Source organism: Ceratotherium simum, chromosome 34 (assembly GCF_057802395.1).
Source record: "Ceratotherium simum simum isolate JZ-2026a chromosome 34, ASM5780239v1, whole genome shotgun sequence".
NCBI lineage: Eukaryota > Metazoa > Chordata > Mammalia > Perissodactyla > Rhinocerotidae > Ceratotherium > Ceratotherium simum.
Genome location: NC_141933.1, coordinates 13,729,595 through 13,873,773, shown reverse-complemented (window position 1 = coordinate 13,873,773; position 144,179 = coordinate 13,729,595). Strand labels below are relative to the sequence as shown.

At 39.1% G+C, this 144,179-nt stretch overlaps 5 protein-coding genes and 6 pseudogenes across 7 annotated transcripts; all 11 read left to right on the top strand.

Moving 5' to 3' along the window:
- The first annotated feature begins 1,790 nt into the window (after positions 1 to 1,790).
- Positions 1,791 to 2,728, top strand: LOC101387163 (olfactory receptor 4D10-like). Its single transcript, XM_004437765.2, has one exon. The coding sequence runs from the start codon at positions 1,791 to 1,793 to the stop codon at positions 2,724 to 2,726; it is 936 nt and encodes a 311-aa protein (XP_004437822.1). The 3' UTR covers positions 2,727 to 2,728.
- A 6,982-nt stretch (positions 2,729 to 9,710) lies between these two features.
- LOC101387404 (olfactory receptor 4D11-like) lies at positions 9,711 to 10,641 on the top strand (annotated as a pseudogene).
- A 15,917-nt stretch (positions 10,642 to 26,558) lies between these two features.
- LOC101387667 (olfactory receptor 4D9-like) lies at positions 26,559 to 28,069 on the top strand (annotated as a pseudogene).
- Positions 28,070 to 42,003: 13,934 nt separating this feature from the next.
- On the top strand, positions 42,004 to 43,446 carry LOC101387928 (olfactory receptor 4D10-like). The gene has a single exon (XM_004437766.2). It carries the CDS (start codon positions 42,231 to 42,233, stop codon positions 43,164 to 43,166), a length of 936 nt encoding a protein of 311 aa, XP_004437823.1. The 5' UTR covers positions 42,004 to 42,230; the 3' UTR covers positions 43,167 to 43,446.
- An 11,054-nt stretch (positions 43,447 to 54,500) lies between these two features.
- On the top strand, positions 54,501 to 55,444 carry LOC147912583 (olfactory receptor 4D9-like; annotated as a pseudogene).
- Positions 55,445 to 77,071: 21,627 nt separating this feature from the next.
- LOC147912582 (olfactory receptor 4D10-like) lies at positions 77,072 to 78,525 on the top strand (annotated as a pseudogene).
- Positions 78,526 to 85,613: 7,088 nt separating this feature from the next.
- Positions 85,614 to 86,548, top strand: LOC101404315 (olfactory receptor 4D11). The gene is given in 2 exon segments (XM_004437416.3): positions 85,614 to 86,523; positions 86,526 to 86,548. Coding segments are annotated over 2 exon segments (933 nt in total).
- Positions 86,549 to 93,889: 7,341 nt separating this feature from the next.
- Positions 93,890 to 94,813, top strand: LOC101404581 (olfactory receptor 4D9-like; annotated as a pseudogene).
- Positions 94,814 to 101,610: 6,797 nt separating this feature from the next.
- On the top strand, positions 101,611 to 120,571 carry LOC101404839 (olfactory receptor 4D10-like). 3 transcript variants are annotated; one of them, XM_087422874.1, is made up of 3 exons: positions 101,611 to 101,667; positions 110,112 to 110,166; positions 112,053 to 115,296. In XM_087422874.1, exons 2-3 carry the CDS (start codon positions 110,121 to 110,123, stop codon positions 112,754 to 112,756), a joined length of 750 nt encoding a protein of 249 aa, XP_087279000.1. In that variant the 5' UTR covers positions 101,611 to 101,667; positions 110,112 to 110,120; the 3' UTR covers positions 112,757 to 115,296. The 3 variants fall into 3 exon arrangements, with proteins under 3 accessions (XP_087279000.1, XP_004437474.2, XP_087278999.1); XM_004437417.3 differs by lacking the exons at positions 101,611 to 101,667; positions 110,112 to 110,166 and adding an exon at positions 120,505 to 120,571 and having other exon boundaries at positions 111,611 to 112,704; XM_087422873.1 differs by lacking the exons at positions 101,611 to 101,667; positions 110,112 to 110,166 and having other exon boundaries at positions 111,611 to 115,296.
- An 11,622-nt stretch (positions 120,572 to 132,193) lies between these two features.
- Positions 132,194 to 134,904, top strand: LOC101388188 (olfactory receptor 4D10-like; annotated as a pseudogene).
- A 7,095-nt stretch (positions 134,905 to 141,999) lies between these two features.
- On the top strand, positions 142,000 to 142,935 carry LOC101405096 (olfactory receptor 4D11-like). Its single transcript, XM_004437418.2, has one exon. The coding sequence runs from the start codon at positions 142,000 to 142,002 to the stop codon at positions 142,933 to 142,935; it is 936 nt and encodes a 311-aa protein (XP_004437475.1).
- Positions 142,936 to 144,179: the final 1,244 nt, after the last annotated feature.

Here is a 144,179-nt window from a genome sequence, read left to right as displayed (position 1 = left end):
ATAACTCTTCACAGATGGTAAACACCCAGAAATCATAGGTTTTCTTACTGCTGGAAGTCATGATATCTCCTATCCCACCCAAATCTACCTCTACTTCTCTCATGACACATTTCACATTTTAGCATGCATTATATTCATCAATTTATACAAATCATCCACTTTTGCTAGGTTGCAAACACTGAAAATGTGATCCACTTTATCCATATACATTGGAAGATTGCAATGTGTTCCACTTACTAAGTATAAGGTGAAGCAAATAATAATTACAAAATTTCCTTAGAATAATCAATAAGAGCTTGTAAAAAACAGGCATTATTCTAATGATACCAAAGTCTCTTCCTGCTGTGGGATCCCTCCACTCTCTTAGCTTGATCCACAAAGGGAAAGAGGCAGAGGTGAGTGTAGTTGATACAGTATGAAGCACCTCTCAGAAGAGGGTCACTGTCTTTATTCTCTCCCTCATACTCAAGAAAGGATCACATCAGTTATGCAAGATGAATAAGCTCTAGAGAATTGCTGTACAACACTGGCTACACTGTATTGTGCACCTAAAAATTTGTTAAGAGGGTAGCTCTAATGTTTAAGTGCTTTTATCACAATAAAAGAAATTAATGATATTCTTTGAGATTTGGATTTACATATTGTTTCAATCTGTTTCCCAATTATAAATTTTAAGTATTTTAAAATATTTATTAAGAAAATAATCTGATTAGTATAAAGTAATCACAAAGACCAGATACATGGAACAATAGGTTGTAATTTTAAGAAATTTGACATAAAACAGCCAAGAGCAAGGAAACTGATTCATGCCACAGCAACATTGCACTAAGAAACAGAATAATGTCCATTTATTTTTCAGCAAGACAAGACCATCTTGAGGTCAACAGAATATTTGCTAATATTAATATTAAACTTGTAGACTATAAGTGTACAATGGCTGGAACCATGTCTTACTTATCTTTGTATATAATGCTTTAGGTAGTTCCTGATAAGCAATAAATTTGTATGGAATAAAAAAAAGTAAAAGTTAAAAACTAAAATAAATTAATCAAATGAAACATGCTATGTAAACATCACTACCAAACATGAATGCTTATTCTTTTCAAAAGTAGTTTTATATTGCTTCCATTAAGGGATGAATGGATAAGGAAGATGTGGTATATATACACAATGGAATACTACTCAGCCATAAGAAACGATGAAATCCAGCCATTTGTGACAACATGGATGGACATTGAGGGTATTATGCAAAGTGAAATAAGTCAGAGGGAGAAGGTCAAATACAGTATGATTTCCTTCGTTAAGTAGTAGATAATAACAACAATAAACAAACACATAGGGACAGAGATTGGATTGGTGGTTAGCAGAGGGGAAGCAGGGAGGGAGGAGGGCAAAAGGGATAATTGGGCACATGTGTGTGATGATGGGTTGTAATTAGTATTTGGGTGGTGAACATGATGTAATCTATGCAGAAATAGAAGTATAATGATGTACACCTGAAATTTATACAATGTTATGAACCAATGTTACTGCAATAAACAAAAAAATTTTTTTAAAAGTAGTTTTATAGGAAAAGAATTACTGAATGACTTTGTATGTGATAATATGATTTGATCATCAAACTGACTGCAATTTTTAAACTTTGGACAACTCAACTAGTTGCTTCACCACAGCCAAAGGAGGAACATACTGAATTGCATTCTTACTGCTTAGGAAGAAAAGAAAATAAATAGCCAAGTATTTTCAAATGAAGAGGCTTGAAACAAAAGAGAGAGAAAGAAAATGATTCAATGGAGCTGAAAAACAGCACCAGAGTAAAAGAATTTCTTTTCGTTGGCCTAACCCAAAATGAAGAACTGAACTTGATCTTATTTCTTTTCCTACTTTGGGTGTATGTGACAACTCTGCTGGGAAACCTCCTCATCATGGTCACTGTGACCTGTGAGTCTCGCCTTCACACCCCCATGTATTTTTTGCTGCGTAATTTATCTATTGTCGACATCTGCCTTTCCTCCATCACAGCTCCCAAGGTTCTGGTGGACCTCCTGTCACAGAGAAAGACCATCTCCTTCAACGGCTGCTTCACTCAGATGTTTTTCTTCCACCTTGTTGGAGGGGCGGACGCATTTTCTTTGTCGGTGATGGCATTAGATCGGTATGTGGCTATCTCCAAGCCCTTGCATTATGTGACCATCATGAATGGAGGCCGTTGCATTGGGTTAATAGTTGCCTCCTGGGTGGGGGGCTTCGTCCACTCCATCGTGCAGATTTGCCTGTTGCTGCCCCTCCCCTTCTGTGGACCCAATGTTCTTGACACTTTCTACTGCGATGTCCCCCATGTCCTCAAACTCGCCTGCACAGATATTTTTATGCTTGAGCTGCTGATGATTTCCAATAGTGGACTGCTCACCACACTGTGGTTTATCATCCTGCTTGTGTCCTACACAGTCATCCTAATGATGCTGAGGTCTCAGGCAGGGGAGGGCAGGAGGAAAGCCATCTCCACCTGCACCTCACACATCACTGTGGTCACCCTGCACTTTGTGCCCTGCATCTATGTCTACGCCCGGCCCTTCACTGCCCTCCCCACAGATAAGGCCATCTCCGTCACCTTCACTGTCATTTCCCCTCTGCTGAACCCCTTGATCTACACTCTGAGGAACCAGGAGATGAAGTCAGCCATGAGGAGACTGAAGAGAAGATTAGTGCCTCCTGAGAGGGTGTAGACTGCTCGCTCACTCCTTCTCACCACCTTTGAAAATGTTTCTCCATCCAATAAACTGTATTGACTAAAGGATTTCTAAATAATGTTTATATTTCTCCTAAGATACAAATGACTTTCAAAGATTCCAATCAGCATGCAATAATAATGTAAAAAGATGGGTTTCATGTTAAAAAGAAAGTAGAGAAATCGCATTGTTATTATAGAGGTGGATATTGCTTTTGCAATATAGCCTTGGAAGAAATAAAGAAAAGAGAATTGAAATACACTCAGACAATTTTATCACATTGGAATTGTTGTGGGTTTTTTTTTTTTTCAGCTCTACTGTGGTGTAATTAACAAATAAAAAGAGCATATGTTAAGAGGTATAACTTGGTGTTTTTATATATGTAAAAATGGGTTAAGGTGGGATCTCTATGTTTTTTCTTACGACTACACGGGACTCTACGATTGTCTAAATGAAATTATCAATAAGAAAAAGCAAAACGATATGTACTCAGACATTCCCACTACATTCCTGTTACCAGAAAGGGAGCTGAAACACATATTAAAAAATAATAATTAGAGGGGCCAGCCCGGTGGCACAAGCGGTTGGGTGCACGTGCTCCGCTATGGCGGCCCGGGGTTCGCCGGTTCGGATCCACGGCGTGCACTGATGCACCACTTGTCAAGCCATGCTGTGGCGGCATCCCATATAAAGTGGAGGAAGATGGGCACGGATGTTAGCCCAGGGCCAGTCTTTCTCAGCAAAAAGAGGAGGATTGGCAGTTGTTAGCTCAGGGTCGATCTTCCCCACACAAAAAAATAATAATAATAATAATCAGAATTAGAAACAATAATCAGAAAATAATGCAGTTTGGGCATTGGATTCTAAATGGTCTTTCATGAAGTAATCACATTTTAATGAAGGAAACACATTTAAATTAAGTTCTTCCTCTGATTCTATTATGTGAATAAATTAAACACCTATTACCTGAAGATTTTTCCACCTAAAGCCCACACTCCAGTGGTTGAGGCAGGTGCTTTGAAGTTAGCACAGCTTGAGTTAGAATATGGACCTCACCACCTGTGAGTTCTGTGACCTCATGCTTGATCCTAACCCTGACCTTCCTCTGAACCCCAGGCCCGCTGGCCACCCCCCCTCTGCTTTCCCTCCGCACCTTGAGCTTAGCTCGAGCACAGCACTCAGGACACAGTTTCAAATTCCCTGTCCTTCTTCTTCCTATCTCCCCCAGCATGACTCTGCTTTATTTATTGTGTCCCCACACCTGGCACATCAAGTAGAACATAGAAAACACTCATAGAAATTGTTGAATTAAAAAACTCAGTGAATGATTATCGCCTCTCACTCATTTCTGCTCCTCAAATTATTGGAAAATATCACTTAGAAAACAACTGATTCGTTCTTATTCTCTGTTAACAAGATTCTCTAAAAATGATAGAAACCTATGAAGCTGCTTCAGACAATGCATATGCATCCGAATAAGTTTTCACAAAGTGGTAAACACTATTCGATATATCAACTTGGCTTTTATTTGTTTACTTATGCTATTTATAGCTGCTAGGAGTTGTTTGTAACCTCTCCTTTCTGGAGGTAGATCATAGATCTTAAAATTTTGGAAACTACCAAAATGTTCTAGTTGCCAATGAGTAGAAATCTCAGTCCACAAATCAGACACTGAAAGGTCCTGAGGTGGGAATGTGCCCAGAGCATCCAAAAAACAGCAAGGAGGCCTTTGTAAGTAGATGAAAGGAAGTGAGTAGGGGAGAGGCAGTAGTCGAGGTCAGAGAGATAATGAGGCCATGAGACCAGGTCTTCAGGACCTTTTAGACCATTGTGAGGATTTTGATTTTCACATGAAATAAGATGGGATGCATTTGGAGGGCTTTGAAGAGCGGAACAGTGATGCGTGTTTTCACAGAATTGCAGGGGCTACCGTTATGAATAGGCTTAAGAGGAGTAAGGACAAAAACAGGGAGACCAATTAAGAGGCTCCTGCAATAGTCCCATGAAAAACTAATGAAGACATGACTTAGGGCAGTAATGGTGGAGGTGGCAAGAATTTTGAAAAACTTTGAAGGTTGACTGAGTGGGAATTGCTGATGGATCCAGTGTGGATTTCTGGGCTACATGTGTACCCTGTGGGAACTCCATCATCCTCTTTTTCCATCAGCCCCTTGAGATCTCCTTCACTCTCGCCTACGTAACCCCTTCAGGTCCAAAGGCTCCTTCCAATACTTGTGTGTCATCACAAGCTCCTTCCAATACTTGTGTGGCACACTTCAGGAATCACCCTGCGTGGGTGAAACTACCTAAGGAAGTTGTTCAGAATCCCTAAGACTAGACATTAACTTCCCAATAGAAAAACTACTAAGAGAAAACATAAAGAGTAAGGTAGAATTCTGGCTAAACTGACCTAACATGATTCTTGCTGAAGGCAGGCCAATGTGATCAGACATCACTGGGGGGATGGTGGAGGGTGAGGAACCCGAACAGATATCAAGGTGATCAGATATGGAGGGTTGGGGATTCTGGCTAAACTGACTTAGTAGGATTTTTGCTAAAATTGCACAATGCAGAGACAGCATGGAGGTCCAAAAGTCAAGGCCTAGTTAAAAAGTTCAGGGGAGGCTGAGTAGAGTCGGTCAAAGAGAGAATCTTTGTCACTGCTAGAAAATTTTAGACTCTAGAAAAATTGTGTGTTCCTAAGTATACGTGCCTGAGTCATATCTTAATTACTCCCACTGAAACAAGCTCACCATCAGCAGAATTTTTCCACAGCCACATCCAACTGTATTCCCTCTGATAATTCTCACACTACTGCTGGAATCAACGAATTGGTAAATCTGATGGAGCACTGTGAAGCAGTGTGGAAGAACCACGAAAATATAACTCCCCGAGTCTGCCCTTTTCCACAAAAAGAAATAAGAGATGCCACTGAAATCACTGAACTTCAAAGGGGTACTTAGCCAAATTTTCTGAAGATAATGATTCCCAAGGTTCGTGTGAATGTCATTTAAGATGTTGGTGAAGAAGGTTGGAGATTTTAGCTAAGAAATATAACTCTACGTGAGTGTGAACACCTATGGTGTCTGGGTGTGTATGCAGAAGAGTGAGAAAACAAGAGTGAGAGAAATTGAAACCTAAATGTAATTGTTAATATGCATAAATGTACTTTGACTAAAAATAATATAGTAAGTACACAAGATGCTGTGTTCCAGGGTGAAACTTCAGCAGAAGATAGCACAGCTAGGAAACATGAACAAAGAGGATATTGTAAACTAGAGTCATAGAAATTAGTTCAGTTTGGGAATTAGGGAAAAAGCAGCTCTTTTTGCCTGGGATTCCTTGAATTGCACAAAGATTTTTTTTTTTTTTACAGGTCTGATGTGGTTTTGTTTTTTTTTTTAATTTTTTTGTTTATTGCAGTAACATTGTATAATGATGTATACCTGAAATTTATACAATGTTATAAACCAATGTTACTGCAAGAAGATATGTTTCTTAGGCTTATTTTCTGCAGATGGATCTCCTCAGACTGAAATCTACATTGGTATTCCTTATGCTAAATGTAAAACTAGAGAGAAAATAAAATAATTCAAACCTTCAAAAAATTGAAAGAATAGTATAATGAACACTTACATTCCCTTCCTTAGATTTACCAAAAAATAAAAATTGTATAGCAATGATTTTCTTTCTTATCTTTCCATGTCCGTATGTTTGCATCCTTTCTTTCTAGCCGAACTTTCCACTCATAAGAAACTTTTGTATATTCAAGTGGTCCCGTAAAGCCAGACTTCCCTTTCTCTCCATTCCAATAGGGCCCAAACATAAATGCCACCTCCTGCATGTAGGTTTCTCTGAGCCTCTTGGTGAGTATCTTCTTTTACTCACAGACAGCTCATCTGTCTTTACAGGGGCCCTATCACTCACATATTACTATTAGATTTCAATTCTTTTTCCGCTGATTATGGATTGTATTCCTTTCTCTCAACAACATAGAACTCTGCCAATTTTCTATATATATTTGCTAAATAATTAGGTGGATTAAAAAGAGCAGAAAATCGAAGCAGAAGGTAGAGAATGGTGTCTGAAATACCAAAGGTAGTTTGTGAACATGGGACCTATTCCTTTCTGACAAAGAAGCCTGACATGGGGTCTGAATACTGTCTACCTTCTATCCTCCTGTGCAGACCATGTCTATTATTTATCTGGAGGTCCCTGTGGAAGGCTTTCATAACTAGTTTGTACCTCCTCAATATCTCCAGTAACTATATTGAGTTGATGTTTTCTGGTGATCACTTCCTCTCTTTAAACTAGTCAGAATTGATAGCACAGCTACCATTTACTCCAACACACTCCAACATTTCCTGATGACCCTCCAGTGTTAAGGTTACATACCATAGTACTAGTCATAACAGATAACTAGCCATGTATGCTGAGACTCTGCATATCTTAATTCGCCTAATCCTCATGACTTCCCTGGGATGTGGGTATTATTATAATCCCCATACCATAGACGAAGAAGTGGAAACTCCAAGAGGTCTCTCATTCACTGAAATCACACAGTGACAAAGCCAGAACTTGAGCCCAGATGGCTCTCACTGCAGAGACCATGCACTGGATTCTCTGGTCTGCTAAGACGATGTCAGATAAGAAGCCAAACCAAGCAAGCCAGGGCTCTCCTGACTATCATACACTGTCACCACCCTCTGGGCCACTCGCATGGACACTGAAAGAAAAATATCTCATATTTCCCCCAAAATAGTTTGTTCTAATGAAGCTGTTTAGATACATGTTCTGGGAAATATACACATCCTCTAAAAGATTGTCAGTACATTTAAAGAAGCTGTGTGTCTCTGACAGTTACTAACCCAGAGTGTTTCTTTAAGGTGACACATGTATAAGCACACATACTATTGATTAGGCAGTGCTCTAAGTTTTGATGCATTGTCATAGATTAATTCATTTAATCCTCACAAAAATCACACGAGGGAGGTGCTATTGTTTCCAAATCCTGATGCAGAGACTGAGGCCAAAGGGGTAAAGTACCTTCTCCTGTAGCACCACCAGTAAGTGCCCAGCTGGGATTTGAACAGGCTGTGTGATGCCAGAGGCCCCCAGGTATCTGCCTGTATGCTATGATACCTCTTGGGAGCTTTTTAAATTTTCCATATTAAGTAGACTTTGGACAAAAATGCACACAGAGGAAAGAAGACTTGAAAGGAAAGTGAGCTAGGTGAAAAGAAATGCCTTCATTTGAACTGGAAAACAAACCCAATGAGTGGGAGATAATGAACTATCACCTTTCTTTTGTTTCTGACTATGGTAAGAAAAAGAAGGTAAACTGCAAAGAAAGAAATTAAGTTCCATTTCAAGGATTCACAAAAAACAAAAGAATTCAAAAGCAATAAGATTATATCGTAAGCATATACTTAACATTTTAAGAAACTGACAAACCGTTTTCAAAAGTGGTTGCACCATTGTACATTCCCATCAGAGTTCCAATTCCTCTATATTTTTGTTGACTCTTGATATATCCATCTTCTTCATTTTAGCCATACTAATAGGTGTGTACTGTATCTCATATGGCTTCCATTTACATTCCCCCAGTGATCAATGATGTTGAGCACCTTTTGATGTGTTTATTTACTATCCCCATGTCTTCTTGTTGAAGTGTTTGTTCAAACCATTTGTCCCTTTTTTTAATTGGGTTGTTTGTTTTCTTACTGAATTTTACGAGTTACAGCCATTACACTCCTAGATACTTACCCAAGAGAAATGAAAACATATGTCCACACAGAGACCTATACTCAAATGTTCACAGCAGCTTTGTGTGTAAAAACCAAAAACTAGAAACAACCCACACGCTCATCGACAAAAGAATGAATAAACAAAATGTTGCACATCCATACAATAAAAAGGAAAAAAAATATTGGTACACACAAAAGCATAGATTTATTTTGTGAGTGAGAAAAGCTAGAGAAAAAGAGAGTATGCATAGTAGGATTCCATTTCTAGAAAATGCAAAATAACGGATAGTGACAGAAAGCAGATCAGTGGTTGCCTGAAGAAGGAGGGCAGAGGGGACATATTACAAAGCGTCACAAGGACACTTTCGGGGTGGTATATATATTAACTCTTAAACATCGTGATGATGTCATGGGTACATGCTTATATCAAAACTTATCAAAGTGTACACTTCAAATACACGAGTCTATTGTATGTCAATGATAGCACAAGTAACTTTTAAGAAATAAATTTGACCAATGAACAGAAGAGAAGCTCTCAGTTACCACTTGTGTTTCATACTGAGGAGTTATTCAACATCCAGGACTTTTAGTACCTAAAGTATTTTAAAGTAAAGACAGGCACAAAGAAATCCCCTTAAGGAAGAAAAGAGCAATAAAGAATTTCATGGCTTTAAAATTATCTACTTTTTCATAGCATTAACTCTGTGACATAAAAGGGAGGAGTGCTTCTGTGGAATTCAGTCCACAGAGAACCATTTTGCAATAGGGGTTCTTAAACTATGTAAATGGAGCACCTACTCTGGAAAAAAAATCCACACTCCTGCAGAACCTGAAAGGACTCCAGTCATACCAAATAGGCACTGCCTTTTCCACACACCAAACTGCCTCCATTTTTATATCCCTCCTGCCACAATCATCCCTCTCTGAATATTTAACATCTACTTCATCTTGGACACAGAACTTCTATGCTGAGAACATTGATTTCATGCGTTTTCTAAAATACTTATCATATAAAGATGAAAGAATAATTAAATGCATGCTTGTGTAATAAGATGTCATTTTGACACGTTACCAATAACCTCAGAACAGCTCTTCATGTGGTGATAACACCTCACGAGTCTTCAGACCTAATGCCTGACTCTGTAAACTTGAATCCATTAAGGGAAAGTAAACTCTTTCTGAAATAAAACTTTTAATTTTCTCCAAGCTACACAAAAAATAAGAACATGATTCAATGGGGTTGGGAAATGGCACCAGCATAAAAGAATTCATATTTCGGGGACTTACTCAGTCCCAAGATCTGAGCTTGGTCTTATTTCTTCTTTTGTGTTTTGTGTACCTGTCGACTCTGTGGGGAAACCCCCTCATCATGGTCACTGTGACCTGTGAGTCTTGCCTTCACACCCCCATGTACTTCCTGCTCTGCAATCTATCCATCCTTGACATCTGCTTCTCCTCCATCACTGCTCCCAAGCTCCTAGTAGACCTTCTGTCAAAGATAAAGGCCATATCTCATTCAAGCTGCGTGACACAGATGTTTTCTTCCACTTCCTCGGTGGAGCAGATATTTTTTCTCTCTCTGTGATGGCTTTGATCACTACATAGCCATCTCTAAGCCCCAGCACTACTTGATGATCATGAGTAGGGGGCGATGCTCCTCCCTCGTGGCTTCCTAGGTGGGTGGCTTTGTCCACTCCGTCACGTAGATTTCCCTATTGCTGCCCCTCCCTTTTTGTGGACCCAATGTTCTTGACACCTTCTACTGTGATGTCCCCCAGGTCCTCAAACTTGCCTGTACAAACACCTTTTCACTTGAGCCCCTGATGATTTCCCACAGTGGATTAGTCACTACCCTGTAGTTTATCTTCCTGCGTGTGTCTTGCACTGTCACCCTGATGACGCTGAGGTCTCAGGCGGGGGAGGGCAGGAGGAAAGCCATCTCCACCTGCACCTCACACATCACTGTGGTCATCCTGCACTTTGTGCCCTGCATCTATGTCTACGCCCGGCATTTCATGGCCCTCCCCACGGATAAGGCCACTTCGGTCACCTTCACTGTCATTTCCCCTCTGCTGAAACCTTTGATCTACACTCTGAGGAACCAGGAAATGAAGTCAGCCATGAGGAGACTGAAGAGAAGGCTCATGCCTTCTGTGGTGGAATAGAGTAAGAGTCTCCAACCTCTTCATCACCAAGGGCTCCTTTCATTATTTTTCCCCTTAGAGTCCTATTGATATACTCAAATACGTTTTCTTTAAACCAACTACACTTACTGGGTAACAATTTATTTTTCTATTTAAGTTAATACCCTGCTGATAACTCATGCTCCTGGCAAGATGAAGTAACTAGTGTTAAAGGATTGAGCTGATTGATGCATTTCCATTCAAAGAACAATGTGTCCATCAGGACAACTATATGGCAGCTGAAGGGACTGATTGAATCCAATCCCTTTTTAACAGGTGAGTAAATAGAAGCCCAGAGTGAGAGTGATTTACTCAAGATCTCATATCAACTTAATTACAGAGATAAGTCATCAGATACCCAATCAATCAATGTCTCTTCCAACATTTGAATGTAATTTATTACATTGCTGGACTTGTTTATGCCAAACTGCAATCCTGTTCTAGAAAGAGCTCATGTTCAGTGCATCTGAAGTACACATATATGGGTACATATGGCCCATCACAGATTAAGACACTTTTTCTGCTTAGTTAAATTCCATATGGGCCTGTGACCTATTGAGAACCTCAAAGGTACAGAATGGTTATCCTCCTGGATTCCTGCCAGGAATGAAGAAGCTTGGGAAGATTTCCTATAATGGCCTGAAGGGATTTCTCTTATGCAGAACTAGACGTGCCAGATTCACATTCTTGTGATGAGTTTAAACAAAGGCAGTACCTCAGGGATCCTACAGAAAGAACAATCCATTCTTATTATTCAAGAACTGATTTTCCAGTTGTAGCTTTACCAGGGCCAGTTTCAGATTGCCTTCACTGTTGAGGATTTACATTATTCCCACTTCCCGGAGAGGAAGGAAGAGTTAAAGAAGATGAAACTCTAATGAGTCTATTTTTCAATCTGTTGGTGTTTGTGAAGAGGAAGTATAAGCTAGTTTTTTGTCTGGGAAAGCATGGTAAAAGTGAAGCCTTATGGCTGAAAGCTCTAATTTCAGGGTCATACACACCTAGGTCCAAATCCTAGCTCTGCCGTCCACCAGCTGAGTGATCTTGAGCAGGATATTTTGTCTCTTCACAAGTCATAGTTCACATATACAAAGGTAGTTATATTATCCATCTCATGGACTTGTTGCGAAGGTTAAAAAGAGATGGTATATGTGAAACATAAAATGCCTGGTAGATAGTGCCTGGTAGATAGTAAGTGCTCAGTGAAAGGTTAATGTCATTATCGATATCATCCTTATTGCTCTGCCTAGCGCACATTCTGTCCCCCATTGAACTGTTACACTTTTCTCCTATATGACCTATATTCCCCATTGTTGGAAAACTGATGGGATAAAAAACATGGGAATGTACTTTCAATTCAAAGCAGCTTTCATCCTAAAATATCTAGCTTTCTGTCATTAAAACATGTCAATAGGTTTGCTTCTTATTTTTACAGCTTATAGAGTCATCCCGAATCTGATGAGATAAAGCATAGGAGAGTTTCATATAAAAGAAGTTAATGCTCTTGGATAGGTGACCTTATGTAACTGATGGCTTAGGAGGCCTGCCGTGTGCTTCCCTCAGTTCTCAATGTTCCAGGAGTGACCCCTATGTGGGCTACGTGTGTCCTTCTGGTGTTCTGTTTGCTCTCCCTGTAGGCGCCCAGCGAGGCCAAGTTATGCTCCTGGCCAGCTGTTGTAATGCTCAGCTGCTTGTAGTTGTTGTGGGCCCTTCAGTCTCTTTATCAGGTGTGGGGAGCCCCAGCACCGTATGATTTCCTTCATTAAGTAGTAGATAACAACAACAATAAACAAACACATAGAGACAGAGATTGGATTGGTGGTTACCAGACTGGAAGTGGGGAGGGAGGAGGGTGAAAGGGATAATTCGGCACAAGTGTGTGATGGTGGGTTGTAATTAGTATTTGGGTGGTGAACATGATGTAATCTATGCAGAAATAGAAGGATAATGATGTACACCTGAAATTTATATAATGTTATAAACCAATGTTACTGCAATAAATAAAAAATTTAAAAAAAAAAGTTAATGGGTGAAAGATAAATCCTAGGCTTTGAGAGTAGAGATAAGAGATCAGAGCAAGATCCGCTGGAATAGAAAAGACCCCAAGCAGAGTTAGCCAAACGATGCTGAGTGTTGAGGACAAACTTCGCTTATGTTCCACATTGGATCTGGAATGGCCCTTTAAGCATTTTTTAACGATCTGACTTTATCGATTGCTATTTCCTGTCACTTGGTCAATCAATACTAACTTTTTACAATATTAACCTACTTCCCCTAACATGAAAATTATGACAATAACTTACACTTCTCAAGTCACCATTCATAGGGCCCTCTACTGTTGCTCTGGTAGCTCTGATCTCAAGTCCCTAAGATTTTCTTTATACAATTGCCTATGAAAAATGCATACCACAGGGGCTGGCCCGGTGGCGTAATGGTTAAGTTCACATGCTCCACTTAAGCAGCCCGGGGTTCGCAGGTTTGGATCCTGGGCGTGGACCTACGCACCGCTTATCAAGCCATGCTGTGGCAGGCATGCCACATATAAAGTAGAGGAAGATGGGCATGGATGTTAGCCCAGGGCCAATCTTCCTCATCAAAAAGAGGAGGATTGGCAACAGATGTTAGCTCAGGACTAATCTTCCTCACCAAAAAAAATTAATAATAAAAATAAAAACGTAGGGGCCGGCCTGGTGGCACAAGCGGTTAAGTGTGCGCACTCTGCTGTGGCGGCCTGAGGTCCACCGGTTCGGATCCCGGGCACGCACCGACGCACTGCTAGGCAAGCCATGCTGTGGCAGCGTCCCATATAAAGTGGAGGAATATAGACACGGATGTTAGCCCAGGGCCAGTCTTCCTCAGCAAAAAAAGAGGAGGATTGACAGATGTTAGCACAGGGCTGATCTCCTCACAAAAAAAATAAAAATAAAAAATAAAAATGTAAAAACCATTTTAAAAAAACACATACCACAAACCACTTTATAGCCTATTCCATGATAATGTGTCCTTTCCTTTCCTTCTGAACTCTTATGACTCACTCAAATCAGATTTTTTTCAATGTAAGAAATGCTCTGACAATAGCACCAATAATCTATGGGGTCTGAATCACTGTATCTCAGAAGCATATCCCAAGGGGGCAAAAACCCAGGAACTCCACATCATTGTCCCTGAGACGTCCTCAAACCATGTCTAAACAGACAATACAATCTGATTCAATCATTCAGGGGAAGGAGAAAGAACTACATCTGATCACACAAGCATATATCATTTATCTGGATGACATAAAAAAACAATCTGGGCTGCTTTTTTCCCATTTAAATCAGTTTTTATTATTTTTTAAGCTCTGCTGCTAAGCCATAGAAAAGTCAACTGGATCTGGGCACACACATGGCTCACAAACCACCCTTTTCTACATTGCTCCCTGAATCAAAAGTTTTAATGATCAACATCTCTGGGTACCCATGAACCCAATAACATTAAATAATTCTGAAGTAATAAACTGGTGAATTTCAAGAGCTGTCACCGTACTACCTCTCTACATTCTAAGCGAGCTGTGAATCTCAGAGATACAGATTAAAATAATTGCATAAGGTCAAAGTATATATTGCATTAAACAAAAATTGCACATATAAATCTACCTCATGCAGTCTCTGATAGCTGCCCTGACAGTAGCCACAAAGCTTTGTCTTTTCCATTCCTACCCTTTTATTTATTTTGTATTTCCTAGCCCATTGCAAGCAAAGTAATTTTGGCCAGGAGGAAGACTACACAGTGCTTGGTGTGTCTTAACACAACACATTCTTCTGGATCCAAGAGGGATACTAGGTTCTCTAGAGAAAAATATATGCTCTGAATGCAAACGGGTGCCTCTGCATGTATATGTGAGACGGGACAGACAGAAGATGAGGGAGAGAGAGCAGGAGGGCTTGGTGACATTTTAATGACTCCCACGGGAACTCCATTGAATTGGCCACTCAGCTTCCACATTCATACCCAACAATATTCCCTTTGCTCATTTCTTTATTGGACTGTGGCTGAGGGATTAAGATGTGGCAGAGACACTGTAAGGCAAAGTGGAAGAGTCAGAATGACGTGATTCCCGGTCAAGATGGCGGCGTAGGCAGACTCTGAACTCACCTCCTCCCGTGGACACAGCCAATTTACAACTACTCGTGGAAAAATTACCCCTGAGACAGAACTGAAAACTGGATGAGAGGAACTCCTGCAACAACGGACAATCCTCACTGAGGTGGAATGGCAGAGACTCCCTTCGGGAGAGGAAAAACGCCGCCTTCACAAGCCGCCAGCTTCACGGCCGCCGGGAGCAGCTCACAGGTACGCACCCTCCCTGGAGGCGCGGGGTCCTGAGCCGGGGAGCGCCCCCTCTGTGGGCATTTTGTGTACCCAGCACAATCGACACCAGCGGCATAATATCTGACTTTGCCTGCTACTAAAACATTGGGGAGCACCCCCAGAAAACCCGGTTCACAAAGAAACTAAAACTGGCTCGTAAAGGGCCCGCGCACAAACTCACCCGTTCCAGAAAGCACCCTAAAATCACCAGAAAGAAAGGTGCACAGTGCTTTGGTGACAAGAGACTCACCTAATAGGCCCTGAGTGCATCTCAGTGAGGGGTGAGACCTCTCCAGGGACTGGGACATTGGCGGCAGCCATTGTTGTGGCCCGGTGTGGGCGTGCTGACACAGACGCCATTGGAGTTTTCCCTGAGACCTGCTAGCCCAGGGTCTGCTCCACCCGCTAGAGCACCGATTTAATCCAGCTCAGCCAAGGCAGGCAGCCCACCCTAGAGACTGGCCCCACCTAACAACAAGCCCTCAGGCAACGTGTGGGCCTGCATAGATTGGTGACTGGATTTTCTGCAGCCTGGCAACTGAGCTGACTTGAGCGGGGCAGGGTGTGCACAAGGAGCGGGTGGAGAGTGTGGGGTGGTGGCAGAGTGTGTGGGGCTCCCGCCGTGGAGAGACTGGGTCCGCTTGGGGAGGTCGGGGCACTCACACGGGGCAGGACTGTGTTGACTGTGTGTGTGGACCTCTGGGCGGCAGGGCTTGTCAGCTGCAGAAGACTTGTGCTTCTCAAAGACCCACATAGGAGGTTTGCCCCACCTTCCAAAGCCTGAAACAATTGGGTGCTCCTGTGCCTGAGGCCAACCCCACCCAGCTGCAATCCTCAGAGAGCTGACAAGAGACCTAATAGGCTAGAGGTTTACAGCAATTCTAAGGCCCTGAGCCTAACAACCTGCCACACTGGGGGCCTACTCACTTAAAAGAAATACTGCAACACAAATGTGGTATTAGAACTTACAGCCAACTGTGCTGGGGCTCCCCACACCTGATAAAGAGACTGAAGGGCCCACAACAACTACAAGCAGCTGAGCATTACAACAGCTGGCCAGGAGCATAACTCAGCCTCCTGGGCGCCTATAGGGAGAGCTAACAGGCCACAATAGAAGGACACATGTAGCCCACATAGGGGCCACCCCTGGAACATTGAGAACTGAGGGAAGCACACTGGAAGCCTCCTAAGCCATCACTTACATAAGGTCACCTATCCAAGAGCAGGAGACGTAGCTGACCTACCTAATACGTAGACACAAGCACAGGGAAAGAGGCAAAATGAGGAGGCAAAAGAATACATTCCAAGTAAGGGAACAGGACAAAACCCCAGAAAAGGAACTAAGTGAAACAGAAATGAGCAACCTACCTGACAGAGAGTTCAAACTAAGAGTGTTAAGGATGCTCACTGATCTGGGGAGAAGAATAGATGAACTCAGTGAGAATGTCAACAAAGAAATGGAAGATATAAAAAGAACCAATCAGAAATGAAGAATACAATACTGGAAATGAAAAACTCATTAGAGGGACTCAAAAGCAGAGTAGAGGATACAGAAGAACGGATCAGTGAGCTGGAAGAAAGACTAGAAGAAATTACCCAAGGTGAACAGGTAAAAGAGAAAAGAATTAAAAAGAGTGAGGACAGTCTAAGGGACCTCTGGGACAACATCAAGCACACTAACATCCGTGTTATAGGTGTCCCGGAAGGAGAAGAGCGAGACAAGGGGGCAGAGAATCTATTTCAAGAAATAATAGATGAAAACTTCCCTAACCTAAGGAAGGAAACAGACATCCAGGTACAGGAGGCACAGAGAGCCCCAAACAAGATAAACCCAAAGAGGCCCACACCAAGACACATCATAATCAAAATGTCCAGAATTAAAGATAAAGAGAGAATCCTAAAAGCCGCAAGAGAATGTCAAGTTACATACAAAGGAAACCCCATAAGGCTATCAGCTGACTTCTCTGCAGAAACCTTACAGGCTAGAAGAGAATGGCACGATATATTTAAAGTGCTAAAAGGAAAAAACTTACAGCCAAGAATACTCTACCCGGCAAGGTTATCGTTCAAAATGGAAGGAGAGATCAAAATTTTCCCAGATAAGCAAAAATTAAAGGAGTTTGTCACCAAGAAACCAGTGTTACAAGAAATGTTAAAGGGACTGATTTAAGGGGAAAAGAGAAGACCACAAATAGGAAAAATTATCTATTTCCACGATTAGAACATAATGGATACAAATGCACAAAAAGAGGTTAGATATGATATCAAAAACATAAAAGGAGGGAGGAGGGTAGTTAAAGAGTACAGCTTTCAGACAGAGGTCAAACTAAAGTGACCATCAATTCTGTATAGAAGAAGTAAGGAACAGAGAAGGACTACTTAAACACTGAGGGAAAAAAAAAAAAAGTTAAAAAATGGCAGTAAGTACATACTTATCAATAGCTACTTTAAACGTCAATGGACTAAATGCCCCAATTAAAAGGCATAGGGTGGCTGACGGGATAAAAAAACAAGACCCATATATATGCTGCATACAAGAGACACACTTCAGACCTAAAGACACTCACAAACTGAAAGTGAAGGGATGGAAAAAGATACTCCACGCACATGGCAATGAAAAGAAAGCTGGGGTAGCAGTACTCATATCAGACAAAATAGACTTTAAAACAAAAACTGTAAAAGAGACAAGGGCATTACATAATGATCAAGGGAACAATCCAACAAGAGGATATAACACTTGTAAATATCTACGCACCCAATGTAGGTGCACCTAAATATATAAAGCAATTATTAACAGACATAAAAACAGAAATAGACAGTAACACAATAATAGTAGGGGACTTTAACACTCCACTTACACCAACAGATAGATCATCCAAACAGAAGATCAATAAGGAAACATTGGCCTTAAACGACACCTTAGAACAGATGGACCTAGTAGATATATACAGAGCATTCCATCCAAAAACCGAAGAATACACGTTCTTTTCAAATGCACATGGAACATTCTCCAAGATTGATCACATATTAGGCCACAAAACAAGTCTCCATAAATTTAAGAAGATTGAAATAGTACCAAGCATCTTTTTCTGACCACAACGGTATGAAACTAGAAATCAACTATAGGAAGAAAATCAGAAAAGCCACAAATACATGGAGATTAAACAAAATGCTACTGAACAATGACTGGGTTAACGAAGAAATCAAAGAAGAAATCAAAAATACCTGGAGACAAATGAAAATGAAAATACGACATGCCAGAATTTATGGGATACAGCAAAAGCGGTTCTAAGAGGGACGTTTATAGCGATACAGGCCTATCTCAACAAACAAGAAAAATCTCAAATAAACAATCTAAAAATGCACCTAAAGGAACTGGAAAAAGAAGAACAAACAAAGCCCAAAATCAGAAGAAGAAGGGAAATAATAAAAATCAAAGCAGAAAAAAAAGAAATAGAGACCAAAAAAACAAAGAAAAAAATAAAACCAAGAGCTGGTTCTTTGAAAAGATCAACAAAATAGACAAACCTTTAGCTAGACTCACCAAGAAAAAAAGAGAGAAGGCACAAATAAGTAAAATCAGAAATGAAAGAGGAGAGGTTACAACAGACACCTCAGAAATACAAAAGATTATAAGAGAATACTATGAAAAACTATATGCCAACCAATTCGACAATCTGGAAGAAATGGATAAATTCTTAGAATCATACAACCTTCCAAAACTGGATCAAGAAGAAGTGGAGAATTTGAATAGACCAATCACCAGTAAGGAGATCGAAACAGTAATCAAAAACCTCCCCAAAAATAAAAGTCCAGGACCAGACAGCTTCCCCGGGGAATTCTACCAAACATTCAAAGAAGACTTAATACCTATCCTTCTCAAACTCTTCCAAAAAATTGAGGAGGGGGGGAAGCTCCCTAACTCATTCTACGAAGCTGACATTACCCTGATACCAAAACCAGACAAGGACAACACAAAAAAAGAAAATTACAGGCCAATATCACTGATGAACATCGATGCGAAAATCCTCAACAAAATACTAGCAAATCACATACAACAATACGTTAAAAAGATTATACACCATGATCAAGTGGGATTTATTCCAGGGATGCAGGGATGGTTTAACATTCGCAAATCAATCAACGTAATACACCACATTAATAAAATGAAGAACAAAAATCACATGATCATCTCAATAGATGCAGAGAAAGCATTTGACAAGATACAGCATCCATTTATGATAAAAACTCTGAATAAAATGGGTATAGAAGGAAAGTACCTCAACATAATAAAGACCATATATGAGAAACCCACAGCTAATATCATCCTCAATGGTGAAAAACTGAAAGCTATCCCTCTAAGAACAGGAACCAGACAAGGATGCCCACTGTCACCACTCCTATTTAACATAGTATTGGAAGTCCTAGCCAGAGCAATCAGGCAAGAGAAAGAAATAAAAGGGATCCAAATTGGAAAGGAAGAAGTGAAACTGTCACTATTTGCAGATGACATGATTTTATATATAGAAAACCTAAAGAATCCACCAGAAAACTTTTAGAAGTAATAAATGAATATGGTAAAGTTGCAGGATACAAAATCAACATACAAAAATCAGTTGCATTTCTGTACACTAACAACGAAGTAGCAGAAAGAGAAATTAAGAATACCATCCCATTTACAATTGCAACAAAAAGAATAAAATACCTAGGAATAAATTTAACCAAAGAGGTGAAAGATCTGTACACCGAAAACTATAAAACATTTCTGAAAGAAATTGAAGAAGACACAAAGAAATGGAAAGATATTCCGTGCTCTTGGATTGGAAGAATTAACATAGTTAAGATGTCCATACTTCCTAAAGCCATCTATAGATTCAATGCAATCCCTATCAAAGTTCCAACAACATTTTTCACAGAAATAGAACAAAGAATCCTAAAATTCATATGGAACAACAAAAGACCCCGAATAGCTAAAGGAATCCTGAGAAAAAAGAACAAAGCTGGAGGTATCACACTCCCTGATTTCAAAATATACTACAAAGCTATAGTAACCATAACAGCATGGTACTGGCACAAAAACAGACACACAGATCAATGGAATAGAATCGAAAGCCCAGAAATAAACCCACACATCTATGGACAGCTAATCTTTGACAAAGGAGCCAAGAACATACAATGGGGAAAAGAAAGTCTCTTCAACAAATGGTGTTGGGAAAACTGGATAGCCATATGCAAAAAAATGAAAGTAGATCCTTACCTTACACCATACACAAAAATTAACTCCAAATGGATTAAAGACTTGAATGTAAGACCTGAAACTGTGAAAGTTCTAGAAGAAAACATAGGCAGTACGCTCTTCGACATCGGTCTTAGCAACATCTTTTCAAACACCACATCTGACCGGGCAAGAGAAACAATAGAAAAAATAAACAAATGGGACTACATCAAACTAAAAAGCTTCTGCACAGCAAAGGAAACCATCAACAAAACGAAAAGACAACCTAACAATTGGGAGAAGATATTTGCAAACCATACATCTGATAAGGGCTTAATCTCCAAAATATATAAAGAACTCATGCATCTCAACAACAAAAAAACTACCAACCCAATTAAAAAATGGGCAAAAGACCTGAACAGACATTTCTCCAAAGAAGATATACAGATGGCCAATAGACACATGAAAAGTTGTTCAAAATCACTAACTATCAGGGAAATGCAAATCAAAACTACAATGAGATATCACCTCACGCCCGTCAGAATGGCTATAATTAACAAGACAGGAAACAACATGTGTTGGAGAGGATGTGGAGAGAAGGGAACTCTCATACACTGCTGGTGGGAGTGCAAACTGGTGCAGCCACTATGGAAAACAGTATGGAGATTCCTCAAAAAATCAACGATAGATCTACCATATGATCCAGCTACTCCACTGTTGGGTATTTATCCAAAGAACTTGAAAACACCAATTTGCAAAGGTACATGCACCCCTGTGTTCATTGCAGCGTTATTCACAATAGCCAAGACTTGGAAGCAACCTAAGTGCCCATCAAGGGACGAATGGATAAAGAAGCTGTGGTATATATACACAATGGAATACTACTCAGCCATAAGAAACGACGAAATCCAGCCATTTGTGACAACATGGATGGACATTGAGGGTATAATGCAAAGTGAAATAAGTCAGAGGGAGAAGGTCAAATACCGTATGATTTCCTTCATTAAGTAGTAGATAATAACAACAATAAACAAACACATAGGGACAGAGATTGGATTGGTGGTTACCAGAGGGGAAGGGGGGAGGGTGCAGGGTGAAAGGGATAATTCGGTACATGTGTGTGGTGATGGGTTGTAATTAGTATTTTGGTGGTGAACATGATGTAGTCCATGCAGAAATAGAAGTACAATGATGTACACCTGAAATTTTTGCAATGTTATAAACCAATGTTACTGCAATAAAAAAAAAAAAAAAAAAAAAGAATGACGTGATTCCCTGAGGTTGCGTTTTCCCATCTGAAGGAAGAAGATAAAATCACTAGCCTGGAGGTAGGTTTTCCATTAAACAGAGAATTTCCCGAGAACCCACGTCTTCTAAGATGCAATTGGAGCACCATAAGAGGATCAATTTCCCACTTGGAGACTGAAGTCAGTTAGTGTTGCTGTGTGTGAGCTTCTGAAACTGAAAAACTGTTAGTGCCCATTTTTCAGAAACGCTGTAATTGTATGAATGCTCCTATAGAGACCAAAACTCCTAACGAAGTGAAGAAAAGTGGTAGTTTTTCATGACTAGCAAGAGGGGAAGTGTGGCTTGAAAAGTATTGGAAGAAGGTCAGTTGACTCCAGGAAATGGGATGTATTCTACCTGGTGGATGTTGAGGTTGGAAGTGATTTGAAGGCAGTTGAGAAGGTGCTGATATCCCCAGTTCTCAGGAGGGTGGTTGCCTTGGACAAACAGCTCTCAAAGACAGCAATTCCTGAGTTCAGGATATGCACCCAGGCCAGCTTTGCTTCTTGTCTAGGGAAGGAAGTTTTAGGCCTTTATGTAAGGTGTTTTAACGGTTACCTTATCTGTGCCCTCATATGCTATGGAAAATGAAAAGTGCAGTAACACTTTTAGGGATTCAATCAAGAGTAGAAGATTTTCAGTATTAGAAGAGAGAAAAAGGAGCAGCATTTGTTCAGTGGGAAGCTGGGGTATGGGGATAACACTGTTTGTAGGTTCTGTCCAAGACGCTTGATAAGCTTGTTTCCAGAGGATGGTCGCCTTGAGGTGATTTCTAAGAAACCATCATGATCCTTATTTTGACATTCCCAAAACACATAAAATTGTATTTCTTTATCCATTTTGTCCTTCTCCCTTTATTTGGTGGGAGAGTTTCAGTGTAATGCACATAATCCTATACTTTTAAAGTATCCTTTCCAATCTTTGTAAAGAGACAGCATCCACAGGAACCCACCAGGTCCATTATTTTCAAGAGGAGTTCACGTTTGAGGAAACATTATTTAGAACTCATTTCTGCACCTTGCCATTGGAGTAGTCTGTGGTTGATCCAGGCTCTTGGTCAACATACCTTTAAAGACTACGAAGTCTGCCTTTTCAAACTCCTTTTTATTTTTTTAAAGTCACCGCTGACATCCTCTCAAGCTAAGTCACTCTGCCACACCTCTCACTCACCATCTACAGACTTCTTACACCCACATACCATTTTCACTTGATTTGTATAAGATTTTCTGGAGCCCTTTCCTTGTAGGGTTTCCTGGGAAGGGATGATCAACACTGGGAAGTAGTATAGTTGCAGTAGTTAAGAGCACAAGTCTTTGGAATAAGACAAATCTTGGTTTTAGACGTGGCTCTACCAGCTGTGAGACCTTGAGCAAGTTACTTAGTCTCTGCGTGTCTCAATTTCCTCATCTATGAAATCAGGACAATAATATCAATTTCACAAAGATATTATAGGTTTTGGAAGACATAAAATGAAGCAGTTGGTATAAATTTATTTTTCTTTTCCATAATTGTTTGCTAAAAGCAAGCAAAAATTCAGCAAAGCAGAGCTCCATTATTGTGTCCACATATCTATAATGCTGAGACCTGGAAAGTTGTATGGACCACCCTGGTGCCTGATATCCAGATGACTGGATTTGTAATTGATGATTATAATTTATTTCTCCTCTATAAAGGTTTGTAATATAAACACCTATATAAACTGCATACAAAAATTGATTTATGTTTGTAAGCAGGTGTGTGATATAATACTCTGATTTTTTGGAAATATGTCTTGGTTCAAATCCTTAAGTGGAAAAGAAAAACATCCCTAGAGGAGAGAGAGCATTTCCCACTTACTCTAAAGTGTTGGGAAGAGGGCTTTGAACCACAGGGTCAACAGCAAGATGAGCCACTCTCAGACAAGCTCCCACAGATGAACCTGGTGTGTGTCAGGAAAGAAACACTCAGCTGGGGCTGATGAGATTGGCAAAATCAAATTCCTCAGTTGCTTTCAGTTTCCAAAACAGACATACAATTGCACCTACCTCTTAGAAGCACCTCATGTATGAGGTAGGTCTCATTATCATCATGTTATAGATAAATTATAATTGTGCAGGCTGAGAACTGACCCTAAACCATTCCCTGTGAACCTCACATGTATTTCTCACGACTTCGGGACAATTATTGAGTGACTCACCCAGGGTCACACCAACCAGGAATTAGAAAATCACAAATTGCCAAAATGCTCCAGATGATCCACACAGGTATATCCAAAATGCAAGTGTGGGACGTGATACTGTTCAGCAGGGCTCCTGGATTGGGTTTACAAACATTATGCCCAAATGGAACTGGTGTCTTATACATCCCCACAATTTTGTACCTCCTCACTTTTCTTTCTGCAGACTCCACAGCCTGCAACACTCTTATTATCTTAACTCTCAACTTCCTAAGGAAAGGATCTATATTGGAGTCACCGTCCCCTCAAAAAGACCATTTTAACGTCACTATGATGGTTAAATTTATGTGTCAACTCGACGGACCACGGGGTGCCCAGATGAAACTTTATTTCTGGGTGTGTGTGAGAGTATTTACAGATGAGATTAGCATTTGAATCGACGGACTCTGTGAAGCAGATTAATTGCCTCCCCAACAAAGGTAGACATCATCAAATCCATTGAGGGCCTAAATAGGACAAAAGGTGGAAGCAGGAGAAATTCACCCCTTCTTTCTGCCTCACTGCTTCAGCTGGGATGACTCATCTCACCTTCTTTTGCCTTCAGACTGGGGTTTACACCATTGGCTCCCATAGCTCTCAGGCCATCAAACTAGGACAGAATTACACCACCAGCTTTCCTTGGTCTCAGGCTTGCAGACAGCAAATGATGTGACTTCTAAGCCTCCATAATCACGTGAACCCATTCTTCATAATACTTTTCCATATATATACATATATATAATAGGATATATATGTATATATATCCTATTGGTTCTCTTTTTTTGGTGAACCCTAATGCATTCATGGAAATGGTATATAGAGGAAGGAAACAAAGAAGGAAAGAAAATAGAAAAAGTAAAGGGGAAACAGGAGAGGGAAAGAAAGGAGGGAGGGAAAGGACAGGTGACACAGGAAGCTATTAAGCTTGTCACACTGGTTTCCTGAGCAGAAGATTTGAAAACCATGGATTTATCATTCCAATATCGAAAAAAAAGATGCTACAGTTGGCTGCTGTCATTCATTAAAATACGTTTCTACATTCCAGATTAACTGAAAACTCCTTTAGGGATGATTTCTCCACTATTAGCCATGGTAGGTATAGTGTGAGGAATTCTTACTTCTGGGATTCTGCAGACCTGAAATCTCCTCCAATCCTTGTTCTGAAGATTTATTCTTATCAGTCTGTGTTGTTGACATAAACACCAAAGAGGGGGAGACTGAGATGAATCTGAACTGATGACAATGGAAGGGGAAAGGGGCTCCTGTCTTATTCTTCTGCGTCAGCAAAAAGGAGAGCACTGCTTGGTTAAACATGGTCTCTTAAGGATTTTTTCTAAGACGTAAAAGAGCAAAATGAAAAAAAAAAATAGAGAAATTAAAACGAGAATCTGAGAAAGAATTACATGTGAAGAGCAGGACAATCAGCATAACACAAGAATTTGGGAGGACCTAAAGTCTGTAGGTGAGAGAAACACAGAAAGGTAACTCTCAGGGCTGACCCTGTTGTGTAGTGGTTAAGTTCAGTGTGTTCACCTCCACCTTCATGGATTCAGATTCCAGGCGTGGACCTGCACCACTCGGCAGCCATGCTGTGGCAGCGACCAACTTACAAAGTAGAGGAAGACTGGCACAGATGTTAGCTCAGGGCTAATCTTCCTCAGCAACAAAAATAATAAAAGGTAACTCACGTTTTAGCTGGTAAAGGTTGTAACTATATACTATAAAAGGAACCGTTATGAAGTGCGTGCTCAATTAAATTTCACTTCAAATGAAAGTCATTCTTTAGTCATGAGATTAAAATGTTGCAAGTGCCATGTTAATTATTTTTAACATTCTGCTCAAGGGTAATGTATGTACATAAGGAAAAATGCACATAAGTGTACAGCTCAATGAATTTTCACCCAAGCTGAATATATCTTTATAACAAGCACTCAGATCAAGAAACAGAACATTACCAACACCACAAAAGCCTCCCTCATACTCTCTTTAGTTCTGTGTATTTTTTGTTCCAAATACGAAAACAATAAAAGAGTGCACACTCTTTCGTACCTGGGTTCTTTGACTCAACGTTATGTTTGTGAGATTCATTTATAGTGTTTCATGTAGCGTATGCAGATCATTCCCATTCCTGTGTAGTATTGTGTGAAGCTAACAATTTATCTTTTCTACTGTTGATGGGCATTTGTGTCATTTTCCAGTTGGAGGCAATTACAAACAGTGCTGCTATGAATATTCTAGGGTATGTCTTTTGGTGGATATAACATATGTACATACATCCTAGGAGTGAAACAAATTGATTAGATAGATACAGATATTATAGATGATTGGAATATAAATGACTGGATATAGGTATGGATATTGATGGATATAGATATAGATATGGATATGGATTTGGAGATGGAGGTAGATATATAACATTAGCAGATATAATCAAAGAGCAAGGTGGCTATACCAATTTTACACACCTACCAGCAGGGTATGAAAGTTTCAATTGCTCCACATCTTCACCATCACTTCATACTTTTCATCTTTTTCAATTTAGCCATTTTGGTACATAGGTAGTAGTTTCTTGCTGTAATTTTAATTTGCATTTCCCTGATAATTAATGAAGTTGAATTGGCATTTGAATATCCTCTTTGGTAAAATTTTGGCTCACGTCTTTTGCCATTTTCTGGTTTGGTCGTCTGTCTTTTACTACTGATTCATAGAAGTTCTTTACATATTTTGGAGACGAATCTTTACTCAGCTATATGTATTATAAATATGCTCAATTGGGTTATCTTTTAATTCTAATAATGATGTCATTTGTGTGCAAAAATGGTTCATGTCAAATTTATGCTTATTTATTATTTTAAGTGTCATATTTTGTAGTAAAAGTACAATTGAATAGGCTCATGGACCTGTCACCAAGGTTTCAGTGGCCACAGCGATAGAGCCTACCTGTTTGGGTGACTGAGTCAAAACCCTGGGTCAACTTCCACCTGATGGTGGCATACAGAATTGCAAGCACAATACATGCATAGAAAAAGAACTTTCTCTGCAGGAAAACAACATAAATCAAATGACAGAAAAGATGACACTAGGCTTCATAACCCATTCTTTAACTGCACTCTTATTTCTTCCAGAGATATACTTGAAAAACAACATGTGACTCAATGGATCAGGGAAATTGTACCAGAGTGAAAGACTTTATTATCCTGGGAATTACCCAGTCTTGAGAGCTGAGCTCGGTCTTATTTGTCTTCTTGTTTTTGGTGTACGTGACAACTCTGATGGGAAACCTCCTCATCATGGTTACAGTTACCTGGGAATCTCACCATCACACTCCCATGTACTTCCTGCTCTGCTAACAATCTGTTCTTGACATCTGCTTTTCCTCAATCATAGCTCCTAAGGTCCTAGCTGATCTTCTGTCAGAGAGAAAAACCATCTGCTTCAATGGCTGTGTCACTCAAATGTTCTTCCTCCACCTTCTGGGAGGAGCAGATGTTTTTTCTCTCTCTGTGATGGCCTTTGATAGCTACATAGCCACCTCCAAGCCCCTGCACTACGTGACCATCATGAGTAGGGGACAATGCACTAGCCTGGTTGTGGCCTCCTGGGTGGGGGGCTTTGTCCACTCCATTGTGCAGATTTCCATATTGCTGCCCCTCCCCTTCTGTGGACCCAATGCTCTTGACACTTTCTACTGCGATTTCCCCAAGGTCCTCCAACTCGCCTACACTGACACCTTCACTCTGGAGCTCCTGATGATTTCCAACAATGAATTAATCAGTTGGTTTCTATTAGCCTTTCTCCTCGTATCTTACACGCTCAACTCAATGATGCTAAGATCTCATACTGGAGAGGGCAGGAGGAAAGCCATCTCCACCTGCACCTCACACATCACTGTGGTCACCCTGCACTTTGTGCCCTGCATCTATGTCTATGCCTGATGCTTCACTGCCCTCCCCAAAGATAATGTCATGTCTGTCACCCTCGCTGTCATCTCCTCTTTGCTCAATCCTATGATCTACACCCTGAGAAATAAGGAAATGAAATCAGCCATGAGGAAACTAAAGAAATGACTAGGGCTTTCAGAATGGATTTAAATTCTATGAGGATGAGTTAACACTAAAATTTAAAGACAAATATTAAGTTTCACTTTCTTAAAATGGGAAGACATCATCTTCTTGCAAAAAGCAAAGTGTCATCTATGGATACCTTGGAGTCCTAAAAGACGTTGGTCATCTCAGATAGACCGGGGACCTATGTGTGATACTATTTAAGGTGAGACCCATTCATGGCTTCCACTAACCACTTTCAATTATTCATCCCACAAATATTTACAGAGCACATATTATGTACCTGACAGTGGTGGGATTAAGGACTGACTATCCTTAAAAGATTAAGGATAGTCACTGTCCTACAGGCATACTCCAAGATGTTTTAGTGATGATGTGAACAAAGTGCGGTGGAAATGTTGTAAGCACTTTACTTGAGAGCTTCAGAAGACATTTGGCATTGAGTAGACCTTTCCAAGGGGAAAAACACAGAGAAGGACAATCCAAGCAAAAAAAACCATACGTGCACAGGGAGAGACTGGTGTAAGTGTGTGCCAAGTTCGTGCAACAGTGAGCTCATTGTAGCCACTCCTGGAGTCAATACCAGTATTTGACATTTAAAAGGAGCGTTCGGAAAGAAAAACTCCATTTGTGGTTCCCTGAACAATGCAAATGTGTGATTTCTACTAGGGAGAGAGGATCCTCAAATCACTCCAAGGCCATGGTTTCCTCCTGGGCAGAAGGAGGTAATGCTGTGAGTGGGAATGTTCATAAAGAAATAACACTGATGGGTAGAGGCTGTGGACAGCTTACTTGGATTTAAGAAAGGCTTAAGCAAAGACAGATGCTAAGCAATCCCATGGGAAGCAGCTACTCCTCATTATATAGCAGGATTACCTCAATCACAGAATGGACAGGTCCAAATTTCTCATTGTTTCTGTTTTTTATTTTGAATGGGGTTGTTCCAGCTGTGTTGTGCTATAATTGATATACAACGTTGTGTAAGTTAAGGTGTACAACATGTTGATTTGATAAGTTTATATATTGCCATATGGTTGCCACCATAACGTTAGCTAACACCTCCATCACATCACATCATATCACATAATTACTATTTCTTTTTTGTAGTTCTCATTGTTTCTGCACTTGGAGACCTCACAACTTCTTTACGCTTCCCACTCAATCCATTAGAAGGTAAAGAAAGGGTAATAAAAAGTACAAGGGTTTAATCAATGAATCTGAGAATTCTCTAGTCTCTGTGAAATGAAAGGAATGAGAATGTTGCTATGGGAAGGTTTATCTAACAATCCAGCTGGTAGTTTGCTGGGAACTATTGACTTTACCCTACAATGTCTCCCATTATGATAAAGGTCAAGCCATAGAAGCTGGCACTCCTGTGTTAATAACACAGGACACTCAACACTGTGACAAAACTGTCCAAATTGAAGTAGAAGTAAAACTTCATTTCCTGCTCATCTCACAGGCCAATCCTAGTCTTCAAAAAGAACTGTTCTAGTCATTTAGAGAAACGTGCTTCTGTTTCTTCCATCTTGAGTTCCACTTCTCTCTAGATCCTCAGAATCCTCTCCATTCATCCAGCAAATGGAGAGAAAGAGAGAGGATTAAGAATTGTGGGGAGAACAGGGGGTGGTTCCAGTTCAGTCCTGAATGTAGTGTGCGTCACTTTTGACCACAACCCAGCTCTTAGTCTTCTCGCCCCAAGTAACGGCAAGGGAGTCCAGAGCATGTAATCTATCTCTGTTCCCAAATAAAACAAGAGAACATGGAAAATTATGAACTTTATCAATCTCCTTCACATATGTGACTCATTGCCAGGAAATCATGATTGGATTAGATGACAAGGACTAAGACTTTGTCTCTAAAAGGATTCTCTTAATACACAGAAATGTTTGCTGGAAGTACTACTTGACCCTTGGAATGCACAGAGAACCAAACTGAAATAAAGGAGATATTGGGAAAGGAAATTTAATCAAAAGGAAGGGAAAGGTGATCAAGGTAAGCCTGGGTACTAGGATGACAGTAGACTAGAAGAGAAGGTTCCAAAAGACAGAACACTGGAGGAGAGAGCCCAAAGAAGACTGACCAAGAAGACAAACCTCACTTATTCCCATACTTTCCATTGACTAGTTGCACACAGAAATTTATTAATGCAGAAACTCATCTGTAGAGATGAGTATCTTCTTCTTTGTTGACTTTCTTTTTCATGTGTTCTATTCTATTCCCAACACTCAAAAATGTTCTGCATTATTTTCCAATATTAGACTTACTTCCCCAAGTGTTAAAATTCCAATGAAGACATACATTTTTCCTCAGCTGGATCCATCTGAAGAACAAATCACCATTTGCTGCCTGGCTCCATCTTTGTTCTGGCATCCTTGTTCTCTGCATCTTTCCTACTTTTCACAAGGATGCTTTTTCTTCCTACCTCTCTGTTGACTCTACCTCAAGCAAAATAATTGTGACTGTGCAGAATTTTAAGTAACCAAAGATCTTTACAATCAGAGATTATGCTCCCAAGCATAGGACCCTAGAAATCGCAGAAACCTGGCAAAAGCTGCCCAGGAAGCTGCCTTGGACTATTTACACTGGCAAAACAGAATGATCAAACACACTGAGGAAAAGCACTGGAATTCAGGAGAACACCATTAAATTTTCTTCTCTTTCAACATGGCCCCAAATAATTATTTGGATTAATCTATATTTTTCTCCAGGTGAAGACATTTTCTTTTGGAACTATTAGATATTAAAGTGATTGTAGCTTCTCCTACAGAGGTCACGTGTACCTGGTCCTACCATCTGTGACTTTTTTCTGTAATAAGGAAGGGTGATTTTAAATTCCAACAGTATTTTTCATAGGCACATAAATGTATCTGTACACACAAATGGGCTTGTTTAGGGGTGATCCTGCCATTCTGGACTTCTTTGAGAAATTCAAAGAAGGTTCAGCTTGTATCAGCTTAATTTGTAAAACACAAGCATAATCAGCACCACAGGAACTATATTTAAGTGTCCAGGAAATTCCAGTCACAAAACACTACCTTGAAGGAATGTGTATAGTTTGATTGTTTTTGTTGTTGTTGCATGACTTGTCTTTCAAGTCTGAAAGAGAATGTTGCCAGCAGAGATCTTATTCAATAAAGAAGACTATTAGTTTAGTACTGTATTAGTAATCTATCGCTGCATTACACATTAAGCCAAAACTTAGTGGCTTAAAATAACACACACTTGTGTGGGTTAGGAATCAGGCAAGGCTTAGCTAAGTCTCCTGCTTTGGGGTCTCTCACATAGCCAAGGTGTCAGCTGGGAACTGCAGTCTCATCTGAAGGTTCAACTGGGGGAAGGATCCACTCCCAAGTTCACTCACGTGATTGTTAGTCAGAATTACAAGATATTGGACTGAGAGCTCAGTTCCTTACAGGCTGTTGGCTGGAGGCCATCCTCAGGTCCTATCATTATGGGCCTCTCCAACATGGCAGCTTACTTCATCCGAGTGAGCAATCGAAGCAAAGAGAGTGTGTCAGCAATACAGAACCCACAGTCTTTTGTATCCTCATCTTGGAAATGAAATCCTATCACTTTTGCTGTATTCTCTTCATTAGTAGCAAGTCACTAAGTCCAGTCTACACACAAGAGGCTGGACTTGCAAAAGATTGTGAATATCAGGGCAGGGACTGACAAGTTCTAGAAGTCAAATATTGCAAACAATCATTGCAAATTATGCAAGAAACTTAAAAGTAATTTATTCAGAAAGGGTACAGAAGATCAAAAAAAACGGTGATGTGGGTAAGGGTGAGTGTCAGAGGTAATTCAGAGATACTGAGCCCTTGTCACAAGGAGAGTGACAGTGCCAGGTACAGAAAGGGAAGTATTTAATTCATGATAACAATGATCAGATTGATTTTAGATATTTTAAGTTGGAGGTGTGCAATATGTCCAAGTGAGACTATCCATAGATCTATAGTGAGACAAGGTTGAAAATGATATTGGGAATGAGATAATGGGGAAAATGGAATTCTTTGCTTTTAGGATCTCTGGAACCATAGGGCCTAGAACATGGTAGGTGCTCAGTAAATATTTTGCAATTATATACTTGATGAATTAATGGTACAAACACATCCTTTGTCTGCTTATATCCCTTCTTCATGTGAGCAGTTTGATGGAAAACAGGAGAAAATACATTTCTCATTCTTTATGATGCCTCTGATTATGTATCTTAAAAGAACAACAAGCATTCATCTACCTTTTAAAAAATGGAATGGGCTGAATCATTGGCAGCTCTATTCATTTTCCCTCAGTTCCTACCTCCAAGGGAGACAGACTCCTATTTGTCCCCTATCAGCCCTTCAAGCAAAGATATCTGGGCTCTAAGCACAGGGTCCATGAGGATTCACCTTCTCCTCTATATTAGGAGAGTTTCGAAACCAAAACGTGCATGCGTGCACACATCTTCCAGTGCATGTTAATAACACTCAAGGGAGCTTCATCCCAACAGCAAAGTCTGGCTACTCAACTTCAGCATTTACAACCAAAAATATTCCCTTTGGTGATTCTTCTATCAGGTCTATGGCTGAGAGGCTGGTACTTATGGCAGTGGAACTGTGGAGCAGTGTGGTAGGACCATGCATAGACAGTTACTTATAGCAGGATGGCACAACACAATGGATCAGTGACCTGGAACATTGGCATGGAGAAGGAACACCAGCAGGAAGTTAAGCAGATAGATCATAGTCCTTGAAGAGCAATTGACAGCAAGCAGGGCACAAATGTGAAATATAACAGAAGTTCTTGGGTGTCCAGACAATGGAGTAAAGGATAGCACTGCAATGTCCAGACATGGAGTAGGCAACGGGGACATCTATCTCAACATAGCAGGGATCCAGCACTTCAGTAAGAGTTACCGTTGGACTACTTATTAAGCATATACTACAGAGCAAACACTGTTTGTAAACATTCCTCTCTATCACTTTTGCTTTGTCTGCAACTTTACACCTTCTTTTTAACTAACTCACCTATAAAATACACTGACACAACCTGCCACAACCATTCAGCATGTGTAAAGAGTCTTAGCTTTTAAGGATCTCATGTCTTTCGCTCTCTGTGAGTTTGTCAGAATCGGATGTGACCTGGGACTTATACAATCTGATTATGTAAAGTCCTAATGTGTAACTAACGCAATGGCAAGAATCTGTAACTACCTGTCCTGCTGTTCACACCACTGCCTCAGGCAGAAGCTAGTTTGACTAGTTGAAAAAGAAAAAGCTATATCCAACCCAATAAACACTTATTTTTCTATGTGCACTTCTTCATCATTTCCCTTACCATAGTGTATTAAATAACACATAAAACTTCAAATTAGTACATATACTTCTTCTTTATATTCCCAGTGTCTAGAAAATGTCTGCCCTGTAAGAAGCTATGAGTAAGTGTTGGTTGAATCTATGGAATGGCAGGAAATGAATGTCTGTACGAAGACGATACCAAATTCTACTTAATCTGAGTTTTTAGTGTTGAAACTGACTCTATTTCTTCAACACATACTTCTTCATGGAAGACAAGGAAATCTAAATGATGGAATCAGAGTGCCTGTGATCTTATACTCAAGACCTTAGCATCTGTCTCTGTCTTTATGAGATCCATGAATCAAGTGTTGGATCTACAAACATTTGTTGATACCCACGTACACAATAGAATAGAAACATAGCAGGACAAATGAGTGTTTTGCCAAATTCATGGAAAATCAATGTACAAATTCATTCAGTCAGAGAATTTTAATAGCCCTATACTCTGAGTACATCCAGACAGACACTTGGAATGCCTGGAAATGGTATACTGAGGATGGGATTTATTTCCTCTCTCCTCCTTCTGGAGCATGGAACCTGGTAAGACTGAGTAAGTAAACAGATTCATTGAAATGTAACTATAGGCTAATAATTAAAATAATAATAATAATACCAGACCACATTGCCTTATTTTAATTTATTGGGAAAAGATAGGTTTGGAAATTTATAATTTCTAGATTTTCAACAGATAAATCAGTGCATGTATTGTATATTACATCATTTCTGCCTTGGGGAACACCTGATACCCAAACACTTTAATATTTAGACAGGAAAATGTATGAATATTCCCTCTAAGTGCAATTAATAAAAACTATGCATGGCCTTACATTAATTCAGATCAAATTTTGGCACAAAATTAATTCAGATCAGATCAGATTTTACTATCAAATGGCTTTCTGAAAATCTTCCAGCATTCAGAGTTTGGAGATTTCAGAATGACAGGCAACAAATACAGAAACTGAATATGAGAGAGTTGTAGTAGGCAAAATAATCTGCCCACTAAGATATTCACATTCTAATCCCCAGAGTTTGTGAGTAAGCTACGTTAAATGGCAAAGGAAATTAAAGTTGCAGATAGAATTAAGGTTGCTAACGAGGTGGCCATTAAATAGGGCCATTATCCTAGATTATACAGATGGTCCCAATGTAATCACAAGGCTCCTTAAGAGTCAGAGTAATGCAATGTAAGGAGTACTTGAATTGACATGGTTGGCTTTAAAGATGGAAGGGTTCACCAGCCAAGGAATGTGGCCAGACTCTAGAAGTTACAAAAAGGAAGACAATGGATTCTGCCCTAGACCCTCCAGAAAGGAATTCAGTCTGCTGACAGGCTGATTTTAGCTCAATGACACTCATGTTAGATTTCTGACCTACAGAATTGTAGGATAATAAATTTGTGTTGTTTTAAGCCACTAGGTGTGGTAATTTTGTTACAGCAGGAATAGGAAACTAATACAAGGGTAAAGCTTCAGTTGGAGGTGAAGAGGCTGTAGGAGCTGAAACGGGAAAAGAAGAAAGATGATACAAGGAAAAGGGGCCAGGGGTGGGAGGGGGACCAACCGAAGAAGGGTGGCCACATGCTTCTCCCAAGATCCTAGGAATGAGCATCACACCCACGCACAAATCTCAAGTACAGGACAATGGGCTAGAGAAGCAAGTCTCAAGCTGTCACCACGTTATGAACTCTGTAGAGGATGGAAGAGACATTTGAATCTGACGTAAAGGTCTAATTTAACATTCTCTGAAATTCCACATGTAATTGATTAACAGTAAGACCATTTAATATCCAATGAACTGCCCCTACACCTTATGAAAAGAGACCCAGATTGGAGTTTCCAGTATTTTGTATAGCAACTATACTTACTATATTTGAATTGAAAATGTCAACCACTGTAAAGTGCATTTGCCACTGTAATAACAGCTAACTAGTAAAAGTGAAGCACTACTGTATTACATGTACTCATAGATTGTAAGACACATCTTAATTTCAGGGACATTAAAATGTGAAAGTAAGAAAGGTTCATCTTAGAACTTAAGAAATTCAATATGTAAAAATATAGTCATGTGCTTCATAACCTTTTGGTCACCAAGGGACCACACATACGAAGGTGGGTCCCATAAGATTAGTATTATATAGCCTAGGTGTATGGAAGCTATACCATCTAGGTTTGTGTAAGTACATTCTAGGATGTTCATACAATGACAAAATCGCTTAACAATGCCTCTTTCAGAATGCAACCCCATCATTAAGCAACACATGACTGTATGAGGTAACCAGTCCCTGTGACACACACACGGATACATATCAACACACTCACACACAAGGCTTTTCCAGAGACAGATTAAAAGCAAACAAGTATTGTTTTGTCCACCACATGTTTTAGGAACATGTAAGACTGCCGTCAACTCACTAGTACAAAACAGAGTTTTTATAATCTAATCTGATCATCGATAACACATTACATTATATATGTGCAGTTCATCATTTTCTTGACATTAAAAGAAAGTATGAAACTCCTATTTTTCCTCAGTTTAGAGGACCAAAGATGCTACTCCAACAGTTCCATATTTTGGAAGCCATGAAGATACTTATCTTATGGGAAGCTGGTAAAATACTCCCTTCTAGAAACTCTCCTTTTGTTTCCCAAAGATCCAGACACATTCAAGAGTTACACTTTTCTGGTTGAACATATTAACAAATGCACTCTATGGACTTGCAGCCTACCAAAAGAAAGAAGTAGAGACTCAGTGCATTGAAATGTAATTTGAAAACTTTACAGGATGGATTAGAGAATATAATTTTCATTGAAAATATGTTACCAAAATGGACTAAAAGAAAGGGAAAAAATCTTAGTAGATCAATAATTGTATATGAATTGAAAAGATTGTCGAAGATAGACTCTCTGAAAGGGCACCAGGCCCAAACTGTTTTGTGAGTGATTTACAATAAATATTCAAGGAACCAGTAACTCCCAATTTTGTTATGAATTTTAGAAAGTTTCTTAACACATTCTATAAGGACACCATAACCCTATCCTCAAACTAAATAACAGCACCAAATATATCTAAAATATCACACATATAATGTATGTATACAGACTAATCACATCCTTGAACACAGATGTCAACTTCTTATGAACCATTAGCAAATTACACAGCAATGAATTAAAACAATGGCAAATCATCATCAAGTAAGGTTTATTCCAGAAATTCAAAGAGAAATATGAATGCAATTCAGTGTAATAACAGATTAAGAGGAGAAACAACGGGATTATTTCAATGATGCATAAAATATTCAATACTATTCAACCCATATTCCTGAAAAGGAAAACACCGAAGAAGCCAGAAACTAGAGAAAAAATGTATTATTTTAATAAAGAATATTTCCAAGAACAACATAGCAAACATTACACATAAAGATTAATATTAAAATAATTTCCATTACCATCCATAACTAGACATTGATGCCTATTATCACCACTAATCTTAATCTTAATCTTGAATTCACTGACAGTACAAAAACACAAGAAAAAATGAGAAAGGATATAAATTTTGGAAAGCTGGAGGAAAAAAAAATCATTATTCTCAGATATTGAAAGGATATACCCAAAATAATAAAAAGGAATTCGCTGAAAGACTATTGAAAATAATAAAAGAATTCAACTAGGGGGTCACATACAATATCAAATCACATACATCATTGGTTTCCTATAAACCACAAATATCCAGGGAGAAAATATTAGACCTATATCAGGTAATATGATAGACCACATATCATGAAATAAAGTCCTGATTTAAACACGCACACACACATTAGAAGTGCTTCTAGCAAACATTCACTTAAGTGCATGTCAGGACTCAGATGTCAGGAAAGGAAAGGAAAGGCTCAGGATCAAAAATAGATAAAAAGCAGGAAACCAGATAATTGAATACTCCTCCATCAGTGAAAGACTTCCAAATAAATAACTGAGCAGAAATTCATAATTCAAAATAACAAAATGCATGCAGACACAAGCCAGTATTAGCAAAAATCAAGAGAGACATCAAAACACAATCAGACTTCAAGGACTTTGAATACTGGAGTAAACAGATACAGCATGTAATATGAATATGAAAGCTAAAAGAAAATAATTTAAGGAGATATTTTTAAAACATGAGCAAGAAACAAGATAACAAAAGAAAAAAAGGAGATTTGTCAAAAGAATAAAACAGAACTTCTAGAAATGAAAACTATAATGAACTAAAGGAACTCCCTGAAATGGATCACATATAGACAATGAGGTAGAATACATAAGAGAGGTGGTTAGGAGACATGGAGAAGAAAATGAATGAGTGTAATAAATAACGTATCTGACATGAGCTCCAGAAGAAAAAATAGTAAGAATGAGGAAGAAACAGGATTTTATGAGATATAACGGAGAAATTTCCACAATTGAAGAAAAATACCAATTCTCAGATTCACAACATATCGTGACCGAATACCTAAAAAGTAATTCACATAAAGTAACATTGTAGCAAAACTACAAAACACCAAAGACAAAAAGTACATCATTTCTTTTTTTTTTCTTTTTTTTTTTTTTTTTTTTTTTGTGAGGAGGACTAGCCCTGAGCCTACATCCAATGCCAATCCTCCCATTTTTGTTGAGGAAGGTTGGCCCTGAGCTAACATCCGTGCCCATCTTCCTCCACTTTATATGGGATGCCACCACAGTATGGCTTAACAAGCGGTGCTCGCTGCACACCCAGGATCCGAACCTGCGAACTCCGGGCTGCCTCAGCAGAGCACACACACTGAACCGCTGCGCGACCAGGCCGGCCCCTGAAAAGTACATCATTTCTATACACTAACAACAAATTCTCAGAAAAAGAAATTAATAAATAAATAAATAAATAATCAATCCCATTTCAATTGCATCAAAAGAATAATATGTCCAGAAAGAAGTTGAACTAAGGAGGTGAAAGATCTGCTCAGTGTAAACCATAAGACATTGATGGAAGAAACTGAAGAAGATACACGTAAACACAAAGATATTCCATGCTAATAGATTGGAAGAACTAATATTGTAAAATGTACATACTACCGAAAGAGATGTACAGATTCAATGCAATCCACATCAAAATTCCAATGGCATTTTTCACAAAAGTGGAGAAATAAATCCTAAAATTTCTGTGGTGCCACAAAAGACCCCTAACAGCCAAAGCAATCCTGAGAAACAAGAACAAAGCTGGAGGCATCACACTTATGATTTCAAACTATATACTACAAAGATATAATAATAAAAACAGCACAGTACAGGCATAAAAACAGACAAACAGACAAATGGAAAAGAGTCAAGAGCCCAGAAATAAACCCATGCATATACAGTTAACTAATTTACAACAAAGAAGCCAAGAATATGCAATGGGGAAAAGAAACTCTCTTCAATAAATGATACTGGGAAATCTGGATAACCACATGCATAATAATGAAATCAGACCCCTATCTTATACAACTCACAAAAATTAACTGGAAATGGATAAACATTTAAACATAAGACCTGAAACCATAAAACTCCTAGAAGAAAAAATAGCAGAAAAGCTCCATGACATTGGTTTTGGAAAAAAATTTTTGGATATGACACCAAAAGCACGAGCAACAAAAGCAAAAACTAATAAATGGGACTACATCAAACTAAAAAGCCTCTGCACAGCAGAAGAAACAATCAACAAATGAAAAGACAACCTTCAGAATGGGAGAAAATATTTGCAAATCGTATATCAGATAAGGGATTAGTATCCAAAATCTGTAAAGAACTCATAAACTTAATAGCAAAAATAAAACACAATCAGATTTAAAAATGAGCAGAGGAACTGAATAGATATTTTTTCAAACAAGACATTCAGATGACCCACCGGTACATGAAAAGGTGCTCAACATCACTAGGCAACAGAGAAATGCAAATCAAAACCACAGTGAGATATCACTTCACACCTGTTAGAATGGCTATCATCAAAAAGACAAGAGATAACAAGTATTGGTGAGGGTGTGAAGAAAAGGAAACACTTGGGCACTGTTGGTGGAAAGATAAATTGGTACAGCCACTATGGAAACAAGTATAGAGGTTCCTCAAAAAACTAAAAATAGGACTACCATATGATCCACCAATCCCATCTCTGGGTATATATCCAAAGGAAATGAAATTAAGACCATGAAGCAGTATCGGCACTTCGATGTTCATTGCAGCATTATTTCACAATAAAACAAAATGCAAAAGCAGGAACTCCAAACTCACCAGCATTCTGGAAAGAGCAGAAGTGCATTCTACACAAGGTCAAACTAGTCAATAATTTGAGTTAGTCTTAAATGACTATTGTAACTTTGTAGACAGCTTTACTGACATACTTATCTGGCTGAAATCCAAATTGAGGGATTCTATATGAGTAGAGTGTTGGAAAACAGGAAAAATGTGCACCCCCCCAAACATCATCTAAGTTATATTTCTCTATATGTGGAGACTTATACCAACATCATGAGACTATAATCATTCTGAATATAATTAGAAACTGGACTGGTAGCAAAGGATTTCAGGTCCAGTTCTCTTCTATTTTGGGGGAAATCTACTTGAAACTTATTTATATATAGTGTCCTCTCGGCCTTCCAAGCCATGAAAATTGGACCTTTGTAGTCTCTCTGGCACAGCATTTGGCATGTTTTAAAATAATTCTGATTGAGCTATGGATAAGCAGATCAATTACCTCTTGCATCTAAATAATTTGGACACCAATCAAAATGTGTCCATCTGTGTGTACGTGTGTTTACAATTCTGCGTGTATTAGTAACTTCTTAATAACTCCCACTGAAACTTCATCACCCACAGTAGAAGCAGGTGCTTGACTTCCACTTCCTTGTCCAATATTATTCCCTTTGCAATTCTTATATTAAGCCTGAGGCTGAGGGGTTTTCCCATAAGACAGGGACACAGTGGAAATTCTTCAAGATGTGATTCTTTGAATCTGCCCTTTTCTCCTGAAAGGGGAGCAAAGACACGACGATATTTAGTCTTCCAAAAGGTTCTACCTTCAGAAACAAAATTTTCAAGAATTAATGGCACCAGTGTTCTCTTCTGCTCTGTACCTAATAACACAATACGAAGTTGGAGTTTCAAGATCAAAAGAATTAGGAAAAGACGTTAAATGTTTAGCTAAGGTTAAGGTTATGCAAGGTGAAATCAAGGTGGCATTATGGATTATGTATAAATAGTTTGACTTTGATATTTTCCAGGTATATTAAATGCTTCAGAGCCAAGATGATCATCTCAGTGAAAGAAACAAACAAGGTGGGTGTTAACTATTGGGTAGAGAGATGATGTGTTAAGAGGAATTCAGCAATGTGGTCCATTCAGTGTGAGAGAAAGCATCATGCATTTATTGTGATCCTTAGAGTTGCCTATCGGCAAGGCAGGCTCAGACTAGGTCAATGTAAATTGGGTTTGCAGAGGCCCTTTCTGCCAAATTCTTGTCTTCAGACAGACTTTATCAAACATTATTGTTATACAAAATGAGACCCTATTTATGTAATACTGAAGGGGAAAACATATTGTCTCTTCCACCCTATTTCCATCTCTTCCTTTCCTTCAGTCAAACAGATTCACAATATATTCCATGTGAAAAACAAAAATAGCATTAATACCTTCTAAGGGATGGTGGTGAAAATTAAATAAATCAACTTTTCATAACTCTTCACACATGGCAAACACTCAAAAATCGTAGCTTTTGTTACTGCTGGAAAACATGATATCTGCTATTTTGCTCAAATCTACCTCTACTTTTCTCATGACACATTTCACATTTTAGCATGCATTATATTCATAATTTATACAAATCATCCACTTTTGCTAGGTTGCAAACACTGAAAATGTGGTCCACTATATCCATATACATTTGAAGATTGCAGTGTGTTACACTTGCTAAGCATAAGATGAAGCAAATAATAATTACAAAATTTCCTGAGGATGATCAACAATGTTAAATGTTTTTAATATGTTTAATGTTAATGTTAAATGTTAACAATAATGTTAAATGTTTACAATAACAGCTTGTAAAAAACAGGCATTATTCTAATGATACCAAAGCCTCTCCCTGCTGTCGGATCCCTCCACTCTCTTAACTTGATCCACAAAGGAAAAGAGGCAGAGGAGAGTGTGGTTGATACAGTATGAAGCACCTCTCAGAAGAGGGTCACTGTCTTTATTCTCTCCCCCATACTCAAGAAAGGATCACATCAGTTATGCAAGATGAGTAAGCTCTAGAGAATTGCTGTACAACGCGGTGGCTATGCTGTATCGGGCACTTAAAAATTTGTTAAAAGAATAGCTCTCATGTTTAAGTGTTTTATCACAATAAAAGAAATTAATAATTCTTTGAGAATGCGATTTACATATTGTTTCAATCTGTTTCCCAATTATAAATTTTAAATATTTTAAAATAATTATTAAGCAAATAATCTGATTAGTACCAAGTAATCACAATCACAAGATACTTGCATGGAACAATAGGTTGTAATTTTAAGAAATTTGGCATAAAACAGCCAAGAGCAAGGAAACTGATTCATGCCACAGCAACATTGCAATAAGAAACAGAATGATATCTATTCTTTTTTTCAGCAAGACTAGAGCCTCTTGAGGTCAACAGAATATTTGCTAATATTAATATTAAACTTGTAGACTATAAGTATACGATGGTTTGAACCATGTCTTACTTATCTTTGTATTTAATGCTTTAGGTAGTTCCTGACATTCAGTAAATTAGTATGGAATAAAAAAAAGTAAAATTAAAAACTAAAGTAAATTAATCAAATGAAACATGCTATGTAAAAATCACTACCAAACATGAATGCTTATTTTTTTCAACAGTAGTTTTATAGGAAAAGAATTACTGAATGACTTTGCATGTGATAATTTGATTTGGTCACCAAACCGACTGCAATCTTCAAAATTTGGACAACTCAACTAATTGCAATACCACAGCCAAAGGAGGAACATACTGAATTGCATTCTTACTGCTTAGGAAGACAAGAAAATAAATAGCCAAGTATTTTCAAATGAAGCAGCTTGAAACAAAAGAGAGAGAAAGAAGATGACTCAATGGAGTGGAAAAACTGCACCAGGGTAAAAGAATTTATTTTCCTTGGCCTAACCCAGAATCAAGAACTGAACTTGGTCTTATTTCTTTTCCTACTTTTGGTGTATGTGACAACTCTGCTGGGAAACCTCCTCATCATGCTCACTGTGACCTGTGAATCCCACCTTCACACCCCCATGTATTTTTTGCTCCGGAATTTATCTATTGCCGACATCTGCTTTTCCTCCATCACAGCTCCCAAGGTTCTGGTGGACCTTCTGTCACAGAGAAAGACCATCTCCTTCAATGGCTGTTTCACCCAGACGTTTTTCTTCCACCTTGTTGGCGGGGCAGATGCATTTTCTTTGTCAGTGATGGCAATAGATCGGTATGTGGCCATCTCCAAGCCCCTGCACTATGTGACCATCATGAGTGGAGGCCGTTGCATTGGGTTAATAGCTGCCTCTTGGGTTGGGGGTTTTGTCCACTCCATCGTGCAGATTTGCCTATTGTTGCCTCTCCCATTCTGTGGACCCAATGTTCTTGACACCTTCTACTGTGATGTCCCCCAGGTCCTCAAACTCGCCTGTACAGACACTTTTGCACTTGAGCTGCTGATGATTTCCAATAATGGACTGCTCACCACACTGTGGTTTATCATCCTGCTTGTGTCCTACACAGTCATCCTAATGATGCTGAGGTCTCAGGCAGGGGAGGGCAGGAGGAAAGCCATCTCCACCTGCACCTCACACGCCCTTGTGGTCACCCTGCACTTTGTGCCCTGCATCTATGTCTACGCCCGGCCCTTCACTTCTCTCCCCACGGACAGAGCTGTCTCCATCACCTTCACAGTCATCTCCCCTCTGCTGAACCCCTTGATCTACACACTGAGGAACCAGGAAATGAAGTCAGCCATGAGGAGACTGAAGAGAATATTTATGCCTTCTGATATGGTATAGACTAATCACTCTCTCTCTCAACACCTGTGAAAATGTTTGTGCATCAAATAAATTGTATTGACTAAAGGATTTCTAAATAATTTTTATATTTCAATGAAGATACACATGACTTTCAAAGATTCTGAACAAACAAAGTAAAAAGATGGGCTTCATGTTACAAAAGGAAGTAGAGAAATTAAATTGTTAGCAGGAGAGGTGGATATTGCTTTTGCAATACAGCCTTGGAAGAAATAAAGAAAGCAGATTTGAAATATACTCAATTTTATCACATTGGAATTGTTGTGGGGTTTTTTTTTCTAGCTCTAGTGTGGTGTAATTAACAAGTAAAAATGGCCTACATTTAACATGTACAACTTGATGTTTTGATATACGTACAGACTGTGAAATGAACATTAGGGGAAATTGGGTTAAGGTGATATCTCTCTCTCTCTGTTATTTCTTATAACCGCATGGGAATCTGCAATTTTCTAAATAAAAGTATCAATAAGAAAAGCAAAAATATATACATACTCAGACATTCCCACTACATTCCTGCTACCAGAAAGGGAGCTAAGACACATATTAGAAAATAATGCAACTTGGGCATTGGATTCTATATGGTCTTTCATGAAGTAATCACATCTTAATGAAATAAACACATCCAAATTAAGTTCCTCCTCTGATTCTATTATATGAGTAGATTAACTAACCATTTCTTGAAGATTTTTCCAATAGAAGCCCACACTCCTGTGGCTGAGAGCAGGTACCTTGAAGTTAGCACACCTTGATTTAGAATATAGACCTCACCAACAATATAGACCTGACGTTGTACGAAGTCCTTACCCTGAACTGCCTCTGAACCCCAGGTCTGCTGGCCACCCCTCCCGCACATTCCCTCAGTGCCCTGGGCTTAGGTCAACCATAGTACTCAGGACCTTGTTTCCAATTCCTCTCCTCCTTCTTCCTGTCTCCCTCAGCAGGACTATGCTTTTTTATTGTATCACCAGCACCTGGCACAGCAAGTAGAACATAGAAAACACTCATAAAAATTTTTGAATTTAAAAAGTCAATGAATGAATATCTCATTTCACTCTTTTCTACTCCTCAAATCATTGGAAAATATGGTTAAGAAAACAATTGATTATTGTTATTATTTTCTGTTAACATGACTCCTTAAAAATGACAGATACTTATGAAGCTGCATCGAACTATATACATACATTCAAAATGTTGGCATGAAGTGGAAAACGTTATTCAATATATAAGCTCAGCTTTTATTTGTTTAATTTTTATGAGATTTATGGCTGCCGGGAGTTGTTTTTACTTCTTTCATTTCTGGTTGTAAATCTTAGATTTTAAAATTTTTTAAACTAGAAAAACTTTCATGTTGCAGCATAAATCTCAGTCCACAAACCAGACATGCAAGGGCCTGAGATGGAGATTACCCAGATCATCCAAGGCACAGCAAGGAGGCCTTTGTAACTAGATGAGAGGAGGAGAGAGGCAGTTGAGGTCAGAAAAACAATGAGGTCAAGGAACCAGGTCTGTAGGACCTTCTAGACCAACGTGAGGACTTTGACTTTCACATTAAATAAGATGGGATGCATTTGGAGGGTTTTGAAGAGCAGAATAGTGATGCATGTTTGAACAGAATTTCAGGGGCTACTGTTATGTATAGACTGAAGAGCAGTAAGGACAAGAACAGAGAGATCAATTAAGAGGCTACCACAATAGTCCATGAAAGAAATAATGAAGACATGACTTAGGGTGCTAATGGTGGTGGAGGTGATGAAAATTTTGAAAAACTTTGAAGGTCGAGCAAGTGAGAATTGCTGAGGGATCAGTATGGACTTCCTGGATACATGTGTATCTTGTGAGAACTCCATCATCCACTTTGCTCATCAGCCCATTGAGATCTCCTTCACTCTCACTTTCACAATCCCTTCAGGTCCAATGGCCCCTTCACATACTTGTGTGTCACACTTCCAGAATCACCCTAGATGGCTGGAACTGTGGAAGGAAGTTGCTCAGAATCCCTAAGGATGGACATTTATTTCCCAACAGGAAAACTACTAATAGGAAACATCAGGAGTAAGGTAGAATTCTGGCTAAACTGACCTAACAGGATTCTTGCTGAAGACAGGCCAGGGTGATCAGATCTCACTTGGGGGATGATGGAGAATGAGGAACTTGATTAGAGGGTGATCAGATATGGAGGATGAGAGATTCTGGCTACACTGTCTTAGCATGATTTTTGCTACAATTGGACAATACAGAGGCAAAAATGAGGTCCAAAAGTTGAGGCCTAGTTGAAAAGTTCAGGGGATCCTCAGTAGAGTTTGGTCAAGGAGAGAATCTTTGTTGCCGTTAGAAACTTTTAGACCCTAGACAAAAAGTGTGCTCCTAAGCATCTGTGTCTGAGTCGTATCGTAATTGCTCCCACTGAAACCACCTCACCATCAGCAGAATTTTTCCACAGCTACATCCAACTATATTCCTTCTGATAATTCTCACACTAGCCCTGGGATCAACGAATTGATAAACATCATGGAACATTGTCAATCAGTGTGGAAGAGCCAAGAAAATATTATTCCCTGAGTCTGCCCTTTTCCACATAAAAATAAAAGAGAAGGGGCTGGCCTGGTGGTATAGTGGTTAAGTTCCCACACTCGACATCAGCAGCCCAGGGCTCATAAGTACGAATCACAGTCACAGACCTACACCACTCATCAAGCCATGCTGTGGTGGTGACCCATATACAAAAAAAGAAGATTGGCACGGATGTAAGCTCAGGGGCAACCTTCCTCAAGAAAAAAAGAGAAAGATTGGCAACAGGTGTTAGCTCAGGGTCATTGTTCCTCACCAAAATATAAATAAATAAATAAATAAATAAATAAATAAATAAATAAATAAATAAATAAATAGTAAGATAGAAGAGAAGTCACTGAAATCACAGTCCTTCAGAGGTATATTTAACAGAATTTTCTGAAGCTGAATGATTCCCAAGGTTCACGTGAAGATTATTTAAGATGTTGGAGAAGAAGGTTGGAGAGTTTAGGCAAGAAATATAACTCTACATGAGTGTGAATATCTGTAGTGTCTGAGTGCCTATGCATAAGAGCGAGAAAACAAGAATGAGAAAAACTGAAATCTCGATGCAATCGTGAATGTTCGTAAATCCATTCTGAATGAACCTAATGTAATGTGTACACAATATGCTGCGTTCCTGGGTGAACTTTCAGTGACAGACAGCACAACTAAGTAATATTAAGAAAGAGGATATTGTGAAATGAGAGTCATAGAAATAACTTCCATTTGGAATTGGGGAAAAATCAGCTCTTTTTTCTGGAATCCCTTGAATTGCACAAAGAAGAGATTTTTCTCAGGCTTATATCCTGTAGATGGATCTCCTCAGACTGAAGTCTACACAGGTATTTCTTATGCTAAATTTAAAACGACAGAGAAAAAAAAATATTGCAAACCTTGAAAAAACTTGAAAGAATAGTACAATGAACACCTACATACGTTTTCCTAGATTTACCAAAAAATAAAAAATTTATAGCCATGATTTCCTTTCCTATCTTTCCACGTCTACATATTTGCATCCTTTCTTTCCAGCCAAACTTCCAACTCATGAGCAACTTTTATATGTTCAAGTGGTCCCTGAAAGCCACATCTTCCTTGCTTTCCATTACCATGTGGCCCAAACATAAATGTCACCTTCTGCACATATGTTTCTCTGATCCTCTTGGTGAGAAGTCCTTCTTTCCTCACACACAGCTCATCTATCTTTAGAGGGTCCCCATCACTCCCATATTACTATTAGATTTTAATTCTATTCCACTGGTTTTGGATTGGATTCCTTTCTTTCAAACATCTAAAGGGTCTACCAATTTTCTTTCAATATTTGCTAAATAATAAGATGGATTGAAAATAACAGAAAGATGGAGCTGAAGGTGGAGGATGTTGTCTTAATTACTGAAAGTAGTTTGTGAACATAGGACTTATTCCTTTCTGATGAAAGGCACAACTTGGGGTCTGAGGTACTGTCTACCTTCCACACTTCTGTGTAGACCATACTCTATTATTCACATGGAGGTCCCTGTGGAACATTTTCATAACTAGGTGGGACCTCCTCAATATCTCCAGTAACTACATAGAGTTGATGCTTTCTGGTGACATCTTCTGATATCTAGAAATATTCTTAACTGGATGTCCTCTGAACTCAGAAACTGGTTTGTAATTAGCTCTAACCATTAACCTTGTTTTTCTTTTGTTTCCATAGATATGTTTCTTATTAAATACATAATTGCTTGCTTCCACAATATAGCCTAACTTTGGGACCCCACCTGCATCACTGCCTTCTAAAATGAACTTAACTGGACTGATCTATTATCAGGACTAAGAAATGTGTTCAATGAGATGGAAAAATCTATCAACTCAGCTTCTGGACTATGAAATTTCTTTAAGTTTCAAAAGGACTGTGAAAATTCTTAGTTTCAAAGGCAGGACTGTGGGGAACCAAAATTGGCCACCTCAAAATATGTCTCTTTGCCTTGATTATTTTCTTTGAAGGATATTTGACCTTCCCCCAAACTGCCTAAAATCAATAGACTTGGAGGGTCCTTGCTAAGCCCATTCTTATCAAAGTTCTGTTTAAGGGAAATCTCCATTTGTAAAGGTATCTCCCTCTGTGTACCAGGAAGAAGGGGGGATGACCTTATGTCTAGAAACTCTTATCAGTGCAGAAGGCAAGTACTTAATATGCATACTCTTGATTACTGTGCTTTCTGGTAATCTCCCATAGCTGACTCCCCCACCCCCAACATCGTCATTTGTCTACCTGAATATGCTATTTAAGGAGAATACCTCCGCCATTTGTCAAGAAACTCAGTTTCCCTGGTTTCTCCCATGTATACATGTTATAAAGCTTTGTTTGATTTTCTCCTGCTATTTGGTCTCATGTCAATTTAATTTGTAGCCCAGCCAGAAGGGACCCAGAGTGGGGAGAGGATAGTCTTCCTCCCCTTCACACTCTATAGCCTATTTCATGCAAATGTGTCTTTCCTTTTTCTTCCAAACTCTTGTGACTCACTCAAAGCACATTTTTATCACTATGTCAGAATTGGATGGCACCAAAGCTCTAAGGGATCTTAATTATTGTATTTCAGGAGCACAATCCCAAAGAGGCAGGGACCCAGGAATTTCAGGCATGTCATTGTCCCTGAGACTTCCTCAAAATATGTCTAAGCACACAACACAACTTTATTCAATTATTCAGGCGAAGGGGAAAGAATTGCATCTGATTACAAAAACATACATAATTTATCTGGATGACATAAAAACACAAGCTGGGCTGCATTTTTACTGCTTAAATCACTTTTTATTATTTTTTAAGCTCTGTTGCTAAGAGCCAGAGTAAAGGAAACTGGCTCTGGATACACACATGGCTTTCAAACTACCCTTTCCTACATTGCTCCCCGAATCAAACATTTTAATGATTAACATCTCTGGGTACACATGAACCCAACAACAGAAAATGATGCTGAAGTAATTAAACTGATGAATATCAAGAGCTGTCACCGTGCTACCTACCTAGATTCTAAGTGAGCTTTGAGTCTCAGAGATGTAGGTCAAAATAATTACATAGGGTCAATGTACATATTGCATTAAACAGAAATTGAACATATATATCTACACCATTCAGTTTCTGATAGCTGCCCTGACAGTAGCCACAAATCGTTGATTTTTCCATTGTTACCATCTCATTTAAGTTTTATTTCCAAGTCTATTATAAGCAAAGTGATTTTCGTCAGGAGGAAGACTGCACCGTCCTTGGTGGACAAGATATTTTCTTTTTAAGCCAATAGGGATAATGCACTGTCTAGACAAAAAGATATGTACTGAATGTGCACTGGTGCCTCTGCATGTTCATGTGAGATGGGACAGAGAGGAGATGAGGGAGAGAGAGGAGGGGGGCTTGGTGACATTTTACTGACTCCCACAGGAACACCATTCAATTGGCCTCTCAGCTTCCACTTTCACACCCAACAGCATTCCCTTTGCTAATTCCTTTACTGAGCTTGTGGCTGAGGGACTAATAGAGATGGCTGAGGCATTGTAAGACACAGTGGAAGAGCCAAAAGGACGTGATTCCCTGAGGTTGCCTTTTCCCATCTGAAGGAAGAAAATAAAAAAAATCACTGGCCTTGAGGTAGGCTTTCCGTTAAGTATAGAATTTCTCCAGAACTCATGTCTTCTAACATGCAGATGGAGGATCTCTTTCCCCGTGGAGCCTGAGGTCAGTTAGTGTTGGTGTGTGTGAATTTCTGAAACTGAAAAGCTGTTAGTGCTGACTTTTCACAAATGCTGCAATTGTATGGAATGTTCCTATTGAAACCAAAACTCTTGAAGAAGCAAAGAAAAGTGGTAGTTTTTCATGACTAGGAAGAGAGGAAGTGTGGCTAGTGAAATACTGGAGGAAGGTCAGTTGGCTCCAGGGGATGGGATGTATTCTACTTGGCAGGATGTTGAGATTGAAAGTGTTTTGATGGCAGTGGAGAAGGTGCTTATATCCCCAGCTCCGAAGAGGGTGATTCCCCTAGGAAACTTGCACTCAAATAGCAATTTCTGACTTCTGTATATGCAGCCTGGACAGCTTTGTTTCTTGGCTGGGAATGGAAGTTTGGGGGCTTTAGGTAAGGTGTTTATTAAAGCATTAGCCTAGCTTATCTGTGCCATCATGTACTACTGAACATGAATAACGTTCCTAAAACTTTTAGGGATTCAATCAAGAGTAGAAGCTTTTCCATATCAGGAAAGAGAAAAAGGAACTGCATGCGTTCAGTGGGAAGCTGGGGTATGGGGATAACACTCAGTTGGCAGGATCTTTCCAAGATGCTTCATAAGCTTGTTTCCAGAAGATGGTCCCCTTTGTGGTGATTTCTAAGAAATCCTCGTGATCCTTATTTCGACCTTGCAAAAACACATAGAATTTTCTTTCTTTGTCCGTTCCCCGCCCCCCATGGTGCATGAGTTTCAATGCACTGTGCATAATCCTATACTTTCAAAGTATCCTTCCCACTCTTTGTGAAAAGACAGCATCCATAGAAACCCACCAGATCCATTATTTTCAAGAGTTCCTGTTTGAGGTAGTGTTACTCAGAACTCATTTCTGCACCTCGCCTTTGGAGCACTACGTAGTTGATACAGGTTGTTGTTGGAGGTACTTGTAAACACTACAAAGTCTGCTCTTTAAATCTCTGTTGTTTTTTTTTTCAAAGTCACTTCTGACATAATCTCATGCTAAGTCACTCTCAGTCATACGATAATCTCATGCTAAGTCACTCTCAGTCATACGTCTAACTCACCTTTTGCAGGCTTCTTACCCACATACTATTTTCACTTGATGTGCATAAGATTTTCCAGAGCCTTTTTCTTTGCAGGATGTTCTGGGAAGGGCTAATCAACACTGGGAAGAAGTATAGTTACAGTATTTAAGACCATAAGTCTTTGGAATAAGACAAATCTTGGATTAAGACATGGCTCTACCAGCTGTGAGACCTTGAGGAGAATACTTTACCTTTCTGTGTCTCAGTTTCCTCATCTATAAAACCAGAAGAGTAGTATCAATTTCACCTCGCTATGATAGGTTTTCGAAGAGATAAAATGAAGCAGTTGGCATAAGAAGTGCTCCATAATTGTTTTCTAAAAGCAAGCAAAAAAATCAACAAAGCAGAGCTCCATTATTCTGCCAACATTTTCATAATGCTGAGACCTTGAAATTGCATGGACCCCCTTGGGGCCTGATGTCCAGATGACTCAATTTGTAATTGAGGGTTATAATTTTCGTTCTCTCTGTAAAGGCTTATATATAAACACCTGTATTTAAACATTAAAAAATTGATTTATGTTTATCAGCAGGTGTGTAATACAATATTCTGATTTTTTTTGAACGTATATCTCGGCTCAAATCCCTAAACAAAAACGAAAAAGATCCCAGGGGAGAGAGAGCATTTCCCACATACTCCAAAGTGTTGCAAAGAGGGCTTTGAACCACAGGGTCAACAGCAAGATGAGCCACTCTCCGACAAGCCCCCACAGATGAACCTGGCGTGTGTAAGGAAAGAAGCCCTCACCTGGGGCTGATGAGATTGGCAAAATCAGATTCCTCAGCTGCTTCCAGTTTCCACAACAGACACACAATCACACCTACTCCTTAGAAGCACCCTGTGTGGGAGGTAGGTCTCATTATCCTCATGTTGTAGATAAATTATAATGGTGCAGGCTGAGAACTGACTCTATGCCCTGTCCTGTGAACCTCACGTGTATTTCTCACAAGTTTGGTACAGTTATTGAGTGACTTGCCCAAGGTCACACTAAACAGGAGTGGTAAAACCCAAATTGCCCAAATGCTCAAGATGATCCACACATGTGTATCCAAAATGCAAGTTTGGGACATGATACTGTTCTGCAGACCTCCTGGATCAGGTTTAAAATATTATATGCCCAAATGCGACCATTTTCATATTCATCCTCATGATTTTGTACCTCCTCACTTTTATTTCTGCTGACTCCACAACTGACAACACTCTTACTGTCTTAAGAATAAACTTCCTAAATAAAGGGTATATGTTTGAGTCATCTTTCCCTCAAAGAGACCATCTCACTGTCATTGTTGGTTAATTTTATGTGTCAGCTTGACGGGCCACAGCTGCGCCCAACTAAACATTGTTTCTGGATCTGTCTGTGAGAGCGTTTCCAGATGAGATTAGCATTTGAATCGATGGATACAGTAAAGTGAATGAATTGCCTCCCCAAGAAAGGTGGGTGTCATCCAATCCATTGAGGGCCAGAATAGAACGAAAGGTGGAAAAGGAGAAATTCACCCCTTCTTCCTGCCTCACTGCTGGAGCTGGGACATCTCGTCTCATCTGCTCCCGCCCTGGGACTTGGATTTACACCATTGGCTTCCTTGGTTCTCAGGCCATCATACTAGCACTGAATTACACCACCAGCTTTCCTAGGTCTCCAGCTTGCAGGCGGCAGATCATGGGACTTCTTGCCTTCCGTAATCACGTGAACCAATTCTTCATAATAATTTTCCTTTATGTATATATTGGGATATATACTTATATCTATCCTGTTGGTTCTTTCTCTCTGGTGAACCCTAATACAGTCACGGAAATAGTGTATAGAGGAAGGAAATAAAGAAGGAAAGAAAATAGAAAAAGTAAAGAAAAACAGGAGAGAGAAAGGAGGGAAAGAGAGGACAGGTGACACAGGAAGCTATTAGGATTGTCACAGGGTTTCCTGAGCAGAAGACTTGAAAACCATGGGCTTATCATTCCAATATCTAAAAGAAAGATGCTAGAGTGGGCTGCTGTCATTAATTAAAATATGTTTCTACGTTCCAGATTAACTGAAGACTCCTTTTGGGCTGATTTCTCCACTTTCAAGCCATGTAAGTATATTGTGAGGAATTCTTACTTGGGGATTCTGGAGACATAAATCATTATTCTCAACACCTATTCTTACCACTCTGTGTTGTTGACATAAACACCAAAGAGGAGGAGAATGAAAAGAATCTGAATTGATGACAATGGAAGGGGAAAGGGGCTCCTATCTTATTCTTCTGTGTCAGCAAAAAAGGAGAATGATGCTTGAAGAGACACAGTATTTTAAGTATTTTTTCTAAGACTTAAAGAGCAAAATGAAAAAAATTAGAAAAATTATAACCAGAATCTGAAAAAGAACTACATATGGATAGTGAGGCAGCCTGCATAACAGAAGTAATGGGAGGACCTAAGTCTGTAGGCAAGAGAAAGGTAAAAAGGTAACTCTCAGGTTGTAGCTGGTAAAGGCTGTAACTATATAACTATAATAGTAACCGTTATGAAGTGAGCAGTCAATTAAATGTCACTTTAAGTGATAGGCATTCATTAGACGTGAGATTAAAATGTTGTAATCACCATGTTAATTATTTTAACATTCTACTGAAGGATGATGTATATACATGCAGAAAAGTGCACATAAGTGTACAGCTCAATGAATTTTCTCACAAGCTGGTTATATCTTTATAACAAGCACCCAGATCAAGAAACAGAACATTATGACCACCTCAAAAGCCTCCCTCATATTCTCTTTAGGTTTGTATATTTTTTGTTCTTTATATGAAAAAATAAGAGATTGCGCACTTTTTTGTGCCTGGATGATTTGACTCAACATTATGTTTGTGAAGTTCATTTATATTGTTTCATGTAGCGTATGTAGGTCATTCCCACTGCTGAATTGTATTGAGTGAATTTAACAATTTATTGATCTTTTCTAATGTTGATGGTCATTTGTGTCGTTTTCCAGATTGAGCAAGTATAAAGAGTGCTGCTATGAATATTCTAGCACATCTCTTTTGGTGAAAATAATATATATGTACTTCCTAGTAGTCAAATAGATTGTTCTTAGGAAGGATAAAAATATACAAATAAATAAATATATAAATATACATATCTATCCTAAGAACAATCAATACATACAAGTGAACAAACAATATATATACATATTCCTCATAGGGTGGATGGATGATTAGATAGATATAGATATACATATACATATATTGCATTAGCAGATATAACCAAACAGCAAAATGTTATGGCAATTTACACACCCACCAGCAGTGTATGAGAGTTCCAGTTGTTCCACATCTTCACCATAACTTGATATTTTTCATCTTTTTCGATTGAGCCATTTTCGTGTGTGGACCGTAGTTTCTTGCTGTAATTTTAATTTGCATTTCCTTGATAGTTAATGAAGTTGAATAGGGATTTGAATATCCTCATTTGTAAAGTTGTGGCCTTTTGCCATTTTCTGGTTTGGCCATCTATCTTTTACTACTGATTTGTAGAAGCTTTGTGTATATTTTTAGTGTGAATCTCTTCTCAACTCCATGTATGGTAAATATCCTCCCATTTGCGGCTTTTCTTTTAATTTTCAGAATGGTGTCTTTCGTGAAGAAAAATTCTTCATGTCATCAAATATATGCTTATTATTTATTATTTTGTGTCATATTTTATAGTAAAAGTACAATTGAATAGGTTCGTGGACCAGTCACCTGTGTTTCAGTGGCCGCAGTTATAGAACATGCCTGTGTGATTGACTGAGTCAAAAACTTGGGTCATCTTTCACCTAATGGCGGCATATGGAATTTTAGGCACCGTGCATGCATAGGAAAATAACTTCCACCCCAGGAGAGAACCAAAACTCAGGTGACAGAAAAGATGACAGTAGATTTCATAGCCCCCTCTTTAACTGCACTGTCATATCTTCCAGAGATATAATTGAAAAACCATCTGTGACACAATGGATCAGGGAAATTATACAAGAGTGAAAGAATTTATTTTCCTGGGAATTACCCAGTCTCAAGAGCTGAGCTCGGTCTTATTTGTCTTCCTGTTTTTGGTGTATGTGACAACTCTGATGGGAAACCTCCTCAACATGCTTACAGTTACCTGGGAATCTCACCTTCACACTCCCATGTACTTCCTGCTCCGCAATCTATCTGTTCTTGACATCTGCTTTTCCTCCATCACAGCTCCTAAGGTCCTAGCTGATCTTCTATCAGAGAGAAAAACCATCTGCTTCAATGGCTGCATCACTCAAATGTTCTTCTTCCACCTTCTTGGAGGAGCAGATGCTTTTTCTCTCTCTGTGATGGCGTTTGATCGCTACATAGCCATCTCAAAACTCCTCCATTATACGACCATCATGAGTACGGGACGATGTAGTAGCCTGGTTGTGGCCTCCTGGATGGGGGCTTTGTCCACTCCATCGTGCAAATTTCTCTATTGCTGTGCCTCCCCTTCTGTGGACCCAATGTTCTTGATACTTTCTACTGCGATGTCCCTTGGGTGCTCAAACTCGCCTGCACTGACACCTTCACTCTGGAGCTCCTGATGATTTCCAATAATGAATTAATCAGTTGGTTTATATTCATCTTTCTCCTCTTATCTTACACAGTCATCTTGATGATGATAAGATCTCATATTGGAGAGGGCAGAAGGAAAACCATTTCCACCTGCACCTCACACATCACTGTGGTCACCCTGCACTTCATGCCGTGCATCTATGTCTATGCCCGGCCCTTCACTGCCCTCCCCACAGATACCGCCATTTCTGTCACCTTCACTGTCATCTCTCCTTTGCTCATTCCTCTGATCTATACCCTGAGAAATCAGGAAATGAAATCAGCCATGAGGAAACTAAAGAAACGACTAGGGCTTTCTGAAAGGATTGAAATTCTATGAGGATGAATTAACACTAAAATTTAAAGACAAATATTACATTTCACTTTCTCAAAATGGGAAGAGATCATCTTAATGCCAAAAGCAAAGTGGCACCTATGGATACCTTGTAGTCTTAAAAGAGATCGGTCCTCTCGGATGAGCTGGGGACCTGTGTGTGATACTATTTAAGATGAGACCCATTCCTGTCTTCCACTACTCACTTTTGATTATTCATCCCACAAATATTTACAGAGCACATATTATGTACGTGACAGTGGTACAGACTGCTGCAGAAAGATTAAAGATAGTCCCTATCTTACAGCATACTCCAACATGCTTTACTGAAGATGTGAAAGTGCTGTGGAATTATTCTGGGCAATTTACTTGAGAGCTTCAGAAGACTTTTGACATTGAGTAGACCTTTCGAAGGGGAAAAAGGCAGAGAGGGACAATCTAAGCAAAGAAATCAGTTTGTGGAGAGGGAGAGACTGGTGTAAGAGTGAGCCATGTTCACGCAACCGTGAGCTCATTGTAGGCACAAAGTAGTGTACTTCTGGAGTCGATACCAGTATTTGATATCTAAAAGGAAAGTTCAGAAAGAAGAACTCCATATGTGGTCCCCTAAGCAATGCAAATGTGTGATTTCTATTAAGAAGTGAGGATCACCAAATCACTCCAAGGCCGATTACCTCCTAGGCAGAAGGAGGTAATGCTGTGCGTGGGAGTGTTCATAAAGAAAGAACACTTATGCGTAGACGCTGTGGACAGCTCACCTGGATTTATGAAAGTCTTCAGCAAAGACAGATGCTAAGAACTCCCATGGGAAGCAACTGACTCCTCATTATATAACAGGATTATCCCATCACAGACTGGACAGGCCGAAATTTCTCCTTGTTTCTGTTTTCTATTATTGAATAGGATTTTTCCAGCTTTGTTGAGCTATAACTAACATATAACACTGTGTAAGTTAAGGTATACAATATGTTGATTTGATAAACTTATATATTGCAATATGATTGCCACCATAACATTAGCTAACACCTCCATCACACGACATCACATCACATAATTACCATTTCTTTATTATGATTCTCACGGTTTCTGCACTTGGAGACCTCACAACTTCTTTACACTCCCTACTCAATCCATTAGAAGGTAAAGAAAGGATAATAAAAAGCATGAGGGTTTAATCAGTGAATCTGAGAATTTTCTAGTCTCTTGTGAAATGAAAGGAACCTGAATGGTGCTAGGGGAAGGTTTCTCTAACAATCCAGCTGGTATTTTGCTGGGAACTATTGACTTTACTGCACAATGTGTCCCATTAGGTTAAAGCTCAAGTCATATAAGCTGGCACTCATGTATTAATAAGACACATCAACGCTGTGACAAAAATGTCCAAACTGACATGGCTAAAAACAGTAAAAGTGTATTTCCTGCTCATATCACAGGCCAATCCTGATCTTCAAAAAACCTGTTCAATGCAGTTGCCTAGAGAACAGGGTTCTATTTCTTCTATCTTGGGCTCCACCTCTCTCTAGATCCTCAGAATCCTCTCCATGCACCCAGCAAATGGAGAAAAGGAGAGAGGATTAAGAATTGTGGGGAGAAGGGTGCGGTTACGGGCCAGTCCTGAAAGTAGCGTGCATCACTTTGGACCACATTCCACTAGCCAACTCTTAGTCATATGGCCCCAATTAACTGCAAGGGAGTCTGGAGAATGTAATCCTGCTCTTTCCCCAGAAAAAAACAGGAGAACATGAAAAATGATGAACTCTAACAATCTCTCCCACATATATGACTTGTTATTAAGAAATCATGATTGGATTAGATTACAAGGACTAAAACATTGTCTCTAAAAGGTTTCTCTTAATACATAGAAAGGCTTGCTGGAAGTACTACTGAACCCTTGGAATGCACAGAGAACCAAACTGAAATGAAGGAGATTTGGGGAAAGGAAATGTAATTGAAAGGAAGGGAAAGGTGATCAAGTTAAGCCTGGGGACTAGTATGATAGTAGACTAGAAGGTCTGGTTCCAAAGGATAGAACACTGGAGGAGAGTTCCCAAAGACGACTGGCCAAGAAGACAACCCTCACTCATCCTCTTACTTTCTATGGGCTAGATGTAAACAAACATTTATTAATGCAGAAGCTCCTGTTGATAAGTGTGTCATCTTCTTTGTGGATTGTTCCCTCGTGTGTTGTATTTTATGCCCATCACTGAAAAATACTTCCCCAAACATTAAAATTAAGTAAAGACATACATTTGTCTTCAGCTGGATCCATCTGCAGACCAAATGACTGTTTACTGCCTGGCTCCATCTTTGCTCTAGTATCATTGTTCTTCAGATCCTTCCCACTTTTCAAAATGATGCTCTATTTTTTTACACCTCTGTTGCCTTGAACTCTAGTAAAACCTTTGTGACTGGGTAGAATATTAAGTAACCAAAGATCTGTTCCATCAGAGATTATGTTCCCAAGTGTAGGACCACGTAAATGTCAAAAACCTAGCAAAAGGTGCCCAGGAAGCTGCCTTGGACTATTTGCACTTGCAAAACAACCTGATCAAACACAGAGAGGAAAAGTGATGGAATTCAGGAGAACACCATTTAGTTTACTTCTCTTTCAACATGACATGAAATAATTATTTGGGCTAATCTATATTTTTCTCCAGGGGGAGACATTTTCTTAGGGAACTATTAGATATTAAACTGATTCTAGCTTCTCCTACAGGTCACATATACTTGGTCCTACCATCTGTGACTTTTTTCTACATAAGGAAGGTTGATTTTAAACTCCCACACTATTTTTCATAAGCAAATAAATGTATCTGTATACACAAACTGGCTGGTTTGGGAGTGATCCTGCCATTCTGGACTTCTTGGAGAAATTCAAAGAAGGTTCAGCTTGTTTCAGCATAATTTCTAAGACTCTAGGATAGTCAGCGCCACAGGAACTATACTTAAGCATGCATGCAATTCCAGTCACAAAACACTACCCTGGAGGGATCTACTGACTTTTCTGGTTCTTATTGTTGTTGCATTACTTATCTTTCAAGTCTGAAAGAGAATGTTGTCAACATACCTCTTATTCAATAAACCAGACTATTAGTTGAGTGCTGTATTAGTAATCTATTGCTGCATAACATATTAACCCAATACTTAGTGGCTTAAAACAACAGACAATTCTTAAGTCACAGTTTGTGTCATTTGGGAATCAGACAAGGCTTAGCTAAGCCTTCTGCGTCAGGGTCTCTCACAAGGCTGTAGTCAAAGTGTCAGCTGGGAACTGCAGTCTCAGCTGAAGGTTCAACTGGCGAAGGATCCACTTCCAAGCTCACTCAGATGATTATTTGTCAGAATTATGAGCTGTTGGACTGAGGGATCAGTTCCGTACAGGATGTTGGCTGGAGGCCATCCTCAGGTCCTATCATTATGGGCCTCTCCAACGTGGCAGCTTACTTCATCAGAGTGAGCAATCAAAGCAAAGAGAGTGTGTCATCAATGTAGAACCCACAGTCTTTCATAGTCTCATCTTGGAATTGACATCCTCCCACTTTTGCTGTATTCTCATTAGAAGCAAGTCATTAAGTGCAGTCTACACACAAGAGGAGGACCTTGCACAAGAGTGTGAATATCAGGGCAGGGACTGACAAGTTCTAGAAGTCAACTATTGCAAAAGAAACTTTGCAAATTATGCAAGAAACTTAAAAAAGTAATTTATTCAGGAAGGATACAGAAGACCAAAAAAATGGACAGCTTGGTAAGGGTGAGTGTTCAGAGGTAATTCAGAGATACTGAGACCTTGTCACAAGGAGAGTGACAGTGCCAGCTAGAGAAAGAGAAGTATTTAGTTCATGATAACAATGCCCAGATCGATTTTAGACATTTTAAGTGACAGGTGTGCAATATGTCCAAGTGATACTATCCATAGATCTATGGTGAGACAAGGTCAAAAATGACATTGGGAATGAGACAATGGAGAAAAATGGAATTCTTTACTTTTAGATTCTCTGGAACCATAGGGCCTGGAACACGGCAGGTGCTCAGTAAGTATTTCACAATTATATACTTGATGAATGAACGGTACCAGCATATACTTTGTCCGCTTATATCTCTTCTTCATGTGAGCAGTTGGATGGAACACAGGAGAAAATGAATTCCTCATTCTTTATGATGCCTCTGATTATATTTATTAATAGGACAAGAAGCAAACCGTCTACCTAGAGGAAAAATAGAATGGGCTGAATCATTGGGAAACCTATTCATTTTCCCTCAGTTTCTACCTCCAAAGGAGATGGACTCCTGGTTGTCCCCTGTGAGCCCTTCAAGCAAAGATCTCTGGGCTCTAAGCACAGAGTTCAGGAGGATTCACTTTCTCCTCTGCACCAGAAGAATTTAAAAACCAAAACGTGCATGCATACACACATCTTCCAGTGCATGTGTGACTTCTTACTAACAGTCAAGGGAGCTTCATTTCAATAGGAACCTCTGGTTATTCAAATTCAACATTTACAACCAAAAAATCCCTTTGGCGATTCTTCTACCAGGTCTGAGGCTGAGACGCTGGTACTCATGGCAGGGGAACTATAGAGCAGTGTGGCAGAACCATGCGTAGACAATTATGTATAGCAGGATGGCACAAACACAAAGGATCAGCAACCTGGAACACAGGCATTTAGAAGGAACACCAACAGGAAGTTAAGCAGATAGAACATAGTCCTTGAAGAGGAATTGACAGCAAGCAGGGCCCAAATGTGAAATATAACAGAAGTTCTTGGGTGTCCAGAGAGTGGAGTAAAGGATAGCACTGCAATGTCTAGACACGCAGTAGGCAACGGGGACATCTATCTCAACATAGCAGGGATCCAGCAGCTAGATCCCACTTCAATAGTAGTTACCCTATGATTACTTATTAAGCATATACTACAGAGCAAACACTGTTTGTATACATTCTTCTCTATCACTTCTGCTTTGTCTACAAATTTGCATCTTCTTTTTAATTAACTCAGCTATAAAATACACTGACACAACCTCCACAGCCATTCGGTATGTGTAAAGAGTCTTAGCTTTTAGGGATCTCCATTGCCTTTCTCTCCCAGTGAATTTGTCAGAATTGGATGTGAACTCGGACTTATACCGTCTGATTACATAAAGCCCTAATATATAACTAATGCAATGGCAACAATCTGCAACTTCCTTTTCTACTGTTCATACCATTGCCTCAAGCATAAACTAGTTTTACTAGTTGGAAAAGAAAAAGCTATATCCAACCCAATAAACACTTATTTTTCCTATGTGCACTTCTTTATCATTTCCCTTACCACAGTGTATTAAAATACCCCATAAAGGAGGCGGAGTCAAGATGGCGGCGTAGGCAGACTCTGAACTCACCTCCTCCCGTGGACACAGCCAATTTACAACTACTCGTGGAAAAATTACCCCTGAGACAGAACTGAAAACTGGATAAGAGGAACTCCTGCAACAACGGACAATCCTAACTGGGGTAGAAGAGGCAGAGACTCCCTTCTGGAGAGGAAAAACGCCGCCTTCACAAGCCGCCAGCTTCACGGCCGCCGGGAGCAGCTCACAGGTATGCAGCCTCCCTGGAGGTGCGGGGCCCTGAGCCGGGGAGCGCCCCCGCTGTGGGCTTTTTGTGGACCCAGCACAATTGAGACCAGCAGCATAATATCTGACTTTGCCTGCTACTAAAGCATTGGGTAGCACCCCCAGAAAACCCGGTTCACAAAGAAACTAAAACTGGCTCGTAAAGGGCCCGCGCACAAACTCACCCGTTCCAGAAAGCATCCTAAAATCACCAGAAAGAAAGGTGCACAGTGCTTTGGTGACAAGAGACTCACCTAATAGGCCCTGAGTGCATCTCGGTGAGGGGTGAGACCTCTCCAGGGACTGGGACATTGGCGGCGGCCATTGTTGTGGCCTGGTGTGAGCGTGCTGACACAGACGCCATTGGAGTTCTCCCTGAGACCTGCTAGCCCAGGGTCTGCTCCACCCGCTAGAGCACCGATTTAATCCAGCTCAGCCAGGGCAGGCAGCCCACCCTAGAGACTGGCCCCACCTAACAACAAGCCCTCAGGCAACGTGTGGGCCTGCATAGATTGGTGACTGGATTTTCTGCAGCCTGGCAACTGAGCTGACTTGAGCGGGGCAGGGTGTGCACAAGGAGCGGGTGGAGAGTGTGGGGCGGTGGCAGAGTGTGTGGGGCTCCCGCCATGGAGAGACTGGGTCCACTTGGGGAGGTCGGGGCGTTCACACGGGGCAGGACTGTGTTGACTGTGTGTGTGGACCTGTTGGCGGCAGGGCTTCTCAGCCACAGAAGACTTGTACTTCACAAAGACCCACATAGGAGGTTTGCTCCACCTTCCAAAACCTGAAACAATTGGGTGCTCCTGTGCCTGAGGCCAGCCCCACCCAGCTGCAATCCTCAGAGAGCTGACAAGAGACCTAATAGGCTAGAGGCTTACAGCAATTGTAAGGCCCTGAGCCTAACAACCTGCCACGGTGGGGGCCTACTCACTTAAAAGAAATACTGCAACACAAATGTGGTATTAGAACTTGCAGCTAACTGTGCTGGGGCTCCCCACAGCTGATAAAGAGACTGAAGGGCCCACAACAACTACAAGCAGCTGAGCATTACAACAGCTGGCCAGGAGCATAACTCAGCCTCCCTGGGCGCCTACAGGGAGAGCAAACAGGCCACAGCAGAAGGATACAAGTAGCCCACATAGGGGTCACCCCTGGAATATTGAGAACTGAGGAAGCACACTGGAAGCCTCCTAAGCCATCACTTACATAAGGTCACCTATCCAAGAGCAGGAGGCGTAGCTGACCTACCTAATACGTGAGACACAAGCACAGGGAAAGAGGCAAAATGAAGAGGCAAAAGAATACATTCCAAGTAAGGGAACAGGACAAAACCCCAGAAAAGGAACTTAGTGAAACAGAAATGAGCAACCTACCCGACAGAGAGTTCAAACTAAGAGTGTTAAGGATGCTCACTGATCTGGGGAGAAGAATAGATGGACTCAGTGAGAATGTCAACAAAGAAATGGAAGATATAAAAAAGAACCAATCAGAAATGAAGAATACAATACTGGAAATGAAAAACTCATTAGAGGGACTCAAAAGCAGAGTAGAGGATACAGAAGAACGGATCTGTGAGCTGGAAGAAAGACTAGAAGAAATTACCCAAGGTGAACAGGTAAAAGAGAAAAGAATTCAAAAGAGTGAGGACAGTCTAAGGGACCTCTGGGACAACATCAAGCGCACTAACATCCGTGTTATAGGTGTCCCGGAAGGAGAAGAGCGAGACAAGGGGGCAGAGAATCTATGTCAAGAAATAATAGATGAAAACTTCCCTAACCTAAAGAAGGAAACAGACATCCAGGTACAGGAGGCACAGAGAGCCCCAAACAAGATAAACCCAAAGAGGCCCACACCAAGACACATCATAATCAAAATGTCCAGAATTAAAGATAAAGAGAGAATCCTAAAAGCCGCAAGAGAATGTCAAGTTACATACAAAGGAAACCCCATAAGGCTATCAGCTGACTTCTCAACAGAAACCTTACAGGCTAGAAGAGAATGGCATGATATATTTAAAGTGCTAAAAGGAAAAAACTTACAGCCAAGAATACTCTACCCAGCAAGGTTATCGTTCAAAATGGAAGGAGAGATCAAAATTTTCCCAGATAAGCAAAAATTAAAGGAGTTTGTCACCAAGAAACCAGTGTTACAAGAAATGTTAAAGGGACTGATTTAAGGGGAAAAGAGAAGACCACAAATAGGAAAAATTATCTATTTCCACGATTAGAACGTAATGGATACAAATGCAAAAAAAAAGAGGTTGGATATGATATCAAAAACATAAAAGGAGGGAGGAGGGTAGTTAAAGAGTACAGCTTTCAGACAGAGGTCAAACTAAAGTGACCATCAATTCTGTATAGAAGACGAAAGGAACAGAGAAGGACTACTGAAACACTGAGGAAAAAAAAAAAAAGTTAAAAAATGGCAGTAAGTACATACTTATCAATAGCTACTTTAAACGTCAATGGACTAAATGCTCCCATTAAAAGGCATAGGGTGGCTGACTGGATAAAAAAACAAGACCCATATATATGCTGCATACAAGAGACACACTTCAGACCTAAAGACACTCACAAACTGAAAGTGAAGGGATGGAAAAAGATACTCCACACAAACGGCAATGAAAAGAAAGCTGGGGTAGCAGTACTCATATCAGACAAAATAGACTTTAAGACAAAAACTGTAAAAAGAGACAAAGAAGGGCATTACATAATGATCAGGGGAACAATCCAACAAGAGGATGTAACACTTGTAAATATCTACACACCCAATGTAGGTGCACCTAAATATATAAAGCAATTATTAAGAGACATAAAAACAGAAATAGACAGTAACACAATAATAGTAGGGGACTTTAACACTCCACTTACACCAACGGATAGATCATCCAAACAGAAGATCAATAAGGAAACATTGGCCTTAAACGACACACTAGAACAGATGGACCTAGTAGATATATACAGAGCATTCCATCCAAAAACCGAAGAATACACGTTCTTTTCAAATGCACATGGAACGTTCTCCAGGATTGATCACATATTAGGCCACAAAACAAGTATCCATAAATTTAAGAAGATTGAAATAATACCAAGCATCTTTTCTGACCACAAAGGTATGAAACTAGAAATCAACTATAGGAAGAAAATCAGAAAAGCCACAAATACATGGAGATTAAACAAAATGCTACTGAACAACGACTGGGTTAATGAAGAAATCAAAGAAGAAATCAAAAAATACCTGGAGACAAATGAAAATGAAAATACGACATGCCAGAATTTATGGGATACAGCAAAAGCGGTTCTAAGAGGGAAGTTTATAGCAATACAGACCTATCTCAACAAACAAGAAAAATCTCAAATAAACAATCTAACAATGCACCTAAAGGAACTGGAAAAAGAAGAAGAAACAAAGCCCAAAATCAGTAGAAGAAGGGAAATAATAAAAATCAGAGCAGAAATAAATGAAATAGAGACCAAAAAAACAATAGAAAAAATTAATAAAACCAAGAGCTGGTTCTTTGAAAAGATCAACAAAATAGACAAACCTTTAGCTAGACTCACCAAGAAAAAAAGAGAGAAGGCACAAATAAGTAAAATCAGAAATGAAGGAGGAGAGGTTACAACAGACACCTCAGAAATACAAAAGATTATAAGAGAATACTATGAAAAACTATATGCCAACCAATTCGACAATCTGGAAGAAATGGATAAATTCTTAGAATCATACAACCTTCCAAAACTGGATCAAGAAGAAGTAGAGAATTTGAATAGACCAATCACCAGTAAGGAGATTGAAACAGCAATCAAAAACCTCCCCAAAAATAAAAGTCCAGGACCAGACGGCTTCCCTGGTGAATTCTACCAAACATTCAAAGAAGTCTTAATACCTATCCTTCTCAAACTCTTCCAAAAAATTGAGGAGGGGGGGAAGCTCCCTAACTCATTCTACGAAGCTGACATTACCCTGATACCAAAACCAGACAAGGACAACACAAAAAAAGAAAATTACAGGCCAATATCACTGATGAACATCGATGCGAAAATCCTCAACAAAATACTAGCAAATCGCATACAACAATACGTTAAAAAGATTATACACCATGATCAAGTGGGATTTATTCCAGGTATGCAGGGATGGTTTAACATTCGCAAATCAATCAACGTAATACACCACATTAATAAAATGAAGAACAAAAATCACATGATCATCTCAATAGATGCAGAGAAAGCATTTGACAAGATACAGCATCCATTTATGATAAAAACTCTGAATAAAATGGGGATAGAAGGAAAGTACCTCAACATAATAAAGACCATATATGAGAAACCCACAGCTAATATCATCCTCAATGGTGAAAAACTGAAAGCTATCCCTCTAAGAACAGGAACCAGACAAGGATGCCCACTGTCACCACTCCTATTTAACATAGTATTGGAAGTCCTAGCCAGAGCAATCAGGCAAGAGAAAGAAATCAAAGGGATCCAAATTGGAAAGGAAGAAGTGAAACTGTCACTATCTGCAGATGACATGATTTTATATATAGAAAACCCTAAAGAATCCACCAGAAAACTTTTAGAAGTAATAAACGAATATGGTCAAGTTGCAGGATACAAAATCAACATACAAAAATCAGTTGCATTTCTGTACACTAACAACGAAGTAGCAGAAAGAGAAATTAAGAATACCATCCCATTTACAATTGCAACAAAAAGAATAAAATACCTAGGAATAAACTTAACCAAAGAGGTGAAAGATCTGTACACCGAATACTATAAAACATTTCTGAAAGAAATTGAAGAAGACACAAAGAAATGGAAAGATATTCCGTGCTCTTGGATTGGAAGAATTAACATAGTTAAGATGTCCATACTTCCTAAAGCCATCTATAGATTCAATGCAATCCCTATCAAAGTTCCAACAACATTTTTCACAGAAATAGAACAAAGAATCCTAAAATTTATATGGAACAACAAAAGACCCCGAATAGCTAAAGGAATCCTGAGAAAAAAGAACAAAGCTGGAGGTATCACACTCCCTGATTTCAAAATATACTACAAAGCTATAGTAACCAAAACAGCATGGTACTGGCACAAAAACAGACACACAGATCAATGGAATAGAATCGAAAGCCCAGAAATAAACCCACACATCTATGGACAGCTAATCTTTGACAAAGGAGCCAAGAACATACAATGGGGAAAAGAAAGTCTCTTCAACAAATGGTGTTGGGAAAACTGGATAGCCATATGCAAAAAAATGAAAGTAGACTCTTACCTTACACCATACACAAAAATTAACTCCAAATGGATTAAAGACTTGAATGTAAGACCTGAAACTGTGAAAGTTCTAGAAGAAAACATAGGCAGTACGCTCTTCGACATCAGTCTTAGCAACATCTTTTCAAACACCACATCTGACCGGGCAAGAGAAACAATAGAAAAAATAAACAAATGGGACTACATCAAACTAAAAAGCTTCTGCACAGCAAAGGAAACCATCAACTAAACGAGAAGACAACCTAACAATTGGGAGAAGATATTTGCAAACCATACATCTGATAAGGGCTTAATCTCCAAAATATATAAAGAACTCATGCATCTCAACAACAAAAAAACTAACAACCCAATTAAAAAATGGGCAAAAGACCTGAACAGACATTTCTCCAAAGAAGATATACAGATGGCCAACAGACACATGAAAAGATGTTCAAAATCACTAACTATCAGGGAAATGCAAATCAAAACTACAATGAGATATCACCTCACGCCCGTCAGAATGGCTATAATTAACAAGACAGGAAACAACATGTGTTGGAGAGGTTGTGGAGAGAAGGAACTCTCATACACTGCTGGTGGGAGTGCAAACTGGTGCAGCCACTATGGAAAACAGTATGGAGATTCCTCAAAAATCAACGATAGAACTACCATATGATCCAGCTATTCCACTGTTGGGTATTTATCCAAAGAACTTGAAAACACCAATTTGCAAAGGTACATGCACCCCTGTGTTCATTGCAGCCTTATTCACGATAGCCAAGACTTGGAAGCAACCTAAGTGCCCATCAAGGGACGAATGGATAAAAAAGCTGTGGTATATATACACAATGGAATACTACTCAGCCATAAGAAACGATGAAATCCAGCCATTTGTGACAACATGGATGGACATTGAGGGCATGATGCAAAGTGAAATAAGTCAGAGGGAGAAGGTCAAATACCGTATGATTTCCTTCATTAAGTAGTAGATAATAACAACAATAAACAAACACATAGGGACAGAGATTGGATTGGTGGTTACCAGAGGGGAAGGGGGGAGGGAGGAGGGTGAAAGGGATAATTGGGTACATGTGTGTGGTGATGGGTTGTAATTAGTATTTTGGTGGTGAACATGATGTAATCTATGCAGAAATAGAAGTACAATGATGTACACCTGAAATTTTTACAATGTTATAAACCAATGTTACTGCAATAAACAAAAAATTTAAAAAAAAATAAAAATAAAAAATAATAAAAATAAAAAAATAAAAAAGAAAGAAATATGTAATATCTAGTTATAATGATGAAATTAAGACTAAATCATTGTCTCAACATTTTAATGAGTGCAACTAAAATATTGTTCTTAATAAAAATATTGTTAAAAAAAAAAAATACCCCATAAAGCTTCAAATTAGTAGATATACTTCTCCTTTATATTCCCAGTGTCTAGAAAATGTCTGACTATAAGAAGCTACAAGTAAGTGTTAGTTGAACCTGTGGAATGGAAGGAAATGAATGTCTGTAAGAAGACGATGCCAAGCTCTACTTAATCTGGGTTTTTAGTATTAAAACTGACTCTATTTCTTGAACACTTACTTCTTCATGGAAGCCAAGAAAATGCAAATGATGGAATCAGAGTGTCTGTGATCTCATACTCAAGACCTTAGCATCTGTCTGTGTCTTTGTGAGATCAGCAAATCAAATGTTGGATCTAAAAACATTTGTAGATACCCATGTACACAATAGAATAGAAATACCTCAGGACAAATGAGTGTTTTGCAATATTCATGGAAAATCAACGTGCAAATTCATTCAATCAGAGTTTCAATAAATCCGTCCTCTGAGTACATCCAGACAGCCACTTGGGATGTCTGGTAATCATACACAGGAGGATGGGATTTATTTAATATCTGTTCCTTCTGGAGCATGGAACCTGGTAAGACTGAGTAAGTAAACAGATGCATCGAAATGTAACTATAGGCTAATAATTACAAGAATAAACATAGTAATAATAATACAAGACCACATTGCCTTATTTTAATTTATTGGGAACAGATGGTATGGAAATTTAGAATTTCTAGATTTTTGAATGATAAATCAGTGCATGTATTGTATATTACATCATTTCTGCCCTAGGGAACACCTGATACCCAAACACTTTAATATTTCGACATGAATATGTATGAATATTCCAAAGAAGTGCAATTGATAAAAACTATGCATGGCCTCACATTAATTCAGATCAAATTTTGCCACAAAATTGATTTAGGTCATATCAGATTTTACTACCAAATGGCTTTCTGAAAATCTTCCAGCATTCAGAGTTTGGAGATTTCAGAATGACTGGCAACAAACACAGAAACTGAATAAGAGAAGAGTTGTAGTAGGCAGACTAATCCCCCCACCGAGATATTCACATCCTAATCCCCAGAGTCTGTGAGTATGCTACCTTAAATGGCAAAGGAAATTAAAGTTGCAGATATAATTAAGGTTGTTAATGAGCTGACCTTTAAATAGGGTCATTATCCTGGATTATACAGGTGGTCCCAGTGTAATCACAAGGCTCCCTAAGCGTGGAAGAGGTAGACGGAAGAGGAGGTCAGAGTAATGCAATGTAAGGAGTACGTGAGTTGACATGGTTGTCTCTAAAGATGGAAGGATCCACAAGCCAAGGTATGTGGCCAGCCTCTAAAAGTTAGAAAAAGCAAGGAAATCAATTCTGCCCTAGAACCTCCAGAAAGGAATGCAGCCTGCTGACACTTTGATCTTAGCTCAATGACACTCGTGTTAGATTTCTGACCTACAGAATTGTGGGATAATAAATTTGTGTTGTTTTAAGCCACTAAGTGTGGTAATTTTGTTACAGCAGCAATAGGAAACTAATACAAGAGTAAAGCTTCAGCTGGAGATGAAGAGACTATAGGAGCAGACAAGGGAAAGGAAGAAAGATGGAGACAAGCAAAACGGGCTGGGGATGGGAGGGGGACCAACCAAGAGGAGGTGGCCACATTCTTCTCCCAAAAACCTAGGAATGAGCACCACACCCATGCACAAATCTCAAGTACAAAGGCAATTGGCTAGAGAAGCCAGTCCCAAGCTGTCACTACTTTATGAACTCTGTAGAGGATGGAATAGACATTTGAATCTGAAGCAAATGTCTAATTTAACACTCTCTGAATTTCCTCATGTAATTGATTAACAGTAGGACTATTTGATACCAAGTGAACTGCCACTACACATTATGAAAAGAGACCCGAATTTGGAGTTTCAAGTATTTCATATGGCGACTATATGTACCACATTTGAATTGAAAATGTCACCCACTGTAAAATGCATCTGACACTTTCACAACTAAGTAGTAAAAATGAAGCACTACCATAATTCATGTATTCATAGATTGTAAGACACATCTTAATTTCAGGGACATTAAAATGTGAAAGAAAGAAAGGTTCATCCTAGAACTTAAGAAACTCAATATTTAAAAATACAGTCATGCGGGGCTGGCCGGGTGGTGCATGCGGTTAAGTGTGTGCACTCCACTGCAGCGGTCTGGGGTTCGCCGGTTCGGATCCCGGACGCGCACCAATGCACGGATTCGCAAGCCATGCTGTGGCGGCTTCCCATATAAAGTGGTGGAATATGGGGACGGATGTTAGCCCAGGGCCAGTCTTCCTCAGCAAAAAGAGAGAAGGATTGGCAGATGTGAGCACAGGGCTGATGTTCCTCACAAAAAAAAATAAAAAATAAATAAATATGCAGTCATGCACCCCATCACAATGTTTTGGTCAACAACGGACCACATATACAACAGTGATCTCATTCGGTTAGTACCCTATAGCCTAGGTATAGAGAAGATGACACCATCTAAGTTTGCATAAGTAAACTCTAGGATTTTCACCTAGGAAAACACCTTACAATGCATTTCTTATAACACATCCCTGTCGTTAAGGGACACAGGGCTGTAGGAGGTAATTAGTCCCTGTCACACACACACTCACACACAAAGACTTTCCCAAAGAGAGAGAAAAATCATACAAGTTTTGTCAACCATGTGTTTTAGAAACACATAAGACTGCCATCAACTCACTAGTATGAAACAGATTTTTAATAATCAAATTCTTATCATCGATAACACATTACATTATTTATGTGCAGTTCATCATTTTCCTCACATTAAAAGAATGTGTGAAACTCCTATTTTTCCAGTTTAGAAGACCAGAGATGCTACTGCAACAGTTCCTCATTTTGGAAGCCGTGAACATACTTATCTTTAAGGGAAGCTGGTAAGATACTCTCTTCTAGAAACCCTCCTTCTGTTCCCAAAAGATCTAGGCAGAGTTGAGAGTCATACTTTTTTGGTTGAACATAGAAACAGATGAACTCTATTGACTTGCAGCCTACCAAGAGAAAGAAGTAAAGACTCAGTGCATTGAGATGTGCTTCTAAAAATTCACTGGATGGAAAAGAACATATAATTTTCATGGAAAATATAGGTTACCAAAATTGACTAAAAGAAAGGGAAAAAATCTTAATAGATCAATAATTGCAGATGAATTGAAAAAGTTGTCAAAGATAGACCCTTTGAAAGGGTACTAGGCCCAAATTGTTTTGTGAGTGATTTCCAACAAATATTTAAGGCGCCAGCAACTCCCAATTTTGTTCTGAATTTTGGAAAGCTTCTTAATTCATTCTATAAGGATAGCATAACCTATCCACAAACTAGATAACAATACCTAATATATCTAATAATTTCACATATCTAACCTATGTATATACACCAATCACATCCTTGAACATAGATGTCAACTTCTTATAAAACATTAGCAAATTACAAAGCAAGGAATAAAAATGACAAATCATCATCAAGTAAAGCTTATTCCAGAAATTCAAAGAGAAATATTAATGCAATTCAGTGAAATAACAGATTAAGAGAAGAAACAATGGGATTATCTCAATGATGCAGAAAATATTCAATACAATTCAACTCACATCCTTGGGGAACAAAGCACCTAAAAGCCAGGAACTGAAGAAAAAGTATTATCCTGATAAAGAATACCAACAAGAACAACATAGCAAACATTATACCTAATGATTAACATTAAAATAATTTCCATTACCACCCGTTATACACATTGATGCCCACTATCACAACTAATATTAATATGTATGCTTGAATTCATTTACAATTTGAAAAGATTAGAAAAAAATGAGAAAGTATAGAAATTTTGGAAGGCTGGAGAAAAAACGTCACTATTCTCAGATATTGAGATGATATACCCAAAATAATATATGGGAATTCCCTGAATGATTATTGAAAATAATAAAGGAATTCAACTAGGTGGTCACATACAAAATCAAATTACATACATCATTGGTTTCCTGTAAATCACCAATATCCACGGAGAAAATGTAATAGAGCTATTTCAGGTAATATGAAAAACTACATATCATGAAATAAAGTCCTTATTTAAACATGCACACATGCAGAAGTGCTTCTAGGAAACATCCACTTAACCACATGTCAGGACTCACATGTCAGGAAAGGAAGGGAAAGGCTCAGTACCAAAAATAGATAAAAAGGAGGAAACCAGAGAATTGAATACTCCTCCATCACTGAAAGGGTTTACAGGAAAAATATCCACCAACCAGCAAAGAAGATAGCAGTAAAACTTGTCTACCTCAGCCTGGGCTTTGATCAGAGTAAAGATAATCTCTTTTGAGAATTCAAAAGCCTTGACACAAGTTTGGGATTCAAGTTTGTAATACCTACGTGTAACGGAAAGCCCCAAAGTGAAAAATTATCCCTATGATGTCTGAAAACAATGAATATTAGCCCTCTCTGAAGGAATGCACACTGATGCCAAGCCTTCCAAGATTTCCACACAAATAGCTGAGCAAATTCGTAATTCGAAATAACAAAATGCACGCAGAAACAAGCCATTATTAGCAAGAATCGAAAAAGGCAACTAAAACACAATCAGACTCTCAAGGACCTTGAATACTGGAATAATCAGATATGGCATATAATATGAATGTGAAAGCTAAAAGAAAAAATTTAAGGGAGACACTTTAAAAACATGAGCAAGAAAGAAGGTAATAAAAGAAAAAAAAAAGTAGATTTGTAAAAAGAACAAAAGAGAACTTCTAGAAATGAAAACTATAATGAACTGAAGAAATGACCTGAAATGGATCACATATAGACAAAGAGAGAGAATACATGAAAAAGGAAGTTAGGGGACATGGAGAAGAAAAATAACAAATTTAATAAATAATATATCTGACATGAGCTCCAGAAGGAAAAAGTAATAAGAACGAGGAAGAGGCACTATTTTATGACACATAACTGAGAAATTTCCACAATTGACGAAAAATAAAAATTCTCAAATTCACCAGATATCATGAGAGAAAACATAAAAAATAATCCACATATAGTCACACTGTAGCAAAACTACAAACTTTCATAAGCTAACAACAAACTGTGAGAAAAAGAAATTAAGAAAACAATCCCATTTACAATTGCATCAAAAGAATAATTTACCAAGGAAGAAATTTAACCAAGAAGGTGAAAGATCTGTTCACTGAAAACAATAAGACATTGACGAAATAAATTGCAGAAGATACAAATAAACGGAAAGATATTCCATGCATATGGATTGGAAAAATTAATATTTTAAAATGTCCATATTACCCAAAGAGATCTACAGATTCAAAGCAATCCCTATCAAAATACTAAAGGTATTTTTCACAGAAATAGAAAAAACAATCCTAAAATTTGTGTAGTACCACAAAAGACCCCTAATAGCGAAAGCAATCCTGAGAAAGAAAAACAAAGCTGGAGGCATAACAAACTATTTTAGAATTTCAAACTATACACTACAAAGCTATAGTAATCAAAACAGTATGATACTGGCATAAAAACAGACATATAGACAAATATAACAGATTCAAGAGCCCAGAAATAAACCTATGCATACACAGTCAATTAGTTTATGACCAAAAAGCCAAGAATATACAACAGGGAAAGGATAGGTCTCTTCAATAAATGATACTGGTAAAACTACATAACCGCATGCATAATAATGAAATGAGACCCATTTTACACAACTCACAATAATTGACTTGAAATGGATTAAAGATTTAAACGTAAGACCTGAAACCATAAAACTCCTAGAAGGAAAAATAGGGGAAAATCTCCTTGACATCGGTCTTGGCAATATTTTATGGATATGACACCAAAAGCACAAGGAACAAAAGCAAAAATTAATAAATGGGACTACATCCAACTAAAAAGCTTCTGTACAGCAAAAGAAACAATCAACAAATGAAAAGACAACCTACAGAATAGGAGAAAATACTTGCAAATCATACATCAGATAAGAGGTTGATATCCAAAATACATAAAGGACTCATACAACTCAATAGCAAAAAAACAATCAGATTTAAATATGGGCAGAGGAACTGAATAGACATTTCTTCAAACAAGACATACAAATGACCCACAGGTACATGAAAAGGTGCTCAACATCACTAAGCATCAGAGAAATGCAAATCAAAACCACAGTGAGTTATCAATTCACACCTGTTAGAACAGCTATCATCAAAAGACAAGAGACAACAAGTGTTGGCGAGGATGTGGAGCTAAAGAAAGCCTTGTCCACTGTTGATAAAAATATAAACTGGTACAGCCACTATGAAAAACAGCATAGAGGTCCCTGATATTAAAAATAGGACTACCAGAAGATCCAGCAATGCCATCTCTGAATATATACCCAAAGAAAATGAAATTAAGATCTTGAAGAGGTATCAGCACTCCCATGTTTATTGCAGCATTATTCACAATATCCAAGATATGAAAACAATCTAAGTGTCCATCAACAGATGAATGGATAAAAAAGATTTGGTATATAGATATATAATGAATATCATCAGTTGTAAAAAAAAAAAAAAAATCCTGCCATTTGCGACAACACGGATGGACCATGAGGGCATTATGCTTTGTGAAACAAGACAGACAAAGACAAATACTGTATGATGTCATAAATACATGGAATCTAAAAATCTGAACTCATAGAAACAGAGTAGAACGAAAGGTGGTTGCCAGGTGCTGGGAGTGGGAGAAATGGGGAAATGTTGGTCAAAGGGTACAAACTCCCTGTTATAAGATGAATGTTTTGGGGATCTAATGTACAGCATGGTGATTATAGGTAACAATATTGTAGCAATACCTGAAAGTTGCTGAGAGAGTTAATCTTAAATGATCTCATCACAAAAAAGTATTGTGAATTATGTGAGGTGATGAAGTTGTTAGCTAACACTAAGATGATAATCATGTGGCAATATATAAATATATCGAATCAACACATTATGTACTTTAAACATACAGAATGACATGTGTCAATTATATCTCAATAAAGCTGGGGAGAAAAAGAATTACCAATTTCAAACACACAATCTGTCTCATGCAGTTTTTAATCTGTATAGACTAGTTTAATGTACTAAAAAAAATGTAAAAGCAACTAAATCCAAACCCATAAGCATTCTGCAAACAATGGAAGTGCATTCTACATAAGATCAAAACCTTCAATAAGTTGGATTAATCTTAAATAATACTGTAATTTTGTAGACAGCTTTAATAACGTACTTATCTAGCTGTATCCAATTGGAGAGATTCCATTTGAGTAGAGTGTTGGAAAACAGGAAAAAAAGTGCATTCCCCAAACATTATGTAACTCACGTTTCTGTACATGTGGAGACTTAAAGCAACATCATGACACTCTAACCGTTCTGCGTATAATTAGAAACTATACTGGTAGCAAGGGATTTGAGGTCCAGTTCTCTTCTAGTTTTTTGGCAATCTACTTGAAACTCATTTGTATATAGTGTCCTCTAAGCCTTACCAAGCCATGAATATTGGACCCTCTTAGTCTCTTGGGAACAGCATTTGGCGTGTTTTAACAAAGTTCTGATTGAGCTATGAATAAGCAGATAGATTTCCTCTCCTGCCTCTTAATAATTAAACAGCAATCAAAATGTGTTCATCTCTGTGTGTATGTGTGTTTACAACTGTGCTTGTCTCAGTAACTTCTTAATAACTCCCACTGAAACTTCATCACCCACAGCAGAATCAGGCACTGACTTCCACTTCCTTGTCCCATATTATTCACTTTGCAATTCTTATACTAAGCCTGAGGATGAGGGATTTAAGCATAAGACAGGGACACAGCAGAAGTTCATAAAGATGTGATTCTCTGAATCCGCCCTTACTCTCCTGAAAGGGGAATAAAGACACTAAGATATTTAGTCTCCAAAAGGCTCTACCTTCAAGAACAGAATTTTCAAGAATTAACGTCACCAGTGTTCTGTTCTGCTCTGTACCTAATAACACACAATTTGAAGTTGGAGTTTCAGGATCAAAGGAATTAGGTAAAGACATTAAACGTTTAGCTACTGTTAAGGTTATGCACAGTGAAAATGAGATGTCGTTATGAATTATGTATAAATAGTTTGACTTTGATATTTTCCAGGTATATTAAATGCATCAGAGCAAAGATGATCTTCTCAGTGACAGAAACAACAAAGTTGGGTGTTAACTATTGGGAAGGGAAATGATGTGTTAAGAGGAATTGAGCAATGTGGTCCATTCAGTGTGAGAGAAGGCATCCTGCATTTGTTGTGATCCTTTGAGTTGCCTATTGGTGAGGCAGCCTCAGACTAAGGCCCATGTAAGTCGGGTTTCCAGAGCCCTTTTCTGCCAAATGCTTATCTTCAGACAGACTTTATCAAACATTCTTGTTATACAAAATTACCCTATACATGTACGATTAAAGGGGAAAAAAAACCACTGTTTCTTCCATCCTATTTTCATCCCTTTAGCCAAACATAGATTCACAATATATTCCATGAGAAAAACAAGAATAACATTCAGACTTTCTAAAGGATGGTGGTGAAAATTAAATAAATCAACTTTTCATAACTCTTCACAAAGAGTAAACACTTAATAAATAGTAGCTGTTTTTACTGTTAGAAATCATATCTCCTTTCTTATTTCTTAACCCGTCCATGTCTACCTCAACTTTTCTCTTAGGACATTTCAGATTTTATCATTATGTTCATCAATTTGTACAAATCGTCCACTTCTAATAGGCTGCAAACACTTTGACATTGTGGTCCAAATTATCTATATACGTTTGAACATTGCAATGTGTTCACTAGCTTGTATAAGGTAAAACAAATAATAATCATAAAATTTCCTAAGAATGACCCATAACAGCCTATAAAAAAACAGACATTTTTCTAGTGATACCAGCATCTCTCCCTGCTGTGGGATCACTCCACTCTCTTAGCTTTGATCCACAAAGGAAAAGGGGCAGAGGAGAATGTGCTTGATGCAGTATGGACCACCTCTCAGAAGAGGGTCACTATCTTGATTGTCTCCCGCATACTCAAGCAAGGATCACATCACTTATGCAAGGTGAATAAGCTCTAGGGAAGTACTGTACAACGTTGTTGCTATACTGTATTGTGCACTTAAAAATTTGTTAAGGAGTAGCTCTCGTGTTTAAGTGTTTTATCACAATAAAAGAAATTAATGATATTCTTTGAGATTTGGTTTGGATTCAAATATTGTTTCAATCTGTTTCTCAATAATAAATTTTATATATTGTAAAATAATTATTAAGCAAATAATCTTATTAGTATAAACTAATCACAATAATGAGTTGCCCACCTGGAATAATCTGCAATTTTAAGCAATTTGACATAAAACAGCCAAGAGCAGGGAAAGTGACTCATGACACAGCAACATTGCAATAAGAAACAGAATGACATCATTTCTTTTCCAAGACAAGACCCTCTTGAAGTCAACAAGGTATTTGCTAATATGAATATTAAACTTGTAGACTATGAGTCTACGATGGCTGGAACCATGTCTCACCTATGTTTGTATTTAATACTTCAGACAGTTCCTGACATTCAATATATTTGGGAGAAATAATAATAAAGCTTAGAAACTAAAATAAATTAATTACATAAAATATGCAATGTAAACGTAACTAAACACAAATGCTTATTCTTTTCAAAAATAGTTTTATAGGAAAAGAATTATTGAATGACCTTGCATGTGATAATTTGATTTGATCAAAAAATTGATTGTAGTCTTAAAAATTTGGACAGCTCAACAAACTGCAAACACCACAGCCACATGAGGAACATTCTGAATTGCATTCTTAGTGCTTAGGAAGAAAACAAAAGAAATAATCAAGTATTTTCATATGAAGTAGCTAGAAACAAGAGAGAAAGAAGATGACTCAATGAGTGGAAAAACTGCACCAGGGTAAAAGAATTCATTTTCCTTGGCCTAACCCAGAATCAAGAGCTGCACTTGGTCTTATTTCTTTTCCTACTTTGGGTGTATGTGACAACTCTGCTGAGAAACCTCCTCATCATGCTCACTGTGACCTGTGAGTCTCGCCTTCATACGTCTATGTATTTTTTGCTCAGGAATTTATCTATTGCCGATATCTGCTTTTCCTCCATCACAGCTCCCAAGGTTCTGGTGGACCTTCTGTCAAGGAGAAAGACCATCTCCTTCAATGGCTGCTTCACTCAGATATTTTTCTTCCACCTTGTTGGAGGGGTGGATGCATGTTCTTTATCAGTGATGGCATTAGATCGGTATGTGGCCATCTCCAAGCCCCTGCACTATGTGACAATGATGAGTAGGGGGCGATGCACTGCCCTCATTGTGGCCTCCTGGGTAGGGGGCATTGTCCACTCCTCATGCAGATATCCTTGCTGGTGCCCCTCCCCTTCTGTGGACCCAATGTTCTTGACACCTTCTACTGTGATGTCCCCCAGGTCCTCAAACACGCCTGCACAGATATTTTTGTGCTTGAACTGTTAATGATTTCTAATAGCGGACTGCTCACCATGCTGTGGTTTATCTTCCTGCTTGTGTCCTACACAGTCATCCTAATGATGCTGAGGTCTCAGGCAGGGGAGGGCAGGAGGAAAGCCATCTCCACCTGCACCTCACACATCACTGTGGTCACCCTGCACTTTGTGCCCTGCATCTACGTCTATGCCCGGCCCTTCACTGCCCTCCCCATGGACAGAGCTGTCTCCATCACCTTCACTGTCATCATCCCTGTTCTGAACCCCTTGATCTACACCCTGAGGAACCAGGAGATGAAGTCAGCCATGAGGAAACTGAAGAGAAGATTAGTGCATCCTGACAAGGTATAGACTAGTCGCACACTCCTTCTCACCACCTTTGAAAATGTTTGTCCATCAAATAAACCACATTGACTAAAGGATTTCTAAATAATTTTGATATTTCTACTAAGATACTCATGACTTTCAAAGATTCTGATCAGCATGCAGTAATAATGTAAAAAGATGCGTTTGATGTTACAAAAGAAAGTAGAGAAATCAAATTGTTAGCTGGAGAGGTGGATATTGCCTTTGCAATATATCCTTGGAAGAAATAAAGAAAACAGAATCGAAATACTCTCAGACAGTTTTATCACATTGGAACTGTTGTGGGGTTTTTTTTCACGCCTATTGTGGTATAATTAACAAATAAAAAGAGCATGTGTTTAAGATGTACAACTTGATGTTTTGATATACGTAAAAATGACTTAAGGTTGGATCTCTCTCTGTTATTTCTTACAACTGCATGGGAATCTACGATTGTCTAAATAAAATTATCCATAAGAAAAAGCAAAACAATATATACTCAGACATTCCACTACATTCCTGTTACCAGGAAGGGAGCTGAAACACATATTAGAAAATAATAATTAGAAGTATAAAATTAATAATTAGAAAATACTGAAGCATGGGCATTGGATTCTAAATGATCTTTCATGAAGTAATCACATTTTAATGAAGGAAACACATCTAAATTAAGAAGTTCCTCATCTGATTCTATTATGTGAATAAATTAAATACCTATTACCTGAAGATTTTTCCATCTAAAGCCCACACTCCAGTGGTTGAGGCAGGTGCTTTGAAGTTAGCACAGCTTGAGTTAGAATATGGACCTCACCACCTGTGAGTTCTGTGACCTCATGCTTGATCCTAACCCTGACCTTCCTCTGAACCCCAGGCCCGCTGGCCACCCCTCCTCTGCTTTCCCTCAGCACGTTGAGCTTAGCTCGAGCACAGCACTCAGGACCCAGTTTCCAATTCCCTGTCCTTCTTCTTCCTATCTCCCCCAGCAGGACTCTGCTTTAGTTATTGTTTTCCCTGCACCTGGCACATCAAGTAGAACATAGAAAACACTCATAGAAATTGTTGAATTAAAAAACTCAGTGAATGAATATCACCTCTCACTCATTTCTACTCCTCAAATCATTGGAAAATATGGCTTAGAAAACAATTGAATCATTATTATTCTCTGTTAAGAAGACTCCCCCAAAATCACAGAAACCTATGAAGCTGCTTCAGAGAATGCATATACATTCAAAAAGGTTTTCAGAGAGTGGAAAACACGATTTGATATATTGCCATGGCTTTTATTTGTTTACTTATTATGTTATTTACAGCTGCTGGGAGTTGTTTTCTTCCTCTCATTTCTGGTGGTAGATTCTAGATCTTAAAATTTTGGGACTAGAAAAATGTTCATTTTCGAATGAGTAGATATCTCAGTCCACAAATCAGACATGCAGAGGTCCTGAGGTGGGGATGTGCCCAGAGTATCCAGAAAACAGCAAGGAAGCCCCTGTCAGTAGAGGAGGAAACGAGTAGGAGAGAGGCAGTAGTGGAGGGCAGAGAGATAATGAGGCCATGGGACCAGGTCTTCAGGTCCTTTTAGACAATTGTTAGGTTTTTGACTTTCACATGAAATAAGATGGGATGCATTTGGAGGGCTTTAAAGAGCAGAATAGTGATGCATGTTTTCACAGAATTGCAGGGGCTACTGTTACGAATAGGCTTAAGAGGAATAAGGGCAAAAACAGGGAGACCAATTAAGAGCCTCCTGCTATAGTCCATGAAAGAAATAATGAAGACATAATTTAGGGTAGTAATGGTGGAGGTGGCGAGAATTTTTAAAACTTTGAAGGTTGAGCAAGTGAGAATTGCTGATGGATCCAGTGTGGACTTCCTGGCTACATGTGTATCCTGTGAGAACTCCATCATCCACTTTGTCCATCAGCCTATGGAGAGCTCCTTCACTCTCGCCTCCATAACCCCTTCAGGTCCAATGGCTCCTTCCAACATCTGTGTGTCACACTTCAGGAATCACCCTGCATGGGTGAAACTGCCTAAGGAAGTTGTTCAGATCTCTATGAAGAGACATTTCCCAATAGAAAAGCTACTAAGAGGACACATCAGGGGTAAGGTGAAATTCTGACTAAATCAACCTCACAGGATTCTTGCTGAAGGTAGCCCAGGGTGATCAGATACCACTTGGGTGATGGTGGAGGGTGAGGAAGGAACAAATTCCATATCGAGAATGATCAACATGGAGATTTGGGCATTCTGGCTACACTGACTTAGCAGGATTTTTGCTAAAATTGCACAATGCAGAGACAGCACAGAGGTTCAAATGTCAAGGCATAGTTGAAAAGTTCAGAGAAGGATGACTAGAGTTTGGTCAAGGAGAGAATCTTTGTCACTGCTAGAAAATTTTAGACTCTAGACAAAATGTGTGTTCCTTAGCATATGTGCCTGAGTCTTATCTTAATTACTCCCACTGAAACCACCTCACCATCAGCAGAATTTTTCCACAGCCACATCCAACTGTATTCCCTCTGATAATTCTCACATTAGTTCTGGGATTAAGGAATTGGTAAAACTGATGGAGCACTGTGAATCAGTGTGGAAGAGCCAAGAAAATATAACTCCCTGAGTCTGCCCTTATCCACATGAAGAAAGAAGAGAAGCCACTGAAATCACTGAACTTCAAAGGGGTACTTAACAGAATTTTCTGAAGATAATGATTCCCAAGTTTTGTGTGAACGTCATTTAAGATGTTGGAGAAGAAGGTTGGAGATTTTAGGTAAGAAATATACCTCTATGTGATTATGAATACCTATGGTGTCTGGGTGTCTATGCACAAGAGTGAGAAAACAAGAGTGAGAAAAATTGAAACCTAAATGTAATTGTTAATATTCATAAATACACTTTGACGAAAAATAATGTAATAAATACACAAGATGCTGTGTTCCAGGGTGAACCTTCAGCAGAAGACAGCACAGCTAAGAAAGACAAACAAGGAGGATATTATAAAATACAGTTATAGAAAGGAGTTCAGTTCGGGAATTGGGGAAAAGGCGGCCCTTTTTGCCTGGGATTCCTTGAATCGCACAAAGAAAATACGTTTCTTGGGCTTGTTTTCTGCAGATGGATCTCCTCAGACTGAAATCTACAGAGGTATTTTTTATGCCAAATTTAAAACAAGAGAGAAAATAAAATAATTCAAAACTTCAAAAAAGTTGAAAGAATAGTACAATGAACACCTACATTCCCTTCCTTAGATTTACCAAAAAATAAAAACTGTGCAGCAATGATTTTCTTTCCTATCTTTCCATGGCTATATGTTTGCATCCTTTCTTTCCAGCCAAACTTCCCACTCATAAGAAACTTTTGTATATTCAAGTAGTCCCCTAAAGCCAGACTTCCCTTTCTCTCCATTCCCATAGGTCCCAAACATAAATGCCACCTCCTGCATGTAGGTTTCTCTGAGCCTCTTAGTGAGAAATCCTCCTTTTCTGACACACAGCTCATCTGTCTTTACAGGGTCCCCAACACTCCCATATTACTATTAGATTTCAATTCTTTTTGCACTGGTTATGGATTGTATTCCTTTCTCTCAATAACCTAGAACTCTGCCAATTTTCTTTTTATGTTTGCTAAATGATTAGGTGGATTAAAAATAGCAGAAAGATGGAGCGGAAAGTAGAGAATGGTGTCTGAATTACCAAAGGTAGTTTGTGAACATGGGACCTATTCCTGTCTGACAAACAGACCTGACATGGGGTCTGAGGTACTGTCTACCTTCTACCTTCCTGTTCAGACCATTGTCTATTACTTACTTCCTAAGGAAGGCTTTCATAACTAGTTTGTACCTCCTCAATATCTCCAGCAACTATATGGAGTTGATGTTTTCTGGGGATCATTTCCTCTCTTTAAACTCGTCAGAATTGATAGCACAGCTACCATTTCCTTCAACAGGCTCCATTTCCTGATGACCCTCCAGTGTTAAGGTTACACAACATAGTACTAATCATAATAGATAACCAGCCATGTATGCTGAGACTCTGCATATCTTAATTCGCCTAATCCTCATGACTTCCCTGGGATGTGGGTATTATTATAATCCTCATTCCATAGACGAAGAAGTGGAGACTCCAAGAGGTCTGTCATTCACTGAAATCACACAGTGACAAAGCCAGGACTTGAGCCCAGATGGCTCTCACTGCAGAGACCATGCACTGGATTCTCTGGTCTGCTAAGACGATGTCAGATAAGAAGCCAAACCAAGCAAGCCAGGGCTCTTCTGACTATCATACACTGTCACCACCCTCTGGGCCACTCTCATGGAAGCTGAAAGAAAAATATCTCATATTTCCCCTAAAATAGTTTGTCCTGATGAAGTTGTTTAGAAATACATGTTCTGGGGCCAGCCCGGTGGCATAAGCGGTTGGCTTCAGCGCCGTGGGGTTCACAGATTCGGATAGTGGGTGCGCACCGAAGCACTGCTAGTCAAGCCATGCTGTAGTGGTGTCCCATATAAAGTAGAGGAAGATGGGCACAGATGTTAGCTCAGGGCCAATCTTCCTCAGCAAAAAAAAAAAAAAAAGGAGGAGGATTGGTATCGGATGTTAGCTCAGGAGTGATCTTCCTCACAAAAAGAAAAAAAAAATACATGTTCTGGGAAATGTACACTTCCTCTAAAATAGTGTCAGTACATTTAAAGAATCTGTGTGTCTCTGACAGTTACTAACCCGGACTGTTTCTTTAAGGTGACACATGTATAAACACAGGCATTATTGATTAGGCAATGCTCTAAGTATTGATGCATTGGCATAGATTTATTCATTTAATCCTCACAAAAATCACATGAGGGAGTTGCTATGGTTTCCAAATGCTGATGCAGAGACTGAGGCCAAAGGGGTAAAGTACCTTCTCCTGTAGCATAACCAGTAAGTGCCCAGCTGGGACTTGAACAGGCTGTGTGATGCCAGAGGCCTCCAGGTATCTGCCTGTATGCTATGATACCTCTTGGGAGCTTTTTAAATTTTCCTTGTTAAGTAGACTTTGGACAAAAATGCACACAGAGGAAAGAACACTTGAAAGGAAAGTGAGCTAGGTGAAAAGAAATGCCTTTATTTGAACTGGAAAACAAATCCAAAATGTGGGAGACAGTGGACTATCACCTTTCTTTTGATTCTGACTATGGTAAGAAAAAGGAGATAAACTGCAAGAAAGAAATTAAGTTCCATTTCAAGGATTCACAAAAAAAAAAAACAAAAGAATTCAAAAGCAATAAGATTATATTGTAAGCGTATGTTTAAGATATTTAAAACTAACAAAATTTTTCAAATGTGGTTGCACCATTCTACATTCCCACTAGAGTTCCAATTCCCCTATATTTTTCTTGACTCTTGATATATCCATCTTCTTTATTTTAGCCATTCTAATAGGTGGGTACCAGTCTTCTACGGCTTTCATTTACATTTCCCCAGCGATCATTGATGTTGAGCATCTATTCAAGTGCGTTTTTGCTATCCCTATATCTTCCTGTTGAAGTGTCTGTGCAACCATTTGTCCCATTTTTTTTAATTGGATTGTTTGTTTGCTTATTGAATTTTAACAGTTAAGGCCATTCCACTCCTAGGTACTTACCCAAGAGAAATGAAAACATATGTCCACACAAAGACCTGGACCTGAATGTTCACAGCAGCTTTGTGTGTAAAAACCCAAAACTAGAAACAACCCAAATTTTCATCAACAAGAGAATGAATAAAAAAATGTTGCACATCCATACAGTAAAAAGGAATAAAATACTGGTACACACAAAAGCATAGACTTATTTTGTGAGTGAGAGAAGCTAGAGAAAAAGAGAGTATGCATAGTAGGATTCCAATTATAGATAATTCTAGAAAATTAAAACTAATGGATAGTGACAGAAAGCAGATCAGTGGTTGCCTGAAGAAGGAGGGCAGAAAGGACGTATTACAAAAGGTCATAAGGAACTTTTGGGGTGATGGATATGTTTACTCTCTTAAACATACTGATGATGTCATGTGTGTACGCTTATGTCAAAACTTACAAGTGTACACTTCAAATACATGAGTCCATTGTATGTCAATGATAGCACAATTAAAAAGTAACTTTTAAGAAATTAATTTGACCAATGAACAGAAGAGAAGCTCTGAGTTGCCACTTTTCTTTCATAGCTAAGGGATTATTCAACATCCAGGACTTTTGGTACCTAAAGTAGTTTGAAGCAAAGACAGACACAAAGAAATCCCCTTAAGGAAGAATAGAACAATAAAGAAGAATTTCATGGCTTTAAAATTTTCTAATTTTTCATTGCATTAAATCTATGACTTAAAAAAGGGAGGAGTGCTTCTGTGGAATTCAGTCCAAAGAGAACCATTTCCTTTTTCTTTTTTTTTTTTTTAATTGTGGTAACATTCGTTTATAACATTGTATAAATTGCAGGTGTACATCATTATACCTCTATTTCTGCATAGGTTACATCATATTCACCACCCAAAGACTAATTGCAATCCATCACCACACACATGTACCTAGTCATCCCTTTCGCCCTGCTCCCTCCCCGCTTCCCCTTGGTAACCACCCATCCAATCTCAGAGAGAACCATTTTGCAGATAGGGGTTCTTAAACCTTTTAAATGGAGCACCTAGTTTGGGGGAAAAGAAAAGAAAAACCACACTCCTGTGAAACCTGAAAGGACCCCAGTCATACCATAGGCACTGCCTTTTCCACACACCAAACTGCCTCCATTTTTATATCCCTCCTGCCACAACAGTCCATCTCTGAAAGTATAACATCTAGGTCTTCATCTTGGACACATAGAACTTGTATGCTAAGAACACAATTTTTATGCATTTTCTAAAATACTTATCATTTACAGATGAAAGAATAATTAAAGGCATGCTTGTGTAATAACATGTCATTTTGGACATGTTACCAATAAACTCAGAACAGCTCTTCATGTGGTGATAACACCTCACTAGTCTTCAGACCTAATACCTGACTCTGTAAACCTGAATCTATTAAGGGAGAGTAAACTCTTTCTGAAATAACACTTTTAATTTTTTCCAAGCTACACAAAATAGAAGAAACATGATTCAATGGAGTCAGGAAATGGCACCAGGATAAAAGAATTTATATTTCTGGGACTTACTCAGTCCCAAGACCTGAGCTTGGTCTTATTTCTTCTTTTGTGTTTTGTGTACATGACAACTCTACTGGGAAACCTCCTCATCATGGTCACTGTGACCTGTGAGTCTCGCCTTCATACACCCATGTACTTTCTGCTTCGCAATCTATCAGTCCTTGACATCTGCTTCTCCTCCATCACTGCTCCCAAGGTCCTAGTAGACCTTCTGTCAAAGATAAAGACCATATCCTATTCAAGCTGCATGACACAGATGTTTTTCTTCCACCTCCTCGGTGGAGCAGATATTTTTTCTCTCTCAGTGATGGCCTTTGATCGCTACATAGCCATCTCCAAGCCCCTGCGCTATGTGACCATCATGAGTAGGGGACGAAGTTCTGCTCTCATTGTGGCTTCCTGGGTGGGGGGCTTAATCCACTCCATCGTGCAGATTTCCCTATTGCTGCCCCTCCCATTCTGTGGACCCAACGTTCTTGACACCTTCTACTGTGATGTCCCCCAGGTCCTCAAACTTGCCTGTACAGACACTTTTGCTCTAGAGATCCTGATGATTTCCAACAATGGCTTAGTCACTACCTTGTGGTTTATCTTTCTGCTTGTGTCCTACACAGTCATCCTAATGATGCTGAAGTCTCAGGCAGGGGAGGGCAGGAGGAAAACCATCTCCACCTGCACCTCACACATCACTGTGGTCACCCTGCACTTTGTGCCCTGCATCTATGTCTACGCCCGGCCTTTCACTGCCCTCCCCACAGATAAGGCCATCTCTGTCACCTTCACTGTCATTTCCCCTCTGATGAACCCGTTGATCTACACTCTGAGGAACCAGGAAATGAAGTCAGCCATGAGGAGACTGAAGAGAAGACCATGCCTTCTGTGATGGAATAGAGTAAGAGTCTCCAACCTCTTCATCACCAAGGGCTCCTTTCATTGTTTTTCCCACAAACTTCTATTTGTATACTCAAATATATTGTCAATAAACTAACTACACTTACTAGGTAGCAATTTATTTTTCTATTTAAGTTAGTATCCTACTGATAACCCACACTGCTAGTAAGCATGAAGTAACTAGTGTTAAAGGATTGAGCTGAATGATGTATTTCCACTCAAAGAACAATGTGTCAATCAGGACAACTATATGGCAGGTGAAGAGACAGATGATTGAATCTAACTCCTTTTCAACAGGTAAGTAAATGGAAGCCTAGAGAAAGAGTGATTTTCTCAAGATCTCATATTAACCTAATTACAGATATAAGTCTTCAGACACCCAATCAATCAATTGCTCATCACCATTCAAATGTAATTTATTACATTACTGGACTTGTCTATGCCAAAGAGCAATCCTGTTCTAGAAAGATCTCATGATCAGTGCACCTGAAGTACACATATATGGGTATATACGGCCCATCACAGATCAAGACATTTTTTTCTGCTTAAACTCCATATGAGCTTGTGACCTATTGGGAACCTCAAAGATACGTAATGGTTGTACTCTGGGATTCCCATCAGGAATGAAGAAGCTTATGAAGATTTTCCATAATGGCCTGGAGGGATTTCTCTTATGCAGAACTAGACATGTCAGATTCACATTCTTGTGAGAAGTTTAGAGAAAGGAAGAACCTCAGGAATCCTACACAAAGAGAAATCCATTCTCATTATTCAAGAACTAATTTTCCAGTTGCAGCCCTACCAGGGCCAATCTCCAACTGGCTTCACCATTGAGGACTTACATTCTTCCTATTTCCCACTTCCCGGATAGTTAAAGAAGACAGAACTCGAATCAGTCTATTTTTCAATCTGTTGGTGTTTGTGGACAGGAAGTAGAAGCTAGTGTTTCTGTCTGGGAGAGCATGGTAAAAGTAAAGCACTATAGCTGAAAGCTCTAACTTCAGAGGCATACAGACCTGGATCCAAATCCTAGCTCTACCATCCACCAGCTGACTGATCTTGAGCAAGTTATTTTATCTCTTCACAGGTCGTAGTTCACCTATACGAAGGTGCTCATAACATCCATCTCATGGACTTGCTGTAAAGGTTAAAATGAGATGGTATATGTGAAACATACAATGCCTGGTGGATAGTAAGTGTTCAGTGAAAGGCTAATGTCATTACTGATATGATCCTTATTGCTCTGCCTAATGCACATTCTGGCCCCCATTGACCTGACTCTTCTGCCATATGGCCCATACTCCTCATTATTGGGAAAAAACTGGTGGGGTAGAAAACACAGGAATGTACATGGAATTCAAAGCATCTTTCACGTTAAAGTTTCTAGCTTTCTGTCATTAAAACACATCAGTAGTTTTGCTTGTTATTTTTATAGCTTAAAGAGTCATCCTTAAGCTGATGAGATAAAGCATAGGAGAGTTTCATATAAAAGCAAGTAATAGATCAAAGATAAATCCTTGCCTTTGAGAGTAGAGATAAGGGATCAGAGCAAGAAGTCAGATCCACTGGAATAGAAGAGAGCCCAAGCAGAGTTAGCCAAAGGATGCTGAGTGTTGAGGACAAACTTCACTCATGTCCCACATTAGATCTGGAATGGCCCCATAAGCATTCATTAACTATCTGACTTGACTGATTGCTATTTCCTGTCACCTGGTCAATCAATATTAACTTTTTAAAATATTAACCTACTTCCACGAGCATGAAAATTCTAACTATAATTTACACTTCTCAAGTCACCATTCATAGGGTCCTGCTACCTTTGCTCCAGAAGCTCTAGTCTGGAGTCCCTAAAATTTTCTTTATGAAACTACATATGAAAAATGCATGCCACAAGCCACTTTATAGCCTATTTCATGTAAATGTTTCCCTTCCTTTCCTTCCTATTTCTTGCGACTCACTCAAATCAGATTTTTTCACTATGTCAGAATTGGATGGAACCAAAGATCTGTGAGGTCTGAATCACTATATCTCAGAAGCATAATCCCAAGGGGGCAAGAACCCAGGAATTCCTACCAGGTCACTGTCCCTGAGACTTCCACAGACTGTGTAAACACACAACACAACATGATTCAATAATTCAGGGGAAGGAGAAAGAACAACATCTGATCATACAAACATATATCATTTATCTGGATGCCATAAAATCACAACCTGGGCTGCTTTTTTTCCATTTAAATCAGTTTTTATCATTTTTTAAGCTCTGCTGCTGAGAGCCATAGAAAAGTCAACTTGATCTGGGCACACACATGGCTTGCAAACTACCCTTTCCTATATTGCTCCCTGAATAAAAGTTTCAATGATCAACATCTACAGGTACCCATGAACCCAATAACATTAAATAATTCTGAAGTAATTATACTGATGAATATCAAGAGCTGCCACCATGTTACCTCCCTAGATTCCAAGTGACCTGTGAATCTCAGAGATGCAGTTCAAAGTAATTGCATAGGGTCAAAGAATATATTGCATTAAACAGAAATGACACATATACATCTACACCATTCAGTCTCTGATAGCTGCCCTGGCAGAAGCCACACAGATTCAATTTTTCCATTGCTACCCTTTTATTTGTATTTGTTGTATTTGTTGTATTTCTAAGCCCATTGCAAACAAAGTGATTTTGGTCAGGAGAAATACTGCACAGTCCTTGATGTGTCTTAACACAACACTTTCATCTTGAGCGAAGAGGGATAATGCCCTGGAGAAAAAGATATGTACTGAATATGCACCGGTGCCTCTGCATGTAAAAGTGAGATGGGACCGAGAGGAGATGAGGGAGAGAGAGGAGGAGGGCTTGGTGACATTTTAATGACTCTGACAGGAACTCCATTGAATTGGCCACTCAGCTTCCACATTCATACCCAACAATATTCCCTTTGCTAATCTCTTTACTGAACTGTGGCTGAGGGATTAAGATATGGCCAAGATACTGTAAGGCAAATTGGAAGAGTCAGACAGACGTAATTCCCCAAGGTTGCCTTTTCTCATCTGAAGGAAGAAGAGAAAAAAACCACTAGCCTTGAGGTAGGCTTTCCATTAAACATAGAATTTCCCCAGAACCCACATCTTCTAAGATGCAGTTGGAGCATCATAAGAGGATCAATTTCCCACTTGGAGACTGAAGTCAGTTAGTGTTGGTGTGTGTGAACTTCTGAAACAGAAATACTGTTAATGCTGATTTTTCAGAAATGCTGCAATTGTATGGAATGTTCCTGTTAAAACCAAAACTCTTAATGAAGTAAAGAAAAGTGGTAGTTTTTAACTACTAGGAAGAGAGGAAGTGTGGGTTGTGAAATACTGGAAGAAGGTCAGTTGACTCCAGGTAATGGGATGTATTCTACCTGGTGGATGTTGAGGTTGGAAGTGATTTGAAGGCAGCTGAGAAGGTGCTGATATCCCCAGTTCTCAGGAGAGTGGTTGCCTTGGACAAAGAGCTCTCAAAGGCAGCAATTCCTGAGTTCAGTATATGCACCCTGGCCAGCTTTAGTTCTTGTCTGGGAATGGAAGTTTGGGGCCTTTATGTAAGATGTTTTAAGGGTTACCTTATCTGTGCCTTCATGTGCTACGGAATGTGACTAATGCTTCTAAAACTTTTAGGGATTCAATCAACAGAGGCTTTTCAATATTAGGAAAGAGAAAAAGGAACAGCATTTGCTCAGTGGGAAGCTGGGGTATGGGGATAACTCTCAGTTTGTATGTTCTGTCTAAGACGCTTCATAAGCTTGTTTGCAAGGGATGGTCGCCTTGGGGTGATTTCTAAGAAATCCTCATGATCCTTATTTCGACATTCCAAAAACACATAACATTGTATTTCTTTGTGCATTTCACCCCTCTCCCTCTATATGGTGCATGAGTTTCAGTGCAATGTGCATAACCCTATCCTTTCAAAGTATCATTCCCACTCTTTGTAAAGAGACAGCATCCATGGGAACCCACCAGATCTATTATTTTCAAGAGGAGTTCATGTCTGAGGAAATGCTACTCAGAACTCATTTCTGCACCTTGCCATTGGAGCACTATGTGGTTGATCCAGGTTCTTGGTCAAGGTACTTTTAAACACTACAAAGTCTGCCTTTTCAAACTCTTTTATTTTTTAAAGTCACTGCTGATTGCTCTCATGCTAAGGCACTCTCAGTCATGTCTAACTCACCATGTGGAGGCTACTTACACACATACTGCTTGAACTTGTTTTGAATAAGGTTTTCTGGAGCCTTTTCCTTGTAGGATTTTCTGGGAAGGGCTAATCAACAGTGGGAACAAGTATAACTGCAGGAGTTAAGAGCATAAGTCTTTGGAATAAGACAAATCTTGGTTTGAGACACAGCTCTACCAGATGTGAGACCTTGAGCAAGTTACTTAATCTTTCTGTGTCTCAGTTTCCTCATCTACAAAATCAGGAAAATAATATTACTTCCACCTGGATGTTATAGATTTTGGAAGAGATAAAATGAAGCAGTTGGTATAAGAATCAATGTGTAATTGTTTGCTAAAAGGAAGCAAAAAATCAACAAAGCAGAGCTCCACTATTCTGTCCACATTTCTATAATGCCAAGACCTTGAAAGACACACGGGCCCCCCTGAGGCCTGATATCCGGATGACTAGATTTGTAATTGAGGATTATAATTTAATTTCTTTCTATAAGGGTTTATAATATAAACACCTATATTTAAATGGCATACAAATATTGATTTATTTTTATCAGCAGGTATGTGATACAATATTCTAATTTTTTGAACACATCTTGGCTCAAATGCCTAAGCGAAAAAGAAAAACATCCCTAGAGGAGAGAGAGCATTTACCACTTACTCCCAAGTGTTGGGAAGAGGGCTTTGAACCACAGGGTCAATAGTAGGATGAGCCACTCTCAGACAAGCCTCCACAGATGAACCTGGCATGTGTCAGGAAAGAAGCACTCACCTGGGGCTGATGAGATGGACAAAATCAAATTCCTCACGTGCTTTCAGTTTCCAAAACAGACATACAATCGCACCTACTCCTTAGAAGCACCCCATGTATGAGGTAGGTTTCATTATCATCATGTTGTAGATAAATTATACTCGTTCAGTCTGAGAACTGACCCTAAGCCATGCCCTGTGAACCTCATATGTATTTCTCATAAGTTTGGGACAATTATTGTGTGACTACGCTAAGGTCACACCAAAAGGAAGTGGTAAAACCCAAATTACCTAAATGCTCTGGATAATCCACACACTTGTATCCAAAATGTAAGTGCAGGACATGATACTGTTCAGCAGACCTCCTGCACAGGGTTTACAAACATTATATGTCCAAATGGGACTGGTTTCATATACATCCCCATGGTTTTGTACCTCCTCACTTCTCTTTCTGCAGACTCCACAACCTGCAACACTCTTATTATATTAACTCTCAACTTCCTAAGGAAAGGATCTATATTGGAGTCACTTTTCCCTCAAAAAGACCATTTTAATGTCATTACGATGGTTAATTTTATGTGTCAACTTGACAGACCACAGGGTGCCCAGATTAAACATTATTTCTGGGTGTGTGTGTGAGAGTGTTTCCAGATGAGATTAACATTTAAATCGATGGACTCAGGAAAGTGAAGTAATTGCCTTCCCAGCAAATGTAGACACCATACAATCCATTGAGGGCCTGAATAGAACAAAAGGTGGAGGGAGGAGAAATTCACCCCTTCTTCCTGCCTCACTGCTTGAGCTGGGATATCTCATCTAGCCTTCTCCTGCCCTCAGACTGGGATTTACACCATTGGCTTCCCTGGTTCTCAGGGAATCAAACTAGGGCTGAATTACACCACCAGCTTTCGTGGGTCTCCAGATTGCAGACCGCAAATCATGCGACTTCTCAGCCTCCATAATCATGTGAACCTATTCTTCATAATACTTTCCATATATATTTATTTATATTAGGATATACATGTATATATATCCTGTTGGTTCTATCTCTCTGGTGAGGTTCATTTATATTGTTTCATGTAGTGTAGATCATTCCCATTGCTGCACAGTATTGTGTGAATTAAACTATTTATCTTTTCTACTGCTGATGAGCATTTGTGTCATTTTCCAGTTGGAGGCAATTAGAAACAGTGATGCTATGAATATTCTAGGATACGTCTTTTGGTCGACATGACACATGTACGAACTTCCTAAGTGTGGAATAGATTATCCTTATGGTAGATATTTATTTGGTATGTATATATATGGTTGGATATATTGGATATTATATGGTATGTGTATATATCTATCCTAAGATAGATGATATAGATATAGGTATAGATATATATATATATAGCTTTAGCAGATATAATCAAACAGCAAAGTGGTTATGCCAATTTTACACACCCACCAGCAGAGTAGGAGAGTTCCAATTTTTCCACATCTTCATCATCGCTTAATATTTTTCATTGTTTCCAATTTAACTATTTTGGTGTGTAGGTAGTAGCTTCTTACTGTAATTTTTTTTTTTTCTTGTGAGGAAGATCAGCCCTGAGCTGACATCTGGCACCAATCCTCCTCTTTTTACTGAGGAAGACTGGCCCTGGGCTAACATCCGTGCCCGTCTTCCCCCACTTTACATGGGACGCCGCCGCATCATGGCTTGACAAGTGGCACGTAGGTGGGCGCCCGGACCCGAATCCCGGGTCGCGGCAGCGGAGCACATGCTCCCAAACACTATGTCACCAGGCCAGCAGCTCTTACAGTCGTTTTAGTTTGCATTTCTCTGATAATTAATGAAGTTGAATTAGTATTTGAATATCCTCTTTTGTAAAGTTTGGTTTGCGTCTTTCGCCATTTTCTAGTTTGGTTGTCTACCTCTCTTTACTGATTTTTAGAATCCTTATATATTTTGGATGCGATCTCTTCTTAGCATTATGTATGGTAAATATCCTCCCACTGGTGAGTTATCTTTTAGCTCTCATAATGGTAATTTTGGGGAAGAAAAAAATCTTCCTGTCAAATTTATGCTTATTATTTGTTACTTTGTGTCATATTTTATAGCAAAAATACAATGGAATAGGTTCACAGACCTGTCAACAGGGTTTCATTGGCCACAGTGATAGAACATACCTGTTTGAAGGACTGAGTCAAAGCCTGGGTCATCTTCCACATAATGATGGCATACAGAATAGCAGGCACAGTACTTGCATAGAAAAGAACTTCCACCCCAGGAGAACACCAAAACTCAAGTGACAAAAAAGATGACAGTAGATTTCACAACCCATTCTTTAACTGCACTGTTATTTCTTCCAGAGATATACTTGAAAAAGGATCAGTGACCCAATGGATCAGGGAAATTATACCAGAGTGAACGAATTTGTTTTCCTGGGAATTACCCAGTCTCGAAAGCTGAGCTCAGTCTTATTTGTCTTCCTGTTTTTGGTGTACTCTGATGGGAAACCTCCTCATCATGGTTACAGTTACCTGGGAATCTCACCTTCACACTCCCGTGTACTTCCTGCTCTGCAATCAATCTTTTCTTAACATCTGCTTTTCCTCCATCACATTACCTAAGGTCCTAGCTGATCATCTGTTAGAGAGAAAAACCATCTCCTTCAATCGCTGTGTCACTCAAATGTTCTTCTTCCACCTTCTCAGAGGAGCTGATATTTTTCCTCTCTCTGAGATGGCCTTTGATCACTACATAGCCATCTCAAAACCACTCCATTATATGACTATCATGAGTACGGGACGATGCACTAGCCTGGTTGTGGCCTCCTGGGTGGGGGGCTTTGTACACTCCATTGTGCAGATTTTCCTGTTGCTGCCCCTCCCCTTCTGTGGACCCAATGTTCTTCACATTTTCTACTGTGATGTCCCCCAAGTCCTCAAACTCACCTGCACTGACACCTTCTGGAGCTCCTGATGATTTCCAATAACGAATTAGACAGTGGGTTTATATTTATCTTTCTCCTTGTATCTTGCACAGTCATCTTGATGATGATAAGATCTCATACTGGAGAGGGAAGGAGCAAAGCCATCTCCACCTGCACCTCACACATCACTGTGGTCACCCTGATCTTTGTGCCCTGCATCTCTGTCTATGCCCGGCCCTTCACTGCCCTCCCCACAGATAACGTCATGTCTGTCACCCTCGCTGTCCTCTCCTCTTTGCTCAATCCTATGATCTGCACCCTGAGAAATCAGAAAATGAAATCAGCCATTAGGAAACTAATGAAACGACTAGGTCATTCAGAAAGAATTTAAATTCTATGAGGATGAGTTAACACTACAATTTAATGACAAATATTAAGAGTCAGTTTCTCAAAATGGGAAGAGATTATTTTAATGCCAAAAGCAAACTGGCATCTATGGAGACCTTGGAGGTCCAAAAGAGGTTGGTCCTCTCAGATGTACTGGGGACCTGTGTGTGATGCTATTTAAGGTGAGACCCATTCACGTCTTCCACTACCCACTTTCAATTATTCATCCCACAAATATTTACAGAGCACATATTATGTACCTGACAGTGGTAGGATTCAGACTGCTGCAGAAAGATTAATAGTAGTCACTGTCCTACATGCATAATCCAAGATGCTTTAGTGATGATATTAACAAAGTGCTGTGGAAACATTCTAGGCACTTTACTTGAGAGCTTCAGAAGACATTTGACAGTGAGTAGACCTTTCAAAGGGGAAAAAGGCAGAAAATGACAACCCAAGCAAAGAAATCAGTATGTGCAGAGGAAGAGACCGGTGTAACAGTGAGCTACGTTGGTGCAACAGTGAGCTTATTGTGGCCGCGAAGTAGTGCACTCCTGGAGTCCATACCAGTATTTGACATTTAAAAGGAAAGGTCAGAAAGAAGAACTCCATTTGTCGTCCACTGAGCAATGAAAATGTGCGATTTCCACCAGGGAGAGAGGATCCCCAAATCACTCCAAGACCATGGTTTCCTCGTGGGCACAAGGAGGTAATGCTGTGAGTGGCAGTGTTCACGAAGAAATAACACTCATGGGTAGAGGCTGTGGACAGCTCACCTGGATTTATGAAAGTCTTCAGCAAAGACAGATGCTAAGCACTCCCATGGGAAGCAACTGACTTCTCATTATACAGCAGGATGATCCCATCACAGACTGGACAGGCCCAAATTTCTCCTTGTTTCTGTGTTTTGTTTTTTTGCGGGGGCAGGAGCTTCCAGCTTTGTTAACAAACAATTGACATACAACATTGTGTGAGTTTAAGGTGTACAGAATGTTGATTTGATAAACTTATAAATTACAATATGATTGCCCCCATAACGTTAGCTAACACCTCCGTCACATCACATCACATCACATCACATCACATCACATCACATCACATCACATCACATCACATCACATAATGACAATTTCTTTTTTGTAGTTCTCATTGTTTCTGCACTTGGAGATCTCACACCTTGTTTATACGTCCCATTCAATCCATTAGAAAGTAAAGAAAGGGTAATAAAATGCAAGAAGATTTAATGAGTGAATCTGAGAATTTGCTAGTCTCTGTGAAACAAAAGGAATGAGAATGGTGCTAGAGGAAGTCTTCTCTAGCAATCCAGCTGGAATTCTGTTGGGAACTACTGACTTTACTGTACAATGTCTCCCATTAAGATAAAGCTGAAGCCATAGAAGCTGGCACTCATGTATTAATAAGACATATCAATGCTGTGACAAGAATGTCCAAATTGAGGTAGTTAAATACAGTATAAGTTAATTTCCTGCTCATGTCACAGGCCAATCCTAATCTTCAGACCCATCTGTTCCATGCAGTCGCCTAGAGAAATATGCTTCTATTTCTTCCATCTTGGGCTCCACCTCTCTCTAGATCCTCAGAATCCTCTCCATTCATCCAGAAAATGGAGAAAAGGAGAGAAGATTAATAATAATGGGGAGCAGGGGGTGGTCACGGGCCAGTCCTGAAAGTAGTGTGCATCACTTTGGACCACATTCCACTGGCCAGCTCTTAGTCATATGGCCCGTTAACTCCAAGGGAGTCTGGAGAATGTAATCCTGCTCTGTCCCCAGAAAAATACATGAGAACATGCAAAAAGATGACCTCTAACAATCTCTCCCAAATATATGACTCATTACTAAGAAATCACGATTGGATTAGCTTACAAGGACTAAGATTTTGCCTCTAAACAGATTCTCTTAATACATACAAATGTTTGCTGGAAGTACTACTGAACCCTTGGAATGCACAGAGAACCAACCTGAAATTAAGGAGATATGGGGAAAGGAAATTTAATTGAAAGTAACGGAAAGGTAATCAAGTTAAGTCTGGGGGCTAGGATGATAGTGGGCTAAAAGGTTAGGTTCCAAAACATAGAACACTGGAGGAGAGTACCCAAAGAAGACTGGTCAAGAAGACAACCCTCACTCATGCTCTTACTTTCTATGGGCTAGTTGTCAACCAACATTTATTAATGCAGAAGCTCCTGGAGAGATGAGTGTCATCTTCTTTGTGGATTGTTCCTTCATGTGTTCAATTTTATGCCCATCACTCAAAAATTTTCTGAATAATTTTCTAGTGTTAGACATACATCTCTAAACATTTAAATTAAATAAAGGCATACATTTGTCTTGGGCTGGATCCACCTGCAGACCAAACGACTATTTATTGCCTGGCTCTATCTTTCCTCTGCCATCACTGTTCTTCAGATCCTCCCTAGTTTTCACAATGATGCCCTATTTTTTTACATCTCTGTTGACTTGCTCTTGAGCAAAACCTTTGTGACTGAAAAGAATATTAAGTAAACAAAGCTCTGTACAATCAGAGTTTATGTTCCCAAGTTTAGAAGCCTACAAATGACAAAATCCAGCAAAAGCTGCCCAGGAAGCTGCCTTGGACTCTTTGCACATGCAAAACCACCTGATCAAACACACTGAGAAAAAGTGATGGAATCAGGAGAACACCATCAAATTTACTTCTCTTTCAACATGACACCAAATAATTATTTGGATTAATCTATATTTTTCTGCAGGTGGAGATATTATCTTAGGGAACTATTAGATATTAAACTGATTCTAGCTTCTCCTACACAGATCACATATACTTGGTCCTACCATCTGTGATTTTTCTATATAAGGAAAGTTTATTTTAAACTCCTACTCTATTTTTCATAAGCAAATAAATGTATCTGTATACACAAACTGGCTAGTTTGGGAGTGATCCTGCCATTCTGCACTTCTTTGAGAAATTCAGAGAAAGTTCAGGTTGTTTCAGCTTAATTTCTAAGACCCTAGGATAGTCAGCACCACAGGAACTATCCTTAAGTGTGCATGAAATTTCAGTCACAAAACACTACCCCGGAGGGCTCTGCAGAGTTTTCTTGTTGTTGTTGTTGTTGTTGTGTGAATTGTCTTTCAAGCATGAAAGAGAATGTTGTCAACATACCTCTTATTCAATAAAGCAGACTATTAGTTTAGTGTTGTATTATTAATCCATTGCTGCATTACACATTAAACCAAAACTTAGTGGCTTAAAACAACACACATTTCTTAGGTCACAGTTTGTGTCATTTGAGAACCAGGCAAGGCTTAGACAGGTCTTCTGCTTCAAGGTCTCTCTGAAGCCTATCATCAAGAGGTCAGCTAGGAGTTGCAGTCTCATCTGAGGGTTCAACTGGGGAAGGATCCACTTCCAAGTTCATTCACATGATTGTTGGTCAGAATTACAAGATATTGGACCGAGGACTCAGTTCCTTACTGGCTATTGGCCGGAGGCCATCCTCAGGTCCTATCCTTCTGGGCCTCTCCAACATGGCAGCTTACTTCATCAAAGTGAGCAATCAAGCATAGAGAGTGTGTCAGCAATATAGAACCCACAGTTTTTTGTATCCTCATCTTGGAAGTTAAATCCTATCACTTTTGCTGTATTCTCTTCATTAGAACCAAGTCACTAAGTCCAGTCTACACACAAAAGGAGGGACTTGCACAAAAGTCTGAATATCAGGGCAGGGACTGACAAGCTCTAGAAGTCAACTATTGCAAACAATCATTGCAAATTATGTGACAAACTTAAAAGTACTTTATTTAGGAAGGGTAGAGAAGAACAAAAAACAATGGAGATGTGAGTAAGGCTGAGTGTCAGAGGTAATCCAGAGATACTGAGCCCTTGTCATAAGGAGAGTGACAGTGCCAGGTAGAGAAAGGGAAGTATTTAGTTCATAATAACAATAATCAGATCGATTTTAGACATTTTAAGTTGGAGGTGTGCAATATGTCCAAGTGAGACTATCCATAAATCTATGGTGAGACAAGGTCAAAAATGACATTGGGAATGAGACAATGGGGAAAATGGAATACTTTGCTTTTAGGATCTCTGGAACCATAGGGCCTAGAACATGGTAGGTGCTCAGTAAATATTTCACAATTATATACTTGATGAATGAACAGTAGGAACACGTGTTTTGTCTGCTCATATCTCTTCTTCATGTGATCTGTTTAATGGAAAACCAGAGAAAATGCATTAATTTAATAATGCCTCAGATTATGTATCTTAATAGGACAGCAAGAAAACCATCTGTCTAGACAGAAAATGAAATGGGCTGAATCACTGGGTGCTCTATTCATTTCACTCAGTTCCTACGTCCAAGGGAGACAGACGTCTGTTTGTCCCCTACGAGCCCTTCAACCAAACATATCTGGGCTCTAAGCACAGAGTCCATGAGAATTCACCTTCTCCTCTAAATTAGGAGAATTTCAAAACCAAAACTTGCATGCGTGCACACATCTTCCAGTGCATGTTTGACTTCTTAATAACTTTCAAGAGTGCTTTATCCCAATAGGAAATTTTGGCAATTCAAGTTCAACATTTACAACAAAAAATAGTCCCTTTGGCGATTCTTCTATCGGTTCTAGGGCTGAAAGGCAGGTACTCATGGCAGGGGTACCGTGGAGCAGCGTGGTAGGACCATGCGCAGACAATTAACTATAGCAGGATGGCACAGACACAAAAGATCAGCAACCTGGAACACTGGTACGGAGAAGGAACACTGGCAGGAAGTTAAGAAGATAGAACATAGTCCTTGAACAGCAATTGACAGCAGGCAGGGCTCAAATGTGAAACGTAACAGAAGTTCTTGGGTGTCCAGACAATAGGGTAAAGGATAGCACTGCAGTGTCCAGACATGCAGTAGGCATCGCGGACATCCATCTCAACATAGCAGGGATACAGCAGTTAGATCCCACTTCAATAATAGTTACCCTGTGACTACTTATGAAGCATAAACTATGGACCAAACATTGTTTGTAAACATTCTTCTCTATCACTTCTGCTTTGTCTGCAACTTTGCACCTTCTTTTTAATCAACTCACCTATAAAATACACTGACACAACTCCCCACAACCATTCAGTATGTGTAAAGAATCTTAGCTTTCAAGGATCTCTATTGCCTTTCATTTCCTGTGAATCTGTCAGAATCGGATGTGACCTCGGACCTATACGGTCTGATTATCTAAAGCCCTAATGGGTGACTAACGCAATGGCAAGAATCTGGAACTACCTTTCCTACTGTTCATATCGCTGCCTCAAGCATAAGCTAGTGTGACTAGCTGAGAAAGAAAAAGCTATATCCAACCCAATAAACACTTATTTGTCCTATGTGCACTTCTTTATCACTTCTCTTACCACTGTGTATTAAAATATCCAGAAAAAGACGAGGGGCGGAGTCAAGATGGCGGCGTAGGCAGACTCTGAACTCACCTCCTCCCGAGGACACAGCCAATTTACAACTACTCGTGGAAAAATTACCCCTGAGACAGAACTGAAAACTGGATGAGAGGAACTCCTGCAACAACGGACAATCCTCACTGAGGTGGAATGGCAGAGACTCCCTTCGGGAGAGGAAAAACGCCGCCTTCACAAGCCGCCAGCTTCACGGCCGCCGGGAGCAGCTCACAGGTACGCACCCTCCCTGGAGGCGCGGGGTCCTGAGCCGGGGAGCGCCCCCTCTGTGGGCATTTTGTGTACCCAGCACAATCGACACCAGCGGCATAATATCTGACTTTGCCTGCTACTAAAACATTGGGGAGCACCCCTAGAAAACCCGGTTCACAAAGAAACTAAAACTGGCTCTTAAAGGGCCCGCGCACAAACTCACCCGTTCCAGAAAGCACCCTAAAATCACCAGAAAGAAAGGTGCACAGTGCTTTGGTGACAAGAGACTCACCTAATAGGCCCTGAGTGCATCTCAGTGAGGGGTGAGACCTCTCCAGGGACTGGGACATTGGCGGCAGCCATTGTTGTGGCCCGGTGTGGGCGTGCTGACACAGACGCCATTGGAGTTCTCCCTGAGGCCTGCTAGCCCAGGGTCTGCTCCACCCGCTAGAGCACCGATTTAATCTAGCTCAGCCAGGGCAGGCAGCCCACCCTAGAGACTGGCCCCACCCAACAACAAGCCCTCAGGCAACGTGTGGGCTTGCATAGATTGGTGACTGGATTCTCTGCAGCCTGGCAACTGAGCCGACTTGAGTGGGGCAGGGTGTGCACAAGGAGCAGGTGAAGAGTGTGGGGCGGTGGCGGAGTGTGTGGGGCTCCCGCCGTGGAGAGACTGGGTCCACTTGGGGAGGTCGGGGCGCTCACACGGGGTAGGACTGTGTTGACTGTGTATGTGGACCTATGGGCGGCAGGGCTTGTCAGCTGCAGGGCTTGTCAGCTGCAGAAGACTTGTGCTTCTCAAAGACCCACATAGGAGGTTTGCCCCACCTTCCAAAGCCTGAAACAATTGGGTGCTCCTGTGCCTGAGGCCAGCCCCACCCAGCTACAATCCTCAGAGAGCTGACAAGAGACATAGTAGGCTAGAGGCTTACTGCAATTGTAAGGCCCTGAGCCTAACAACCTGCCACGCTGGGGGCCTACTCAGTTAAAAGAAATACTGCAACACAAATGTGGTATTAGAACTTATAGCCATTTGTTTATTTTTTCTATTGTTTCTCTTGCCCGGTCAGATGTGGTGTTTGAAAAGATGTTGCTAAGACTGATGTCGAAGAGCGTACTGCCTATGTTTTCTTCTAGAACTTTCACAGTTTCAGGTCTTACATTCAAGTCTTTAATCCATTTGGAGTTAATTTTTGTATATGGTGTAAGGTAAGCGTCTACTTTCATTTTTTTGCATATGGCTATCCAGTTTTCCCAACACCATTTGTTGAAGAGACTTTCTTTTCCCCATTGTATGTTCTTGGCTCCTTTGTCAAAGATTAGCTGACCATAGATGTGTGGGTTTATTTCTGGGCTTTCGATTCTATTCCATTGATCTGTGTGTCTGTTTTTGTGCCAGTACCATGCTGTTTTGGTTACTATAGCTTCAAACTAAAAAGCTTCTGCACAGCAAAGGAAACCATCAACAAAACGAAAAGACAACCTAACAATTGGGAGAAGATATTTGCAAACCATACATCTGATAAGGGCTTAATCTCCAAAATATATAAAGAACTCATGCATCTCAACAACAAAAAAACTAACAACCCAAGTAAAAAATGGGCAAAAGACCTGAACAGACATTTCTCCAAAGAAGATATACAGATGGCCAACAGGCACATGAAAAGATGTTCAAAATCACTAACTATCAGGGAAATGCAAATCAAAACTACAATGAGATATCACCTCACGCCCGTCAGAATGGCTATAATTAACAAGACAGGAAACAACAGGTGTTGGAGAGGATGTGGAGAGAAGGGAACTCTCATACACTGCTGGTGGGAGTGCAAACTGGTCCAGCCACTATGGAAAACAGTATGGAGATTCCTCAAAAAATCAAGGATAGAACTACCATATGATCCAGCTATTCCACTGCTGGGTATTTATCCAAAGAACTTGAAAACACCAATTTGCAAAGGTACATGCACCCCTGTGTTCATTGCAGCCTTATTCACAATAGCCAAGACTTGGAAGCAACCTAAGTGCCCATCAAGGGACGAATGGATAAAGAAGCTGTGGTATATATACACAATGGAATACTACTCAGCCATAAGAAACGATGAAATCCAGCCATTTGTGACAACATGGATGGACATTGAGGGTATAATGCAAAGTGAAATAAGTCAGAGGGAGAAGGTCAAATACCGTATGATTTCCTTCATTAAGTAGTAGATAATAACAACAATAAACAAACACATAGGGACAGAGATTGGATTGGTGGTTACCAGAGGGGAAGGGGGGAGGGAGGAGGGTGAAAGGGATAATTGGGTACATGTGTGTGGTGAAGGGTTGTAATTAGTATTTTGGTGGTGAACATGATGTAATCTATGCAGAAATAGAAGTACAATGATGTACACCTGAAATTTTTACAATGTTATAAACCAATGTTACTGCAATAAACAAAAAATTAAAAAAAAATATCCGAAAATACTTCAAACTTGTAGATATAATTCTCCTTTATATTCCCAGTGTCTAGAAAACACCTGCCCTGTAAGAGCTATAAAGAAGTGTTGGTTGAATGTGTGAAATGGAAGGAAGTGAATGTCTGTAAGGAGATGACACTAAATTCTACTTAATCTTGGTTTTCAGTATTAAAACTGACTCTATTTCCTGAACACATACTTCTTCATGGAAGACAAGGAAATGTAACTGATGGAAGCAGAGTGTCTGTGATCTTATACTCAAGATCTTAACATCTGTCTGTGTCTTTATGAGATCAGCAAATCAAGTGTTGGATCTAACAACGTTTATTGATACCCATGTACACAATAGAATAGAAACATCCCAGGACAAATGAGCGTTTCGCAATATTCATGGCAAATCAATGTACAAATTCTTTCAATCAGAGTTTCAATAAACCTGTGCTCTGAGTACGTCCAGAAAGACACTTGGGATTCCTGGTAATCGTATACAGGAGGATGGGATTTATTTCCTCTCCCCTCTTTCTGGAGCATGGAACCTAGGAAGACTGAGTAAGTAAACACATTCATTGAAATGTAACTATAGGCTAATAATTACAATAATGATAATTATAATACAGGACCACATAACCTTATTATAATTTATTGGGAACAGATAGATTTGGAAATTTAGAATTTCTGGATTTTCAAAAGATAAAAGAGTACATGTATCATATATTACATCATTTCTGCAATGGGGAGCATGTGATCCCCAAACACTTTAATACTTCGACAGGAAAATGTACGAATATCTCTACTAAGTGCAATTGATAAAAACTATGCATGGCCTCACATTAATTCAGATCAAATTTTGCCACAAAATTAATTCAGGTCAGATCAGATTTTACTACCAAATGGCTCTCTGAAAACCTTCCAGCACTCAGAATTTGGAGATCTCAGAATGGCTGGCAACAAAAACAGAAACTAAATAAGAGGGAGTTGTAGTAAGCAGAATAATTCCCTCACAAAGATAGTCAGATCCTAATCCCCAGAGTCTGTGTGTATCCTAGGTTAAATGGCAAAGGAAATTAAAGTTGCAGATAAAATTAAGGTTGCTAATGAGCTGACCTTTACATAGCATGATTATCCTGGATTATACGGGTGGTCCCAATCTGATCACAAGGCTCCTGAAGAGTGGAAGAGGTACACAGAAGAGGAGGTCAGAGTAATGCAATGTAAAGAGCACTTGAATTGACATGGTTGGCTTTAAAGATGGAAGGGTCCACCAGCCAAGGAATGTGGCCAGCCTCCAGAAGTTAGAAAAAGCAAGAAAATGGATTCTGCCCTAGAACCTCCAGAAAGGAAGGCAGCCTGCTGACACTTTGATTTCAGCTCAATGACACTCATATTAAATTTCTTAGAACTTAAGAAATTCGCTATCTAAAAACACAGTCATGTGCCACATAACGTTTTAGTCAACAATGGTCCACATATACGACAGTGATCACATTAGATTAGTACCATATAGCCTAGGTATAGAGAAGATGATACCATCTAAGTTTGTGTAAGTACACTCCAGGATGTTCACACAACGAGGAAAATGCCTAACCATGCATTTCTCAGAACACATGCCCGTCGTTAAAGAACACATGGCTGTACGAGGTAATTAGTCCATGTCACACACACATACACACACACTCACACTCACACACAAAGACTTTTCCAAAGAGAGACAGATAAAAAGCAAACAAGTTTTATTTTGTCAATCACGTGCTTTAGGAACGCATAAGACTGCCATCAACTCACCAGTACGAAACAGATCGTTTATAATCAAATTCTGATCATCAATAACACATTACATTTTTTTATGAGCAGTTCATCAGTTTCTCGGTGTTAAAAGATAGTTTGAAACTCCTAGATTTCCTCAGTTTGGGGGACCAAAGATGCTACTGCTACAGTTCCTCATTTTGGAAGCCATGGAGATCCTTATCTTATGGAAACCTGATAAGATACTCCCTCTAGTAACACTCCTTTTGTTCCCAAAAGATCTAGGCAGAGTTGAGAGTTACACTTTTTTATTTGAACGTATAAACAAATGAACTCTATGGACTTGCAGCCTACCAAGAGAAAGAAATAAATACTTAGTGCATTGAGATATGCTTTTAAGAATTCACAAGATGGAAGAAAACATATAATTTTCATGGAAAATATAGGTTACCAAAATTGACTAAAAGAAACAGAACTAATCTTAATAGATCAATAATTGCAGATGAATTGAAAAGTTTGTCAAAGAGACTAGGCCCAAATTGTTTTGTGAGTGATTGTCAATAACAATTTAAGGAGCCAGTAACTCCCAATATTGTTATCAATTTTAGAAAGCTTCTTAACTCATTCTATAAGGACAGCATAACCCTATCTGCAAACTAGATAACAGCACCTAACATATCTAATAATTTCTCAATCTAACATATGTATACACATCAATCACATCTTTGAACATAGATGTCAACTTCTTATGAAACATTAGCAAATTACAAAGCAAGGAATTAAAACAATGACAAATCATCATCAAGTAGGGTTTATTCCAGAAATTCAAAGAGAAATGTTATCACAATTCAGTGAAATAACAAATTAAGAGGAGAAACAATGGGATTATCTCACTGATGCAGAAAATATTCAATACAATTCAACCCACATCCTTGGGGAACAAAACACCTAAAAGCCAGGAACTGAAGAAAAAAAGTATTATCCTGATAAAGAATATCTACAAGAACAATATAGCAAACATTATACATAATGATTAATGTTAAAATAATTTCCATTACTCAACATTTATGCTCATTATCATCACTAATATTAATTAAGCTTGAATTCATTTACAATTAATTCATTTACAATTAATTAAGCTTGAATTCACTTACAATTCAAAAAGACTAGAAAAAATGAGAAAGTATAGAAATTTTGGAAAGCTGGAGGAAAAGAAGTCATTATTTTCAGATATTGAGATGATATACCCAAAATAATATAGAGGAATTTACTGAAAGATTATTGAAAATAATAAAAGAATTCAACTAGGTGGCCACATACAAAACCAAATTACATACATCATTGGTTTCCTATAAACCACAAATATCCGTGGAGGAAATGTATTAGAGCTATTTCAGGCAATATGAAAGACCACATATCATGAAATAAAGTCCTGATTTAAACACACACACACACATTAGAAGTGCTTCTAGCAAACATTCGCTTATGTGCCTGTCAGGACTCACATGTCAGGAAAGAAAGGGAAAGGCTCAGGACAAAAAATAGATGAAATGCAGGAAACCAGAGAATTGAATACGCCTCCATTAGTGAAAGGGTGAACTGGAAAAAATCCCACCTAGAAGCAAAGAAGATAACAGTAAAACTTGTCCACCTCAGCCTGGGCTTTGACTAGAATGAAGATAAAGTCTCCTGAGAAGACAAATCGTTTACACAAATTTGGGGTTCAAGTTTGTAATGCCTATGTGGAATGGGAAGCCCCAAAGTGAAAAATTAACTAAGAGTGAGGCAGGGTTAGTAATGCCCTATGATGCCTGGAAGAAACAAATATTAGCCCACTCTGAAGGAATACACACTGAACCCAAGACTTCCAAGATTTCTGTATAAATAGCTGAGAAAATTCATAATTCAAAATAACAAAATGCATGCAGAAACAACCTATTATTAGCAAGAAGCAAAAGAGACAACCAAAACACAATCAGACTCTCAAGGACTTTGAATACTGGAGTAATCAGATACAGCATATATCATAAAAATGAAAGCTTAAAGAAAAAAAATTTAAAGGGTACATTCTTAAAACATGAGCAAGAAACAAGATACTAAAATAAAAAAAAGTAGATTGGTAAAAAGAACAAAACACAACTTCTAGAAATGAAAACTATAATGAACTGAAGAAACTCCACGAAATGGAGAACATACAGACAAAGAGATAGAATACATGAGGAAGGTTGTTAGGAGACATAGAGAAGAAAATGAACAAATTTAACAAACAATACATTAGACATGAGCTCCAGAAGGAAAAAAAGAATAAGACTGAGGAAGAGGCACTATTTTATGACACATAATTGAGAAATTTCCACAACTGAAGAAATACAAATTCTCAGATTTACACCATATCACTAGAGAACACATAAACGGAATCCACATATAGTCACATCGTAGCAAAATTGCAAATTTTCATACACTAAAGACAAATTATCAGAAAAAGAAATTGAGAAACAACCCCATTTACAATTGCATCAAAAGCATAATACACCGACGAAAAAATTTAACCAAGGAGGTGAAAGTTCTGTTCACTGAAAATAATAAGACATTGATGAAATAAGTTGAAGAAGACACAAATAAATGGAAAGATATTCCCTGCTTATGGATTGGAAGAATTAATAGAGTAAAATGTTCATATTACCCAAAGAGATCTACAGATTCAATGCAATCTTTATAAAAATACTAATGGCATTTTTCACAGAAACAGACAAAACAATCCTAAAATTTGTGTGGTACCACAAAGGACCCCTAACAGCCAAAGCAATCCTAAGAAAGGAGAACAAAGCTGGAGACAATTAGGATTTCAAACTATATACTACAAAGCTACAGTAATCAAAACAGTATAGTACTCGCATAAAAACAGACATGTAGACCAAGAGAACAGACTCAAGAGCCCAAAAGTAAACCTATACATACACAGGTGAATTAATTTATGACAAAACAGCCAAGAATAAACAATGAGGAAAGAATCGTCTCTTCAATAAATGATACTGGTAAAACTGGATAACCACATGCATAATAATGAAATCAGACCCTATCTTACACAACTCACAAAAATTGACCTGAAATGTATAAAACATTTAAAGATAAGAGCTGACACCATAAAACTCCTAGATGTAAAAATAGGGGAAAATCTCCTTGATGTTGGTCTTGGCAATAGTTTTTTGGATATGACACCAAAAGCATAAGGAAGAAAAGCAAAAATTAATAAATGGGACAACATCAAACTAAAACACTTCTGTAAAGTAAAAGAAACAATCAACCAATACAAAGACAACCTATAGAATGGGAGAAAATGTTTGCAAATCAATATCAGATAAGGGGTTTATATCCAAAATATGTAAAGAACTCATACAACTCAATACCAAAAATCAAATAATAAGGGTTAAAATATGCACAGAGGAATTGAATAGATGTCTTTTCAAACAAGACAATACAAATGACCCACAAGTACATGAAAAGGTGCTCAACATCACTAAGCATCAGAGAAATGCAAATCAAAACCACACTGAGATATTACTTCACACCTGTTAAAATAGCTATCATCAAAAAGACAAGAGATAACAAGTGTCGGTGACGATGTGGAGAAAAAGAAACCCTTGTGCCCTGTTGGTAGAACTATAAATTGGTACAGCCACTGTGGAAAACAATAGAGTTTCCTCAGAACATTAAAAACAGGACTTCCATGTGATCCAGAAATCCCATCACTGGGTATGCATCCAAAGGAAATGAAATTAAGCTCTTGAAGAGGTACGAGCACTCCCATGTTTATTGCAGCGTTACTCACAATATCCAAGAGCCCATCAATGGATGAATGGATAAAGATGTGGTATATAGATAAATAAAGGAATACCATCAGTCATGAAAAAAAGAAAATACTGCCATTTGTGACAACATGAGTGGACCTTGTGGGCAATATGCTAAGTGAAATAAGTCACACAAACACAAACACTGTGTGATCTCATATATGCATGGAATCTAAAAATCTGAACTCACAGAAACAGAGAGTGGAACAGTGCCTGGCAGGTGCTCGGTATGGGAGAAATGGGGAGATGTTGGTCGAAGGGTACAAACTCCCAGTTATAAGATGAATAAGTTTTGGGGATCTAATGTACAGCATGGTGATTATAGCTAACGATACTTGAAAGTTGCTAAGAGAGTCAATCTTAAATGATCTCACCACAAAAAAGAATTAGTAATTACGAGAGGTGATGAAGGTGTTAGCTAACACTAAGATGATAACCATTTGGCAATATATAAATGTATCAAATCAACACATTATGTAGTTTAAACATGCACAGTGATGTTTATATCTCAATAAAGCCGGGGAAAAAAGAATTACCTATCTCAAACACACAACCTGTCTCATGCAGTTTTTAATCTGTGTAGACTAGTTTAATGTACTAAAACAAAATGTAAAAGCAGGTAAATCCAAGCCCATCAGCATTCTGCAAACAGTGGAAGTGCATTCTAAGACCAAAACATGCAATAAGTTGGATTAATCTTAAATAATACTGTAATTTTGTAGACAGCTTTACTAACATGCTTATCCAGCTGTATCCAATGCGAGAGATTCCATATGAATGGAGTGTTGGAAATCAAGAAAAAAGTGCATTCTTCAAACATCACCTAATTCACGTTTCTCTACGTGTGGAGACATAGCAACATCATGAGACTATAACCATTCTGGGTATAATTAGAAACTGGACTGGTAGCAAAGAACTTGAGGTCCAGTTCTCTTCTGGTTTCTTGGAGATCTAATTGAAACTCATTTGTATATAGTGAGCCACGAAAATTGGATCCTTGTATCGCTTGGCACAGCATGTGGCATGTTTTAACAAAGTTCTGATTGAGCTATGGATAAGCGGGTAGATTTCCTCTACTACCTCTAATAATTTGGACACAAATCAAACTGTGCCTGTCTGTGGGGGTGTGTGTGTTTACACATGTGCCTGTCTCAGTAACTTCTTAATAACTCCCACTGAAACTTCATCACTCATAGCAGAATAAGGCACTGACTTTCACTTCCTTGTCCAATATTATTCCCTTTGCAATTCTTATATTAAGCCAAGGCTGAGAGATTTGCGCATAAGACAGGGACACAGCAGAAGTTCTTGAAGATGTGATTCTCTGAATCTGCCCTTACTCTCCTGAAAGGAGAATAAAGACACTAAGATATTTAGTCGTCCAAAAGACTCTACCTTCAGAAACAGAATTGTCAAGAATCAATGTCACCAGTGCTCTTTTCTGCTCTGTACCTAATAACATACAATTTGAAGTTGGAGTTTCAAGATCAAAGGAATAGGTAAAGAGGTTAAACATTTAGCTAAACTTAGGGTTATGCATAGTGAAATTGAGATGTCGTTGTTGATTATGTATAAATAGTTCGACTTTGATATTTTCCAGGTGTGTTAAATGCTTCAGAGCCAAGATGATATTCTCAGTGACAGAAACAACAAAGGTGGGTGTTAACTGTTGGGAAGAGAGGGTCAATGTAAGTTGGGTTTCCAGAGCCCTTTTCTGCCAAATTCTTAGTTTCAGACAGACTTTACCAAACATTCTTTTTACACAAAATTAGACCCTATATATATAAGATTAAAAGAGGAAAAAAACAGTGTTTCTTATGTCTTATTTTTATCTCTTCCTTCCCTTCAGCCAAACATAGATTCATAATATATTCCATGTGAAAAACAAGAATAACATTAATACTTTATAAAGGATCATGGTGAAAAGTAAATAAATCAACTTTTCATAATTCTTCACACATAGTAAACACTCAAAAAATAGTATCTATTGTTACTGCTAGAAATCATGATATCTCCTTTCTTATCTCTTATCCCACCTAAATCTACCTCTACTTCTCATGATAAATTTCACGTTTTATCATTATGTTCATCAATTTATGCAAATCATCCACTTCTGTTAGGCTGCAAACATTTTGACATTGTGGTCCAACTTATCCATATACATTTAAAGATTGCAATTTGTTCACTTGGTAAGTATAAGCTGGAGCTAATAATAGCTATAAAATTTCTTAAGAATGATCAATAACTGCTCATACAAAACAAGCATTATCCTAATGATACCAATGTCTCTCCATGCTGTGGGATCCCTCCACACTCTTAGCTTTGATCCACAAAGGGAAAGAGGCAGAGGAGAGTGTGGTTGATACGGTATGGACCACCTCGCAGAAGAGGGTCACTATCTTTCTTCTCTCCCTCACACTCAAGCAAGGATCACATCAGTTATGCAAGATGACTAAGCTCTAGAGAATTGCTGTACAACACTGTGGCTATACTGTATTGTGCACTTAAAAATTTGTTAAGAGGGTAGCTCTCATGTTTAAGTGTTTTTATCACAATGAAAGAAATTAAAGATATCCTTTGAGATTTGGATTTACATGTTGTTTCAATGTGTTTCCCAATTATAAATTTTAAATATTTTTAAATAATTATTAAGCAAATAATCTGATTAGTATAAAGTAATCATAAGTTACCTACATGGAACAATAGGTTGCAATTTTAAGAAAGTCAACGTAAATCAGCCAAGAGCAAGAAAACAGACTCATGACACAGGAACATTGCAATAAGAAATAGAATGATGTTCTTTTGTTTTTCAGCAAGACAAGATGCTCTTGATGTCAACAGAATGTTTGCTAATGTTGGTATTAAACCTGTAGACTATAAGTATACAATGGTTGGGACCATGTCTTACTTTTCTTTGTATTTAGACAGCTCCTGATATTTCTTTGCTTCAAACAGTTCCTGATATTAAATAAATTAGTGTAGAATGAAAAAATAGTAAAAAGTAAAACTAAAATAAATTAATTAAATTAAACATGCTATGTATCTCACTACTCAACATAAATGCTATTCTTTTCAAAAATATTTTTATAGCAAAAGAATTACTGAATGCCTTTGCATGTGCTAATTTGATTTGATCACCAAACTGATTGCAATCTTAAAACTTTGAACAACTCAACAATTGCGAGACCACAGACACATGAGGAACATTCTGAATTGCATTCTTAGTGCTTAAGAAGAAAACAAAATAAATAGCCAAGTCACTTCAAACGAAGTAGCTTCAAACAAAAGAGAGAGAAAGAAAATGACTCAATGGAGTGGAAAAACTGCACCAGGGTAAAGGAATTTATTTTCCTTGGCCTAACCCAGAATCAAGAACTGAACTTGGTGTTATTTCTTTTCCTGCTTTGGGTGTATGTGACAACCCTGCTGGGAAACCTCCTCATCATGCTCACTGTGACCTGTGAGTCTCGCCTTCATACGCCTATGTATTTTTTGCTCAGGAATTTATCTATTGCCGATATCTGCTTTTCCTCCATCACAGCTCCCAAGGTTCTGGTGGACCTTCTGTCACAGAGAAAGACCATCTCCTTCAATGGCTGCTTCACCCAGATGTTTTTCTTCCACCTTGTTGGAGGGGTGGATGTATTTTCCTTGTCAGTGATGGCATTAGATCGGTATGTGGCCATCTCCAAGCCCCTGCACTACGTGACCATCATGAGTAGAGGCCGTTGCATTGGGTTAATAGTGGCCTCCTGGGTGGGGGGTTTTGTCCACTCCATTGTGCAGATTTCCTTGTTGCTGGCTCTCCCCTTCTGTGGACTCAATGTTCTTGACACCTTCTACTGTGATGTCCCCCAGGTGATCAAACTTGCCTGTACAGAAACCTTTGCACTTGAGCTGCTGATGATTTCCAATAATGGACTGCTCACCACACTGTGGTTTATCATCCTGCTTGTATCCTACACAGTCATCCTAACGATGCTGAGGTCTCAGGCAGGGGAGGGCAGGAGGAAAGCCATCTCCACGTGCACCTCACACATCACTGTGGTCACACTGCACTTTGTGCCCTGCGTCTACGTCTATGCCCGGCCCTTCACTGCCCTCCCCACAGATAAAGCCATCTTCATCACCTTCACTGTCATCTCCCCCCTGCTGAACCCCTTGATCTACACTCTGAGGAACCAGGAAATGCAGTCAGCCATGAGGAGACTGAAGAGAAGGCTCATGCCTTCTGTGATGGAATAGAGCAAGAGTCTCCAACCTCTTCATCACCAAGGGCTCCTTTCATTATTTTTCCCCTTAGAGTCCTATTGATATACTCAAATACATTTTTATTAAACCAACTACACCCACCAGGTAACAATTTATTTTTCTATTTAAGTTACTACCTTACTGATAGTCCACGCTCCTGGTAAGCATGAAGTAACCAGTGTTATAGTATTGAGCTTGATTGATGCATTTCCATTCAAAGAACAACGTGTCCATCAGGACAACTATATGGCAGCTGAAGGGACTGATTGAATCCAATCCCTTTTTAACAGGTGAGTAAATAGAAGCCCAAAGTGAGAGTGATTTACTCAAGATCTCATATCAACTTAATTACAGAGATAAGTCTTCAGATACCCAATCAATCAATGGCTCTTCCACCATTTGAATGTAATTTATTACATTGCTGGACTTGTCTATGCCAAACTGCAATCCTGTTCTAGAAAGAGCTCATGATCAGTGCAGCTGAAGTACACATATATGGGTACATATGGCCCATCACAGATAAAGACATTTTTTCTGCTTACTTAAATTCCATATGGGCCTGTGACCTATTGAGAACCTCAAAGGTACAGAATGGTTATCCTCCTGGATTCCTATCAGGAATGAAGAAGCTTGTGAAGATTTCGCATAATAGCCTGAAGGGATTTCTCTTATGCAGAACTAGACATGCCGGATTCACTTTCTTGTGATAAGTTTAGACAAAGACAGAACTTCAGGGATCCTACAAAAAGAGGAATCCATTCTCATTATTCAAGAACTGGTTTACCAGTTGCAGACTTACCAGGACCAGTCTCAGATTGCCTTCATGATTGAGGACTTACATTCCTCCCACTTCCCACTTCCCAGTGAGAGAGGGGAAAGGTTAAAGAAGACAGAACTCTAATCAGTCTATTTTACAATCTGTTGGTGTTTGTGAAGAGGAAGTATAGGCTAGTATTTTTGTCTGGGAAAGCAGGGTAAACGTAAAGCATTATACCTGAAAGCTCTAACTTCAGAGTCATAGAACCTGGGTCCAAATCCTTGCTCTGCCCTCCACCAGCTGTGTGATCTTGAGCAAGATATTTTATCTCTTCACAAGTCACGGTTCATATATACAAAGGTGTTCATAATATCCATCTCATGGAATTGTTGTGAAGGTTAAAATGACATGGTATATGTGAAACATACAATGCCTGGTCGATAGTAAGTGCTCAGTGAAAGGCTAATGTCATTGTCGATATCATCCTTATTGCTCTGCCTAATGCACATTCTATCCCCCATTGACCTGTTACACTCTTCTCCTATATGGTCCGTATTCCTCATTATTGGGGAAAACTGATGGGGTAGAAAACATGGGAATGTACATCGAATTCAAAGCATCTCTCACCCTAAAATTTCTAGCTTTCTGTCATTGAAACATGTCAATAGGTTTGTTTCTTATTTTTACAGCTTACAGAGTCATCTTGAATCTGATGAGATAAAGCATAGGAGAGTTTCATATAAAAGAAGTTAAAGGGTCAAAGATAAATCCTTGGCTTTGAGTGCAGAGATAAGGGATCAGAGCAAGAAGTCAGATCTGCTAGAATAGGAAAGAGCCCAAGTAGAATTAGCCAAAGGATACTGTGTGTTGAGGACAAACTTCACTCATGTCCCACATTGGATCTGGAATGACCCTATAAACATTCTTTAACTATCTGACTTGATGGATTGCTATTTCCTGTCACTTGGTCAATCAATACTAACTTTTTACAATATTAACCTACTTCCCCTAGCATGAAAATTCTGACAATAATTTACACTTCTTAAGTCACCATTCATAGGGTCCTGCTACATTTGCTCTGGTAGCTCTCGTCTCGAGTCCCTAAGATTTTCTTTATAAAATTGATATGAAAAATGCATACCACAGGGGCTGGCCTGGTGGCGTAATGGTTAAGTCTGCATGCTCCACTTTGGCGGCCCGGGGTTCGCAGGTTCAGATCCTGGGCACGGACATATGCATCATTTATCAAGCCATGCTGTGGCAGGACTGCCACATATAAAGTAGAGGAAAATGAGCACGGATGTTAGCCCAGGGCCAATCTTCCTCAGGAAAAGGAGGATTGACAACAGATTTTAACACAGGACTAATCTTCCTCAGCAAAAAATAAGAATAATAAAAAAGTAAAAACGATTTAAAAAAAAATGCATACCACCTACCACCTTATAGCCTATATCATGCAAATGTGTCCCTTCCTTTCCTTTCTAATTCTTGTGACTCACTCAAATCAGATTTTTATCACTATGTCAGAAATGATCTGACAACGGCACCAATAATCTATGGGGTCTGAATCACTGTATCTCAGAAGCATATCTCAAGGGAGCAAAAACCCAGAAACTCCACATCATTGTCCCTGAGACATCCTCAAACCATGTCTAAACAAACAACACAATCTGATTCAATCATTCAGGGGAAGGAGAAAGAACTACATCTGATTATACAAATATATATCATTTATCTGGATGACATAAAATCACAAGCTGGGCTGCATTTTTTCCATTTAAATCAGTTTTTATTATTTTTTAAGCTCTACTGCTAAGAGCCATAGAAAAGTCAACTGGATCTGGGCACACATATGGCTTGCAAACCACCCTTTCCTACATTGCTCCCTGAATCAAAAGTTTCAATGATCAACTCTCTGGGTACCCATGAACCCAATAACATTAAATAATTCTGGAGTAATAAACTGATGAATTTCAAGAGCTGTCATCGTGCTACCTCCCTAGATTCCCAGTGACCTGTGAATCTCAGAGATGTAGATTAAAATAATTGCATAGTGTCAAAGTATATATTGTATTAAACAGAAATTGCACATGTTAATCTACCTCATGGACTCTCTGATAGCTGCCCTGACAGTAACCACAAAGCTTTGTCTTTTCCATTGCCACCCTTTTATTCAAATTGTACTTCCTAGCCCATTGCAAGCAAAGTAATTTTGGCCAGGAGGAAGACTGCACAGTACTTGGTGTGTCTTAACACCTTCTTCTGGAGCCAAGAGGGATAATGTGCTGTCTAGAGAAAATGATATGTTCTGAATATGCTCTGGTGCCTCTGCATGTACATGTGAGACGGGACAGACAGGAGATGAGGGAGAGAGAGCGGAAGGGCTTGGTGACATTTTAATGACTCCCGTAGGTACTAAATTCAGTTGGCCACTCAGCTTCCACATTCACACCCAACAATATTCCCTTTGCTCATTTCTTTATTGGACTGTGGCTGAGGGATGAAGATGTGGCAGAGACACTGTAAGGCAAAGTGGAAGGGTCAGAGTGACGTGATTCCCTGAGATTGCGTTTTCCCATAGGAAGGAAGAAGAGAACAAAAACACTAGCTTTAAGGTAGGTTTTCCATTAAACAGAGAATCTCCCCAGAACCCACGTCTTCTAGGATGCAATTGGAGCATCATAAGAGGATCGATTTCCCACTTGGGGACTGAAGTCAGTTAGTATTGGTGTGTGAGCTTCTGAAACTGAAAAACTGTTAGTGCCCATTTTTCAGAAACGCTGCAATTGTATGAATGCTCCTATTGAAATCAAAACTCCTAATGAAGCAAAGAAAAGTGGTAGTTTTTCACGACTAGGCAGAAGGTAAGTGTGGCTTGCAAAGTATTGGAAGAAGGTCAGTTGACTCCAGGGGATGGGATATATTTTACCTGGTGGATGTTGAGGTTGGAAGTGATTTGAAGGCAGTTGAGAAGGTGCTGATATCTCCAGCTCTCAGGAGGGTGATTGCCTTGGACAAACAGCTCTCAAAGATAGCAAATCCTGAATTCAGGATATGCACCCTGGCCAGCTTTGCTTCTTGTCTGGGGATGGAAGTTTGGGGCCTTTATGTAAGGTGTTTTGATGGTTAGCTTATCTGTGCCCTCATGTGCTACAGAATATGAAAAATGGTCCTAAAACTTTTAGGGATTCAATCAAGAGAAGAGACTTTTCAATATTAGGAAAGAGAAAAAGGAGCAGCATTTGCTCAGTGGGAAGTCGGGATATGGGGATAACACTGTTTGTAGGTTCTGTCCAAGACGGTTGATAAGCTTGTTTCCAGAGGATGGTCCCCTTCAGGTGATTTCTAAGAAACCCTCATGATCCTTATTTTGACATTCCAAAAACACATAAAATGGTATTTCTTTATCCTTTTCGTCCCTCTCCCTCTATATGATGCATGAGTTTCAGTGTAATGCCCGTAATCCTATACTTTTAAAGTATCCTTCCCACGCTTTGTAAAGAGACAGCATCCACAGGAACACACCAGGTCCATTATTTTCAATACGGGTTCACATTTGAGGCAATGTTACTTAGAACTCATTTCTGCACCTTGCCATTGGAGCACTATGTCATTGATCCAGGTTCTTGGTCAAGATAGCTTTAAAGACTACAAAGTCTGCCTTTTCAAACTCCTTTTTATTTTTTTTAAAGTCACTGTTGACATCCTCTCATGCTAAGTCACTCTCAGCCACACCTCTCACTCACCATGTACAGGCTTCTTAAACCCACATACCTTTTTCACTTGATTTGCATAAGATTTTCTGGAGCCTTTTCCTCATAGGATTTCCTGGGAAGGGCTGATCAACACTGGAAAGAAGTACAGTTGCAGTAGTTAAAAGCATAAGTCTTTAGGATAAGACAAATCTTGGTTTGAGACGTGGCTCTACCAACTGTGAGACCTTGAGCAAGTTACTTAATCTCTCTGTGTCTCAATTTCCTCATCTATAAGATCAGGACAATAATATCAATTTCACAAAGATATTATAGGTTTTGGAAGACGTAAAATGAAGCTGCTGGTATAAGAATAACTCCATAATTGTTTGATAAAAGCATGAAAAATTCAGCAAAGCAGAGCTCCATTATTGTGCCCACATTTCTATAATGCTGAGACCTTGAAAGTTGCATGGACCTCCCTGGGGCCTGATATCCAGATGACTAGGTTTGTAATTGAGGATTATAATTTATTCTTTTCTGTAAATGTTTGTGATATAAACACCTATATAAACTGCATACAAAAATTGATTTATGTTTGTGAGCAGGTGTGTGATATAGTACTCCGATTTTTTGGAAATACGTCTTGGTTCAAATCCCTAAGTGAAAAAGAAAAACATCCCTAGAGGAGAGAGAGCATTTCCCACTTACTCCAAAGTGCTGGGAAAGAGGGCTTTGAACCACAAGGTCAACAGCAAGATGAGCCACTCTCAGACAAGCTCCCACAGATGAACCTGGCATGTGTAAGGAAAGAAGCACTCACCTGGGGCTGCTGAGATTGGCAAAATCAAATTCCTCAACTGCTTTCAGTTTCCAAAACAGACATACAATTGCACCTACTTCTCAGAAGCACTCTGTGCCTGAGGTAGGTCTCATTATCATCATGTTGTAGATATATTGTAATCGTACAGTCTGAGAACTGACTCTAAGCTATGCCCTGTGACCTTCACATGTATTTCTCATAAGTTTGGGACAATTATTGACTGACGCACCCAGGATCACACCAACCAGGAATTAGTAAAACACAAATTGCCCAAATGCTCCAGATGATCCACACATGTGTACAAAAAATGGCAGTGCGGGACGTGGTATTGTTCAGCAGACCTCCTTGATGGGGTTTACAAACATTATATTCCCAAATGGGACTGGTTTCATATACATCTCCATAGTTTTGTACCTCCTTTTCTTTCTGCAGACTCCACACCCTGCAACACTCTTATTATCTTAACTCTCAACTTCCTAAGGAAAGGATCTATATTGGAGTTACCTTCCCCTCAAAAAAACCATTTTAATGTCACTATGATGGGTAAATTTATATGTCAACTTGACGGACCACAGGATGCCCAGAAGAAACATTATTTCTGGGTGTGTGTGTGAGAGTGTTTCCAGATGTTATTAGCATTTGAATGGATGGACTCAGTGAAGCAGATTAATTGCCTCCCCAACAAAGGTAGACACCATCCAATCCATTGAGCTGAATAGGACAAAAGGTGGAGGGAGGAGAAATTCACCCCTTCTTTCTGCCTCACTGCTTCAGCTGGGACATGTCATCTCTTCTTATCCTGTCCTCGCCCTAGTGTTTACACCATTGGCTCCTGTAGCTCTCAGGCCATCAAACTAGGACAGAATTATACCACCAGCTTTCCTGGGTCTCCAGCTTGCAGACAGCAAATGACACGACTTCTAAGCCTCCATAATCAGGTGAACCCATTCTTCATAATAATTTTCCATATATAGATGTGTATATAACAGGATATATATATATATATATATATATGTATCCTATTGGTTTCCTTTTTTTGGTGAACCCTAATACAGTTATGGAAATGGTATACAGAGGAACGAAATAAAGAAGGAAAGAAAATAGAAAAAGTAAAGAGAAAACAGGAGAGGGAAAGAAAGGCTGAAGGAAGACAACAGGTGACACAGGAAGCTATTAGGCTTGTCACACCGGTTTCCTGAGCAGAAGATTTGAAACCCATGGATTTATCATTTCAATGTCCAAAAGAAAGATGCTAGAGTGGGCTGCTGTCATTCATTAAAATACGTCTCTACATTCCAGATTAACTGAAGACTTCTGTGGGGGTGATTTCTCCACTACTAGCCATGGTAGGTATAGTGTGGCGAATTATTACTTCTGGGATTATGCAGACGAGAAATCTCCTACGATCCTTATTTTGAACATTTATTCTTATCACTCTGTGTTGTTGACATAAACACCAAAGAAGGGGAGACTGAGATGAATCTGAACTGATAGCAATGGAAGGGGAAAAGGGCTCCTATCTTGTTCTGTGTCAGCAAAAAGGAGAGCACTGCTTGGGGAAACGTGGTCTCTTAAGGATTTTTTCTAAGACTTAAAGAGCAAAATGAAAGAAAAAATAGAGAAATTAAAATGAGAATCTGAGAAAGAACTACATGTGAAGAGCAGGACAATCTGCATAACACAAGAATTTGGGAGGACCTAAAGTCTGTAGGTGAGAGAGACAAAAAGGTAACTCTCAGGGCTGGTCCTGTTGCATAGTGGTTAAGTTCAGTGTGTTCACTTGGGGTTCACAGATTCAGATTCCAGGTTTGGACCTACACCACTTGCCAGCCATGCTGTGGCAGCATCCAACTTATAAAGTAAAGGAAGATTGGCACAGATGTTAGCTCAAGGCTAATCTTCCTCAGCAACAAAAATAATAAAAGATAACTCATGTTGTAGCTGGTAAAGGTTGTAACTATATACTATAAAAGGAACCGTCATGAAGTGCGTGGTCAATTAAATTTCACTTCAAATGCAAGTCATTCTTTAGTCATGAGATTAAAATGTTGTAAGTGCCATGTTAATTATTTTTAACATTCTGCTCAAGGGTAATGTATGTACATAGGGAAAAATGCACATAAGTGTACAGCTCAATGAATTTTCACACAAGCTGAATATATCTTTATAACAAGCACTCAGATCAAGAAACAGAACACTACCAACACTGCAAAAGCCTCCCTCATATTCCCTTTAGTTTTGTGTATTTTTTGTTCTTTATATGAAAACAATAAAAGAGTGCACGCTCTTTCATACCTGGATATTTGACTCGACGTTATGTTTGTGAGATTCATTTATAGTGTTTCATGCAGTGTATGCAGATCATTCCCATTCCTGTGTAGTATTGTGTGAAGTTAACAATTTATTTATCTGTGCTACTGTTGATGGGCATTTCCCCTTTGCTCAACCCTATGATGATCTACACCCTGAGAAATCAGGAAATGAAATCAGCCATGAGGAAACTAAAGAAACAACTAGGGCTTTCAGAAAGGATTTAAAGTCTATGAGGATGATTTAACACTAAAATTTAAAGACAAATATTAAGTTTCACTTTCTTAAAATGGGAAGACATCATCTTCTTGCAAAAAGCAAAGTGGCATCTATGGATACTTTGGAGTTCTAAAAGACGTTGGTCCTCTCAGATGGACTGGGGACCTATGTGTGATACTATTTAAGGTGAGACCCATTCATGTCTTCCACTAACCACTTTCAATTATTCATCCCACAAATATTTACAGAGCACATATTATGTACCTGACAGTGGTGGAATTCAGACTGCTGCAGAAAGATTAAGGCTAGCCACTGTTCTAGAGGCATACTCCAAGATGCTTTAGTGAGGATGTGAACAAAGTGCTGTGGAAATATTGTAAGCACTTTACTTGAGAGCTTCAGAAGACATTTGGCAGTGAGTAGAACTTTCCAAGAGGAAAAACGCTGAGGACAATCCAGGTAAAAAACATCTATGTGCAGAAGGAGAGACTGGTGTAAGAGTGTGCCACGTTTGTGCAATAGTGAACTCATTGTAACCATGAAGTAGTGCACTCATGGAGTCGATACCAGTATTTGACATTTAAATGGGGAGTTCAGAAAGAAAACCTCCATTTGTGGTCCTCTGAACAATGCAACTGTGTGATTTCTACTAGAGAGAGAGGATCCTCAAATCACTCCAAGGCCATGGTTTCTTCCTGGGCAGGAGGTAGTGCCGAGAGTGGGAGTGTTCATAAAGAAATAACACTGATGGGTAGAGGCTGTGGACAGCACACCTAGATTTATGAAAGTCTTCAGCAAAGACAGATGCTAAGCACTCTCATGGGAAGCAGCTACTCATCATTATATAGCAGGATTATCCAATCACAGAATGGACAGGTCCAAATTTCTCATTGTTTCTGTTTTTTATTTTGAATGGGGTTGTTCCAGCGTGTTGTGCTATAATTGATGCATAACATTGTGTAAGTTAAGGTGTATAACATGTTGATTCGATAAACTTATATATTGCAACATGAATGCCACCATAACATTAGCTAACACCTCCATCACATCACATCATATCCCGTAATTACCATTTCTTTTTTGTAGTTCTCATTGTTTCTGCAATTGGAGACCTCACAACTTCTTTACACTTCCCACTCAGTCCATTAGAAGGTAAAGAAAGGGTAATAAAAAGCACAAGGGTTTAATCAGTGAATCTGAGAATTTTCTAGTCTCTGTGAAATGAAAGGAATGAGAATACTACTAGGGGGTTGTTTATCTAACAATCAAGCCAGTAGTTTGCTGGGAACTATTGACTTTATTCTAATGTCTCCCATTATGATAAAGCTCAAGCCATAGAAGCTGGCACATATGTATTAATAACACACATCAATGCTGTGACAAAACTGTCCAAATTGAAGTAGGTAACTACAGTAAAAGTTCATTTCCTGCTCATATCACAGGCCAATCCTGGTCTTCAAAAAGAACTGTTCTAGTCATTTAGAGAAACAGGCTTCTGTTTCTTCCATCGTGAGTTCCACTTCTCTCTAGATCCTCAGAATCCTCTCCATTCATCCAGCAAATGGAGAAAAGGAGAGAGGATTAAGAATTATATAGGGAAGTGGGAGTGGTTACAGTCCAGTCCTGAAAGTTGTGTGCATCACTTTTGACCACATCCCAGCTCTTAGTCTTCTGGCCCCAAGTAACTACAAGGGAGTCCAGAGAATGTAATCTATCTCTGTTCCTAAATAAAACAAGAGAACATGCAAAATGATGAACTTTATCAATCTCTTCCACATACGTGACTCATTGCCAGGAAATCATGATTGGATTAGATGACAAGGACTAAGACTTTGTCTCTAAAAAGATTCTCTTAATACATAGAAATGTTTGCTCAAAGTTCTACTTGGAAGGCACAGAGAACCCAACTCATATGAAGGAGATAGGGGGAAAGGAAATTTAATTGAAAGGAAGGGAAAGGTGATCAAGCTAAGCCTGGGGACTAGGATGACAGTAGACTAGAAGATCAGGTTCCAAAATATAAAACACTGGAGGAGAGAGCCCAAAGAAGCCTGGCCAAGAAGACAACCCTCAATTATCCTCATACTTTCCATAGACTAGATGCACACAGAAGTTTATTAATGCAGAAACTCGTCTGTAGAGATGAGTATCTTCTTCTTTGTTGACTGTCCTTTTCATGTGTTCTATTCTATTCCCAACACTCAAAAATGTTCCGCATTATTTTCCAATATTAGACTTACTTCCCCAAACATTAAAATTCCAATAAAGATATACATTTTTCCTCAGCTGGATCCATCTGAAGACCAAATCACCGTTTGCTGCCTGGCTCCAACTTTGTTGTGGCGTCCTTGTTCTCCATATCCTCCCTACTTTTCACAAGGATGCCTTTTCGTTCTACCTCTCTGTTGACTCTACTTCAAGCAAAACCTTTGTGACTGGGAAATTTTAAGTAACCAAATATCTGTATGTTCCCAAGCGTAGGACCCTAGAAATGGCAGAAACATAGCAAAAGCTGCCAAGGAAACTGCCTTGGACTATTTACATAAGCAAAACAACCTGATCAAACACACTGAGGAAAAGCAATGGAATTCAGGGGAAAACCATTAAATTTACTTCTCTTTCAACATGACACTGAGTAATTCTTTGCATTAATTTATATTTTCCCCAGGTGAAGACATTTTCTTAGGGAACTATTAGATATTAAACTGATTCTAGCATCTCCTACACAGGTCACATGTACTTGGTCCTACCATCTGTGATTTTTTTCCTATCATAATGAAGGTTGATTTTAAACATCCACAATATTTTTCATAAGCAAATAAATGTATCTATATACACAAACTGGCTGCTTTAGGAGTAATCCTGCCATTCTGGACTTCTTTGAGAAATTCAAAGAAGGTTCAGGTTGTTTCAGCTTAATTTGTAAGATACAAACATACTCAGCACAACAGGAACTATATTTAAGCATCCATGAAATTCCAATCACAAAACACTACCCTGAAGGGATATGCAGAGTTTTGTTGTTGTTATTGTTGTTGCATAACTTGTCTTTCAAGTCTGAAAGAGAATGTTGTCAACAGAGCTCTTATTCAATAAAGAAGACTATTCGTTTAGTGCTGTATTACTAACATATTGCTGCATAACATATTAACCCAAAACTTAGTGGCTTAAAATAACACACACTTCTTAAGCCACAGTTTGTGTGGGTTAGGAATCAGGCAAGGCTTAGCTAAGTCTCCTGCATCAGGGTCTCTCAAAAGGCTGTACTCAAGGTGTCAGCTGGGAGCAGCAGTCTCATCTGAAGGTTCAACTGGGGAAGGATCCACTTCCAAGTTCACTCACATGACTATTGGTCAAAATCATGACCTATGGACTGAGGGCTCAGTTCCTTACTATCTGTTCGCTAGAGGCTATCCTCAGGTCCTATCCTTACGGGTCTCTCCAACATGGCCGTTTACATCAGCAGAGTGAGCAGTCAAAGCAAAGAGAGTGTGTCAGCAAGATAGAACCCACAGTCCTTTATAGCCCCATCTTGGAATTGACATCCTATCACTTTTGCTGTATTCTCTTCATTAGAAGCAAGTCACTAAGTCCAGTCTACACACAAGAGGAGGGACTTGCACAAGAGTGTGACTATCAGGGCAGGGACTGACAAGCTCTAGAAGTCAAATATTGCAAACAATCATTGCAAATTATGCAAGAAACTTAAAAATAATTTATTCAGAAAAGGTACAGAGACCCCAAAAAAATGGAAAAGTGGGTAAGGGTGAGTTTCAGAGGTAATTAGGAGATCTTGAGCCATTGTCACAAGGAAAGTGATGGGGCCAGGTAGAGAAACGGAAGTATTTAGTTCATGATAACAATGATCAGATCAATTTTAGACATTTTAAGTTGGAGGTGTGCAATATGTCCAAGTGAGACTATCCATAGATCTATGGTGAGACAAGGTCAAAACTGACATTGGGAATGAGACAATGGGGAAAATGGAATTCTTTACTTTTAGGATCTCTGGAACCATAGAGCCTAGAACATGGTAGGTGCTCAGTAAATATTTCACAATTATATACTTGATGAATGAATGGTACCAACACATCCTTTGTCTGCTTATATCCTTTCTTCATGTGAGCAGTTTGATGAAAAACATGAGAAAATGAATTTCTCATTCTTTATGATGCCTCTGATTATGTATCTTAATAGCACAAAAGCAAACCATCTACCTAGAAAAAAATTGGATTGGGCTGAGTCATTGGGAGCCCTATTCATTTTCCCTCAGTTCCTACCTCCAAGGGAGATGGACTCCTGTTTGTCCCTTATGAGCCCTTCAAGAAAAGATATCTGGGCTCTAAGCACATGGTCCATGAGGATTCACTTTCTCCTCTACCTTAGGAGAGCTTCAAAATCAAAACTTGCATGCGTGCACACATCTTCCAGTGCAGGTTTGACTTCTTAATAACACTCAAGGGAGCTTCATCCCGATAGGAAAGTCTGGCTACTCAAGTTCAACATTGACAACCAAAAATGTTCCCTTTGGTGATTCTTCTATCAGGTCTAGGGCTGAAAGTCTGGTATTCATGGCAGGCAGGGGCACCTGTAGGGTAGTGTGGTAGGACCATGCATAGACAATTAAGTATAGCAGGATGGCACAGACACAAAGGATCACTGGAACACTGGCATGGAGAAGGAACACCAGCAGGAAGTTAAGCAGATAGAACATAGTCCTTGAAGAGCAATTGACAGAAAGCAAGGCTCAAATGTGAAATACACCACAAGTTCTTGAGTGTCCAGATAATCAGATAAAGGGTAGCACTGCAGTGTCCAGACATAAGGTAGGCAACAGGGACATCTATCTCAACATAGCAGGGATCCAGATGCTAGATCCCACTTCAATAAGAGTTACCCTATGACTACTTATTAAGCGTATACTGAAGACCAAACACTGTTTGCAAACACTCCTCTCCATCTCTTCTGCTTTGTCAGCAACTTGCATCTTCTTTTTAATCAACTCGCCTATAAAATACACTGACACAACCCCCACAACCACTCAGTATGTGTAAAGATTCTTAGCTTTTAAGGATCTCATTTGCCTTTCGCTCCCTGTGACTTTGTCAGAATTGGATGTGACCTCAGACTTATATACTCTGGTTTTGTAAAGCTCTGATATATGACTAATGCAATGGCAAGAATCTGCAACTACCTGTCCTACTGTTTATATCACTCCCCCCAGCATAAGCCAGTTTGACTCACTGAAAAAGAAAAGCTATATCCAACTGAGTAATCACTTTTATTTTTCCTCTGTGCACTTCTTTATCATTTCCCTTACCAAAGTGTGTTAAGATACCCCACAAAATTTCAAATTAGTAGATCTAATTCCACTTTATGTTCCCAGTGTCCAGAAAAGCGCCTGACCCCTAAGAACCTATGAGTAAGTGTAGGTTGCATCTGGAATGGAAGGAAATGAATGTGTGTAAGAAGATGATACCAAATTACTTAATTACTTAATCTTGGTTTTTAATGTTTAAAATTAATTTTATTTCCTGAACAGATACTTCTTCACGGAAGCCAAAGGAAATGGAAATGATTGAATTGGTGTCTGTGATATTATACTCAAGACCTTAGCATCTATGTGTGTCTTTATGAGATCAACAAATCAAGTGTGGGATCTAAAAATGTTTGTTGATACTCGTGTACACAACAGAATACAAACATCCAAGGACAAATGAGTGTTTTGTAATATTCACGGCAAACAAGTCTGCAAATTCATTCATTCAGAGTTCCAAAAATCCCATGCTCTGAGTACATGAGACAGACACTTGGGATGCCTGGTAATCCTATACAGGAGGATGGCATTTATTTCCTCTCTCCTCCCTCTGGAGCATGGAATCTAGTAAGACTGAGTAAGTAAACAGATTTATTGAAATGTAACTATAGGCTAACAATTATGATAATAATAATAACAATAATCTAGGACCATGTTTCCTTACTTTAGTTTATTGGGAGCAGAAAACTTTGGAAAATTGGAATTGCTAGATTTTCGAAAGATAAATCAGTGCATGTATTGTATAGTATGTTACATCTAATGGCAAATGAAATTATGGTTACAGATAGAATTAAGGTTGCTAATGAGCTGACTTTTAAATAGGCAGATTATCCTGGATTATATGGGAGGTCACAAGGTAATCACAAGTGTCCTTAAGAGTGGAAGAGGGAGACAGAAGAGGAGCTAAGAGTAATGCAACGTGAGGAGTACTTGAATTAACATGGTTGTCTTTAAAGATGGAAAGGTCCACAAGGCAAGGAATGTGACTAGCCTGAAGAAGCTAGAAAAAGCAAGAGAATGGATTCTTCCCTAGAACCTCCAGAAAGGAATTCAGCATGCTGACAGGCTGATTTTAGCTCAATGAGACCCAAGTCAGACTTCTGACCTACAGAATTGTAGGATGATAAATTCATGTTGTTTTAAGCCACTAAGTGTGTGGTAATTCTGTTACAGCAGTTATAGGAAACTAATACAAGGGTAGTGCTTCCATTGGAGATGAAGAGCATGTAGGAGCTGAAAGGGGAAAGGAAGAAGATGGATACAAGGAAAAGGGGCCTGCGGTGGGAGGGGGCCCAACCAAGGAAGGGTGGCCCCATGCTTCTCCCAAGAGCCTAGGAATGAGCACCACACCCACACGCAAATCTCAAGTACAAGGACGATGGGCTGGAGAAGCCAGTCCCAAGCTGTCACCACGTTATGAACTCTGTAGAGGATGGAATAGACATTTGAATCTGACGTAAAGTTCTAATTTAACATTCTCTGAAATTCCACATGTAATTGATTAACAGTAAGACCATTTGCTACCAAGTGAACTGCCCCTACACCTATGAAAAGAGACCCAGAGTTGGAGGTTCAAGTATCTTGTATAACAACTATACTTACCATATTTGAATTGAATATGTCAACCACTGTAAAATTCATTTGCCACTCCAATAACAGCTAAGTAGTAAAAATGAAGCACAACCCTATTACATGTACTCATAGATTGTAAGACACATCTTAATTTCAGGGACATTAAAATGTAAAAGAAAGAAAAGTTCATCTTAGAACTTAAGAAATTCAATATTTAAAAATACAGTCCTGTGCCGCATAACGTTTTGATCAATGACGGACAACATATACGACAATGGTCCCATAAGATTAGTACCGTATAGCCTATGTATACAGGAGACTACAGCATCTAAGTTTGTGGAACTACACTCTAGGATGTTCACACAATGAGGAAAACGCATAACAGGGCATTTCTCAGAACACATCTCTGTTGTTAAGGACCACATGATTGTACGAGGTAATTAGTCCCTGTCACACACACACACAAACACACACACTCACACACAAAGACTTTTCCAAAGAAAGACAGATAAAAAGCAGACAGGTTTTACTTTGTCAATGACGTCTTTTAGGAACACATAAGACTGCCTTCAACTCACTAGTGCAAAACAGATTTTTTATAATCAAATTCTGATCATTGATAGCACATTACATTTTTAATGAGCGGTTCATCAGTTTCATGGTATTAAAAGGTAGTCTGAAACTCCTAGATTTACTCGCTTTAGGGGACCAAAGATGCTACTGCTACAGTTCCTCATGTTGGAAGCCATGAAGATACTTATCTTATGGGAACCTGATAAGATACTCCCTACTAGAAACCCTCCTTTTGTTCCCAAAAGATCTGGACAGAGTCAAGAGTTATACTTTTCTGGTTGAACGAATAAACAAATGAACTGTATGGACTTGCAGCCTACCAAGAGAAAGAAGTAAAGACTCAGTGCATTGTGTTGTACTTTCAAAAATTCACAAGATGGAAGAGAACATATAATTTTCATGGAAAATATAGGTTACCAAAATTGACTAAAGGAAACAGAACAAATCTTAATAGATCAATGATGGTAGATGAATTGAAAAGGTTGTCAAAAATTGACCCTTTGTAAAGGCGTTAGGCCCAAACTGTTTTGTGAGTGATTTCCAATAAATATTTAAATATTTAAGGAGCCAGTAACTCCCAATTCTGTTATGAATTTTAGAAAGCTTCTTTCTATAAGGACTCATTCTATAAGGACAGCATAACCCTATCTGCAAACTAGATAACAACACCTAACATATCCAATAATTTCACATATCTAACATATCTGTACACATCAATCACGTCTTCAACATAGATGTCAACTTCTTATGAAACATTAGCAAATTACAAAGCAAGGAGTTAAAACAATGACAAATAATCATCAAGTAAGGTTTATTCCAGAAATTCAAAGGGAAATGTTAATGCAATTCACTGACATAACAGATTAAGAGGACAAACAATGGGATTATCTCAGTGATGCAGAAAATATTCAATACAATTCAACCCACATCCTTGGGCAACAAAACATCTAAAAGTCAGGAACTGAAGAAAAACTAATAAAAAATTGAAAATAATAAAAAAATTCAACTAGATAAACACATAACAAAATCAAATTACGTACAACTTTGGTTTCCTGTAAATCACCAACACCCATGGAGAAAACGTACTAGAGCTATTTCAGGCAATATGAAAGACCACATATCACGAAATAAAGTCCTGATTTAAACATGCACACACACATTAGAAGTGCTTCTAGCAGGGCTGGCCCCGTGGCTTAGCGGTTAAGTGTATGCGCTCCGCTGCTGGTGGCCCGGGTTCGGATCCCGGGCGCGCACCGACGCACTGCTTCTCCGGCCATACTGAGGCCGCGTCCCACATACAACAACTAGAAGGATGTGCAGCTATGACATACAACTATCTACTGGGGCTTTGGGGGAAAAATAAATAAATAAAAATTCAAAAAAAAAAAAGAAGTGTTTCTAGCAAAGATTCACTTAAGTGAATGTCAGGACTCTCATGTCAGGAAAAGAAGGGAAAGGCTCAAGACCACAAATGGATGAAAAGCAGGAAACCACAGAATTGAATACTCCTCCATCACTGAAAGGGTTAACTAGAAAAATATCCACAAACCAGCAAAGAAGATAACAATAAAATTATCTACTTCAGCATGGGCTTTGAGTATAATCTCTTCTGAGAATTCAAAACCCTGACACAAGTTTGGGATTCAAATTTGTAATGCCCACATAGAATGGGATGCTCCGAAGTGAAAAATTAACTGAGTGGTGCAGGGTTAGTAAGGTCATATGATGCCTGGAAGAAACAAATATTAGCCCTCTCTGAAGGAATGCACAAGATAGACAAATGACCCACAGGTACATGAAAATGTGCTCAACATCACTAAGCATCAGAAAAATGCAAAATCAAAACAATAGTGAGATCTCAATTCACACTTCTTAGAATGGCTAACATCAAAAGATAAGAGACAACAAGTGTTGGCGAGGATATGGAGAAAAAGAAACCCTTGTGTACTGTTGGTAAAAATATAAATTGGTACAGCCACTATGGAAAACAGTATAGAGGGTCCTCAAAATATTAAAAATAGGACTACTATAAGATCCAGAAATCTCATCTCTGGATATTTATCCAAAGGAAATGAAATTAAGATCTTGAAAAAGTATCAGCACTCCCATGTTTATTGCAGCATTATTCACAGTATACAAGATATGAAAACAATTTAAGTGTCCATCAACGGATGAAGGGATAAAGAAGATGTGATATATAGATACGTAATGGAATATCATAAGTTGTAAAAAGAAAAAAGAAAATCCTGCCATTTGTGACAACATGGAGGGACCTTGAAGGCATTATGATAAATGATATAAGTCAGACAAAGACAAATGCTGTATGATCTCATATATATGTGGAATCCAAAAATCTGAACTCATAGAAACAGAGTAGAGTGAATGGTGGTTGCCAGGTGCTGGGGGTGGGAGAAATGGGGAGATATTAGTCAAGGGGTACAAACTCCTAGTTATAAGATGAATAAGTTTTGGGGATCTGATGTACAGCATGGTGATTATAGTTAACAATACTGTAGCAATACTTGAAAGTTGCTAAGAGAGTCGATCTTAAATGATCTCACCACAAAAAAGAATTGGTAATTATGTGAAGTGATGAAGGTGTTAGCTCAGACTAAGATGATAATCGTTTTGCAGTGTATAAATATATTGAATCAACACATTATATACTTTAAACATACACAATAATAAATGTCAATTATATCTCAATAAAGCTAGGGGGAAAAAATTATCCATCTGAAACACACAACTTGTCTCATGCAGGTTTTTTTTTATTTTTTGTTTATTACTGTAACATTGGTTTATAACTGTATAAATTTCAGGTGTACATCATTATACTTCAGTTTCTTGTCTCATGCAGTTTTTAATCTGTGTAGACTAGTTTAATGTACTAAAAAAAATGTAAAACCAACTGAATAGAACCCATTAGCATTTTGCAAACAGTGAAAGTGCATTCTACGTAAGATCAAAACATTCAATAAGTTGGATTAATCTTAAATAATACTGTAATTTTGCAGACCGCTTTACTAACATACTTATCTACCTGTATCCAATTTGAGAGATTCATATGAGTAGAGTGTTGGTAAACAGGAAAAACGTGTATTCCCTAAACATCATGTAATCCATGTTTCTCTATGCATGGAGACTTAAAGCAACATCATGACACTGTAACCATTCTGCCTGTAATTAGAAACCGGACTGGTAGCAAAGGACTTGAGGTGCAGTTCTCTTCTAGTTTTTTGGCAATATAATTGAAACTTATTTATATATAGTGACCTGTGATGCTTACAAGCCATGAAAATTGGACCCTTGTAGTCTCTTGGGCACAGCATGTGGCATGTTTTAACAAACTTCTAATTGAGCTATGGATAAGCAGATGGATTTCCTCTCCTGCCTCTAATAATTTGGATGGCAATCAAAATGTGTCTGTCTGTGTGTATATATGTGTCTACAATTGTGCATGTGTTAGTAACTTCTTTTTTTTTTTTTTTTAAAGATTTTATTTATTTATTTTTCCCCCAAAGCCCCAGTAGATAGTTGTATGTCGTAGTTGCACATCCTTCTAGTTGCTGTATGTGGGACGCGGCCTCAGCATGGCCGGAGAAGCGGTGCGTCGGTGCTCGCCCGGGATCCGAACCCGGGCCGCCAGCAGCGGAGCGCGAGCACTTAACCGCTAAGCCACGGGGCCGGCCCTATTAGTAACTTCTTAATAGCTCTCACTGAAACCTCATCATCCACAGCAGAATCAGACACTGACTTCCACTTCCTTGTCCAATATTATTCCCTTTGCAATTCTTATATTAATACCAAGGCTGAGGGATTTACACATAAGAAAGGGACACAGCAGAAGTTCATAAAGATGTGATTCTCTGAATCTGCCCTTACTCTCCTGAAAGGGGAATAAAGACGCTAAGATATTTAGTCTTCCAAAGGGCTCTACCTTCAGAAACAGAATTTTCAAGAATTAATGTCACCAGTGTTCTGTTCTGCTCTGTACCTAATAACACAAAATTTGAAGTTGGAGTTTCAAGATCAAAGGAATTAGGTAAAGATAGTAAACATTTAGCTAAGGTTAAGGTTATGCACAGTGAAATTGAGATGTCGTTATTGATTATGTATACATAGTTTGACTTTGATATTTTCCAGGTGTATTAAATGCTTCAGAGCTAAGATGATCTTCTCAGTGACGGAAACAACAAAGGTGGGTGTTAACTATTGGGAGGAGAGATGATGTGTTAAGAGGAATTCAGAAATGTGGTCCATTCAGTGTGAGAGAAGTCATCATGCATTTATTGTGATCCTTTGAGTTGCCTATTGGTTAAGCAGCCTCATACTCGGATCAATGTAAGTCAAGTTTCCAGAGCCCCTTTCTGCCAAATACTTATCTTCAGACAGACTTTATCAGACATTCTTGTTATACAAAATTACCCTATACATATAAGACTGAAGGGGGGAAAACTACTGTTTCTTTCACCCTATTTTCATCTCTTCCTTCCCTTCAGTCAAACATAGATTCACAATATATTCCATGAGAAAAACAAGAATAACGTTAATACTTTCTAAAGGATGGTGGTGAAAGTTAAATAAATCAACTTTTAGTAACTCTTCACAAATAGTAAACTCTCAAAAAATAGTAGCATTTTTTACTGTTAGAAATCATATCTCCTTTCTTATGTCTTATCACCCCCCATATCTACCTCTACTTTTCTCATGACACATTTCACATTTTATCATTATATTCATCAATTTATACAAATCATCCACTTCTGATAGGCTGCAAACACTTTGACAATGTGGTCCAACTTATCCATATACATTTGAAGATTGCAATAAGTGTTCACTAGCTATGTATAAGGTGGAACAAATAATAATCATAAAATTTCCTGGGAATGATCAATAACAGCCTATGAAAAATGGGCATTTTTCTAGTGATACCAACATCTCTCCCTGCTGCGGGATCCCCCTACTCTCTTAGCTTTGATCCACAAAGGGAAAGAGGCAGAGGAGAGTGTGCTTGATGCAGTATGGACCACCTCTCAGAAGAGGGTCACTATCTTTATTCTCTCAGCCATACTCAAGCAAGGATCACATCACTTATGCAAGATGAATAAGCCCCAAAGAATTACTGTACAACATCTATGGCTATACTGTATTGTGCGCTTAAAAGTTTATTAAGAGAGTAGCTCTCGTGTTTAAGTGTTTTATCACAATAAAAGAAATTAATGCTATTCTTTGGGATTTGGTTTGGATTTACATGTTGTTTCAATCTGTTTATCAATCATAAATTTTATATATTTTAAAATAATTATTAAGCAAATAATCTGATTAGAATAAACTAATCACAATAATGAATTACCTACATGGAATAATCTGCAATTTTAAGAAATTCGACATACAAAAGCCAAGAACAGAGAAACTGACTAATGACACAGCAACGTTGCAATAAGATACAGAATGAAATCCTTTCTTTTGCAAGACAAGACCCTCTTGAAGTCAACAGGATATTTGCTGATATGAATATGAAACTTGTAGAGTATGAGTCTACAATGGCTGGAACCATGTCTTACTTATCTTTGTATTTAATACTTCAGACAGTTCCTGGCACTCAATAAATTTGGGAGAAATAATAATAAAGCTTAGAAACTAAAATAAATTAATTACATAAAATATGCAATGTAAACATCACTAAACATCAATGCTTATTCTTTTCAAAAATAGTTTTATAGGAAAAGAATTACTGAATGACTTTGCATGTGATAATTTGATTTGATCACAAAATCGATTGCAATCTTAAAATTTGCACAACTCAACAAATTGCAAGCACCACAGCCACATGAGGAACATTCTGAATTGTACTGCTAGTTCTTAGAAAGAAATAAAACAACTAGTCAAGTATTTTCATATGACGTAGCTTGAAACAAAAGAGAGAGAAAGAAGATGATGCAGTGGAGCAGAAAAACTGCACCAGGGTAAAAGAATTTATTTTCCTTGGCCTAACCCAGAATCAAGAGCTGAACTTGGTCTTATTTCTTTTCCTACTGTGGGTGTATGTGACAACTCTGCTTGGAAACCTCCTCCTCGTGGTCACTGTGACCTGTGAGTCTCGCCTTCACACCCCCATGTATTTTTTGCTGAATAATTTATCTATTGCCGATATCTCCTTTTCCTCCGTCACAGCTCCCAAGGTTCTGGTGGACCTTCTGTCACAGAGAAAGACCATCTCCTTCAACGGCTGCTTCACCCAGATGTTTTTCTTCCACCTTATTGGGGGGGGTGGATGCATCTTCTTTGTCGGTGATGGCATTAGATCGGTATGTGGCCATCTCCAAGCCCCTGCACTATGTGACCATGATGAGTAAGGGGCGATGCACTGGCCTCATTGTGGCCTCCTGGGTGGGGGGCTTTGTCCACTCCATCGTGCAGATTTCCTTGCTGGTGCCCCTCCCCTTCTGTGGACCCAACGTTCTTGACACCTTCTACTGTGGTGTCCCCCAGGACCTCAAACTCGCCTGCACAGACATTGTGATGCTTGAGCTCCTGACGATTTCCAATAGTGGACTGCTCACCACACTGTGGTTTCTCTTCCTCCTTGTGTCCTACACAGTCATCCTAATGATGCTGAGGTCTCAGGCAGGGGAGGGCAGGAGGAAAGCCATCTCCACCTGCACCTCACACATCACTGTGGTCATCCTGCACTTTGTGCCCTGCATCTATGTCTATGCCCGGCCCTTCACTGCCCTCCCCAGGGATAAGGCCATCTCCGTCACCTTCACTGTCATCTCCCCTCTGCTGAACCCCTTGATCTACACTCTGAGGAACCAGGAGATGAAGTCAGCCATGAGGAGGCTGAAGAGAAGATTAGTGCCTTCTGACAAGGTATAGACTAGTCTTTGAAAATGACTTTGAAAATGTTTGTCCATCAAATAAACTGCATTGACTAAAGGATTTCTAAATAATTTTGATATTTCTACTAATATACACATGACTTTAAATAGTTCTGATCAGCATGAAATAATAATGTAAAATGATGGGTTTGATGTTACGAAAGAAAGTAGAGAAATCAAATTGTTAGCTGGAGAGGTGGATATTGCCTTTGCAATATAGCCTTGGAAGAAATAAAGAAAACAACATCGAAATACACTCAGAAAATTTTATTACATTGGCTTTGTTGTGGGGTTTTTTTTTTTTTTTCAGCTCTACTGTGGTGTAATTGACAAATAAAAAGAGTATATGTTTAAGATGTACAACTTGATGTTTTGATATACATAAAAATGGGTTAAGGTGGGATCTCTCTCTGTTATTTCTTACAACTGCATGGGAATCTATGATTGTCTAAATAAAATTATCCATAAGAAAAAGCAAAACAATATATACTCAGACATTCCACTACATTCCTGTTACCAGAAAGGGAGCTGAAACACACATTAGAAAATAATAATTAGAAGTATAAAATATAATAATTAGAAAATAATGCAGCTTGGGCATTGGATTCTAAATGGTCTTTCATGAAGTAATCACATTTTAATGAAGGAAACACATTTAAATTAAGCTCCTCCTCTGATTCTATTATGTGAATAAATTAAACACCTATTACCTGAAGATTTTTCCACCTAAAGCCCACACTCCAGTGGTTGAGGCAGGTGCTTTGAAGTTAGCACAGCTTGAGTTAGAATATGGGCCTCACCACCTGTGAGTTCTGTGACTTCATGCTTGATCCTAACCCTGAACCCTGATCCTAATCCTTCCTCTGAACCCCAGGCCCGCTGGCCACCCCTCCTCTGCTTTCCCTCCGCACCTTGAGCTTAGCTCGAGCACAGCACTCAGGACACAGTTTCAAATTCCCTGTCCTTCTTCTTCCTATCTCGCCCAGCAGGACTCTGCTTTAGTTATTGTGTCCCCACACTTGGCACATCAAGTAGAACATAGAAAACACTCATAGAAATTGTTGAATTAAAAAACTCAGTGAATGAATATCGCCTCTCACTCATTTCTGCTCCTCAAATCATTAGAAAATATGGCTTAGAAAACAATTGAATTATTATTATTCTCTGTTAACACGACTTCCCCAAAATCACAGAAACCTATGAAGCTGCTTCAGAGAATGCATATACATTCAAAAAGGCTTTCAGGGAGTGGAAAACACGATTCGATATATCGCCATGGCTTTTATTTGTTTACTTATTATGTTATTTATAGCTGCTGGGAGTTGTTTTCTTCCTCTCCTTTCTGGAGGTAGATACAAGATCTTAAAGTAATGAGACTAGAAAAATGTTTATGTTGCAAATGAGTAGAAATCTCAGTTCACAAATCAGACATGCAAAGGTCCTGAGGTGGGGATGTGCTCAGAGCATCCAAAAAACAGCAAGGAAGCCTTTGTCAGTAGAGGAGGAAGCAAGCAGGAGAGAGGCAGCAGTTGAGGTCAGAGAGATAATGAAGCCATGGGACCAGGTCTTCAGGACCTTTTAGACTGCTGTGAGGATTTTGATTTTCACACGAAATAAGATGGGATGCATTTGGAGGGCTTTGAAGAGCAGAACAGTGATGCATGTTTTCACAGAATTGCAGGGGCTACTGTTATGAATAGGCTTAAGAGGAGTAAGGACAAAAACAGGGAGACCAATTAAGAGGCTCCTGCAATAGTCCATGAAAGAAATAATGAAGACATGACTTAGGGCAGTAACGGTGGAGGTGGCGAGAATTTTGAAAACTTTGAATGTCGAGCACGTGGGAATTGCTGATGGATCCAGTGTGGACTTCCTGGCTACATGTGTATCCTGTGAGAACTCCATCATCCACTTTGTTCATTAGCCCATTGAGAGCTCCTTCACTCTCGCCTCCATAACCCCTTCAGGTCCAATGGCTCCTTCCAATATCTGTGTCACACTTCAGGAATCACCCTGCATGGGTGAAACTGCCTAAGGAGGTTGTTCAGATCCCTAAGAATAGACGTTTATTTCCCAGTAGAAAAACTACTAAGAGGAGACATCAGGGGTAAGGTGAAATTCTGACTAAATCAACCTCACAAGATTCTTGCTGAAGGCAGCTCAGGGTGATCAGATACCACTTGGGCAATAGTGGAGGATGAGGAAGGAGCCAATTCCATATCATGGGTGATCAATATGGAGAGTTAGGCATTCTGGCTAAACTGACTTAGCAGGATTTTGGCTAAAATTGCACAAAACAGAGACAACACGGAGGTCCAAATGTCGAGGCCTAGCTGAAAAGTTCAGAGGGGGCTGACTAGAGTTTGGTCAAGGAGAGATTCTCTGTCACTGCTAGAAAATTTTAAACTCTAGACAAAATGCGTGTTTCTAAGCATATGTGCCTGAGTCATATCTTAATTACTCCCACTGAAACCACCTCACCATCAGCAGAATTTTTCCACAGCCACATCCAACTGTATTCCCTCTGATAATTCTCACATTAGTCCTGCAATTAAGGAATTGCTAAATCTGATGGAGCACTGTGAATCAGTGAGAAAGGGTCAAGAAAATATTACTCCCTGAATCTTCCCTTTTCCACATAAAGAAAGAAGAGATGCCACTGAAATCACTGAACTTCAAAGGGGTACTTAACAGAATTTTCTGGAGCAACATGATTCCCAAGGTTCGTGTGAATGTCATTTAAGATGTTGGTGAAGAAGGTTGGAGATTTTAGGTAAGAAATATAACTCTACGTGAGTGTGAATACCTATGGTGTCTGGGTGTCTATGCAGAAGAGTGAGAAAACAAGAGTGAGAAAAATGGAAATCTAAATGTAATTGTTAATATTCATAAATACACTTTGACTAAAAATAGTGTAATAGATACACAAGATGCTGTGTTCCAGGGTGAAACTTCAGCAGAAGACAGCAGAGGTAAGAAACACAAACAAAGAGGATATTGTAAAATACAGTCAAAGAAATGAGTTCAGTTTGGGAATTGGAGAAAAGGCAGCTCTTTTTGCCTGGGATTCCTTGAATTGCACAAAGAAGAGATGATTCCTAGGCTTATTTTCTGCAGATGGATCTCCTCAGACTGAAATCTACAGAGGTATTTCTTATGCTAAATTTAAAACTAGAGAGAAAAGAAAATAATTCAAACCTTCAAAAAAGTCGAAATAACAGTACGATGAATACCTACATTCCCTTCCTTAGATTTACCAAAAAATAAAAATTATATAGCAATGATTTTCTTTCCTATCTTTCCACGTCTATATGTTTGCATCCTTTCTTTCCAGCCAAACTTCCCACTCATAAGAAATTTTTGTATATTCAAGTGGTCCCCTGAAGCCAGACTTCCCTTTCTCTCCATTCCCATAGGTCCCAAACATAAATGCCACCTCCAGGTTTCTCTGAGCCTCTTGGTGAGAAATCATCCTTTTCTCACACACAGCTCTTCAGTCTGTACAGGGTCCCCAACACTCCCATATTACTATTAGATTTCAATTCCTTTTCCACTGGTTATGGATTATATTCCTTTCTCTCAATAAACTAGACCTCCGCCTATTTTCTATATATATTTGCTGAATAATTAGGTGGATTAAAAATAGCAGAAAGATGGAGCAGAGGGTAGAGAATGGTGTCTGAATTACCAAAGGTAGTCCTTCCTGACAAACAGGCCTGACATGGGGTCTGAGGTACTGTCTACCTTCTGCCTTCCTGTTCAGACCATAGTCTATTACTTACAGGGGGGTCCCTGAGGAAGGCTTTCCTAACTAGGTTGTACCTCCTCAATATCTCCAGTAACTATATTAAGTTGATGTTTTCTGGTGATCATTTGCTCTCTCTAAACTAGTCAGAATTGATAGCACAGCTACCATTTACATCAACACACTCCATTTCCTGATGAGCCTCCAGTGTTAAGGTTACCCAACACAGTACTAATCATAACAGATGACCAGCTATGTCTGCTGAGACTCTGCATATCTTAATTCACCTAATCCTCATGACTTCCCTGGGAGGTGGGTATTATTATAATCCCCATTCCATAGACGAAGAAGTGGAGACTCCAAGCGGTTTCTCATTCACTGAAATCACACAGTGACAAAGCCAGGACTTGAGCCCAGATGGCTCTCACTGCAGAGACCATGCACTGGATTCTCTGGTCTGCTAAGACGATGTCAGATAAGAAGCCAAACCAAGCAAGCCAGGGCTCTCCTGACTATCATACACTGTCACAACCCTCTGGGCCACTCTCATGGACACTGAAAGAAAAATATCTCATATTTCCCCTGAAATACTTTGTCCTGATGAAGTTGATTAGAAATACATGTTCTGGGGCCAGCCCAGTGGCGCAAGCGGTTGGGTGCACCCGCTCCTCTTCAGCTGCCTGGGGTTCGCAGGTTCGGATCCTGGGCGTGCACCAACACACTGCCTGTCAAGCCATGCTATGGTGGCGTCCCGTATAAAGTAGAGGAAGATGGGCACAGATGTTAGCTCAGGGCCAATCTTCCTCAGCAAAAAAAAAAAAAAAAAAGAGGAGGCTTGGCATTGGATGTTAGCTCAGGGCTGATCTTCCTCACAAAAAGAAAAACAAAAGGAATACACGTTCTGAGAAATGTACACTTCCTCTAAAACAGTGTCAGTACATTTAAAGAATCTGTGTGTCTCAGACAGTTACTAACTCGGACTGTTTCTTTAAGGTGACGTGTGTATAAACACGTGTATTATTGATTAGGCAATGCTCTAAGTATTGATGCATTGGCATAGATTAATTCATTTAATCCTCACAAAAATCACGTGAGGGAGATGCTATTGTTTCCAAATACTGATGCAGAGACTGAGGCCAAAGGGGTGAAGTACCTTCTCCTGCAGCACCACCAGTAAGTGCCCAGCTGGGACTTGAACAGGCTGTGTGATGCAAGAGACCCCCATGTATCTGCCTGTATACTGTGATATCTGTTGGAAGCGTTTTAAATTTTCCATGTTAAGTAGACTTTGGACAAAAATGTACACAGAGGAAAGAACACTTGAAAGGAAAGTGAGCTAGGTGAAAAGAAATGCCTTCATTTGACCTGGAAACAAACCCAAAAAGTGGGAGATAATGGACTATCACCTTTCTTTTGTTTCTGACTATGGTAAGAAAAAGGAGATAAACTGCAAGAACGAAATTAAGTTCCATTTCAAGGATTCACAAAAAACAAAAGAATTCAGAAGCAATAAGATTATATTGTAAGCATATGCTTAATATTTTAAAAACTAACAAACTTTTTCAAAAGTGGTTGCACCATTCTACATTCCCACCCGAGTTCCAATTCCTCTATATTTTTGTTGACTCTTGATATATCCATCTTCTTTATTTTAGCCATTCTAATATTTGGGTACCAGTGTCATACGACTTTCATTTACATTTCCTCACTGATCAATGATGTTGAGCATCTTTCCATGTGTTTATTTGCTATCCCTATATTTTCCTGTTGAAGTGTCTGTTCAACCATTTGTCCCATTTTTTTTAATTGGGTTGTTTGTTTTCTTATTGAATTTTAACAGTTACAGCCATTCCACTCCTAGGTACTTACCCAAGAGAAATGAAAACATATGTCCACACAAAGACCTGGACCTGAATGTTCACAGCAGCTTTGTGTGTAAAAACCCAAAACTAGAAACAACCCAAATGTTCATCAACAAGAGAATGAATAAGAAAAATTTTACACATCTATGCAATAAAAGGGAACAAAATATTGGTACACACAAAAGCATGGATTTATTTTGTGAGTGAGAGAAGCTAGAGAAAAAGAAAGCATGCATAGTACAATTCCAATTCTAGAAAATTCTAGAAAATCCAACTAAGGGACAGTGACAGAAAGCAGATCAGTGGTTGCCTGAAGAAGGATGGCAGAAGGGACATATTATAAAAGGTCACAAGGGCACTTTTGGGGTGATAGATATGTTAACTCTCTTAAACATACTGATGATGTCATGTGTGTGTGCTTATGTCAAAACTTACTAAGTGTACACTTCAAATACATGAGTCTATTGTATGTCAATGATAGCACAAGAAAAAAATAACTTTTAAGAAATAAATTTGACCAATGAACAGAAGAGAAGCTCTGAGTTGCCACTTTTCTTTCACAGCTGAAGAATTATTCAACATCCAGGGCTTTTGGTATCTAAAGTAGTTTTAAGCAAAGACAGACACAAAGAAATCCCCTTAAAGAAGAATAGAATAATAGAGAATAATTTCGTGGCTTTAAAATTTTCTAATTTTTCATTGCATTAAATCTGTGATTTAAAAAAGGGAAGAGTGCTTCTGTGGAATTCAGTCCAAAGAGAACCATTTCCTTTTTCTTTTTTTTTTTTTTTATTGTGGTAACATTGGTATATAACATTGTATAAATTGCAGGTGTACATCATTATACCTCTATTTCTGCATAGGTTACATCACGTTCACCACCCAAAGACTAATTGCAATCCATCACCACACACATGTGCATAGTCATCCCTTTCGCCCTGCTCCCTCCCCCATTCCCCTTGGTAACCACCCATCCAATCTCAGAGAGAACCATTTTGCAGATAGGGGTTCTTAAATCTTTTAAATGGATCACCTAGTCTGGGGGAAAAGAAAAGAAAAACCACGCTCCTATGGAACCTGAAAGGACCCCAGGCATACCATAGGCACTGCCTTATCCACACACCAAACTGCCTCCATTTTCATATCCCTCCTGCCACAGCAGTCCATCTCTGAAAGTATAACATCTAGGTCTTCATCTTGGACACATAGAACTTGTATTCTGAGAACACAATTTTTATGCATTTTCTAAAATACTTATCATTCACAGATGAAAGAATAGTTAAAGGCATGCTTGTGTAATAACATGTCATTTAGGACATGTTACCAATAAACTCAGAACAGCTCTTCATGTGTTGATAACACCTCATTAGTATTCAGATGTAATACCTGACTCTGTAAACCTGAATCTATTAAGGGAGAGTAAACTCTTTCTGAAATAACACTTTTAATTTTTTCCAAGCTACACAAAAAGAAGAAACATGATTCAATGGAGTCAGGAAATGGCACCAGAATAAAAGAATTTATATTTCTGGGACTTACTCAGTCCCAAGACCTGAGCTTGGTCTTATTTCTTCTTTTGTGTTTTGTGTACATGACAACTCTACTGGGAAACCTCCTCATCATGGTCACTGTGACCTGTGAGTCTCGCCTTCACACCCCCATGTACTTCCTGCTCCGCAATCTATCCATCCTTGACATCTGCTTCTCCTCCATCACTGCTCCCAAGGTCCTAGTAGACCTTCTGTCAAAGATAAAGACCATATCCTATTCAAGCTGCATGACACAGATGTTTTTCTTCCACCTCCTCGGTGGAGCAGATATTTTTTCTCTCTCAGTGATGGCCTTTGATCGCTACATAGCCATCTCCAAGCCCCTGCACTACGTGACCACAATGAGTAGGGGAAGATGCTCTGCTCTCATTGTGGCTTCCTGGGTGGGGGGCTTAATCCACTCCATTGTGCAGATTTCTCTATTGCTGCCCCTACCTTTCTGTGGACCCAATGTTCTTGACACCTTCTACTGTGATGTCCCCCAGGTCCTCAAACTTGCCTGTACAGACACCTTTGCTCTAGAGCTCCTGATGATTTCCAACAATGGCTTAGTCTCTACCCTGTGGTTTATCTTCCTGCTTGTGTCCTACACAGTCATCCTCATGATGTTGAGGTCTCTGGCAGGAGAGGACAGGAGGAAAGCCATCTCCACCTGCACCTCACACATCACTGTGGTCATCCTGCACTTTGTGCCCTGCATCTATGTCTATGCCCGGCCCTTCTCTGCCCTCCCCACAGATAAGGCCATCTCTGTCACCTTCACTGTCATTTCCCCTCTGATGAACCCCTTGATCTACACTCTGAGGAACCAGGAAATGAAGTCAGCCATGAGGAGACTGAAGAGAAGACTCATGCCTTCTGTGATGGAATAGAGTAAGAGTCTCCAACCTCTTCATCACCAAGGACTCCTTTCATTATTTTTCCCACAGACTTCTATTTATATACTCAAATATATTGTCAATAAACTAACTAAACTTCTAGGTAACAATTTATTTTTCTATTTAAGTTAATATCTTATTAATAACTCACGCTTCTAGCAAGCATGAAGTAACTAGTGTTAACTAATGTTAAAGGATTGAGCTGATTGATGTATTTCCACTCAAAGAACAATGTGTCAGTCAAGACAACTATATGGCAGATGAAGAGACTGATTGAATCGAACCCCTTTTCAACAGGTGAGTAAATGAAACCCTAGAGAGAGAGTGATTTACTCAAGATCTCATATCAACCTAATTACGGATATAAGTCTTCAGATACCCAATCAATCAATTGCTCTTCACCATTTGAATGTAATTTATTACATTACTGGACTTGTCTATGCCAAAGTGCAAGCCTGTTGTAGAAAGACCTCATGATCAGTGCAGCTGAAGCACACATATATGGGTACGTACGGCCCATCACAGGTTAAGACATTTTTTTCTGCTTAAACTCCTTATGGGCTTGTGACCTATCGAGAACCTCAAAGGTACATAATGGTTGTCCTCTGGGATTCCCATCAGGAATGAAGAAGCTTATGAGGATTTCCCATAATGGCCTGGAGGGATTTCTCTGATGCACAACTAGACATGTCAGATTCACATTCTTGTGATAAGTTTAGAGAAAGGAAGAACCTCAGAAATCCTACACAAAGAGCAATCCATTCTCATTACTCAAGAACTAATTGTCCAGTTGCAGCCCTACCAGGGCCAATCTCCAACTGGCTTCACCATTGAGGACTTACATTCTTCCTATTTCCCACTTCCCAGATAGTTAAAGAAGACAGAACTCGAATCAGTCTATTTTTCTATCTGTTGGTGTTTGTGGACAGGAAGTAGAAGCTAGTGTTTCTGTCTGTGAGAGCATGGTAAAAGTAAAGCACTATAGCTGAAAGCTCTAACTTCAGAGGCATACACACCTGGATCCAAATCCTAGCTCTACCATCCACCAGCTGGCTGATCTTGAGCAAGTTATTTTATCTCTTCACAGGTCGTAGTTCACCTATACGAAGGTGCTCATAACATCCATCTTATTGACTTGTTGTAAAGGTTAAAATGAGATGGTATATGTGAAACATACAATGCCTGGTGGACAGTAAGTGCTCGGTGAAAGGCTAATGTCATTGCTGATATCATCCTTA

Bases quoted from the DNA above. Each gene is read 5' to 3' on its own strand.
- LOC101387163 (XM_004437765.2), top strand. From the start codon at position 1,791: ATGGAGCTGAAAAACAGCACCAGAGTAAAAGAATTTCTTTTCGTTGGC.
- LOC101387928 (XM_004437766.2), top strand. From the start codon at position 42,231: ATGGAGTGGAAAAACTGCACCAGGGTAAAAGAATTTATTTTCCTTGGC.
- LOC101404839 (XM_004437417.3), top strand. From the start codon at position 111,821: ATGGAGTGGAAAAACTGCACCAGGGTAAAGGAATTTATTTTCCTTGGC. The intron at 112,705-120,504 runs GTCAGCCATGAG...CTACACCCTGAG, and splicing joins CTGAGGAACCAGGAAATGCA to AAATCAGGAAATGAAATCAG.
- LOC101405096 (XM_004437418.2), top strand. From the start codon at position 142,000: ATGGAGTCAGGAAATGGCACCAGAATAAAAGAATTTATATTTCTGGGA.